Here is a 144179-nt window from a genome sequence, read left to right as displayed (position 1 = left end):
ATAGAAGTATATACTTTTTATTTTGTGATGTGTGATTCATCAGCTTTTAAATTTTGTTATACTCATTAAATTTTCATGTTTGGATATAGAAAAAAAATCACTCCCAGGATTGGAATAAGATGGCAACACTGCCACAGATGACATGATCCTGTATTTAAAGGACCCCATAGACTCTATTCCTAAGTTACTTGAGCTGGTCAAAAACTTTGGCAAAGCAGTAGGATATAAAATAAATCCTCAAAAATCAATGGTGTTTCTATATGCCAACAATACGAAGAGTGGGGATGAAATCAGGAAAGCAACTCCTTTTGCAATAGCCTCAAAAAAATAATACTTAGGAATAACCTTAACCAAAGAAATAAAAGACTTCTACGATGAAAACTTTAAAAACCTGAAAAAAGAAATTAAAGCAGAACTAAGAAAATGGAAAAACCTCCCATACTCCTGGATTGGGAAGATTAACATCATGGAAATGGCAATTCTGCCAAAAACTGTCTACAAATTCAATGCAATGTCCATCAATATCCCAACAACATTCTTTAATGAAATAGAGGAAGCAATCAAAAAATTCATATGGAACAATAAAAGACCCCAAATAACAAAAAACAATCCTAAGCAGGAAGAACAGTGCTGGAGGAATAGCAATACCAAACTTCAAACTCAATTACAAACTAAAGCTAGGTCCTTATATATCACCCTGCACCAGAATCGACTCCAGATGGATCAAAGACCTTGAGGTAAAGCAAATAACCTGAAAACACTGCAGGAAAGAATAGGAGAAACACTTGGGCTCCTTGGCATAGGTCGAACCTTTCTTAATAAAGGCCCAGAAACACAACAAATCAAAGAAAGGTTGGACAAATGGAATTGCATCAAACTGCAGAGCTTATGCATCGCAAAAGATAAATAGAAAGCCCTCAGATTCGGAGATCTTCACTGGCCATACAACAGACAAGGGCCTCATATCTAAAATATACATCTAAATCAAAAAATTAAGTTCCCCCAAAACAATTCCTCAAAGAAACAACTGCTCCCTTAATAAACGGGCTAGAGACTTAAAGAGAGACTTCTCTGAAGAGGAAATGATAATGGCCACGAGGCACATGAAGAAGTCCTCAACATCAGTGGGCATAAGAGAAATGCAAATCAAAACAACATTGATACTATGTAACTGCACCCTCACCCTCTTTGCACATCACCTTGTAAAAAAATTTATGTCCAATTAATAAAAAAAAAAAAAGGAGCATGGAGAAAAGCTTTTGCTTCTTGTCTAGAGGTGAGTATGAAAGGGGCAAGAGGATGAGGATGAGAAAAGGTTATGAAATATTATTTACTACTGTGTGCCATGTTGAATATCATACAGGTAAATAAAATACATAAATAGGAAAAAAAAAAAAACATTGACTCACTCCAGTAAGAATGGCCATTATCAAGAAAACTAATAACAACAGATGCTGGAGAGGATGTGGCCAAAGGGAACCCACACTGTTGGTGGGAGTGTAAACTTGTTCAATCACTCTGGAAAGCAGTGTGGAGGTTCCTCAAAATGCTAAACATAAAACTCCCCTATGACCCAGCAGTCCCACTTTTGGGCATCTACCCAAACGATTATAAGCAAGACCACACTAAAGCCACCAGCACAACTATGTTCAATGCAGCACAATTTGCCATCACTAAAATATGGAACCAACCCAGATGCCCCTCAGTAGATGAATGGATCAAGAAAATGTGGTACATCTACACAATGGAATTCTATGCTTCTATCAGAAAGAATGACGTTGCCCCATTTATAAGGAAATGGAAAGACTTGGAAAAAATCATACTGAGGTAAATTAGACCCAAAGAAACATAAACTCTATGGTTTCCCTCACTGGTAGTAATTAGTACATGTCGAGGACTATTCACTGGTAATATTATTACAAGTCTAGGACAGTCCTAGCAGAAGATCACAATAGCTCAATAGCTATGTACATATGAACACATAAGATGATGCTAAGTGAAATGAACTCCAAGGTATGAAAATATGTAGTTTATCGTTGTTGTTATTTTCAACATACCATGCAAAATTATGCCTTTTTCTTTTGTCTTTCTTCCCCATGGTTTTTCCCCTGATGTCACTGTAACTGATTTTGGTACCCTGTGTGTTGTATATATGTTTATTGGAACTAGGGAAGAGAAGGGGAATATCAAAATGGAGAAAAAAAGGGTAAAAGGCAAGCCAATGCAAAAAAAAGCAATATTTAGAAGACAATATGCTAGAAACCAACTATAGAACTCGGAGGGGGAGAGGGAATTGTGTACCAGGCTAGATTTACCTCCCCTGGTGCAGGGATGCTAAGCTTACTCCCTTATCAGTGCTCCCCTTTTCACCCTCTCCCCTGGGCACCCGACCCGCGGGCGGCCAAGGTGGAGCGAAGGGACACTGGCAAGCCTAAAGTGCACGCAGCCGAACGAGATCCCCTTTTCCTCCCTCCTTACCCACCAAGGAAGCCAGGCGCAGAAGGATCTCGGAGACCCTTCGGAGAACAATCTGATTTAATTGGGAGGGGCTTACAGTAATATAATGATGATGAGGAGGACTGAATATGAGCTGGCGATAGGCTGGCGAGCTTGTCCATCCAAGAGCAGCTCCCAAGGACCTCCCTCATGGGCTAACATCACTTCCCATAGTACCGCCCTCTGGGCAAAGCCCACGAAAAAGGGAGCACACGTACTCATTGGCGCAAGGTGGGGGATGGTCTCAAAGCTATCCCTTCTGGTTCCAGACCCAGAAGGAGATAGTTGTGGCTCACTTCCACACTGCCCCAGGGCTGGGGGAAGGGCAGCGTCTCGGGAGCACTCTCCTTGCCCTTCCCCCCTTAAGGCCAAGATGAATCCCCAACAACTGTGGAGGGGAGAAAGTGGGAGAAAATGAGGGAAGAGGTAACAAGTTTGACAAGAAATGTGTAAGTCAGTGAGTACTGCCTTACACATGAAACTGTAACCACTCTGTATATCACTGAAAATAAATTGATTGGTTTTTTAAAGTATTACAAGGTTAAAAAATCACTCCCATGTGAGCATGTCTCTAAATAATTGGTTTATAGAGAACACATACTCTTGAGAATGTAACTCATGCTATTTTGTTATCAAGAATGATGCTGGCAGTTTACAATTGCCTATTTTATTCTCCTGTTGTTGCCTAAAGAATGGATAGAGCAGGGGCTGGGAATATGGCCTAGTGGCAAGAGTGCTTGCCTCCTACACATGAAGCTCTCGGTTCAATTCCTAGCACCACGTATATAGAAAATGGCCAGAGGTGGCGCTGTGGCTCAAATGGCAGAGTGCTAGCCTTGAGCAAAAAGAAGCCAGGGACAGTGCTCAGGCCCTGAGTCTAAGCCCTGGCCAAAAAGAAAAAAAAAAGAAATAAAAGAATGGATAGAGCAGGGCACCGTGGCACTCCTTTGTGGCACCAGAACTCAGTAGTCTGAGACAAAGGATTGAGAATTCAAAGCTATTTGGGGCTACATAGCAAGAACCTGATGCAAAATAAATAAATAACCCTATAAGAATGGATGGGCTAGGGAAGGGAAAGGGAATACCAAAATCAAGAGACAAAGGATAAAAAGACAAACTTCCAAAAGCAATACTTACAAAACCATTTGGTGTAAACTAGCTGCACAACGCATGAAGGGGGGCGGGGGAAGAGGAGGCCAGGGAAAAATGAGGGAGGAGGTAGAAAGTTGAACCAGAAATGTACTCACTGCCTTACAATTGAAATTGTAACCCCTCTGTATTTCACTTTGACAACAAAGGAAAAGAAAAGAATGGGTGGGCTGGGCATTAGTAGCTCATGCCTATAATCCTAGCTATTTCAGGAGGTTGAGATCTGAGGATCAGGATTTGAAGTTAGCCTGGATTCTAGCCTCCAATTAACCAGCAAAAGTCAGGAGTGGAGGTGTGGCTCAAGTCGTAGAACACTATCTGTAAAAAAAGTTGAGAGAGCCCAAGGCCCTGAGTTCAAGCCTCAGTACCAGTACAAAAAAAAAAAAAATAGAACGGATGTGTGCCTGGGAAAATCATCCTCAAGTCTTCCAACACTGGACTTTCATCCTGATTTGACTACATTACTGTGAATCAAAAACAATTGACTTGGGCTGGGAATATGGCCTAGTGGCAAGAGTGCACGCCTCGTATACATGAAGCCCTGGGTTCGATTCGCCAGCACCACGTATATAGAAAACGGCCAGAAGTGGCGCTGTGACTCAAGTGGTAGAGTGCTAGCCTTGAGCAAAAAGAAGCCAGGGACAGTGCTCAGGCCCTGAGTCCAAGGCCCAGGACTGGCCAAAAACAAAAAACAATTGACTTGACCCCTTCTAGTCTTAGTTTTTCCATATATGTGAAGTAGGAAGAATGCCTGGCTCTACATCTGTCTCAAGTTTGGCACAGCTGTTGGAACTTGAAGCTATTACCATACTACTTCCAGAGGTGTCACTTTCTGGGCAGTGCACATATGCAGGCTCAACTGAGATTTTTCAACACCTACCCCCGCTTCATGGGAGGCTCCAAGAGCAAGGTGCTGACTCACAGTGTCCTGTGGCTGGCCAGGGCCTGGGGTGAATGAAGTGCTGTTACTTCCAGAACAGTGGCTCCTCACAGGACTGAGTCCAATCCCAGTCCTGTGTTACAAGTATTTGCCAAGCATGAATATTGCTGTCTTTTGTCTTTCTTCTAAAAGTGTATCCTTCCTGGTTTTGTTTTAGTTTTGGGTTTTGTTTTTTTTTTAATTGGTAAATTCAAAATTCTGCCTGGAAACACTGAAACAAAGGACAGCTGGATATTTCTAGATCTCCAGTGACTTGGTTTTGTCAGTCAATGATTAACTGACTTTGGCTTGCAGAGATAATGCTGTGTTGGAAATTTACCCATTGGATATGAAGGGCATCAAGGTTGGCTAAGGGGCATGGGCTGGGTGCCAGGAACTCCATGCGACTAGAAGCACTACACCGATTCTAAATAGGCAAAATCTGGAATAGGAAAAAAATAGGAAATCCATCAGAGATAAATCTCTTGATTAGATGGGAGAACAGTTTATAAGAAAGATTTGGATTTGAGCTCAGTTTGCCTGAGCACCAAGTCCACAGTCTTTTAACTTTGCTGGGCTGATTCCTCAGAGAAACTAGAAAACACATATTTCAACCTAGAATATACATGTTTTTACCAATGGAAGGTCATCTGGGGGCTGGTAGTTTAAGCCTGATACCAACAAAGCAAACACTAGATTTCAGAGGCTCAGGAACTCACTGGGGGGGGTGGGGGAGAATGGGGTGCTTTAAAGGGAGGGAGAGGGAGGGACAGACTGGTTAAACTAACCAGGGCCTCCTGCTCAATTTGTGGAATCCCAAGGGGGAGCTCCTGCCCAGGACCAATCAGAGGAGTTGAAGTCACGCTGTGGCTCCCAGTGCATTCCAGAGCAAACTGCAAAGCAATCTGAGTGATATATTTCTTAATAACCTTTGTCCACGGTTCTCCTGCTATCTATAGGGGTAATTAACAGTAATGAAACAACATAGAAACAAATGAGTCATTTGTCTTACAGATCTGTAACCAACAATCCACCTTGTATGCAGAGATTCATGGACCAGTATTAATTTCTCTATCTCATGTCTGATTTCTCTGTGACTAAATTCTACTGTGGAAGTGACCAATAAAGGTAATGTTGTGAATTTTCAAGTCTTCCCTGTTAAGAAATCAGTCTTTGAGCAGAATGGAAAAATCCCTAAGCCTTATGTTTGCAGAAGACTAAAGGGTCCAATATAGTGGTGGCAGTGAGCTGAAATCATTGAGTTAGCAAACAAGCCAGGGGTTGAGTGTAGGCAAAAGATCCAAGAACATATCCTGAGAAACAGTCCTAAGTCAGCAGCAATTCCCTCAAAAGGCATCTAATCATTCACTTGCTAAATGAAGTCTTTTCCTTTTGTTGTTTTTCTTTCTGGCCTGTAGCGATGGCCTTTTAATCCTACAGGCTGAGAGCGGACTGCACAGTCCTCCAGATATCCTTCTTCAGGGGAATGTTTTAACATAAAAACGGCCAAAGAAAAGAATTCTCCCCTGTTGAAGGTTCTGGAGGTTGAGGCAGGATAGGAGTAGTAACCAAGCAATCCTAATGATCCCTTGTGAATCTCCTTCACAAGGACAAGAAATGTGTTGGGCTCTGTCAGCATCCAGGCCATAAATCTATCTGACTGCAGATGTCATCCTTTAGAGTTTTCAGACAGTTTTGTTCTTATCAAGTACAGAAGTCAGTGTATCTTTCCAACTCTGAAAATGCTACCTCTGGCAAGCTGCCATGCCTCTGCAAGGTAACTCGTGCCTTGTCTGGCTGTGAGCAAGGAGGCATTCTAGTTGATAAACACTTGGGCCAGATCTATTGCTAAATGCAATGACCTGTTCTTGACTGTGCCAGAGCCTCCCAGACAAGTTTACCTTTGAGAGTTTTTGAACCAAGGAGGATTACAAAGAGTAGAGGATGTAAAGGTTGTCTGGAGAAAGGAACGCTGGAGCCTGAGGCAGGATGGCAGGAGAAAGAACAGAGAACAGAGCTAAAAAATACTTAGATGGGACCTCCAACTGTTTGGGGAGAAACAGTCAAGTTTGAAGAATAAGTAGTGGCTTCCTGAATCCCTGAGCCGTCACAGTGTCTGAGGTCACAAACCATCTTGCAGTGATCATGTTCAGAAACTGATTACTGATGTCTACTTGGGGCTCTGGAAAGATAGCATGTGACAGACTTGTCAGTCCTGACGTCGATGACATAGCTATACATTTTGAACACTTTGGTCTTTTATTGCTGATCTTTTCCTTTCAGAAAAACACATGTGCCTTTCCATTCCCCTCATGAATACACACAGCTATCTGCATGCTGGTCAGATAAAAGATTAACAGTAATTTAGGCAGAATTTCATCAAGTTATGTGGGCAAATGAGTAGTAAATGCTACTTATCATATGTCTTAAAAAAACTATAAACAGGGAAATCCTTACAAGTTGGCTTTTTCCCTCTTTACAACAGATGCCCAGCAAATCATGGTCTTCTGTGCCTCAGAACCAACTACCACTTCAGATCCTCTGATATAGACCAGGACTAGGGCAGGATCCATAATATCTGCCATTGGCTTTAACAGACTGGTAGATAAATATGAGTTGTGACTGTGTGGACACCAGCAATTCTCACCACCACCAACCTCTCTAGAAACATCTGCAACCCCAACCTTTCTGGTGTTCCCAGCTGTGTTCTGCTGAATTGATGGAAAGTAGGATGGACAAACCACTGGCCACACTCCCTTATTGCTCCCCTACCTTGGCTTTAGTTCCACGAAGATAGGGTTCAATCTCTCTTCTACAGGGCTCTCTTTCTTTGCCAAGGCTGGCTTTAAGAAAACTTGATTCCTTCTACCAACTCCTGCAGCAGTTGCTGCAGTCACTGCCGGCCAGCGGCTTGGGACAGAGTCCCAAGTAGGGACGGAGTCACAAAGACAAGGGGGCCGGGTGAGGCAGACTCCAGAGACCAAACTCGAGGTGCAAATCTAGTTTATTGCGCAGTTTCAAAGCCTATATAGGCGAATCACCCAGTACATGATATAATCAACAGCCAATAGGCAATAGACACCTGTACTTAGGGACTCTTTTGAATAGGGACTTTCCAGGAGGTGCAGGCCTGGGGCGGAGCCAACACATGCCTTAATGCCCATTGGGTTTGCCCAAGAGCATGTAGTGACTCTGCTGTTTGCAGCAGAGTTCCGGGCATACATGGCTCTATGCATTCCCCACAAACTCCTGTCTTCCACATCTTTGGCCATTCTGAGAGTGGGAGGCAGCATGGACATTTGATTCCAGTAACAAAAATTGGTTAGTATTTGTATGTAGCCTACACACATCAGCGCATATATATGATCATTCATTAATACAAAACATTTATTCTTGGTAGTGTTGGGCCTGAGCACAGGGCCTCATGCATGCAAAGCAAGCATTCTACTACTCTCAATCTTCTTGTATTCATTAAATAATTTCTAGTTCCTTTACTAAGACATTGTAAATGCTTTGTGAATGGTTTCTATGGAATCTTGTTTAACGTTATAAGCAATATTCAATAGAAAACATTATATAGAAAAGGTGTGCACATGTTCATCATTGATGCAATTTTTTAATATTTTTGATCTACAGTTGGTTGAATCTGTTGATGCAGAATCCGTGAATGCAGAAGGCCAAATATAGCATGGCACTTGTGGAAATTATATTCTACTCTCTCCCTATAGTTGGTTGTCATTGCTGATTGTTGTTATTTTTCTACTTTAGAGTCTTTCTAAAATATTCTGTAAAGTCTGTACTCATGGTCATTTTTGACTACTGAAATCTTTTCAGCTTAGTGTTGGTAATGTTTGATGTAAATTTCCTTAAACATTAGGAACAAATGTGTCCTAGTCTTTGCAAAGAGGCTTAGGCATATTAGGGTTTACCTTCTTTCTGCACTCAGCTAGGACTTAGCAATTCTGCTCCAACTTTCAGTGCCTGCTTGCATAAGGCTTCAAGGTTAAGTTGCACCAAAGTGAGAATTTCAGACTTTCTCAGGTTATTCCTGGTGATCCCAAAGCCCCATGCTCATGTATAGCTCTGTGCATAAATATGACCTCCTAATACATCACAGCTTTTCAGAGTACACAGAGCCACCTGGTTCTTCAGTTTTCCTTTTAAGCTTGTGCTCAGTCCATTGTTTTGCAACTGTTATCTCCTACCTCAGGCAGCCTTGAAATTAAACAATTGCCTCCAAATATCTTCAACAAATGCCTCCACAGAAGAGGATTTTCCTACTGGGAAGCCTCCAAATCAAGTCAAGCAAAGACTGTCTTGCAATTGGACTTTCAAAAAGACTACTAGAGGGGCTGGGGATATGGCCTAGTGGCAAGAGAGCTTGCCACCCAGCACCACATATACAGAAAACGGCCAGAAGTGGCGCTGTGGCTCAAGTGGCAGAGTGCTAGCCTTGAGCAAAAGGAAGCCAGGGACAGTGCTCAGGCCCTGAGTCCAAGGCCCAGGACTGGCCAAAAAAAAGACTACTAGACAGAGTAAGTCCTGACAGTTCTCTGGGCCTCAAACTACTATCCTCCTACCTATGCTTCTTGATTAGCTTAGATTGTAGACATGAATCACCACTCCCAGTCTCTTCTTGAGATAAGATTTTGCTAATTTTTTTGTTTAGGCTGGCCTAAAATTATGGTCCTCCTCATTTCCAACTCCTCAATAGCTGGGATTACAGGTATAAGCCATGGTGTCCAGCAACATTCCAATTTTAATTACTAAGATCTGTAACCCTCAAATCACATATTATATTTCAAATAATAATAGATACGTTAAAGAAAGGCTTGGAAGGGGTAAAGAGGCTACAAGACTTAAAGAGCTGATGTAAAGAATCAATAGTGGTAAAAATCACTGTATGTGGTCGGGCATTGGGGTAATGAACAGATCTGAGCTACTTGGGTTAGTGTCTGGATGGAAAGTAGGCAGCCTCAATGGCAGAAAGGGTTGCACTGAGCTGAGACCAGGACTCTGCTGGAAGTTGACAGAAGCCATGATGAGACAAATGGAGTTGCCCGTTGTGGTCTGGTGTGCCATGCTATAGTCTAATTGTCTCTTGCATGTTTTGATGAAGTATTCACATTAAAGTTTAACCAGGGTGTCTGTTGAGCTCACAGAGAATTTCCAGTTCATCTGTGCCTGCTTATAGTAAAACCAGTAGTATTTTTTTAAGTGTACAGACAAGATGTAATACCTTTACACTTGTACTGAAAATGAAGAAACTCAGGGAAAGGCACAGCCAGGGAGCTATTGCTATTAACACTAAGATCCAGCTGGTTGTTTTGGTCTTTTTAAAAATAAAAATCTTTTGGGTTGATTTACAGAGTTTTATAAAAAGCTAATCCTGTCACTAGCCACTATGTTGAAAATGAACCATACAACTTGTGAGTGGGTGGGAACTGGAGGGAATAATTGGGAGAGAGAGAGAGAGAGTGAAGAAAGAGGTGATATTATCTGAAAAGAATTGTACTCATTACCTGATATAGGTAACTTATATCAGTTTTATAATAACAATTAAAAATAAGAGAAAATGTAATGCTGAGCCCCTTGTTTTTGCCAGTCATGGGGTTTCAACTCAGGCCTAGGCACTGTTCCTGAGCCTCATTGTGCTCAAAGCTAGCTCTCTAACTCCTTAAGCAACAGCTCCACTTCTGATTTTTTTCTGAGTCATTTATTGGAGATAAGAGTCTCATGAACTTTTTCCCAGGCTGGCTTCAAACCATGATCCTCAGATCTCCTAAGTAGCTAGGATTACAGGTGAATGACCCACCAACACCTGGCTAATCCTGACTTTTTTTGTTCCAGTTTTTTTTCTTTTAAGAAGGAGAGAATTTTTAGAAAGTTTTATTATTTTGTGATAGAGAAACAGGAGGTGGTTTGTTAAAGAAACTCAGAGTGGGAGTTGTTTCAAGTGATGATAGAATCCAGGATTGGGCCACAGGAATGGACACCTGGAGTGGAAGGCAAGCAGAAATGATGACTGTGGTGGAGGGTCAGACAAGGGACCAGAAGGCCAGGTTGATGTGAAGGTATTTATATGGATGTTGAATTCTCCAGGATGATAATACTATAGGGTAGGAAGTGAGGAGAACCAGGTGCCTGAGCTGCTGATTATGAAGGAGTTTTCTGAGATGACAGGTGATGGCAAGAGTCTGTGTTAGCCAATATGGAAAACAATGACAGAGATACTTAGAAGACTGAAGATAACCCCCCAAAATTTTAAATTATAAGTAAATAGAAATTATAAACAGCTAAGGAGAGCTGTTATCAATGTAATTAATAAGGGTTTACTATTAGAAATGGTATTTAATACTAACAATTTTCACTCTTCCCTTCATGCATGCAGTAGAGGTAGAAAGCAATTGATCTTTCACAATTTATAACAGCTATGACCATCAAAGCATACACTAAAGCATCTTAAGAGAACCATTCACTACTATGTTAGAATACAAACCAAGATATCAAATACTGGAAACTGGAAAACACTCTCAATATAATTTCTTAATGCTGCCATCACACTGGTTCAGCTATCATGACTGTGAAAAACACTTCTGGTTCTGTTCTCAAGACTTTAAAAGTGAGATTCAGGGGCCTGAGGCAGATTCAGCTGCCATTTTAAAAAAAATTATCCAACAACATGTTCACAGAAGACTTAGAAGCAAACAGTCTGAGGAAATGAAACAGAGAAACCTAGACTGTCTTAAGCTGCAGACACTCCCTCTCCTGACCTGGGGCTGTGCCCTGCAAAGAGTGGTCTCTAATTGCCTACTGGCTCCATCCCTCCTCTTCCTTTGCAGCCTGCAGCAGGCAGCAGCCTGCCTACCTCCTCTATCACTTAAGAATAACAGTAAGTGATCTCCTCTGTTTGTCTCTGTTCCTGTTGGCTATTTTTGACAGTACTGAGTGGATCAACTGATCTTCACTCCCAAAACTTTCTCTTGTTCCTATTTTCCTCTGGATACCTTCTTCATATTTTTCCACCTACAAGTATGGACTGTGCCTCTTGCTTACCTGGCTTCTCTTCTTTCACCAGTTCCTCTTGCCATTTCCAAGAAGTCCTCCCTAGGTTTCCAGTTTGATTCTTCTTCCCCTTTTCTCTCCTTTCAACTTCTCCTTGCAGCATAATAGCCTAATCTGTATCTCAAATCCCCATTTGTGACTTCCATGGCAGTAGTTCTAACTTCCTACTAATACAACACAAATACTTAGCAAAAATCCCTAACTCTGCCCGCCTCAAACTATATAAACTGTTTCCCCATGTTATAAATACATCCCCAGAAACACTAGGGTCACAATAATAGACAAAAAAATAAATAAATAATTGTCTCAGCAAGGCAAAATTTGCTTCTGCAGAAGGGTATGCCATCAGCCAAAACTCTGACAAGCAAGCACACAGGGGAAGCAGGATGCTCCCCTATTAATCCCTAATGCAGCAGGCTTCTCCTCTTTGCTCAGATTGGTTGAGCTCAGGTTCCCAATCTGCTTGTGATTGGCTAGTGTGAGTATGGTAAATGTATTTATATAAGGTGACTTTGAAATAAGATTAACAGTACATAGTAATCTCAAAATATACCCTACACTCTTTGCTATTTCTTAAACGATCTGAGTTATGTCGTAATTCCATTGAAAACAAACCAGCTTAGGACAAAACCCTTAAATTTCAAAAACCCTTCCTTATTTCAAAGCAGTTACTCTTTTCCTTAACAAGAGCCAAGCCAACAGGCCAAAGCACAACTTTTAAGTAACACACTCTGACAGAAAAGACAGCTTTTCTCACACCTAAGACCTACTTCTTCTGATTCTTTCCTAGTCACCACACGGCCCAGTCTGGAAATGCCATGTCATCGTGAACTGCCTGTCTTCATGTCCAATTCATCTTTATGACAAGTCTGTAATATGGAGGTCAGATCTGGCCAGCGCCACCATTGGCTGTTGAGGGGTATCAGATTGACTCCATCTCAGATTAGTTAAAGAGAGCAGAAGCTGACTCCATCTTCACTAAGATCTCCCCCACCCTATCCAGGGAAGTTCCCCTTCGCTGGGATAAGATTGTGTAAACTGCTTGACCACCTGAGTAGTGGAACGTTCAAGGTTAAACCTGTGCCCTCCCATGAGTAGGCGTATCTGCCTGCATCATGTGAGCTCCGCCAAATCTGTGCACCAAGTCTAACTAAAATGATAGGTTGGTTCAAACAGTTGCTATGAGGCAGATTGTAACTCCATTGGCCACTTGCGTGTGACCTGGCATGCTCTGTAAGTGTTGTAACTTCACTGGCCACCTGCATGTGGCAGGCTTGACCATGTGGTGTTTGCCTTTGTAACCTGACCCTGAGCATGGCCTGGGGCATGAGTCTAGGCTGCAGCCCTGGCTGGCCAGCCTGCTTTTTACAGTTGCAGTCCCAGTTCTGGAGTCTGGGCCGTGACCCTGACCAGTCAGTATACTTTTTACTTCCCCAATAAATCCATCTTTTTTTTTTTTTAATAAATCCATCTTTTTACTTGAGACTGTCTCTGAGTGGTGGACTCTTGAAGGGATGGGGGATTACCCCCACCCTCAGACCCCATTACATTGTGGTCCCCTCCCCTGGGAGGACCCCATTACAAAGTCCATTTCCATCTCTGCTGCTCATAACTTTCTAGCTGTGTGCCTAACTGGAGGACCCCCTCCCTTTCTCATCCACACTGCTGAATTCCCTCTGTAATACACAGTTGTGACCAGAGTCAGGCCCCAGAGGTTTCCCAAAGCTAAGGCAATGGACAGTGCCTGCTGTCCTGGACTAGTGCTATTCTGTTATTCTCTTGGGTAAGTATGTCCATTCACTCTCCAAAGTGGCTTATTTGGATGTCCCCCTCCCCCCTCATCTCTCTGCTCCCATCCCCCCAGGGACTAAACAATTTAGGGCCTTGCATATAATAGGCAGTTGCTTTCCAACTAGAACCATAATCCCTTTATGCCTAGGTTATTCTTGAGGTTAAACTCTCACTTTATGCCCAGGCCTCCTGGGTTGTGGTCCATACTTGTGCTCCATACTTGTGCTCCCCTGTGTAGCTGAGGATGATAAGTATGTGCCACAGTGCCCAGCCATTGGTTGAGATAAAGTTTTATGAACTTATTTTGTGTTTTTGTTTTTGTTATAGTACTGGTTCTGGGCACTGTCCCTGAGATTTTTAGCTCAAGGATAGTGCACTACCACTTGAGTGACAGCTCTGGCTTTTGGGGTAGTTAATTGGAAATAATAGTCTCACAGACTTTCCTGCCAGGGCTGGAATTGAATTGCAATAATCTGATCTCAGCCTCTTGAGTAGCTAGGATTACAGCCACTTGCGTCTGGCTAGTTTTATGAACTTTTATGTCCTGCCTGGCCTCAAACCATGATCCCATATCTCTGCTTCCCAAGGAGCGAGGGTTGGGGCTTGAGCCATCATACTGGCCTATGCTGCTTTCTCTTTCTGAACACTGTCAACACCTTACCCTCCACTACTCAACCAAAACAGCACTTCTGTGAAACAGCATCACCTGCTGGTTCCCTCCATACATCTGTCAGGGGTGTCCTCTCCCCAGAGACTCTGTAGCAATTTTTCTACAACCCTGCCATGTCTTCTACTTTGAATATGGTATCACACCAAGGACCCTGCATATCTTCAAAGCATTTTTCAAATAAGGGATTTAAAGAAGCATGAAGCCAGGCATATCTTCACTTGGCTCTGATTAGAACTTAGAGCTTTATCTTCCATATGAAACTTGCTTGAGAAAATCCAATAAGCAGAGCCAAGTCTATTTCTTCTTCATCCGTGGAATAATAAGGAGACCAATTGCTGCTGCCAAAACCTGCCTAAGTGAACTCAACAGGATAATAAAAACAAGACCTGCTGTTGAAGTAAAGCATGTTGAAATACAGTGAGATGAATGTTCCATTCTGTCATCCATCTCCATAGCCTGTGGCCTGTGTGGGGTGCAGGCAGGAGAAAATTCTGGCACATGGCTTAACACAGCTGCTGCTTCTTTCTTTCCCTGTTCCCATCTAATGAGCTGCCAACTACACTGAAGTATTGTGGGGGTGATGGGCAAACAATTACCAAATAGCATGGCAAATACTGGGTACAGCCCTATCCAGGGAGCCAGGAAGCCCCAAAGAAGGATGGACACCCAGAGAGCTGGGAAGACATGCAATCTGCTCAAGGAGGCAGGTAGATTGGTAGGAAGATGCCACACTGGAATTTAAGATAGAGAACAAAGAAGAGCTCATAGATTTACAGACAGGAATGATGACTGGCTTGGTGAAGGGCAAGGTCCATGTTCAATACAAAAGTGAAGAGTAGCTAGGTATGTACACTAGCACTCCAGAAGTTTGATCTGGCAGGAAAACAAAGTTGAGAAGTATTGATCTCTCCACTAATGGTTTCCCACATTTTACAAGTCAGCACAATTTCAAAATGAGTTTAGGAATTAGTATCAGGATATCAAAATTTCTTTGTCCCAAGTAAGAAGTATTTAAGAAGTAAAAGAAGGAACAAAAAAGTCAACACACATCTGTTACCATCAATAGCAATCATAAGAGAAAGAATATAATAATCTTAGACTAATCGCATATGCTGAATGCATCTAACCTTTTATGTATCACAAAGCAAATACTGCACTGTCCTAATTTTTCTTATTTTACTCTGAGCATTTGATTACAGACTAGTGTTTGTATGTAAACTAATGCCTGGAATTACTACTCCAACATAGATAAACTTCTCTCTAAAGCTGCTCACCCATCAAATGAGAAAATTTGGATCCTTTATGTTTTGCTTGATATGGAAGATAATTAAGTCATATAAAAGCTCCATTAAGTAGTTTGGGAAATCATTCACAAACCATTAAGTAGATTATACTAAATACAAAAACAAGACATTTCTTGTTATTAGTTTATATAGCTATCACCATTTGGCCATGGATTATTATCATTTTTGCTGTGTGTGCATTGAATGTACAAAATGCTTGCTTTCTATTTTTCCTCTGCATAATAACAGAATTTACAAGAATACTAAAATAAATGGACTGGCTTTCCAAAACCCTTGTTGCCTGAAGACCAAATGTGTCTCACTAAATACATTTCTGTATGGTACCCAGGTTGGTCTTTTGAGTTCAAGCATTCTGATGCAAGATTGGCGCTCTGAGTAGCTGGACTACATCTGAATGTCACTTCATGCTACCACTTCTAGCTGATTTTATTTTTCAAATTGCACATCCTAAGTTTCTTTGTGAGTTCCTAAAGAAATTCTTCTGCTACTGAAACTCATGAGCTATAGTCAATAACCAAGACTATACTGACGTTTTCTTCCATATAGAATCATGCTTTGTTAAAATGGAACCCCAGTCATATCTGTCATTTCCTTAATCAATACTAGTCTTGACTGGTTTTTATACTTCTGTGCCCAATCATTGGTGTTGGGGAGGGGGTAAGTGATTAAAGAATAAATCTGTTGACTTATTATTAGTATACCATCTGTTACAAAATATGCTGGAGAAACCAGGTAGATGTACATTTGCACATTTTATAGAATGCTATCTTAAATGAAGAAATTCCAGATCTCTTCAAATACCTCCCTGGAATTACAGTGAATCACAATATCAATTTTTTATAAATTCTACAAAGTCAAAAGTCACCATTTCCAAGCCTTTAGATAGTCATTTATACAAGTTATTTCTGGAATCGTTTCTTAAAAAGTTATTTACCACCTCCTCCTCTTTTTCTTCTTCTTCTTCCTCCTCTTTTACCTCCTTCTCTTCCTCCTTCTTTATGTGGCACTGGGGTCTGAACTCGGGGCCTTGCTCAAGTGTTCTACCACTTGAGCCCCACTCCCAGCTTTTTTTTTTCTTTTTTTTTTTTTTTTTTTTTTTTTTTGCTAGTCCTGGAGCTTGAACTCTGGGGTTGGGTGCTGTCCCAGAGCTTTTATGCTCAAGGCTAGCCTCTACCACTTGAGCCACAGATCTACTTCTGGTTTTCTGTGATTAATCTGATAGAAGAGTCTCACAGACTCTCTTGCCAAGGATGGTTTCAAGCCATGTTCCTCAGATCTCAGCCTCCTGAGTAGCTAGGATTATAGGATTGAGCCACTAGTGCCCAGCTTAGCTTTTTCACTTTTAAGTTTGTTTCTCAGGGCCTTAGGCTTTTGTCCTAATCAGCCTTGGAGTGATCCTACTATCTCCACCTCCCCAATATCTGAGATTACAGGCCTGAGCTATATTTTTCTTTGTGGTTTGCTTCACATAAGCAACTGAATTTTGAAGACATTTGTACCTCTTTCAAATATTTCTGACAGGCAAAACTCAATCAGCTATGCTTCATGGAGTTTCTTTTTGCCCGTTCTCTGGTTAATCTATGTATTTTAGTTCATCATATTTTATTTCCTATCTGTATGATTTGCTTGGAGGTTTTTGTTGGTTGGTTGATTGGTTGTGGGGCTTGCCTGGGCACTGTCCCTGAGCCTTTTGTGTTCAAGGTTCGTGCTCTGTCACTTGAGCCACAGCACCACTTCTGGGTTTTGAGTTGTTAATTGGAGATAAGAGTCTCACAGGGGGGCTGGGAATATGGCCTAGTGGCAAGAGTGCTTGCCTCTAACACATGAAGCTCTCTGTTCGATTCCCCAGCACCACATATATGGGAAATGGCCAGAAGGGGTGCTGTGGCTCAGGTGGCAGAGTAGCTAGCCTTGAGCGGGAAGAAGCCAGGGACAGTGCTCAGGCCCTGAGTCCAAGGCCCAGGACTAGCCAAAAACAAGAGAGAGTCTCACAGGGCCTCTTCTGCCCAGACTGGCTTTAAACAGCAATTCTCAGATCTCAGCCTTCTGAGTAGCTAGGATTACAGACGTGAGCCACTGGAGCCCAACTTTTATTGAAGGTTTTGATATTCACATCATAAAAGAAAATATTCTAAAATGTTTGGAGAAAAACACAGCTCATTGTAAAAGCTGATTCTTTCATAATGTTTTCAAGTTATTTCATAATATTTAGGTTTGTTCAATGAGGAATATGTAGGAATGTTTTGAGATTGATATTTTAAAGAGTTTAAATTTTGTTCATCTGTTAAGACTGTGGTGGTGGCTCATGCCTGTAATCTTAGTTACTCGGGAAGCTGAGATCTGAAGGGTAGAGAGGCTGTCAAGTCAGCCCAGGCAGAAAAGTCCATAGGACTCCAGATTCAATTAACCAGAGAAAAGCTGGAATGGGGGTGTGTCTAAAGTGGTATTGTGTCAGTGGGGCAAGAGTACCAAACAAGAGTGCAAGGCCTTGAGTTCAAGTTCCAATATTGACAATAAAAAGTTCATTTGTAATTAGTCCACACATTTTTATGAGAATGATATGAAAACAGATTCACATTCCATGATTTCTTCAGTATTACTACTGTTAGTGTCACTATTCAACTCTTCACCAAATTTTTAAATTGTGATAAATTATGCTTAATGTAAAATCTGTCATTTTCACTATTTTTATGTGAACAGTTCAGAGGCATCAATTACATTGACACTGCCATAAAACCCCCATTATTTTTTTTAATCTGCACTACTGCAATAATCTTCAAAATCCATTTGGGGGGCATGAGGTGCAGCTCCATCAGGTTTGATCCTCAGAACCCAAAACAAAACAAAACAAGAGATCCAGTCTGGCCTGATTTTTGCCTCTATCAAGAAAGAAAACAGAAAGCCAGGCATCAGTGGCTCATGCCTATAATCCTAGCTACTCGGGAGGCTGAGATCTGAGGATTGCAGTTCAAAGCCTGCCCTGGTAGGACAGCCCATGATATTCTTATCTCTAACTAACCATCAAAAAAATATGAAAGTAGAGCTGTGATTCAAGTAGTAGAGTGCTGGCCTTGAGTGAAAAAGCTCAAGTAGTGCCCAGTCCCAGAGTTCAAGTCCCAGAACTGGCACATGGATTGCTAGATAGATGATAGATAGATAGATAGATAGATAGATAGATAGATAGATAGATAGATAGATAGATAGATAGACAGACAGATGGCAGGCAGGCAGACAGAGGCAGGCGCTGGTGGATCACTAGCTACTCAGGAGGCTGAGATCGGAGAATCATAGTTCAAAGCCAGCCCGGGAAGCATAGTCCATGGCACTCTTATCTCTAACCACCAAAAAGCCAGAATTGGAGCCACCTCTTTCACGCTTTCCATTCAGAGTTGCTGAATGTCAAATGTAGACCAATTTCACAGGCCAAAGAAGAGTGAACACCTGCTGTGGAGGTGTTCAGTTGCTCCAACTCCCTTGGTCCCTTGCTTCAACAACTGTTCTGAGAACATGGAGAAAATATAAATGCATCAGAAAGTTATTTGGCATTAAAGATTTTAATCCACTACAGGCGCTTTTAGAAGTGAAATCTTTAGCTTTAAAATATATGGAAATGATCATTTCAAAAAAATTAAGAGGCAAAACTTTCAAGCCACCAAGCTTTGCACAGGCACATGCAACCAACCAATCATAACTGCTTCGGCTTGGTCCCTAATGAGTCCTGAGTGACCCCTTCCCCACAGCAGTAAGTGCCAAGAATAGGAACCCACTGGCAAGGTTTCTGCAGCCTTTGGCAATGCAGCTTTGAATCACTAGATGTCAGTGTGGACTTCCAACTACCCCCTTTTCTCCTTTGCAGGAGCCTGTGGGACTCCACCTTAGCTCACTCTCAGGTCCCGGCAAACAGGGCTGCAATTTCAGAATGGCAATTTCACCAAACATTTTGCCTGCACGCATATTTTGAATTTTCAGAGATTTAAGAAATACAAACAGAAACTCTGAACCACTGTGTAGACTTTTTAACACTGTGTAGACCTTCTAATCTTAATGCTTGTTTGCATTTGAAAGACAACCTTATGAGGGTGTTTGCAAAACAAGCAATGGAAAGTTCCACTTAGGCTCTTAACAAGCCAGAGAGATACCTGTGAGCCCAGCTTGAGGAATTGCAGATCCCCAACTCCACCTTGGTTCAGCAGTGGTGTTAGGAAAGACACATAAGGGTTTAATAGCCCTGAATACTAGTTTTTGTGTTTGTGTTTTGTTTGGGGCACAGTTTAAAACAGGAGACTTCCAAATCCTTAAATAAAAGTTACTGCATTAGTTTTGTATTGACTGATTTAACCAGTGATAATGGACTTAGTAGCTTAAAACAACATAAATTAATCTTTGGTTTTAGATGTTACTGGGCTCCTTGGCTAAAACTAGCTGTTGGTTAGCAGGGCTGCGTTCCTCCTGGAGGCCCCAAAAGAAGACACAGTTGTTTACCTTTTCCTGGTTCTAGAAAACACTTGCATTCATCAGCTTGTGTGCCTCTTCATATCCAACAATGGTAGATCGAGTCTTTCATTACATCACTCTGACCTTGCCTCCCTTGTCTTCTTTTACTTATGAAGAAACTTGGTCCCACCAAGTTATCCAGTATAATATGTATGACTAAAGATACTTAGCTTCCTGCCACATAAAATAATATACCTACAGATTCTAGGGATGAGTACATAGTCGCTATTTTTTAAAAATCACCTTACATTAGTTATGGGGTGAAGTTCTTTGTGACATTTCCACATATTTACAATATGTCCCAATCAATTTCAATCCCCTCATCATTCTCCATGACCCCCTACATCCACAGTCATTATTTAAACAATGTTCTTTGCCAGATGATGAATTTTTTAGTAGTCTGGCTCAGTGGCATAGACAACTGCAATTTTCATAGGAGGTTGCACTGGAAAATAACAAGACAAGTTTTTTTTCACTCATGGAATGCTAACAATGAAGAAAAATAAAATTTCCACACCCACTATTAATACTTGGTCATCCTCCAGTCTGACTGTGCACTAACTTGTGGCCCCATGATCCTCAGTTTCAGTATGTCTATCCTGGAAATGGCACAGAGTTGGCATAGAGCAAGCACACACACAGCAGGACATGCATCAGGAGTACTAAAAAGCAGTGCTTGGAGAGACCAGACTAGAATAACATCTGTGCTCCCACACAAAGCCAACAGCAGAGCTCAGTAGTAGAGTGCTTTCCTAGCATGTAGAAGGCCTCCAGAACTGCAAAAATAAACAAGACAACAGAACTCAGTTCTCTCTCTCTCTCTCTCTCTCTCTCTCTCTCTCTCTCTCTTTCTCTCCCACCTCCCCAGTCCTGGGGCTTGAACTCAGGGCCTGAACACTGTCCCTGGCTTCTTTTTGCTCAAGGCTAACACTCTACCTCTTGAGTCACTCTGTTGCTTTTTCTGTTTATGTGGTGCTGAGGAACTGAACTCAGGGCTTCATGCATGCTAGGCAAGCATTCTACTGCTAGCCACATTCCCAGCCAGCCCCTCATTTCCCATTCTCAAAAGTGCTTTTATATTTCTACCTAGTGGAACACCACAGACCAGAAAGCTTATCTGTTACCCTTGACTCTTCCTTCTTGGCTTTGTAAACAAACCTATTGATAGCCAAGGCCTGAAGACATTACTCTCTTCCAGAGCCAGACTGTTGCCCAAATGATGAGGAGTTTCTCTTCACTTCTAGCCAGATGACTGATTCCACAGTGCTCTCTTTCCTCCTATCTACTCATTTTCCAAAATGCTTCCTGAGCTATCCTTCCAAACCATAGATATCATCCTGCTATTGATGTTTAGGAAAGCAGTTTTCTTTTGCTTGTTAGATCCCATGAAACCTCTCAATAACCCAGCATACTACGCCACTGAGACTGTCCCAACCTCTTTTTCAGGTTGCTCGCAAACTTCCTTCCATTCTCCTCTTTATTCCAGTCACAGTGATCTGCTTGCAGTTTTTTAAATGCCCATAGCTCTCTCTTGCTTCAGGCTACTGAAGACTCAGCCTAGAGGATGCCCCTTTGTCCTTTACCTCCAGATCCCTGTCCTCTCGTGCCAGCATGCACTTATCCCACTACACATAAATCATCTCTATCTCTGTATCTAGGCTTCTGACTATAAGCCATAGTCTATTTTGTTTTGTTTTGTGGTACTAGAGATTGAACCCAGGACCTGGAACTTGCTAGGCAAACATTCTACCACTTGAGTCATATCCCAGAACTTTTATTTTGTATTTTGTTTTTGAGATAGCGACTCACTAACTTTGCCTTGGCTGGCCTCAAACCAGTGATCTTACTGCCTTCTTCTTTGTAAAGCGTTTGCAGTCAGACATCTTGTTTGGTTTAATTCTGAATCCCCAGGGTCAAAGCACATTACCAATGCACAGCTAGTGTTTGTTTAAGACATTTCCAGTGTGGATGCAAATGTATCTGACGTTTGAATGCACAGGGATGACCCAGCTACCATCTATGTTCCAAAACTTACGTGGTTTAGACTTGCAGCTCCAGAGTTCAGCTGCAGACCAACTTGCTTCTGCAAGCAGTGGATGGGGTAAGTTCACCACCAGTTCTTACTGTGCTGTTTTCTTTCTTTCTTTTATTTTTTTTTCCTGGAGAAGGTAATCCTGCAGTTAGGACCTACTCTCTCCCAGCTGGCTCCACTGAAGAGCAAAGTCCACTCTAACTCCTCATATGGAACTGATCACCTCTCTTAGGATGACTGCTCAGGCTGCACAAGGTAGAAGTTAGTCTTGGTCACCACAGGGTGTGGAGTTAGAGGTTATTGAAAAAGTATATTAATCATCCTTCATTACCTGCATAGTGACTCACAGTTCCTCACCATTTTTGGCTTGCAGCTTGTCTTGGAGTGATCTAGAAGCAGACACTGTGGAGAGTTAAAAATAAAACAGTTCCTGTATTTGGGAGGCTTACGCAATCCAGGTCTAAACTTATGAGGCTTGCCTTTACTAGGGCTTTTGCTACCCTTGAGGAGGAGGTAGTAAGGGAAAATATCTTCTTCTGCATTTAATTATTCATGTACAACCACAGTGATTTAGGCAGTGGCAGGAGGTGGGACCACACAGGTGTTCCAGAGGAGGGACACAAACTTTTTTCCACTTCAGTAGGCTGGGGAAATCCCTTTGGTACTGACTTTGTGACCTCCCTTCACTAAATTGTTGTGTCTTTTTTTTTTTTTTTTTTTTTTTTTTTTACTGTATATCCCAATAAAGATCTGAGATTTTCTCCAAAACACTATGAAATGAAACTGAGAAGTTTCTATATAATGCAGAGAAACATCCCAGGTAATAGTTGTTTTGTAAAGGTTTTTTAAAGATATTTAAATATATATATACATATATATATATATTGCTTGCAAGCCTAAAGGAATTGAGAAGAAATACAATATGTATATTTAGTTTCTTACTAATACTTGATAATATTTTGATAAGGAAGAACTGAGTTATCTTTTTTTTTTTTTTTTTTTGCCAGTCCTGGGCCTTTGGACTCAGGGCCTGAGCACTGTCCCTGGCTTCTTCCCGCTCAAGGCTAGCACTCTGCCACTTGAGCCACAGCACCGCTTCTGGCCGTTTTCTGTATATGTGGTGCTGGGGAATCCAACCTAGGGCCTCGTGTATCCGAGGCAGGCACTCTTGCCGCTAGGCTATATCCCCAGCCCCTGAGTTATCTTTATTAGGAAGTGTTGGTAGTGTGTCTCAACTGTTTGCAGAAAGAAAACTTACTCCAGAAATCTATATTTAACACAACACCAGACTCTGATCATCAACTGATTAACATGAAACACTTAAGCCTATTTTTGTGACACATGTAAGCCTATTTAGGATACTAAAGACTCTTTAAAGTGTTAACCAGCCCATAAAACCAAGAAAAATGGAACAAAAAGCTTCAGTATTAGAGATTTCAAATAGCTAGTCTCTGGTCTCTTAATGACATTTCTTATCAAATTTTATATAGTATGAAACACATTCCAGAGTAGAAAGACATAGATTTGTCATCATGGTTACTCATGTTATCACTATTTTAATAGTAAAGATATACATACTTAGTAAATGGTTATGAAACAATTACTAACAATAAGGCCCTCAATTGATAATGTACTAAAATTATGCAAAATAGTAAAATAAATTCTAAAGAAAACTAACATTTATTAAACTGTACAGGATCACAACCTTCTGCAGGCAATATGCAAATTATCTTCTACTAGGATAACATGGAAATTAACATTTGTTTATGTACTAACAAATTACTCTTCTTTTTTTTTTTTGGCCAGTCCTGGGCCTGAGTACTGTCCCTGGCTTCTTCCCGCTCAAGGCTAGCACTCTGCCACTTGAGCCACAGTGCCGCTTCTGGCAGTTTTTTTTTTTTTTTTCTGTATATGTGGTGCTGGGGAATCGAACCTAGGGCCTCGTGTATCCGAGGCAGGCACTCTTGCCACTAGGCTATATCCCCAGCCCAAAAGTCACACAAATTACTCTTAAAGACTGAATCTTTTGAGACTCACAGCTATTCTGTGATACTGGTGTCATGATCATGTGCATTTTACCTGGGGCACAGGTTTAGCCAGGTTAAGTGGCTTGCTCCAAATCCCATAGCCAGTGTTAAACAGAGCCAGAGCCTAACCCCAGCTTGAACTCACCTACTTTATGTGTGTGCTTCTAATCCCCTGCTGATTGGCTTCTGTCTTTTGCCTCTCATTAAAGAACCAATGGAAATAACAAGGAAGAGAGAACATTAGACAAGCTATTGATAATGTCCAATATATTACCCAATAATGTGATTCCTAAAAACTCTAACTTTAGTTTTAGAATTTTCTAATTACCACTAAATACTAAACAGTGTTATTTCAGGATATCTGAAGATACATTTTAATATATAGATGTTCCACTTAATTCTTTAAATATATAATAGGGAAGAACCCTCTATTTTAAAAGTAATTATACATACAGTCCTTTTGTTCAAGAGGCCATACACCATCTAAACATTGGTAGTATCTGAATACTTTTTGTGTGTGCCAGTTTGATCTCAGGGTCTTATGCTCTTGCTTAGCTTCTCTCTCACCCCAGACTGACATTCTACCACTTAAGCTATACCTCTGCTTTCAGCCTTTCTTTTCTTTTCTGGTCAATTGGAGATAAAAGTCTTGCAGTTTTGTTTGCCTAGGATGGCTTTAAACTGTGACCCTCAGATCTCAGCCTCCTAAGCAGCTAGGATTACAGGAGTGAGCTACTGGCATCTGGTGTTTGGTTTGTTTGTTTGTTTTTAAGATAGTATGTAAAAAAGTGGATGACAATGACTTTAGCAGGAAGTATAGGGCTGGTACTAACTTGAGGAGAGTCTTTTGGGTGGCAAAGTTAATGGATGCCACAAGTCTTTTTGCCCTGTGCAGATCTGCTGCCCAACTTCTCGAGGATCTGACTTAGCACAGATTGGGAAAAGAAAAGAAAGAGGAGAATAAGGCTAAAACCAGGCAATAGCCAACTGATCACATAGATGTTTTAACATGTGACACATTGTGATGGGAACAAGAAAACATTTGCCATCAGGCCCCTTGGAGCCTTTCATCATCCAAGAATGACCTAAGTTTCAGTCTCCTGTAACTGACAACTCCCAGACATCCCAATAAGCAATGGTTTGAAAATACTAGAGACCAATGTAGGGCAAACAGATCAAGATTTAAGCATAGACAGACTTTTGTAATTGGACTCCAATATCTCATGAAATAAGAACAACGATTGACAAAGGGATTGCATGAAATAAAAAAACTTCTGTAAAAAAAAAGAGTAAAATAAACCATCAACAGATTGAAGACCCAGCCTATGGAATAGGAAAAAAAATCTCTGTCAGATATTCATCTGACATGGGATTAATATCCAGAAAATGTAAAGAACTAAGAAAGTCCAACAAATGAGCAAGTGGTCTAGTCAATAAGTGGACAAATGAACTGAGTGTTTTTTTCAAATAAAGAAGGAGAGTGAGCATATAAGAACATATCCGGGGCTGGGGATATGGCCTAGTGGCAAGAGTGCTTGCCTTGTATACATGAGGCCCTGGGTTCAATTCCCCAGCACCACATAAACAGAAAATGGCCAGAAGTGGCGCTGTGGCTCAAGTGGCAGAGTGCTAGCCTTGAGCAAAAAGAAGCCAGGGACAGTGCTCAGGCCCTGAGTCCAAGCCCCAGGACTGGCCAAAAAGAAAAAGAAAAAAAAAAAAAGAACATATCCAACATCTTTAGTCATTAGGTAAATGCAAATCAAAATTTACACTGAAATTCCATCTCACCCCAACAAAATGGCTATCATAAAGTTAAAAAAAATTGCTGGTGGGTAGGGAAGTGGTTATTCACTATTGGAAAATGCAACCATCTGTAGAAATCAGTATGAAGGGTCCTCAAAATTCTAAAACTAGAATTTCTATATAACCTAGCTATACTGCTCCTGAATATATACCACAAAGACTCAAATCTACCTTACTATAGAAGTACCTATACAGTTACATTTATTGTTGCATGGTTCACATATACAAAATTATGGAATCAGCCTAGGTACCCTTTAATGGATAACTGACAAAAGTGTGTGTGTGTGTGTGTGTGTGTGTGTGTGTGTGTGTGTGTGTGGATATAAATGGAGATCATCATGTTAAGTGAAGAAGCCTATCATACAAAACAGTTACTACATGTTTTATTCTCTCAGATGAGGAATGTAGAGGTTAGGACATGAAAATAAAAGGAAAGAGAGGGATTTAAAAAAAGATAATAGAGGGGTGAATATGAGCAAAGTACACTATATGCCTGTGTGGAGATATCATAATGAAACCCCTCACTTTATACAGTTGCTAAATGTTAATTAAAATACAATGAGTTAATAATGCTCAACATTATCACTTCTATTTCACATTACATGCAGGCCTTCTCTGTGCAACACTGTCAGGAAAAGAGAAAAAATAAATAAGTTATAAAAAAGGAAGAAATAAAAATAGGACACTGTTAAGATATTACATACATAAGTATAAACTAAGATTGACACAATGGCTAAATACATGGTTAATATATAAAATCTTCTTCCTACATCTTAGCCATGAGATCTTTAAAAAATATTATGTAAAGGTATTTACAAAACTTTTAAATATTAAATACCCAAAAATGAATTGAGTGAATGCTTTTTTTTGTTGTTTTTTTTGTTTGTTTGTTTGTTAGTTGTATGGCTTGAAGGCTTTAACTCGAGGCTTAGGTGCTGTCCCTGAGCTCTTTTGCTTAAAGCTAGTGCTCTACTACCTGAGCTATACAGTGCCACTTCTGGTTTCTGGTGGCTAGTTGGAATAAGAGTCTCATGGACTTTTCTGCCTTTGCTCACTTTGAACCATAGTCCTCAGATTTCAGCTTCCTAAGTAGCATGATTATAGGTATGAGCCACCAGAGCCTGGCAAATGAACATTTTTAAAGGTACAAAAGTAATTTCAGAGTTGGAAATGTAGCTCAGTGGTAGAGCACCTGCCTAGCATGCACAAACCCCTGGGTTAGACCACCTGCCCAGCACTGCAGGAGAAAAAGCTCAATATCAGACATTTTAAAGAGCTCAGGCTCTGGCCTTTTGAAGAATCACAGAGGCAACAATTCTGTTTAAGGACAGCATCATTCAGGTAAGTGCTTCCCCAAAGTGGGCCAGAAGTCTGGTAGAAGCACCAAACCACCAGGAAGCCAGTTAGGTTGCAAATTCTGAAGGTTCAACTCCGAGCTATGGAAGGAGAATAAAATTTCTAGAGGATTCTTTTGTATACTGAAATTACAAAGCACTGGTTATGGCCATCATTTGTCAAACTGCAGATTATAATCCATTACTAAGTTGTGAAACCAGTGCAGTGGGCAGTGACTCGCATTTTGACACAAAGTAGAATAAAGAAGGGAAGGCATCCATGCAGTAGAAGCATCAGTATCTAAGACCTGGTTCCTTTCTATATGTGTGTTTAGACGTGTGTTCATTTGGGCAAAGTGGCACTTTTAATTTTTGAAGAACTGATAGGATATAGTGTGAAAAACTATACATTTAAAGTGAAAAACTGTTTGACAATAAAAACAGTTTTCATGGGAGTCAGATGTGAAGATGAGAGGGCCAAGGAAAGAGCAGAGAAAGCCAACATTTCACACCTCTAGAATCTTTGTGAGAAAGGAACAAAAAGGTTCATTCAGAGAAGAGATGGAAGATGGAAGGGACACCCACCACAAGGCAGATGATAAGAACAAAAGTTCATGAGCCACCTACCTATGAGAATCACTTCAAAAGGACTGGTGAAATTTCATTCTCTCCTTTTTTTTTTTTTTTTTTTTGCCAGTCTTGGGGCTTGAACTCAGGGCCTGGACACTGTCCCTGAGCTTCTTTTTATGCTCAAGGCTAGCACTCTACCATTTGAGCACAGAGCCATTTCTGGCTTTTTCTGTGTATGTGGTACTGAAGAATCAAACCCAGGGCTTCATGCATGCTAGGCTAGCACTCTACCACTGAGCCACATTCCCAGCCCTCATTCTCTCATTCTTTCATTCATTGAACATTTATTGTATGTCATAGTTGCCAGGCACTGTGCTTGGCACTGAGAGTAGAGACATGAACTCTATCAAGGAGTGACAAGCAAGAAGTCTAATAATAATAACTACATGTTCAGTTATGCAGGGATTATCATAAAGCACAGCACTGGAATGTTGAAGTACATCATCAATACTGGGGGGGGGTGAAGATAGGGTGGGGACTCCACTGACAGGGAGTGTGTTTATGGAAGCACATCTAAACATGTTCTATATAAATGCTTTGTGTGTGTACATATATATTTGTATATTGTACAAATATAATACATATATCATACAAATATGTATTGTATATCTACAATTCCCTCTTTCTTACTCTTCTTCTCCCTCCCCCTTCTCCCTTCTGGTTAATTGCCCACATGATCCTCCCACCTCACTAGTAACTGGCTCACTACAAACACATCCCCTCGCCCCATTTTGAGTTCTATAGTTTGTACAAAAACATCATTTGCTGTTATTTTCCAGGCATTTTCAAGATAGCAGGGTCAGAGTGGGCGGTTCTCTACATTCTAGATTTTGCTTGTGCCAAGATACTTTACTTAGTAATTCACTGAGAATTTTGTTAGATTTCAGGTGCTGTAGGGATTAATACCTTTCAGGTAAGGAAACTAAGTCCAAAAAGGTAGAGTAATTTGCCATATACACAGAAGTTGATGTTAGGCCTAGAAATCAAGTCTTAGATCAAGTGAACCTTTCTTTGCCCCTCAAATTTTGAGTCAGGCTGGGTGATCCATTATTCTTTCAACTTTAATTTTCAATGTTAAATTCTTTCTTGCTTCCTGGACAATCTTTTTTTTGTGGTTGGTCTTTCTTTTGGTACTGGGGATGGAACCCAGGACGTTGCACTTGCTAGCCAAGTGCTTTGCCACTGAGCTACATCCCAGCCCCTGGACAATCTTTTACTGGATAAATCTAATTTAGATCAATGTGGCTTCAAGGCTTCAGCATCTCATCTGTGTGTGTGTGTGTGTGTGTGTGTGTGTGTGTGTGTGTGTGTCCATCCTGGGGCTTGAATTCAGAACCTGGGTGCTGTTCCTGAGCTTTTTTGATCAGCCTGGCACTTTATCACTTGAGCCACAGCTCCACTTTGGCTTTTTTTCTTTTTGCCAGTCCCGGGGCTTGAACTCAGGGCTTTGAGCCCTGTCCCTGGCTTCCTTTTGCTCAATGCTAGCACTCTTAACACTTGAGCCACATCTCAACTTGTGGCTTTTTCTTTTTTATGTGGTGCAGAGGGCTTCATGTACACTAGGCAAGCACTCTACCACTAAGCAGCATTCCCAGCCCCCACTTTTGCTTTTTTATTTTAATGGCTGGTTTTTGTTTTATTTTATTTATTTTTTGCCAGTCCTGGGGCTTGAACTCGGGGTCTGAGTACTGTCCCTGGCTTCCTTTTGCTCAAGGCTAGTACTCTACCACTTGAGCCATAATGCCACTTCTGGTTTTTTCTGTTTATGTGGTGCTGAGGAATCAAACCCAGGGCACTCTACTGCTAGGCCACATTCCCAGCCCATTGTTTTATTTTTTATTGTTATTATAAAGGTGATGTACAGAGGGGTTACAATTATAACGAGTATGTTTCTTTCTTTCTTTCTTTCTTTTTTTTGACAATGTCACTTCCAGCTTTTTTGGTGTTACATTCTCACAGATTTTCTTGCCTGGGCTGGTTTCGAACCACGATCACCAGCTCTCATCTTGACTGCTAGGATTATAAGCGTGAGTCACCGGTGCCTGGTCTGGTTCTGTGTCCTTTATCAAATTGCTGAATTTTTTTTAAAATCACTGTCACCATCAACCATAGTCGCTCCCATCCAAACTGAAAGGCTTCAGTGTAACCCCCAGCCAGGAAAAAGTGAAGTGACAAGCCTTTTGCGTCCCAGGCCACGTGTGAAAGGAGAGGCTGCCTTCTGATTGGTGCCGCTAGGAACGCTGTCATTCCAATTTACGCAGCAGCGGAGGAGGTGAGCTCTAGAGCACGCAGGGGCTACCGACCTGTCTATCAACGAGCCGGAGTGGTTGCACCTAACACACCACGGTACCTCGATGGGCGGGACTACGTTTGTTGGGGGCGGAGCCCTGGGGGCAAGAGTCAATCCACAGGGCAGCCCAGGGGAAGGAGGCGGCCCGACTCGTGGGAGGGGGCGGGGCCCTCAGGGCGAGAGCCAATCCAAAGGGAGGTCTGAAGGGAGAGGTGGGGCTGCACGAGGAGAGGGGGTGGGCCCCGCGCGCGACCCAAACACACCGGCCCCGGCGCACTCCGCCGCGGCGCCGCTCCTGGCCTTCCGGTTCGAGGTCCCCACCGCCCCTCCCCTGCGCGGCTGAGCGCGGCGACGGTTGCAGTGAAGCGCGCACTGCCCCTCCGAGTCCTCTTTCTCCGTTTCTAACAGTCGGTGGCTCGGGGAGGAGGGAAGGCGGCCCCGGTGGAGTCCGGGCGGGCGCCTCCCACTCACCCGCGAGCCGCCGAGGGAGCCTGAGGATGGCGGCGGTGGCGGCGGCCGCCCGGGAGGAGGCGGTGCCGAGGCCTGGGGCGCCCAGCGCGGCGGCGGCGGCGACGGCAGAAGAGAGCGGCAGCAGCCCGTCGCGGCGCCCCAGAAGCGGAACGAGTGGCCGCCGCGTCGCCACCTGAACCGGCCGCCACCAGAGCGGCCTCCGCGAACCGGCGAGCGGCGCCCGCAGGCCGGCACCCTTCTTGCACCTCGTCCCGTCCGGTCCCCCAGAGCCCGCGGCCTCCCGGAACCCGCCAGGCCGCCGCCCGCCACCGGCGCGAGCCGGCGGCCTGGACGTACGAGACCACCTCGTGCCGGCCGTGACGCCTCGGCCCTGCCCTCCGCTCCAGTCCTCGCCTCGCGGCGCCCGGGGCGCGGTGCGCGGGCCCGGCCCGGGGCAGGGCGGACATGGGCGCCAAGCAGAGCGGCCCGGCCGCCGCTAACAGTCGCACCCGCGCCTACTCTGGCTCGGATCTGCCTTCCAGCAGCGGAGGAGGAGCCGACGGGGCCGCGGGCGGCGCTGGCGGGGCTCGGGCCGGGGCTGCGGGCAGGTTTCCGGCCCCGGAGTCCGGCGCGCAGTCCTCAGGCGCTTCGGGCGGCGCGGCGGCGGCGGCCCCGCGCAGCCGCTCCCTCGGCGGGGCAGCGGGCAGCGGGGCGGCGGGAGCCCGCGCCGCGCACTCCTCGGTGAGCATCCCCGGCGGCGGCGGCCCCTACGGTTCGCAGGACTCGGTGCACAGCAGCCCGGAGGACCGGCCGCCGGGTGGGGGCCCTGGCGGGCAGCGCCTGGTGATCGGCTCCCTTCCCGCGCACCTCTCACCGCACATGTTTGGAGGTACGGCCCCTCCCCGCACGTGGCCCCGGGAGCCCGTTTATTTTTACCGGTCTTCTTCGGCCGGCCGCGTCCGGCCCGGGCGGGGCGCGTGTCACCCCGAGCTGCCGCCAGCGCCCCACGGCGGGCGCTCTGTCCTGTCCGGCATGGAAACCGCCTGGGTTGCTGTCGCCTGCCACTACCCAGGGAGCCAGGAGCTCCTTAAGGTGCTTTGTCGGGGACTGGGTGTCGAGCTGCTGTAAAGGACAGAAGTTAAAGGTTTCAGGTGGACCCTGGAACACTTGAACACTGCATTTTAAGTAGCTGCAGTTCAAAAGTCTCGGCCAACAGCCTCACCTTCCCGGTGTCCACTCCTTGGAGGGTGTGCTAAAATGTTTTAGCCACAGCAAACTGCTTTACATAATAGTTCATGCCCGCCCTGCTTATTTTGGACCAGAGCCCTTAATCGAACACTGGTCCTCAAGGAAAAATAAAAATGACCACCCCTCCGCCTACAGGTGAAGTGAGTGACTGGGTTCATTTGAAGAGCAGTTGACGGAAGTCAAGAAAAACGGAAATTTTTAGTAAGAAAAGATGCGTTTTTAGGTAGAAACAGGAGTAAGAAGGAAAATGACCTCGACCTCTGTGTTCTAGGGTGTATGAAGCCATCTCTCTGTGAGAGAAATAGACTTAGAGGGTGAACATTCCACTGTTGCATTGTGTATATATATATATATATATATATATATGATTAGCAGATACACTCACAAATTAGCACAGAAAAACATCCTTCCATTTTAACGGCCCTTTTATTAATGTGCTTAGAAATTTAAGAACTTTGAGTAAGGAGTTGGCAAAGTGGAGTATTCAGCAACGTGATTGTTCTGATGTTCTATCTTATCAGTGTTCATACTGGTGTAAGCTTGTTGCATTTAGTTTTTCTCATCTTTTTAATGCTGCTTTGCACATTTAGTAGGGAAAACAACTTTAGCTGCTTTGTTTTAATGGCTTGTTTTATAGGAATCTCTGCTATATAAGTAAAATTATGGATGGTTCCTAAAATTGGATACCTTAAAAAAATCAGTTTTTGAGGAAAAATCTAGGATGCCCTTATTGGGATTTGATCACAACACAGTGGATGATGCTGTGAAGCAGTTGTCAAAGAATTGTTCATTAGTGCAAGAATAAGTAGTTTTTAAAATACTAAAATGAAAGTTTGCCTTTATCAGTTATGATCATGAGAAGTATGACTATGTAAAAGTTGCTAGAGGGAATAGGAAGAAAAGCTTTGCTAAATTAATAGTTAATGTTTAATACATGGATTACATTTTCATATTTTTACTGTTACTACAAAAATGTAAGAGGGGTTGCAGTTATATGTCAGGTAAAGAGTACATTTCTTTTTGGACAATGTCACTCCTCTCCCATCCCCACCCACAAGTTGTATAGTTCATTTTCAACATGGTGGCTAGTGAGTACCACTGCTGCATTTACTATTACTATTTTTGTTATTTTAAAGGTGGTGTACAGAAAGGTGATAGTAATTTTTTTAGGCATTTAATTAAAGTACTATTTTTAAGGGCTGATAATTCTCTTTCACAAGAGTCACTATATTTGCCTGGCTTTATTTTGTTAAAAGAAAATATATCCTTTCTCGACTAGGGACACATTATAGTTGACACATTATTCTTATAGTAAGTTAGCAAGTGAGGAAGACAATTGCTGGAAGCAAATTGCTGGAAGGTAAAGCATATTTTAAAAAATGTAAGTTCTTAGATTTGTGCATACTGCTGTAGCCCTAGAACAAGACTGTCACCTGAGAAACTTGTCTCTGTAGAGAGCTGAGCATTACTATCCTAAGTTCATATGTGCCATGAATTTAGCTTTTTCTCTATTGTATTTAGAATAAATCTAGTTTTGTTTTAAGAAAACACTCACTGACTTATGTAAGAATCTTTAGTTGACAAAGTCTGGACAGAGTTGAATAAAATTACCAGTACTTACATGAAGCCATTAGATCAATGGCAAGACCTCAAATCCTTGTTGAGACAGAGAGATGGAATAGACCTAAGTAAAAACTTCTCTCTTAGTAGCATTGCCTTAATGAGATTTTCATCTTTTATTTCAGTGGATGGATTTTTCAGGAATACAGTGAAATTGTGTTAATCATTCTGAAGCTTAGGGCACTAGATGAAGGATCTTTAGATTTGATTACACTTCACATCAGCTGCATTTTTATTATGTAATGCAATACTAATGTGTTCATTACTAACTTGTACAAATGGACATATGTGATGGACTATATCTGAAAATTGAGAAAATTCCCAGGGCCTGGGAATGTGGCTTAGTGCTAAAGTGCTTGCCTAGCATGCATGAAGCCCTGGACTTGATTCCTCAGTACCTTTTCATAAAAGAAAAACCCTGCAGAGTGCTAGCCTTAAGCAAAAGAAGCTCTGGGACAGTGCCTAGGCCCTGAGGTCAAGCCTGGCAAAACAAAACAAAAAAACTGGGAGGACAGTCTTAAGGGGATTTTGTAAAACTGTTATTTTATTTGTTTGATTTTGTGGAACTGTTATTTTATTTGTTTCCTAATAAGATTGAAAAGTATCTTTTGTAGAAAATGAAGACCTAAGCAGTACTTTTTTGTTTGTATTTATCTTAGGAGTCTAGCAGATGTATTCATTAAGTGTTCTATCAATGAATTGCAAAAATGAGGTTTTCTGGAGTGGTTTTGTTTTTATTTATCTTAGACATATATTTTGGCTATATATATCCGGTTTTGTTTTTTCCCTTGGTCCGTTGTGGGGCTTGAACTCTCAGGACCTGGGTGCTGTCCCGGAGCTCTTTCACTCAAGGTTAGTTCTCTACCACTCTGAGCCACAGCTCCACTTCTAATTTCTAATAGCTAATTGGAGGTAAGAGTCTCATGGCCTTTCCTGCCCCAGCTGGCTTTGAACTATAATCCTCAGATCTCAACCTCTTGAGTAGTTAGGATTACACTGGCATCTGGCCTGTATATATTCTTACTTCTAGAGACTTGAAAGAGTGATGCTTAATTGAGATTTCAGTTTGAACAAATTTTCTGTGTTGTTTTTTTTTTGTTGTTGTTGTTGTTTTTTGCTAGTCCTGGGGCTTGAACTCAGTGCCTGAGCACACTGTCCCTGGCTTCTCTTTGCTCAAGGCTAGCACTCTACCACTTGAACTACAGCGCCACTTCCGGCTTTTTCTATATATGTGGTGCTGAGGAATTGAAACCCCCAGGGCTTCATATATATGAGGCAAGCACTTTACCACTAGGCCATATTCCCAGCCCCCACCCCCCAGTTTGAACAAATTTTCTAGAATTGAGTGCCTAGGCATCAGAATATGATTAGCATCTTAATAGGCATTTTAGATGAAGTAGGTTTTTCCTTGTGTTACAGACTAGAGGGTTTAATACTGTTAACTGAACAGAAGCCCTGTCATGATTACTGCTAATATTATCCATCACCTTTGTTTTAAAACTTATTTTTATTATCATACATTAGTCTTCCCAGATGGTTCATTGCAACATTTCCACACATGTATAGAATCCCAGACAACCTTATCTCCTCTGTCATTCTTCCTTATCTCTTGCTCTCTTCTTAAAAGTATTTCAGCAAGTAAAACTGATCTTTAAAGGTATAGTTTAGTATTTAATTCTTAATACAGTATCTTAGAATTTGCTTGGCTTTATTTTATGTTTTTTTTCCACTATGTAAATATTTATAAAAGTAATGGATGGGAGTAGCAAAATCCTTCATGATGCAGCAAGGATGAGGTAAATTAGACTATAAAAGTATGCCAGTTGTTAAGTGGAGGTTTTTTCTAGAAAAACTATGTGGACTTGTCTAATACATCTAGGAGTCAAAGTGTAAGTGAATTATTTTAACACAGCCTGTAGTGATGTGCTGCTTTTGGCTCCAAATTGTTTTGAGCTTGCTTAGATGATTTGCCCAAGAGACTTTAGTAGTTTAAATGTAATTCAGGTGCTCCCTGTAACTTATAAGCTATGTGTTTCTAGGAAGATTTATCCTATCTTAATTTTTAGCACAGATGTGAAGTTTTCTGGCTTAGATTTTCTCAAATCATTACTGAGTTGCACCCAGTCATTAATTTTTCTATCAAGTGCCAATGGGGTATTATAATTTGCTCTACTCCTGAATACTTGTTATTTGATTGGAGGGTTTTATGAGGAGTAGAGTAACAGAAGAGAAATGTCTGCTTCTTCCTGGCCATTCCTTTAGAGGAATGTTGGTAATTAATGTTTCTCGTGTGTAGTCTCTGTCTTTAAAAGACTACATGGGATACATATATGTGTGTGCTAAAGTATGGTATCTGTTATGGAAATTTCTGCTTTGGGAATTTTTTGGAAGTATCATTACTACAAGATGGCAGGTGGGCTGAGGAAGTAAAATGTTTTGAGTTGTGCAGTCTTCATCTGACCTGAGACCTGAGTAGCCAGATACTTCCTCTGAGGGTGGAAAAGCTCTTGTTTTCTTAACAGATGATTTATATGTCTACTAAACTCCCACTCTTCTAATTGGTTGTTTTACTTGGTGACAAGTAGGTTCTTGTCTTGGGCTTCCAAATCATTAATTAAATAATTCATCTTTTCTCATCTTACACTGGTAAGAAAAGTTGCTGTAGTAAGCTTGTTGGAAAATGACATAAACTGAAAACACTTACCTTCCCCCTGACATACATTGGATATATACAAAATTGGTACATGTAGGAACTGTTTTATGTAGCAAAATACTTTCTGAGATTTACCTCCTTGTTTAAATATTCCTAAGCATTATTTAATTGAACTGTAAGCCTTTTTGTTTTGTTTTTGTTTTCTGTTGGTCATGGGGCTTGAACTCTGGGCCTGGGCTCTCTCCCTGAGCTCTTCAACTCCTGGCTGCTCTACCATTTTGAGCCACACTGCCACTTCTGGTTTTCTGGTGGTTAATTGGAGATAAGAGTCTCATGGACTTCCCTGCTTCCCTGCGTGGGCTGGCTTTGAACTGTGATCCTCAGATCTCAGCCTCCTGAGTAGCTAAGATTACAGACATGAGCCACCTATGCCGCCCTGAACTGTAAGCCTTTTAATTTTGCATGTAATCTACTAGTTTTGCATTAAAATGTTTAGAAATTGAAGAAAACATAGCCCTTTCTGTAGACAAAGGGTTTAGAAGTATCTTCAGCTCTATATTGTTCATTAACAAATGGCTAGAAATTTAATTTGCTTAAAGCAGCACACATTTGCCCATATTTGGGGAGGTCAAGAGGCTGGGAAACAGCCTAGATAGGTTCTTTGTGATATTACAAGGTATTGGCTGGGGTTATTACATCATTCTCTAGAGACTCACTTAGCTGGGGAAGAATCTACCCCCAAATTATTAGTAAATAATACATTCAAATGCTTAATGAAAACCAGGCAATTGTGATCCTACCTATATTAGGTCTGAGAATCATAGTTCAGAGCCAGGTCAGGCAGAAAAGTGTGAGAAATTCTTTTCTCCTTTTAACCACCAAAAGGCCAAATGTGAAGGCATGGCTCAAATGGTAGAGCTATAAACTAAAACTTTGAGTAGAAAATCTCAGAGACAGGGCAGCACCTTGAGTTCAAGCCCTAGTACACACACATGCGCGCACATACACACACACAGTGCTTAGTGAAATCATTCCACTGTTAGCCTGCTGCATGGAGGAAATAACATTTGAACTATTTTGAAAGCTTGAAAATTTTTAGAAGGAAAAGCACAACTCCACAAAAGCCTAGGATTTTGGTAATATATGTTGCAAAGTTAAGTATGTCTAGGTTGTCGGGTACATGAAGAGGTGATGTGCACTTTTAAGGTTTATGTAGCCAATAAAGGAGAATACCGTGTGGTATTGAGGCAGGGAGAAAAGTTTATTTCTGAACTGCTGGCCTGCGGCCAAGATGATGCATGGCTGAAGAGAAGGGCTGAACCACAGTCAGACCCTGCCCTATCTAGGGCAGGGGTGGGAGGTATGGACAGATGGATTGGATGTGACCTCAGAAAAGGGGGAGGTAACTACCTCCAGGTGTGCTAGGTAATGCAGATACTAGGCACAGGCGGCATTGGGGAAGGGGGGGGTGCCGGGGAAGCATCTGCATGCTGCCCTCCCAAGGGTAGACCTTACACACTTAAGACTTTAGAAAATTGGGTCAGGTATTGAAGGGTTATATAGAGTTCAAGGTTTGTTTTATGTAGCCAGGCTTGAAAGCAGGGTGCTGATCGGGCCAGGAGACACCATAGAATTCATAGCTGGATGAGTATCCTTTTTTAGTGCCAGGCCTTCAGCTCTGTACAATTCTGACTAGGATTAAGGGATTTTTTTTTTGGGGGGGGGAGGTTAGAAGCTTAAAATCCATGGCTGGGCATTGTCCCTTAGCTTTTTAGCTCAAGGCTGTCACTTGATCCATACCTCTACTTCCAACTTTTTGGTCGTTAATTGAAGATGGGAGACTCGTGGACTTTCTTGTATGGCTTATCTTTGAACCTGAGTAGCTAAGATTACAGGTGTGAGTCACCAGTGCCCAGTTCAGGAAATTTGATTTATAGTGCCTGATCAAAGCTCCCCTACACCCCCACCCACCCCCCATGGCTGTTTCCTACAGATGCTTATAACAAGTCACCACAAGCAGAATAGCTTCAGACCACATGACCATAGTGCTAGAGGTGAGAAGCTTACAGTGGATTCCCTGAGCTAAAATGAAGGCATTGTTGAGCTGCTTCTGGGGATTTCAGGGAAGGGCTTGTTTGCTTACTCTGTCCTGCTTCTAGAGGCCACCTGAATTTCTTTGGCTAATGGCCCTGTCTACAGTCTTCATGATAACAACATTGGGCCAAGTGTTTTTTCACACTGCCATTGGCTTTAGCTACTCTGCTAGACTTTTCTACATTTTAAGGACCCTTGTGATTGCATTAGGTTTATGCAGATAATCTAGGATAATCTATTTTAAGAGCAACTGATTAAGCAAACTAATTCCATCTGCCGCCTTAATTACTCTTTCTTTTGTAACCTAAAATGGTTCCAAGAATTAGCACAGAAGGATTTTGGGGAGGCCATTCTGCCTGCTACAGTATAACTTTTGACTACCCCTATACCAGTCACTGTGTAGAAACACTGTACACTAATTTGTGAGCACTAAACTAAGAAGAATCCAACATGTTTAACTGTAGACTCAAGGATAATACATCTTAGACCAATTTAGGTAAAATTTCACATGCAATTTTGGCTTTATGTATCATTTAAAATTACCTGATTAGAAGAGCTTTTGGATGATATTGAATATTTTAGGTAGGATTTACTGCAGCAGCACAGTAGTTGATTTATTTGCAAATTGCAAATCCTCAGAGAAAGAACAAAGTTCGGGGAACTTTATTTTTAGGGCCAGTGTTTCGGTGCTTCTATATGGAAGAAAATTCCACTTGTCCAAAGAATGTAGAAGCGTGGTTGAACAAAGATACAGACCGATGAGTTTTTAACTTAAAATAATTTTCAGGCTGGGAATGTGGCTTAGTGGTAGAGTGTTTGCCTAGCATGAATGAAGCCCTAGGTTCAGTTCCTCAGCACCACATAAACAAAAAGCCAGAAGTGGTACTATGACTCAAGTGGCAGAGTGCTAGCCTTGAGCAAAAAGAAGCCAGGGACAGTGGTCAGGCCCTGAGTCCAAGCCCCAGGACTGGCAAAAAAAACCCATTTCTTTTTCAAAATTAGGTAATCATTGGATAGGTGTATAGTTTTCTTTCTGTAGTATGCCTTTTTGTTTTCCTATAGAAACTCAGGAAATACAAATGAGTTAAAGATACTGTGTTTTGTGTACAACTTATTGTGATCTGAAAAATAGCTGGGCTGACACTTAAGACCAGAAAAAAAGGGAGTCTTAATGACTGTGATGTGAGATGACAGACTATATACCAACTCTAAGCTCCAGAGATGGTTGGGCAGGAGAAGTTGCTGCTTTGGTCTTCTGGTCTTCATCAGGGGAAGGCCTGGATTTCCTAAGTATCTGTGGGGAAGAGAATGCTTATTTGAAAGCTGGAAAACAGTAGATTGACTGAAAGCCCTTAAAATAATCTGGGACCTGGGTTAGCTACACTTAACTTTTTATGTACTGTTTTTAGAAGAGACACTGATAGTAAGAGCAATTCTACTTTGATGTCTAGCTTTATGACTTTCATTTTACATGTGTTGTGTCTTCATTGTCCTTGATGGATTATAAAAAAGATGTTTTTTAAATCCATGTTTGGATTTAAATATACAATTGTAGGTGATAATAGACCCCCAAAAGGTGATTACTTGTAGGATACAGACTGAAGGTTGCTCAAGTGGTAGAATGCTTTTCTGCTTAATAAGTGCAAAGCCCTGAATTCAAAACCCACTTCCAGCTGAGCATGGTGGCTGATGCCTATAATCTCAGCTAAACAGGAGGTGGATATGAGAGAATCATGGGCCAAGGCCAGCCCATCTTTTTAAAAAAAATGCTGGCGCTGGTGGTTTATGTCTGTAATCCTAGCTATTGAGGAAGCTGAGATCTGAGGATTGCAGCTCAAAGTCAGCCCAGCCAGGAAAGTCTGTGAGCATTACCAAAAAGCCAGAAGTGGAACTGTGGCTCAAATAGTAGAGTACGGGCTTTTGGTGAAAAAAGCTAAAGGATGGTGTCCAGGCTCTGAGTTCAAGCCTGAACATTGGCACACACATGGACACAAAACCCCAATAGAACAAAAATATATGAAAAAAATAGTATAGAGAAGTGTGTCTTTTTGTAGGCTAGTACAAAAAGAATCAAAAGGAAGCTGGCAGAAGGCATGCTACTACTTATTCTTGGAAGGAAGTTGTTTTACTCCCCTCCCCCACGAGTAATAAACTAGTTTTGTCATCTTCATTCTTTTTTATGTTCAGAAAGCAATTTTTATCCTGAGTCAGGTGTGTGCTAGAGGAATTTGAGAGGTCTGACAAGTTTTCTCCATTAAAAAAAAAAAAAAGATCCATTCAGACCAAATGATCTACCACCTCACCAAATTTATTTGTTCTTTTACTATCTGTTCACTTTAAAAAATTGTGTGGTAAGGGCTGGAAAAAAATGTTCATAATTCTGCATATGAATGTGAGACAGGATTATGACAAGCAAACATAGTACAGACCTTCCTTAACTTTTTTTTTTTCTTCAGTTTTGGGGCTTGAACTCAGGGCTGATAACTGTCCTTGAGCTTCGTTTGCTGAAGGCTAGCACTCTTAACACTTTGAGCCACAGCACCACTTCTGGCTTATGTGGTACTGAGGAATTGAACCCAGGGCTTGATGCATGCTAGGCAAGCACTCTACCACCAAGCCACATTCCCAGCCCTTAGCTATTCTTTTATGGGGTTTAGCTCACTTAAAATTGAGCCTGGAGGAAACATGAGTATCTAAGTGTCACACAGTCTGCCTATCTGGCTTTTTGGTTGCTCTGTCAAATCAGTGCTGCAATTGTATGGTATTGGAATGTAAAGATGAAGAAAAACTGTTAATAACCCTTAAGCAGGTGTGCTATAATGTATAGAACATTGAAAAGAAATAATTACATCGCTGAGCAGTGTGACTCAAATAGAAAAAACCCTGCCTCTAGTGCTTGAGCTTTTGAGTTCAAACCCAATATTGACAAAACAAAGCAAAAAGAAATGATAAAAATGGTATGTTTCATTTTCATAATTTTGTTTCCACTTGTATATGTATGTACACACAAAGACAAGAAGGTCTAATACTTCTAATACTGCTAATACTTCCAAGCCTCAGATAATTTTTTGCTTTTTATTTTTTTATTGTTATAAAGGTGATACAGTTACATAAGTCAGGTAAAGAGTATATTTCTTTTTGGACAGTGTCATCCCTTCCTTGCTCTCCCGGTTCAGGCCTCACATTTATAGTCAGTTCTTGCCTGAGTCCAGTTTTGTCCACTAAAACTATCAAGCTCCAAGGAACAAAATCCATCTGGGATGATACCACTGCAAGTTCATGTTGTAGACCACTGGTCTATTATTAGAATCCCCCCAGAAAGAAGCTTTCTGTAGCCAAGCAAATTTATAACCTATTAAAATTCTGTAATTTGGCTAACTCACTTGAATCCAGTATTTCCCATATTAATTGTACAGTCACTTGATTCCTCTTTCCCTTCTCTTTTCCCTCTCTCACTCTCTCATTCTCATGTTTCTTTGGTATTCTAGTGCTCTCAAACTTAAAAAAAATAAAAATTTTAGTGATATAAAGTGGTTTCAATTCAAAATGTCAGTTTATGAATACACTGCATCTTGAACAATGTCATCCTTCTAACTTTAATGATCATGACTATCAGGTTGGGGCCTCTTCTAGTGTTTCTGTCAAATTTAGAATGAGATTTGAGAATTTGCATTTCCAAAAAGTTGCTGTTACTTCTCCAACTCTTGCTTTCTGCCTCACATGACTCAGGTTTTATTTGCCTTGAGGTGTAAGCTCTTAGAACTTTCCTGATAGACTCTGATCTTAATGTTTTCCCCCCAAAGAAGATGTATTAAAAGTGGAAAAGCCAGGTATGGTGGCACAGGCCTATAAGTAATCCCAGCACTTGGGAGTCTGAGTTCAAGATCAGCCAGAGCTACATAGCAAGATTCTGATTCAAGGACAAAAGTAGGAAATAATTAGATTGCTCATGAAAAGAGCCTAGATTGGGGAGGTTTATTTATTTTTATTTTTGCCACTCCTGGGGCTTGAACTCAGGGCCTGTGAACTGTCCCTGGCTTCTTTTTGCTCAAGGCTAGCACTCTGCCACTTGAGCCACAGCGCCACTTCTGGTCTTTTCTATATATGTGGTGCTAAGGAATTAAAACTAGGGCTTCACGTATACCAGGCAAGTACTCTTGCCACTAGGCTATATTCCCAGCCCCCAAGGGGAGATGTTTTATTAACCAAATTACCCTTGGCAGCTTTATTTCCTTCGTATGTATTTTTCTGCTACTCCTATGGGCTTCAACTGAGTAACTTGTTGGTGGAAATAGTAATACCTATTTCTCTTCTAAAAGGTTGTAATAAGGATGAAATGATAACCATATATACAGGGCCTGCACATTCCAAGTGCTCACTACTTTACTAATCAAGATCAAATGAATCAAATGGTGTTACCTTCATTTGAAGACAGTTTAGAAATACAGACTCTCAAAACGTAACTCATGCACAGAAACAAGCTGCATTTCAGAAATTTGTGTGCAGATCACTTGTGAGGAGCACAGATTTGTCACACACGTTACAGAAGTTACTCAGGAATGGTGCAACACACAGCTTGCTGTGATCTACTGTATAAACTGATTACCCAGGGCTGTATCTGCATTGATGTTACCTATTCTACAGCCCCCAAAAATACTTTGACAGTATCTTAATCTTGTTGTTTGCTAACCACAAAATTTATACTATTATAAAATCTTGAAGTAGCCTGTAAATGAAAATTGCCTGAAAATCTGTTCCCTAGGACAAATACTACTGAATTTGATGACCCTTCAGCATATTTCTTTACACACATTGCACATACACAATTGCATTTTGGTTTTCTTCTATCTACCTGCCAGATGAACTTGATCCTTTGTGTAGTCTGTCTGTGGATATAAGAGTATACAAATACATAGGGGTTTTTTAAATAGAAATATGATTTTATTATAGATAATGTGTCAGCATCATATTTTTCTCACCTAAAATATTGTCAAAAGTTCTCTAGTAGAAAAAAAAATATATATATATATATCCCTCCCGCCCCCTGTCCTGGGGCTTGAACTTTGTGTCTGGGTGCTAACCCTGAGCACTTATGCTCAAGGCTAGCACTACCACTTGAGTTCCACTTTGTTTTGGTACTTTTTTTTTTTTTTTTTGCCAGTACTAGGGCTTGAACTCAGGGCCTGAGCCCTGTCCTTGTACTCTGGGCCCCTGTTATTGTACTTTTTAGTGGAGATAAGACTTTGATGGAAGTCCTACCTGGGCTAGTTTTGAACCGTGACCCTCAGACCACAGTCTACTGAGTAGCTAGGTTAACATGGGTGAACCACTGATGTCTGGCTTTGTAATTCTATTTAATGGCTATATGATAAATTGTTTGTTTTTGTTTGTTTGTTTGTTTGTTTTTTGGCCAGTCCTGGGGCTTGGACTCAAGGCCTGAGCACTGTCCCTGGCTTCATTTTGCTCAAGGCTAGCACTCTGCCACTTGAGCCACAGCACCACTTTTGGCCTTTTCTACATATGTGGTGCTGAGGAATCAAACCCAGGGCTTCATGTATATGAGGCAAGCACTCTTGCCACTAGGCCATATTCCTAGCCCCGATAAATTGTTTTTTAATGACTACATGGTATTCCATAGTAGAGATGTTGGCCAAATTATCACTTATAATTATTTATCAGTATTTGCTACCGCAAACAAAATTCCTTGTTCATACATTGTTATCTATATAGGATAAATTGCCAATGGGGATTCTGGGTTGAAGGGTAATTGTTTGTTTTTTGTGTCTTTACTGGGGCCGGAACTCAAGGCCTTGGGCTCTTAGTTGGCTTTTTCACTCAAGGCTGATGCTCTTCCACTTGAGTCTGTATCTTTTTTTTTAAATGGTTCATGAGTCTTTGTGTATTTTGCATTTTTCTTATTATGTATGTTCCAGGTGTCTTCTGTGGGTTAAGTGCTTATTTTTTGCTTACAAGGTAGTGAAATTATATAGGAAACATTTATCTACATCTACACATTTATTATTAATCAAGTTGTTTGGCATACTTGTATTATTCCCCCTTTTTTCCGAGATATTTTAAAGCAAATCTCAAGTATATCATTTCCAGTGGACACTTATGGACATAGTCTGATATTCAACATACTTTTCACTTTTTCTGTTCTTTAAGTATTTTCCTTCAAGTACTCTTCAAATAATAATGACAGCATTTGTTGTTAAGAATTTAATCCTCCTGGAGTTGATTTTTGTGTATGGTGTATTTTTGTATATTGTTTTTGTAATAGGTATAGGATCCAGTCTTCATTTTTTCCATGTTAAAAGCCATTTGTCCCAGCACCATTTATGAACTTCTGATCTGCAGTGCTGGTCCTCATTGTAAAATGTTTTCCTAGAAGCCTCAGCTATTTGTATCAGTACGTTAGTGGTTCTGGTACAGTGTAGTCCCAGAGATGAGTAGCATCAGCATTAGCTGGCAGCTTGTTACAAAGATTATTGGACCCACCCTGGATTTACTGAAATCATAGTGGCAGAGAGGGGGCAGCAGCAGACTATGCTTTAATAGATCTCCACATGATTCTGGAGGATGACCAAGTACGGAAGCATTAGCTCAGTGGTTTTAAAACTAGTAAGAATTATGATTTCAGAATACAAAAGCCCGCAGGTACTCTTACTTACTGGTAGTTCCAAATTCTCCTGGTGATTTTCCCTGTCAACTGTCAGCTTTGAATAAATTTTCCCTGAATTTGCCTGGATAGCGGTGGTAGTTGTAGCATGGGGCCTTTTTTCTATATCCTGATGGTTGCAACACTTTGAAGGCATTCTACTTAAGGCAAAAAGCCTTTGACTAACAATTCACTTCACCCATAAAGGTTTCTCGTCTTCTCTTTTCTAGACTAAGAATTTGTAATTTCTTGCCACTTTAAGACTTTTTTTTGGGGGGGGGGCGTAGGGGAGAGTCAGTCTTGGGTTTTGAACACAGGACCTGAGTAATGTTCCTGAGCTCTACCACTTGAGCCACACACAGCACTACTTCTGGCTTTTTCCGAGTAGCTTATTGGAGATAAAGAGTCTCAGGGACTTTCTGCCATGGCTGGCTTCTAACAGTGATCCTCAAATCTCAAGCCTTCTGAGTAGCTAGAATTACATGCATGAGCCACTGGCACCCAGATACGATTTGTTTTTTAATCCAAAATTTTGAATTGTTTTTATTTAGTATGTATGGAAGTACCTATTTCAGTATAACCTTAGAACAGCTTTCTATATTATTAAATTCAATAGATTTTTCCAGATTTTCTTCCAGGAAAATTCAAACTAAAGTAGTAATATGATAACACTTTGTCAGCAGAAAAATAATAACATATCCCAAGTAGTATAATGGTACTGGTATAAAGGTAAATTGTACAAAACCTTAAAAAGATGCATGTCAGGCAAAAACTGTCATTTTGAGAGAATAGGCAAAAGGAATTTTATTTGCAGCAAATTCAACTGGTCATTGCTTTTATTTCCCTGGGCGGACTGATAAAAAATATGAACAGATGCTACCAAGTTTATTATTAAGTTGGGCCTTGTTTGAACAGAAGGAGTGGAAAGATTTATACTCTTAGAAGAAATTAAGACATCAAATTGAGGAAATAAGACTTACAAATGCAACAAAAATAGAAAAATGATAAGTGAAAAAGGATGAGGTTCAATTAAAAGAATTGCATACTGATAGTGTGCCAGAACAGCTCTGCTTGGAATTGATAGAATTTTTAGACTTTAGTAAGGCAGCTACTACAGCTATCACTGGTAGCTCACGCCTGTAATCCTAGCTTCTCAGGAGGCTGAGATCTGAGGATCACGGTTATCCAATTAACTACTCAAAAGAGCCAGAAATGGTGCTGTGGTTCAAGTGGTAGGGCACTAGCCTTGAGCACAGAAAGGCTCAGGAACAGCCCTGAGGCCTTGAGTTCAAGCTCCAGGCTGAAGAAAACACACACCCAGAGCACTGGCTCATACCTATAATCTTAGCAACTCAGGAGGCACAGATATGGAAGATTGAGATTTGAAGCCTGTTCAGGCGTTAAAGTCTAAGAAACTCCATCTTGAAGTAACTAAGAAAAAGCTAGGTTGGAATTGTGGGTCAAGTGCTGAGCAAGCACAAACTAGTGAGTTCAAATCCCTATATGTGGGGGGGGGGCAGATTATATTTAAAACAAAAACTAAAAGTTGTAAGTATTCAAAACTCATTATATCCTTTATAAGTTGAATGCCTTTAATTTGAAATGCTTGGGACCAGTGTGTTTTGGAAATTTGGAGATACTAGGATATCCATGTTTTATTTATCTTTTTTTTTTTTTTTTTTTTTTTTTTGGCCAGTCCTGGGCCTTGGACTCAGGGCCTGAGCACTGTCCCTGGCTTCTTCCCACTCAAGGCTAGCACTCTGCCACTTGAGCCACAGCGCCGCTTCTGGCCGTTTTTCTGTATATGTGGTGCTGGGGAATTGAACCTAGGGCCTCGTATATCCGAGGCAGGCACTCTTGCCACTAGGCCATATCCCCAGCCCTTATTTATCTATTTTTGAAGCAGGATCTCCCTGGCTTGGAATACTCAGTCATTTTGCCTTATTCTCTCTTCTATTGAGATTATAATCATATGTCACCATTACTGGCTCAAGGTTATTTTATTTGGTATTTTTTAATGTATCCACATTTTGTGATGTGTCACATGAAATGTGATTTTCCACCTGTGGCATCATGTCAGCACATAATATTAAAATGATAATACCAACCTCTCACAGTGTTTTTGAAAATTAGATGAAATGATATAACATTTGGCAAAGTGTTAGTTCATAGTAAAGCTTTGCAAATGTGAATGAACATCCTTATTATCAAAATAATATGTTCTCCTACCTACAGGTTGACTAAGCCTTTCTGCCTCCCCTCAGCTATCCAGCAAATAATAAAACCATTTATTTTTCTCACTTAAATGTTAAACAGCTATTTTTTTAGCTGTATTGATGAATATGTGTAGACATGATTTTCTGAAAATAGTGTAGCCCATATGCTATAGAATTTAGTTATAAAATGATTCTTAAGCCCTCTAATAGTAATTTAGCAGAACCTGCTATATTTACAATTACAGGCCTTCCCTTCTTTGCCTTCCCAAGTCTGCTTTTGGAATAGCTGTTAAATAGTTCTATATTCACATGAATACAGGAGAAATAAAGCAAAAAGAAGCATTCAGAGCCTACGTGTCTATACTGCTAAAAAGCTGGCTACCTAGCCTTACATTTTCTGTTTGCTATTTTATTCTGAGCTTCTAGATTTGTCACTTCTTATACTTAGTATTGATTGGGTTTTCTTTTTCTTTTTTTAAAATTTTCTACTCTGCTACCTCTTATTCTTCTGGAACCAGTAATTCAGTGGTAAGTATTTAAGTAAGATTTACAAAGTTTTTGATCTAGTGAGAATTTTTTTACTCTCACCTATTTTGATGAAAACTTTGTACAAACTCCAGGCAATGTCTGTGGTTCCTAGGTTCTCATTGTTGCCTTGTGTATGTAGACTGATAAAACTTTAGTTCTGGGGTCCTCCTGTCCTTGCATGTCACATGGCATCCATTGTTTGTGTGTTTCATAATGATACTTTTCATGGATCTTCCCTTTTGGGGGGAGTAGAGTGAGGGGTAGAGAAGTTGGAGTGGGAAGTAGAAAAGTTTTCTCACACCTTTGGTACTTTTTTCTGTACCATCTGGAATTTTTACAAATATTTCCAGCCAGATTCTGGACAATGTTCTGTATCCATTGAAAGTGTAATTGGTGGTAATAATCTTCGAGCAGAATTATAGATTGAGCCCAAATTCACTCAAACCGCTGACTATTATCTCTTAAATTTCCTATTTCTGTGTCCCATTATTTTGTTTCAAATTTCAAGATACTGGAGGCTTTTAAGGTTTTGTTTTGGGTGTTTTTTGTTGTGGTTTTAAGGATTTAAAATGAAAAAAAATTATTTTCAGGATTTATCATTGCACTGTTACCATCCAACTTTCTTTTCATTTAATGAGATCTGCATTTATAACCAAGCCTAATATATTCTTAATATTTCTTTTTTTTTTTTTGGCCAGTCCTGGGGCTTGGACTCAGGGCCTGAATACTGTCCCTGGCTTCTTTTTGCTCAAGGCTAGCACTCTGCCACTTGAGCCGCAGCGCCACTTCTGGCCATTTTCTGTATATGTGGTGCTGGGGAATGGAACCCAGGGCCTCATGTATACGAGGCAGGCACTCTTGCCACTAGGCCATATTCCCAGCCCCAAACCAAGCCTAATATATTCTTTAAACTTAGGTTATGAAATATAATTGAAAAGAAATTGATGAAGAGAATGGGACTAAATTTAGTGATAAAAACTTAATTAGTGGCCAGGTGCTCCAGTGTCTCAGGCCTGAATTCCTAGCAAGTCAGAAGGCTGAGATCTGAGGATTGGGGTTTAGAGCCAGCCAGGGCAGGAAAGTCTGTGAGACATAAGACTCTTACCTCCAATTAAACACACACACACACACACACACACACACAAATTGCTGGAAGTGGAGCTGTAGACAAAGCTCAGAGACAGTGCCTAGGCCTACATTTTAAGCTCTAGAAGTGGCAGGCACATACACACACACAAAAAAAAACCTTCAATAGTGAACATTGGGAAACCAATTCAGTAGAAATCTACCAATCAAATATGATGTCATTAAGGCTTTTTTAGTTACATGCCTATGTAAGACAAGAAAATAGTTTCAAAGTGAATAGCTGTGTAGCAATTTAATACAGGTGGAAATAGAACATTGTCTGCACCTCAGAAAACTTCCTCTATCTTTGTGACTATGAAGCTCTCTTCTGGGGCTGGGAATATGGCCTAGTGACAAGAGTGCTTGCCTCACATACGTGAAGCCCTGGGTTCCATTCCTTAGCACCACATAGATAGAAAATGGCCAGAACTGGCGCTGTGACTCAAGTGGCAGAGTGCTAGCCTTGAGCAAAAAGAAGCCAGAGGGGCTGGGAATATGGCCTAGTGGCAAGAGTGCTTGCCTCACATACATGAAGCCCTGGGTTCCATTCCCCAGCACCACATATATAGAAAACGGCCAGAAGTGGCGCTGTGGCCCAAGTGGCAGAGTGCTATCCTTGAGCCGAAAGAAGCCAGGGACAGTGCTCAGGCCCTGAGTCCAAGACCCAGGACTGGACAAAAAACCAAACCAAAACAAAACAAAAAAAGCCAGAGACAGTGCTCAGGCCCTGAGTTCAAGGCACAGGACTGGGAAAAAAAAAAAAAAGAAGGAAGGAAGGATCTCTCAGAGTAGCCTTAATCTTTACTTTTTCAAGTTTTCTGGGGGTTTTGTTTTTGTTTTTGTTTTTTGTTTTTTTGTCTTTGATCTTGGACTCAGAGCCTGGGCGTTATCACTATGCTTTATTTAATGTTCAAGGTTGTTGCACTTCCCACTTCCAGTTCTTGAGTGGTTAATTCACAGACTTTCCTGTCCTGATTGGCCTCAAACCTCAATCTTCAGATCTCAGCCTCCTGAGTGGCTAGGATTTACAGGCATCACCTACCATTGCCTGGTAGTCTTTACATTTATGATATTTATTTGCTTTTATTTATTATATTGTTTGTATATGCAATTTGAATAGCATGTTCAATTTTGCCCTCTTAATTTGAATGGGATTATAGTCTTCTTCTTTTCTTTGTGCCAGTACTGGGGATTGACTTTAAGGCCCTGTACACTGTGCATTTTTTTTTTGTTTTTTTGTTTTGTTTTGTTTTTTTAACTCCAGGCTATCCCTCTACCAATTATGCCACACCCCCATTTCTGTCTTTTTTCCTGGTTACTTGGGGATTAGTAACATGAACTTACCTGATTAGTCGCATGAACTTTCCTGCCTGGGCTGGCTTTTTGAACTATGATCATCAGATCTCAGCCTCCCGAGTAGCTACAATTACAGACTTGAACCACCCGCACCTAGCTGGAATTACACTGTATTATAGGTCTTGATTTGCTGCTCCTAATATTAAGTTTGCAAGATTTATTGAATGTATAGCAACTGCTATATACTCCAACTGTCCTCACCCCTGTCAGGCTGTGTAAGGCCCACAAAATTATTTGACATATGATGAGACAGACAACTGTGTATACTTCTTGTTGGCTGCCTATGGTCTATCTGCCTGAATTGCTAATTTTATATGGTCCTCAGATAATGTTGCTTTTAGCAGAAAAATGGTTCCCTGCTCTTGGCTTAAGAGCCTATATTACCCTCTTCTTTGAGCCCATCAGAATTTATATAATTTTGCTTCTAAATATACTGCTTCTGGGTAAATATTTTTTAATATATACTGGTACACTTGCTCACAAATTTCTTTAAGGTAGTATTACTGAAAGTGTGGCTTTCAATAACATTTGTATTGTTTTTCTGTGAGAATTTGTTAAGAATGCAAATTCATCTTGTCATAATTTAGGCATGAGGACCAGGAAACTGAAACAACCTTCTCAAGATGAAGCTTGCTTCATTTTGCTTTGAGATGTATACCCACAGTGGATTTGCAGCTTACTATTATTGTCAAATGGTGTTCTCATTGGGGTTGTATCAACTTTTACTTAACACTGATCGTACTTGAGAGTCTGCTGTTCCTCTTTATCCTCTATGCTTAGTATTGTCAAAGTTTATTTTAAACTTTTAAAATTAGAATTTGAATCTTTTCCTCGTTTCTTTTTTTTTTTTTTTTTTTTTTTGGCCAGTCCTGGGCCTAGGACTCAGGGCCTGAGCACTGTCCCTGGCTTCTTCCCGCTCAAGGCTAGCACTCTGCCACTTGAGCCACAGCACCACTTCTGGCCGTTTTCTGTATATGTGGTGCTGGGGAATCGAACCTAGGGCCTCGTGTATCTGAGGCAGGCACTCTAACCTAGGGCCTCGTGTATCTGAGGCAGGCACTCTTGCCACTAGGCTATATCCCCAGCCCCCCTCGTTTCTTTTTTTTTTTTTTTTGGCCAGTCCTGGGCCTTGGACTCAGGGCCTGAGCACTGTCCCTGGCTTCTTCCCGCTCAAGGCTAGCACTCTGCCACTTGAGCCACAGCGCCGCTTCTGGCCGTTTTCTGTATATGTGGTGCTGGGGAATCGAACCTAGAGCCTCGTGTATCCGAGGCAGGCACTCTTGCCACTAGGCTATATCCCCAGCCCCCTCGTTTCTTTTTTTAACAACAGCTTAATTTTGCTTTTTCAAATTTACTAAAGGAGTTGACTTAAATTGACTGAGAATTTTCTAAAAGTATTAGAAAATTTCAAACATACTCAGAAGTAATGCAATGAATTAATAAGCTTCACATCAACATTCAGTAGTTCCTTATGTTTTGTCATTATTTATTTGCTGAAGCCACATATGAGATATCATCTCACCACCATATGCATATTAAGATATGTGTCATTTCTGTACATGAGGACAGTGTCTTAATTGTTGAGGGCTTTTTTTTTTTCATTGAGTTAGAGAAGCATCAGGTTAAGACATGTAGAAAGTCTAAGATGATGATGAAGCAGAGTATATAACTATGTTCATCCTGAGTGGGAGGTTTTGAATTAGTCTTGCAACATTCTCTGCACTCTTCTAAATGAATTAGATAATCATACTATGTTTCACCATCAGATTCAGAAATTTGGGTTTCTTAAAATGGTTAACAGGTTTTGCTTTAGGAGTAAAAGTAGAGTTCTCAGAACTGTATCACTTCTGATAAAATCCAACATTTGTGGTGATAATTTCTGCTAATTACCCAAAAGACTGCTGAAAGGGCTCTATTCTTGGAAGCACTCTTTGAAAGCTCAGACAAAATCTTTCAGATCTGCTACTGGCTTTCTTTGAGTTGTGGTTAGTTCAGTATCTCAAATCAACACACCCTTCTAACGGCTGAATTAAGAACACAATGTTTTATAATGTCTCAAACAGCATTTTTTTGCAAGAATCCCCTGTGTTGTTTACTGGATAAAAAAAAGTATAAGTGTTAATAATGCCTGCGAATCAAGCTACTCCAGAGGCAGAGATTAGGAAGACTGAGGCTCAAGGCTAGCTCAAGCATAAACTCTAGATCTTATTTGAAAATTAAAAAGACAAAAAAGGAGTAAGGGCAAGAGGTAGAGTACCACAAAGTTAAATCTCCACTACCACCAAAAAAATTACAAAGTAGTCTGGGCACCGGTGGCTCACTGTAAGTATAGCTACTCAGAAGGCTGAGATCTGAGGATAACTTAAAAAATCCATCCCAGGCAAGAAAATTCATGAAACTCTAATCTACAAGTAACCAGCAAAAAAGACAGAAGTGGAGGTATCGTTCAAGTGATAGAGTGCTAACCTTGAAAACAAAAGCTCAAGGACACTGGCAGAATTCAAGGCCTAGGACTGGGGAAAAAACAGCAAGGCAAAAAGTTAACAATATGGTAGTACAGGCAGCTCAAGTAATTTTTTTTCTTACGTTATAGTGATTCAGTTGAATACTAAATCATGATTAGGAAATAAGACACATAGTGTGTAAGATAAAGTATAACTGGGTTAGGAATTGAAGGCAAATGAAAGTAAAGTTGGAAAAGAAAAGACAAAGCAAGTGTATACAATGAATATTTTTGTGAGTGTACATGTGTATATTTTAAGTAGAGCTGCTTAAAAAGATTTACGTAGAAGTGATTTGTTCTTGTGAGTGGCGGGGCTTCTTTGTTGGAACTGGGCGCTGGGTACTGTCCTTGAGCTCTTTTCCTCAAGGCTAGTGCTCTATTTGAGCCACAGCTCCACTTCTAGTTTGCTGATATTTAATTGGAGATAAGAGTCTTGAGGACTTTCCTTCCCAGACTTGCTTTGAACCAATATTCTCAGATCTCAGCCTCCTGAGTAGTTAGGATTACAGGCATGAGCCACCAGCAACCAGTGAGATTTGTGTTTTGAAGTAACCTGTAAGAATAGTGTGAGAAGACTACAGATGTACATAGTGGCTCTATGGTAGGGCAGAAGGTAATCTCAGCTAAACTGGGGTGGGTAGATGACATTCTCAGATAAATCCCAGATTGGTGTGACTCCAGAGAGCAGTAATGGCACTGGTCTGACTGGAATGTCTTCATTGTTCATCAGCCCTGCCCTGAACTCCACATCTTAGTCAAGATCATTGGTGTCTTAAAATTAGTTCATGACTTCTTTTTTTTTAAGATGTCCACAGGCCCACAGCTTAATGACTCCAGAATTGCCACAAGTGCATTTATTTACAAGGAACATTTAAGATAGTATGTGAGATGTTAATTCCTCTCATTCTTAGGGAGTCTTATCCCTAAAGGTTAAGAGTGCAGTATTTTATTCTATTTGTGAGTCTGGGGACCCCAAAGGCAGGAACACACACACACACCTGACACACACACACACACCTGACACACAGCTGCCAGTACATGTAGCATAGCTAGGAAAATACTTAATGCAGGATGAATTCCCAGAAGAAAGTACCTTCAAGTAATTATTACCACATGCCAATAAAAAGTAGCTTCCCCCAGAAGTCAGCCTGGGGGGGTGTTAATAACTTGTTAAACTAAATACATATGTGTTATGAAAGTGGATTTGGGTTGTAGAATAGTAATGAGCTTGATTTTCTTAGGATTGGCATGCCCTTTTCATATGAAAACTTTGTAGAACTGGTCCCTTCACTTCTAGATGAATTATGCATGCATTACATTAGACTACTGGTAGCACTGACTTAGATAACTGGATAGTTTTATCCATGTAAACAAAGGTGCCCATCACCTATAATTAAAATTTGAGGGTTGTTTTTTTTTGAGGGGTGTGTTTTGTTTTGTTTGTTTGTGCTAGGACTAGGTCTTAAATGCAGGGCTTGACTGCTGTTCCTTAGTTTTTTTTCTTTGCTCAAGACTGGTGCTTCAGACTTCAGCCACCATTCCACTTCTGGCTTTTTGCTAATTAGTTGGAGATGAGGTCTCACAGACTTTTCTGCCCCAGCTGGCTTTGAAGTAGGACCCTCAGATTTCAACCTCCTGATTAGCTAGGGTTACCATCATGAGCCACTGGTGCCTAGCAAACAATACCTTATTAACACAAGTTTCACCTACTTTGTTTCCTCTTTGGTCTCTTAAACATCTTAACCCTCATAGCAGCAGTTGTACCTATTAGAAAGTCATAATAAGTGGTACTCACTAGACACTATATTGAAAATGAACTATGCAGCTTGTGGGTAGGGATGAGATGGGAATGTTGGGAGAGAGCAAAAGAAGGAAATGTACTTTTTAAAGAAATTTTATTTATTAATTGAACACAATTTTTTTTGACAAGGTGTTGTGCAAAAAGGGTACAGTAACATAGTAGAGCAGTGTGTACATTTCTTGTGATATCTTACGCCCTGTTTTTCTTTCCCTTCTCTAGGTCAGGTAGACATATATACAATATACAATGTATCAAGAACATATACAGTAGCCACGTGGCCAAGCCCAAGAAAATTCGCCTAGGGCTTTAAATGTAATGTCGATATTAGACAATATGTCGACAGTAGACTTATATGAAAGTACATACATAGCTTTTGAGCTATTGTATTCCACTGAGAGGTCAATTTTTGACCTTTATATGTTGAATAGTTGTTTGGTTTTAGTTACATACTGTTGGGTCGCTGCCCCAATCCTGTGGGAAATACCATTTGACAAGCAGTTTTTGGTTTCATAGACCTGGTCTCTACTGTCTCTCCGTCTCCCTTTCTTAACAGTCACATATCAGGGAGATCATGCCCCTTTGTTTTCTGTTTTCTAGGCTTGTCTCGCTCAACATTATTTGTTCGAGTTCTGACCATTTCCCTCCGAATAACAATATTTCACCATTCCTAATCGCTATGTAGTATTCCCCTGTGTAAAGGTACCATATTTTTTGGATCCATTCATCTGTGGAGGGACATCTGGGTTGTTTCCATATTTTGGCTATTGTGAATTGTGCCGCGATAAACATGGAAGTACAAATGTCTTTTTGATATCTTGGGACTTGCTGTTTAGGATAGATGCCTAGGAGTGGTATGGCTGGGTCATAGGGCAGGTCTATATTGAGCTTTTTGAGAAACCTCCATACTGTTCTCCAAAGTGGTTGTACTAATTTGCACTCCCACCAACAATGGAGAAGGGTTCCTCTTTCCCCGCACCCCCTCCAGCATTTGTTGCTGCCTGAGTTCAGAGTATAGTCCATTCTAACTGGGGTGAGGTGGTATCTCAGGGTTGTTTTTATTTGCATTTCCTTTACTACCAGGGATGTTGAACATTTCCTCATATGTTTCTTTGCCATTTTTATCTCTTCTCCTGTGAAGTCTCTCTTTATCTCCTTTGCCCATTTCCTAATTGGTTTATTGGGCTTGGAGGGGCTTAGTTTTTTTGAGTTCTCTGTAGATGACAGATATTAGGCCTTTGTCTGTTGCTGTGCTGGTAAAGATCCTTTCCCATATGGTTGGCTGTCTTTCTGTTTTGGTGGCTATGTCCTTAGCTGTGCAGAAACTTTTTAATTTGTAGTAGTCCCATTTGTCAAGTCTTTCCCCTATTTGTTGTGCCCCTGGGACTCTATTCAGGAAGTTCCTTCCTGTGCCTATAAGTTCTAGCGTCTTTCCTACTCTGTCCTTCAGTAGTTTCAAGGATTCAGGTCTGATATTGAGGCCCTTGATCCATTTTGAGTTGATCTTGGTGCATGGTGATAGGCTTGGGTCTACTTTGAGTTTTCTGCATATGGCTGCCCAGTTCTCCCAGCACCAGTAGTTGAAGAGGCTATGTTTACTCCATTGTATGTCTTTAGCTCCTTTGTCGAATATCAGCTGACTGTAAGAGTGCGGTTTTATTTCTGGATCTTCATTCTAATCCATTGGTCTTCCGATCTGTTTTTATACCAATACCAGGCTGTTTTTGTTATGATGGCCCTGTAGTAGAGCTTGAAGTCTGGTATTGTGATACCTCCTGCACTGCTTTTTTTGCCTAGAATTGCTTTGGCTATTCTAGGTCTTTTGCTGTTCCATATGAATTTATGGATTGCTTTCTCTATTTCAGTGAAGAATGTGACTGGGATTTTGATAGGGATTGCATTGAATTTATATAACAATTTGGGCAATATGGCCATTTTCACTATATTGATTCTGTCTACCCATGAGCATGGGAGGTCTTTCCATCTCCGTGTGTCTTCTTTGATTTCCCTTATTAAATTTTTATAGTTCTCATTAAATAGGTCCGTCACGTCCTTGGTTAAGTTGATCCCTAGGTACTTTATTCTTTTTTTGGCTACTGTAAATGGAATTGTTTCCATAATTTCCTTTTCTGTTTGTATATTGCTGGTGTTCAGAAAAACTTCTGACTTTTGTGGATTGATTTTGTATCCTGCTACTTTGCCAAAATGCTTTATTAGGTGTAGGAGTTTGGGCACTGAGTTTTTTTGGGTCCTTCAGATATAAGATCATGTTGTCTGTGAATAGGGATAATTTGATTTCTTCCTTGCCGATTTGGATCCCTTTGATGTCCTCTTGCCTTATTGCTATGGCTAGGGATTCCAGCACTATGTTGAAAAGAAGTGGGGAGAGTGGGCATCCTTGTCTTGTTCCTGAGTTTAGGGGGAATGATTTAAGTTTCTCTCCATTTAATATGATGTTAGCAGTTGGTCTGTTGTATATGGATTTTATTGTTTTGAGGAATGTTCCATCTATTCCTGTTCTCTCCAAAGCTTTTAATAAGTATGGATGTTGTATTTTGTCTAAAGCTTTTTGGGCATCGACTGAGATAAAAATGTGATTCTTGATTTTAGTTCTGTTTATGTGGTGAATTACATTGATTTACGGATGTTGAACCATTCTTGTGACTGTGGGATGAAGCCTACTTGGTCATGATGTATAATTTTCTTGATCAGTTTCTGGATCCTGTTAGCTAATAATTTATTGAGGAGCTTTGCGTCTGTGTTCATTAGTGATATTGGTCTGTAGTTCTCTTTTTTTGTTGGGTCTTTGCCTGGTTTGGGAATGAGTATGATATTAGCTTCATAGAATGAGTTTGGGATTTCTCCCTCTGTTTCTATTTCGCGAAAGAGTTTGAGGAGTATTGGTATTAGCTCCTCACTAAAGGTTTTGTAGAATTCGTTGGTGAATCCATCTGGGCCTGGGCTTTTCTTTGTTGGAAGGTTCTTGATTACCTCCTGTATCTCACTGTAAGTTATTGGTTTATTTAGTTGATTTATTTATTCTTGGTTCAGTTTGGGCAGTTTATACTACTCTAAGAATTGATCCATTTCTGTAAAATTATTGTTTTTTACTGAGTAGAGGTTCTGGAAATAGCTCCTTATGATTGTTTGAATATCATGTGTACTTGTTGTAATTTTTCCAGTGGAGTCCCTGATTTTACGTATATGAGTCTCTTTTCTTTTTTTTGTAAGTCTTGCGAGGGGTCTGTCAATTTTATTTATTTTCTCAAAGAACCAGCTTTTAGTCTTATCTATTTATTGAATGGTCTTTCTATTTTCAATCAGATTTATCTCTTCTTTAATCTTTGTGATCTCTCTCCTCCTAGTCATTTTAGATTCTGTCATTTCTTGTTTCTCCAGTTGTTTTAGTTTCATCGTGAGGTTATTCACCTGCTCTGCTTCCATTCTTTTAATGTGAGTGCTGAGGGCAATGATCTTGCCCCTCAGTACTGCCTTAGCTGTGTCCCATAGGTTTCTTTGTGATGTATTTTCATTGTCATTGTGGCTTATGAATTCGTTGATTTCATCTTTAATTTGGTCTGTGGCCTAAGTGTTGGATAACAGTGTGGAGTTTAGCCTCCAAGAATGTTTATAGCCTCTGTGGTAACCGATGTTATTGAGGGGGTTACCTTTAATCCACTGTGATCAGATATAATACATGGGATGACGCCAATACTTTTATATTTGCTGAGGTTCTTTGTGTGGGCTATGACATGGTCTGTTTTGGAGTATGATCCATGGGCTGCTGAGAAGAAGGTGTATTGGGTCTCTGTAGGGTGGAAGATTCTGTATAGATCTGTCAGATCCATTTGGGATATGGTGTTACTTAGGTCCTCAGCTCCCTTGCTTATCCTCTGGGTGTTGGATCTGTCTCTTGGAGAGAGTGGGGTATTAAAGTCTCCCACTATGATTGTGTTTGCATCTGTCTTGTTCTGTAATTCTGTGAGAATTTGCTTGACATATGTAGGGCCTCTTTTGTTCGGTGAGTATACATTTATCACCGTGATGTCTTGATTCTGGATTTTTCCTCGTATTAAAATGTAGTGTCCTCCTTTGTTTTTTTGAGTTGATTTTAATGAAAAGTCCAGCTTGTCTGAGATCAGGATGGCTACACCTGCCATTTTAGTAGGTGCGTTTGCTTGGAAGATCTTGCTCCATCCTTTCATTCGGAGCCTGTTTTTGTCCCTTGCTGTAAGGTGGGTCTCTTGTAGACAAGAGATGCCAACTTTTTGTTTGCGGATCCATTCTGCCAGTCTGCTGCTCTTTATTGGAGAGTTTATACCATTTATATTCAAAGAGATCAAGGATAAGAGTGTTTTTTCTCCTTCCATTTTCTTGTTGGGCTGTTTTTTCCTCTTTTTTTTTTTTCTTGTCTTTAGTGAACTGCTCTTTCTGTTGGGCTCTGGCTATTGTAGTTTCTGTTTCTGTCTGTGTGTCCTGTATGATCTCTGTTGGGTGGGATTCCCCTCTTAGAATTCGCTGTAGGTGTGGTTTTTTATTCACATACTCCTTTAGATCCTCTTTGCTATGGAAAGATCTGGTTTTCCCTTCGAATGTGAACTCCAGTTTTGCTGGATATTTAATCCTAGGTTGCAAATTGTTGGCCTGTAGAACTTGGATGGTGTTCTTCCACTCACTTGGCGCTTGGTAGGTTTGTGTGGAGAGGTCTGCTTTTATTCGGATCATCTTCCCATTGTAGAAAATTTCTTTCTTCGCTTTGGCTGCATTCAGAGTTTGCTCTTTATTCTTGATATCTGAAGTCTTGAATATTATGTGCCTTGGGGTGGCTTTTCTGGGGTCTGGCCTGCCAGGTGTCCTATAGGCTTCAGTCACCTGGATGGGGTCCCTTGTGAGATTGGGGAAGTTTTCTGCAATAACTTTATTGAAAACATGATCAAGCCCTCTTCTCTGGTATTCGGCTCCTTCTTCTATTCCAATTATGCGCAGATTATATCTCTTGTCTTTGTCCATTAGTTCCTGGATTAGTCTTCCCTGAAGCTTCACCGTTTCTTGGAGTGTGGTAATTTTCTGATTGTTGTCTGCTTCATCATCCAAGAGAGAGATTCTGGATTCCATATGGTCAATTCTTTGTGCTGTGGATTCAATTGCGGAGTTTATGGATGTCAGAGAGCTATTTATGGTTGTCAGATCAGCTCTGATCGTGGAAATTTCTTCCTTTAAAGAGTTGTATTTTAAATCTATTTTTTCATGCATTTCACTTATCAGGATGTTAAGGTCTTCTTTAACAGAGGTTTGCATTGTATCCATTTTTGCTTCCATTTCTTTCTGGGCTTCCTGGATGCCCTTCAAGACTTCCACCCTAAACTCCTGGAATTGTTTTCTGATTTTGTTTCTGACGCTTTCCATCATTTCTGTTAAAATGGCCTCATTTGCTTTTTTATTCTCCATCTCCTCTTCAGTCATGCTGCTTTTTGGAGCTGGCGAGTTGGCTTGCCCTTTGATGAACTGTGTGATATTTCTTTGTGATTTTCGCATCTGGAGATCTGTGGGTGGCTTCCCTGGTTTGGTTTTGTGCTGGTTCCCGCTGGTCTGTCAGTGGGAACCTTGTGCCCTGGTGTCCTGGCTCTGGGTTTGGGTTTGGCTGTTGAACCTTGCTTCCCAATGGGTGAGCATGACCTTCTCGGTTGTTGCTGAGGTGCTCACTCTCCCTGCACTTGGGGGCCGGTAGATTCTGTGTCTTTCTCTGTGGGACAGTGTTCTGCCGCTGTGCTGTGCTGACCCTAGCATGCCTCTGTTGGGGGTTTGCTGGTCGCTGATTCAGCGTGGCGTGGAGGCTTATCTCTTCTTTGGTTCTTTTTTCCAGTCTGTATCTTGGTCAGAGGAGCTCACCTCTCAGGCAGTTCGCCTTCCTGTGTGGAGCGCTCAGGGGCTGGTGTTGTTGAGGTGCGGCCCACCCACTTGTGTGAAATGCACCAAACTGAGTGGGCACGGGCCGATGGAGAGCTCTGCCCTCCTGTGTAGGCGCGCCCACCAGAGTGGGCCCTGTTGCTGTGGCTCCGCCCACCTGAGGGGGGTACGCCTACCAGAGCGGGTGCTGTCGCCGGGGGCCCGCCCACCTGTGCTCTTTGCGACCACTACAACGGGCGCTGCAGCTGTGGCCTCGTCCACCTAAGTGGGGTACGCCTACCAGATCGAGCCCCGGGTTGTTGGGTTGTGCTTGTACCCTCCCACGAGTCCGCTGTGGGGGGCGGTATGTGTGGGGCCCAGTGGGATCAACTGTCCAGGCGCGGGTTAGTGCCCTCATACTGCGCCTCCACTGCGGGGGAGGGGGGGGGCGGGGGGGAGGGCGCATGATCAGGCCCAGGTGTCCCTACTGTGCTGGTATTGCCCACCAGCGCCTGTGATTTTAGTTGTAAAAGTCCTCGAGGTCCAGGCGCCTCAGGTGGGGCTTGCACTGCCGGCTGTCCCGGGGCCCCTGTTGGGAAGGGGGGCAGGGCTGGTTCAGGCTCCTGGGCGGCCTTGGGGCTGCTCCGCCCTTTCCCTGCTAAACTCCTGTGACTTCCCAGAGCCTGATGGGAGCTTCCCGCCTGATTTGGGGGTTCTTTTTTCCCTCAGGGTGGGGAGGAGGAGGGAGGGAGATCTAGCTTCTTTGTAGGGTTTGGATCTCTGATAGCTGGTCTCCTGTTGGGGGAGGGGGTAATGGGGGAGTCGCTGGTCCTGGATTGTGTGTGTGTCCCACGCTGCTGTTGGTCCTTCGTGGGTGGAGTGCTGTGGTATGGCGAAAGGTCGTGGTTCCCCGGCTCTCCCCTTCTGCACCACTGGGTTCTCCAGCCGCTTACACCCGTTCCCGCTGTGGACCCGAACTTCCCGTCGCCGCCGTCGCCGTGTGTCTTGGTCCGCACTCTCCCTGGTGTCCATGGAGTCCCGCTGTCTGGACTCTGCGCTCCGGGCAGTCGGTCTGCCCATCGCTAGGTCCCCTTTCCCAGCCTGGCCCTGTTCGGGCCAGGGTTGGCTGGTGGGGGGAGGGTGCCCCGTAGATTCTCTGGCTCCGTGTAGGTTTTCGGCTCTTCTTTTTTGCTCCTTTTTGTTTTCCTGCGTTTCTCCACTGCTTCTGGCTACTGGTTTTGCTGGGTTCTTGATGGGGTGTTGGGTGCTGGAGTTCCCAGCTCACTATTCAGTTGGAATGAGTCGGGTTGCCTCCCTACTGTGGCGGTGCCATCTTCCTCCCCTCTGGAAATGTACTCTTTACCTGACATGTAACCATGTAGTTTAGGGAAAATATAAATAATCTGCAGTTGATCCTGTTAATGGTTATTTAGGTTGTTTTGCATTTTCTGGAGAAAATTTTCTAAGCAGATAATCCTGTATTTGCCTAACTGAACAGCAAATGAAATGCCAGTTTTCAAAGTTTAATTTCAGACCTTTTGCTGTGCATTATGTATTATGTACTTAAAATTTCTTTACATGTGGAAATTGGTTTGCTTTTTTCTATTGGTTTAAAACAATTTTACCTATAAAATGAACTTGCAGACCCTTTACAATTCTGTAAGCACGCTTAGGGCTGTAGTAATTGGAATTGGAATTACTAGACATTGGAATTTTGTAATCTCACTTTAATTACCTCTAGAACTCAGGTCAAGGACATAATGCATTAATCTCTCCATTAAGATACTTAGTGTTGACTGTTGAACTAGCTATGTGGGCAGGGTAGATGGAATGAATAGAAGTGGTGTAAATGAATACAAAATTTTCTTCACTGGTCAGAACTATTGATGATTTGTAATGTGGGTTCTATCTGTAAAAGGAAAGTAGGTCAGAGAAGGATATTTCAAGAGCTCTCTTGAAAGACTTCATTAAGTTGATGAGGCTTGATCTGTGCTTGAAGTGATAGACTTCCAATTAAATAAGAAAAGTGTACATTGGCTTAATTGAGAGAAAAAGGCATATAGGTCTAATGAACATATACTCTTGGAATAAAAGAATTAAATGGCTCTATTGAACTTGTATTAGGATAATGTTGGAAGCAATCTGAGAGGCCTAGTTTGGGGAAAGAAGGTATAGATATGTGCAATGATGTAAAAATGAATCAAGAGGTCTGGGAATATGGCCTAGTGGCAAGAGTGCTTGCCTCATATTCATGAAGCCCTGGGTTCGATTCCCCAGCACCACATATATAGAAAATGGCCAGAAGTGGCGCTGTGGCTCAAGTGGCAGAGTGCTAGCCTTGAGCAAAAAGGAAGCCAGGGACAGTGCTCAGGCCCTGAGACCAAGGCCCAGGACTGGCCAAAAAAAAAAAAAAAAAAAAAAGAATCAAGAGCCAAGATGCTACAGAAAGCTTGGAAGCTGGGAATTAATACAAATCTTTACTCTTTAACAGCAATGTAAACCCATGTAGTCGTTTAGGCTTCTTTTGCTTACTATTTTTAATTTCCATTACTGAGATAGGAAATGGCATTTTTCATACCTCAGGAGTTCTGTATTGCCTAATATAAAAATGCTGTAAGAAAATCTCCTGGGTACATTTGTCATTAATTTGTTCATTGTCATATCAATTCATAAGTACCTAGGGAAGCTTTGGTTTGGTTTTTGCCAGTCCTGGGGCTTGAACTCAGGGCCTGAGCACTGTCCCTGGCTTCTTTTTGCTCAATGCTAGCACTCTAGCATTTGAGCCACAGTGCCACTTTCAGCTTTTTCTATATATGTGGTGCTGAGGAATTGAACCCAGGGCTTCATGTATACGAGGCGAGCACTTTGCCACTAGGCCATATTCCCAGCCCTACTTCGGGAAGCTTTAAACTCATTGATAAACTTGTTGATCATTTCTAGAATTATTAGTCAATTTCATTACCTAATTGAGATCAGGTGGAATAGAGTGAGCTTTGTTTTAGGGACAATGCAAGGAAGTAAGTTTGATTTGGGGAAAACATGTACTGCCAGATTTGGGTAAAGAATATTGATAATAATGGAGATAATAAGATGTTGATGACCTTGGGATGGTTTAGGATATTTGACTTTTTATAAAAGCTCAAAGTTATAAAAGAATCTGGAAAACTGGATTTATTTTCCATCTCCACAGGAGACAGCCTGTAATACAGTATCTGGTTATCCTTTCTCTCTGGACTCTAGTAATACTGAGAGGTTAGTTTCTGTGATGCGATTCTAGTATTTTCTTTTTAGCTCTTGGAACCTGTTGTAATTATGCAAGTTGCATGATATGTTGCATTTGTGAAGTAATGATTTGATATGTAAATCTTCTATGGATTTAAAGTTAGACTGATAAGTGGTAGAGGATTTTCCTAGCACATTCAAGGCCCTGACTGGGTTTGATTCTCAGCACCACAAACAACAGCAATAATAATAATAATGCTTTCTTGTCATCTTCAATAGATTCCGATTGATGGTAAAGGCAATTTTTCTACCGTTGGGGGAATAATACCATTATTTTCCCTGATGATAAATGTATTCACTAGACAAAGGTTTAGAATAACATTTACTTGTGATTGGTTGGTTTCTAGGAGAAAACAATGTACAAATATTGAGTAAAAGTATGGTTGAGCCACTGAGATACAGGAATCTGTTTTGCATTAGTCATCAACAGTGGAAAAGCACTAGGTATTCACATGTGCTGATGGTTTATTTTATTGTATCAAATAACTTGGATACAATAGTGGCATGAATTGTTAAGGGAGGTTTTCCTTAAGAATTTAGTAAATGATGACTATTACTGAACACTTATGTTTAAGGCACTTCATACGCATTAATCCTTAACATTTTGCCGGATTTCTGATGTGTAAGTAGCAACAGTTTTACCATGTAACTTGAAATAGAATGAGGATTTTTACCTAGGTCTTTTGGGTATCAGACCACATATTTTTACTAGACTATTAAAGCCAGTAAGTAAATATGTAAAGAAAGAATCCACTTGCTCTGTTCTAGTATTGAAAGTACTATCCAAACACGAAAGAAACTCAGATGTTGAGAATGATTCAGGCTGCTTTGGAGTGGAGCATTAAGAAAAAGATTTCTGGAGAAAGGCATCATCACCTTAAAGGATGGCAGTGTGAAGGTGACAATGTATGAGTTCTTGAGTATAGAAAAGAGGGAGCAATGTTATTTCTTGCTCTTATTCCCTGGGAAATTATGTCCTTAACCAGAAAATTATTAGGTATCTGTTATTTGTTAAAACTTGTTTTATGACCTAGAATATAATTTATATTTTGAGAAAATCTTTGGCCTAAATTAATTAGAATATGTTTATGCAGCTTTGTTAAGTACATTTGCAATGCCATTTAATTTTGTTTTGGGATCTGTCTGCATTTATGTCTAGTGGTTGTTTTTTGTTTTTTGTTCCAGTTCTGGAGCTTGAACTCAGGGCCTGGGTACTGTCTGTTAGCTTTTTCACTCTACCACTTGAGCGCAAGTGGCTTTTTAGTGATTAATTGGAGGTAAACATTTCGTTGACTTTCCTGCCTGGGCTGGCTTCGAGCCTCCATCCTCAGCTCTCAACCTCCTCAGTAGCTAGGATCACAGGCATGAGCCACCAGCACCCAATTGTTCTTATTGTAGTTCTTTAACTTTGTTGTTTAACATTCATTCTTATTGTAGTTCTCTAAGCTTGTGCTTTAACATTTCATTGTGAAGGAGAAGTGAAAAAGAGAACAACAAAAACAAACAAAACCAGTCTAGCAATCTAACACTCTGCCAAATAAGAATGGGGACTCATCAGGGAGGAGCACAAAGGCACATTATATGTGCCTCTGATCATATAAAATAATATTTATTGAAATTAACACCAGGAAATGGAAAAAGAAAGCAGGGGAATAGAGAAGAAAGGTTATATAATCACAGATAAAAAGAAAGTAGAATGGAGGAGTACATTTAGTCAGAGAAGAGGTGATTAAAACTGAATATTAAAAGGTGTGTTTAAAAAAAAGGTGTGTTGCGGCTCACAGTGGCTACAAGTAAAAGGAACAGGAAAAGAAATCAAGAAAGAAATTCCCATATCAAACCAAAAAAGACAAAGACAAAAACAATATTTACTTTGTCATAGGGAAGGAGGGTGGCTGCCTTTATTCCCTAGAACAATTTTTTTGTGTTGTGTTTTGTTTTGTTTTAAACTGAACTGGTTAGGCCAGTAGGGTTGTCTCATTGGCTGGCTGAGTTTGGGTCTAAACTGGCCCCTGTACAGAAAAATAAAACTTGAAGTTTTGTTTGCAAGTTAGGCTAGGGGATAGGTGCCTAAACGTACATCCTCCTGTTTCCATCTTCACATGACCTGATGTCTTGCACATCTCCTGGGTCCCCACAGCTGACCATCTATTCACTAGACATGAGCAGTTCTCAAGTCAGACTGCAGTTCTGGGCTCTGATTTGCTGAGTCTTTGTAATCATACCACTTAGGTACAGGCTGAGATTCCCAAGGTGCACCAGTGGCTAGTGGAAGGGTTGTACTAGTCATCAGGACTCTTCTCTTTTGACTTGAGGGTGGTTTCTGTGTTGCAGTGCAGTTGGTTGGCTGGTCCCCAAGGCAGAGCTGGTTAGTGCTGCTGCAGCTGCCTTAACTGGGTACTCCATTATGTGCTACTCTTTGCCCACTGATTAGTGTCCTCTTCTGTGCCCACTAGTGTATTGTGAGGTGCTGATGGAAACAGGCCTTTGTACTACCAGTCCTGACTTCTTGGTTCTAATGGAGAAAGTGTTCACTTTGGTGTGGCTGTGAGGAAAGATGCTGGGACTGTTGCTCAGTTGCCCTCATTTCCCTTTATCCATTTGTTCCTTTTAAATTCTTTCAGTTTTTATACTTGAACTACAGTTTGGAAAATAAGATTTTTCTCAGTTTTTTGGTTACTGTTGATTCTATGATAGACCATATGGGTGGGTCATGTGACTTTGTTGCTTTCCTTGACTTTTGGTTCTACTTTCTGGGACTCTGTGTAGAGAAATGGTTGAGGACTTGGATTTTAGAGGCAGAGGCCTGCTTGGATTCTGTTGTAGTCAATTTCTAGCTTTATAACCACACAAAACTATTACTTCATAGCTTTCTTTTTGGTTCTGCTGTTTTATAGTCTTCTGTTCTTGTTTCATGGGTGCAGTACCTGTGTGTGCATGCCAGTACTGGGGCTTGAAACCAGGATCTGGGTGCTGTCCCTTAGCTTTATTGCTCAAAGCTAGCACTCTACTATTTGAGCTTGAGCCATAGATCTACTTACAGATTTTTTTTTTTGTTTGGAAATAATTTTTATTTAAAAATGTGAAGGGAGGGGGTAGGTGTGTGGGTTTGTGGTACAGTGCTTGCCTAGCATATAGGAAGCCCTGGGTTCAATTCCTCAGTACCACATAAACAGAAAAATCCAGAAGTGGTACTGTGGTTCAAGTGGTTGAGTGTCAGCCATGAGCAAAAAGAAACTCAAGGGCAGTGTCTAGGCCCAGAGTTCTAGCCCCAAGACTGCCCCCACACACACACACAAAAAGTGAAGTGAGGAATATATGGGAGGGTGAAGACAATGGTAATAGAGGGTGAATATAATTGAAACAAGTATGTGGCGGTATGTATATATGCTATATATGTATATATACTTATGCCAGTATTGGCGCTTTTCTCAAATACATGAATATCCTCAAATATATTATTAATATTTTTTGGTGAGTTTTTGTTTGCTCAGTGCTAGTGCTCTGCAACTCTGTACTTCCAAACTTTGTGCTACTTACTTGTCTGCCTGAAGAGTTCTGAGCTGCAATTCTAGGACCTTAGCCTCTCCAATAGCTAGGGTTATTACAGGTGTGAGCCACTGATGCCCTGTTAGTACTGGAATTTGAACCCAGGGCTTTACTGCTTGTTCAATTTACCCACTACTACTAGAGCCATACCTCCAGCCCTGAATTTTGTTTTGTTTTCATTCCTAGTATTTGAAGTAAAAGCCTGGGCACTGTTCCTGGGCTTCATTTGCTCAAGGCTAACACTCTACTACTTGAGCCACAGTACCCGTTCAGGTTTTCTGATGGTTAACTAGAGATAAGTGTTTCACATTTTCCTGCTTTGGCTTGCTTCAAACCATGATCCTCATATCTCAGCCTCCTGAGTAGCTAGGATTACATGAGCCATCAGAACTTGGTTTGACTATTTGATTTTTAATTGCAGTGTCTCCTCACCCCCCAGCAATGATTTAAAATGTGTCTGTTGTTTGGGGTCCAATACCTGCCTCCAATACCTCCACCAGGACAGAATATAAACTTTCCAGGGGCACAAATGTTTATCTATTTTCCTTTGTTCCCAAATGCCATCTGATATGTGCCCTGAACAAACTCTTATATGAAGTAGGTACTCACTATGTATATGAATGCAGGCATCAGTGTAAGTAAAGAAGAAAGGAAATTGGGTGAGGAGTTGGAAACTGAAGAGGGGTAAATGTGATGGTACCAAGTTTCTCAATTGTATCTCATCCTAATAAGATCATTTAGAACCCACTTGACCACTACCCCATACCCTCTGTTCCTTAGGAAATCCCCACATAAAACAAATTTGTTTTTTGGTGCTGGTTCTGGGGCTTGAACTCAATGCCTGGGTGCCATCCCTGAGCTCAAGGCTAGCACTCTACTACTTGAGTCACAGATGTACTTCCAGATTTCTTAGTGCTTATTTGGAGACAGAGTCTCATGGACTTCTTGCCTGGGCTGGCTTCGAACTGCCAGCCTCAGATCTCAGTCTCCCGAGTAGGTAGGATTTCAGGTGTGAGGCATCGGCGCCTAGATTAGCTTCAGTTATTCTTCAGGCAAGGTCTGGTGTTCCATTTAGCCGAGACCAGCCTGCCTGAGAATGTGACCCTCTTACCTATGCACATTAGCGCACACGACTCATTAGTTGAGATGGGAGGTCTAGCTGTCTGCCCCCGTTGGCCTGGGACTGCCATCCTCCCAATCTCTACCTCTTCAGTAGCTGGCATTACATTCGTGGCCACTTACAGATTTTTTAATTAAATTTTGTGCAATTAAATGTTGTGCAAAGGGTGGGTACAGTTACATAATAAGGTAGTGAGCACATTTCTTGTGATATCTTACACCCTCATTTTTCTTTCCCTTCCCTAGTTCAGGTAGGCATATATACAATATCCAGTGGACCAAAATCATATACAGTAACCACATAGGGTACACCAAAAGAAATTTACCTATAACATTAAACGTAACAACAATAGAATCCTTCTGTGTCCTTCTCTTGAAGTTGTTTTTGCTTATCCTCATCTTATATAATCATGTGTACATAGCTGTTGAGCTATTGTGATCCTCTAATAGGTTAGATCTATCCTAGACCTTTTTATGTTTGTTTAGTAGTTGTTTGGTTTTAGGTACATAATGTAAAGTCATTGACCCAAACATGTAGAAATACCATTTGAAAAGAAGTTTGTTATTTTGCAGACCTGGTCTCTACTGTTTCTCTCCCCTCCACCCCCCCCCCAACAGTCATATATCAAGGAAACCATGCCCCTTTGTTCTGTGTGTTCTAGGCTTGTCTAGTTGAACATTATTTGTTCAAGCTCTGACCACTTCCCTGCGAATACCAATATTTTATCATTTCTAATCGCTATGTGGTATTACATTGTGTACAGGTTCCACATTTTTTTTTTATCCATTCATCTATAGTGGAGCATCTGGGTTGTGTCCATATTTTGGCTATTGTGAATTGTGCAACTATAAACATGGATGTGCAGATGTCTTTATGATATCCTGAGACCTATATTATTCAGGATAGATGCCTAGGAGTGGTATGGCTGGGTCATAGGGTATGTCTATGCTGAGCTTTTTGAGGAACCGCCATACTGTTCTCCGAAGTGGTTTTACTAGTTTGCACTCCCACCAACAGTGAAGAAGGGTTCCTCTTTCCCTGCATTCCCTCCAGCATTTGTTGTTGCCTGAGTTCAGAATAGGCCATTCTAACTGGAGTGAGGTGGTATCACAGGGTTGTTACTTGCATTTCCTTTGCTGACTTACAGATTTTTGATGGTAAATTGTAGATAGTCTCAGAGCCATTCTTGCCTGTGCAAGCTTTGAACTGTTATCCTCAAATCTCAGCCTCCTGGTGCCTGGCTTCAAAAGCATGTATTTCTTGTAGGAAATTGAATGAGAGGAGAAACGATGTTAAAACCTTATCCCAAGACTTTTTTTTTTTTTTTTTTTTTTTGCCAGTCCTGGGCCTAGGACTCGGCCTGAGCACTGTCCCTGGCTTTTTTGCTCAAGGCTAGCACTCTGCCACTTGAGCCATAGCGCCACTTCTGGCCATTTTCTGTATATGTGGTGTTGGGGAATCAAACCCAGGGCTTCATGTATGTGAGGCAAGCACTCTTGCCACTAGGCCATATTCCCAGCCCTATCCCAAGACTTTTTGAAGTGAAGTATGACATGTGATTCTAGACTAGCTCATTAGGTTGCCACTGACTTCTGCCTCAAGATGGAGGGAAAACAGCCCCTGTATTAAAGTCACCATGGAAGAGGATAGTCCCTGTATTCACCATGGAGGAGGGTGGTCTACATATTCATGTCACTATGGAAGAAGGCTGTTCCTTGTATTCATGTCACCATGGAAGGAAGACAGCCCCTGTATTTGTGTGACCATCAAGGAAGGACTAGCCCTGTATTTGTGTCACCATGGAAAGAGGATGCTCCCCCTGTACTCATGTTATCATGGAGAAGGATGATCCATGTATTCATGTTACCATGAAAGAGGAATGTCCTTGTAGTCATGAAACCATGGCGAATTACAGTTTCCTCATGCACTGCAGCTGCAGAGTTACAGAATGACTGTTTCACTGCTGGCATATTCGTTCTATATATCCATTTCAAGTGCACTGCTTTTCTTAGTTTGTCTACAATTTTTGTTCCAAGTTCAGTCATCATGAATACCCCTGTTTCTTACTGAACTTTCTGCTGCCCAGTATAGTCTCTGTTTCTTAGTTATTGTTCCAAAAAATCTGGTTATACTAGGTCATAGTTAGTTTTGGTCCACTTTTGATTTGTCCCCACCTAAACTGTGAATAGGCTGTCTGCAATACAATTTTTCTAGTTCTATTCAAGTATCTTAGGTGCTGGAGATGAAGGGAAGACTTGGTAGCAGTGAAGTAATAGATTTGAGGTGGGAAAAGCCTAAGCAGTAAGGAGCTAGTGTTGATGGTATTTCCCTTTTGTACTTGAGGGGCAGGCAGAGCTAACATATAATGTAGTCTCTCATTTAATATGCTGGTTTGCCCTTCAAAGAGTATTTCAAGCAAATAGCGCAGATTTGATATTGTAAAACAAAACTAGCTAGGCAATTCTTCTTTGTTTTGATGCTATTTAGTTACCATGACTTTAGTGGCATGATATGACAAAGACCACTGTATTCATTTTTTGTTACTATAATTCAATTCCTGAGGCTAAGTAACTTAATAAAGAAATGCTGTTTTAGTTAACAGCCCTAGAGGCTCTAGTGCATGCTGCTGGCATCCATTTGCAGTAAGACCACCTGTAGGCACTGCGAAGTCAGGTACACATGTTGAGGTAAGAGATCACATTGTCAGGAAGCCAGAAAACTACAAAGGGCTCAAGCTGAGACTTGATAACAAGCTTCTTTAGCAAGAAGCTAACATCCTATAAGATCGACTTTAATCTCTTTTTTTTCTTTTTTTTTCTTCTTTTTTTTTTTTTGGTGCTGCTCTTGGGTCTTGAAATCAGGGCCTGGGCACTGTCCCTGAGCTTTTGTGCTCAAGGCTAGTCCTCTGTACTTCCATTTCTGGCTCTTAGGTGGTTAATTGGTGATCAGAGTCTCAAGGACTTTCCTTCCCAGGCTGACTTCAAACCATGGTCCTCAGATGTCAGCCTCCTGAGTAGCTAGAATTACAGATGTGAGCTGTCAGCCCATCACTTGGGCCTCATTTTAATCCCTTTTGAGAGCATACCTTTAGTGACCTAATGGATCTCCATCTAGTAAGCCTCACTTTTTTTTTTTTTTGTCAGTCTTGGTACTTGAACTCTGGGCCTGGGTACTGTACCTGAGCAGCTTTTGCTCAAGCTACCACTTTACCACTTGAGCCACAGCTCTACTTCTGACTTTTTTGGTCATTTATTAGAAATAAAAGAGTCTCATGGACTTTCCTTCCCTGGCTGGCTTTGAATGGCAGTCCTCAGATCTCAGCCTCCTGAGTAGCTAGGATTATGGGCTTGAGCCACTGGCATCCAGCTAAGCCTCATTTCTTAAAGTTACCATCACTTCACCACTATTAAACTGGTGGTGAAGCTCTCAGCACAGGAACTCTAGGGTGTCAAACTCAAACTCTGTCCAAAACATAGGAACCGCTAATGTAGAAATCAGCAGTCTTAGGTTTTTACCTGCATACATGGAAGCAACTGTTCTGAAAGCCTTCACCTTCTTCATCAGATAAATTTTTAAAATATTGCATAAAATAGTTCCTCAGCTACTGTATGTCTGTAAAACCTTGTGATTTGTGTACTGAAAAATTAAGTAATTTTCCAACAGATGATCAAAACAAAAAGCTATTGTATACATTAACACAAAATTCCAGCTATAGATATAAAAAAGTCAGAAACAAGAATGGCTTAAGAACAGGGAAATTTTGTAGTGTTGTTGTATCTCCTTCAAACTTGTTTTATTTGATTGTGAATGGTTTTTCTGATTTATAGGCATAACCTTTTTTCCCAACTGCATATAAGTGAAGTATTACATTATTGAGGGGTTTTTTTTGTGTTACATCATTCTAACTGTGATATTGAAGTTTGCAATGTGTTTCATCTTGCATGCTTTTTAAAAGTCATACTTAATTATTCAAATAGTTAACTAACTTGGGCTTCTTTTATTTTTTAGGATTTAAGTGCCCTGTATGCTCAAAATTTGTACCCTCAGATGAAATGGATTTACATCTTGTGATGTGTTTAACAAAGCCAAGAATAACCTATAATGGTAAGGACAGTGCCATATATTCTGTCTGTCTGTCTATGTATCTATCTGTCTATTTTGGTACAGTATTAGGGCTTGAACTTAGGTACTTGTACTTGCTCAGTTTGCTTGCTCAGCTGGTATTCAGCTATCCCTCTAGCCTGGCTTTTTTTTTCCTGGTTATTTTGGAACTGGGCTGGCTTTGAACTGTGATCCTCCTGGTATCAGCCTCTTCAGTAGCTAGCTCAGCTGGTACTCAGATACCCCTCTAGCCAGGCTTTTTTTTTTCCTGGTTATTTTGGAACTGGGCTGGCTTTGAACTGTGATCCTCCTGATCTCAGACTCTTCAGTAGCTAGGATTATAAGCATGAGTCATCAGCACCTGCTTAGAGTAATAATTTAAATTACAGTTGCCTTATATTTTGTAAGTTTCAAGTAAAAAAAAAGAGAAGAGTAGTTGGGCTTGTTTTCAGGTTGATTTTATTTATAGACAGCCTCACCCAAACTAGGGTGAATTTCAGAAATTTGAATGTAAGTTATCAACTTGGAGTTTCTGATTTATTCTCACAGAAATATTTCAGATATTGGTTTGGTTTTCAAACTAGCTCACAATTTTTCATTCATTCATTCATGTTAGCACCAAAATTTGAACTCAAGGCCACACTCATACTGGACTGGCTTGCTCACTGGTGCCCTACCACTGTGCCACACCTAATTGGAAATGGAGTCTCACAGACTTTTGCCAGGGCTAGCTTCAAACCATGATCCTGCGGATTCAAGCTCCTGAGCTACCCACCCCTGGCTACAACTTTTTTTTTTTAATAATCCATAATATGTCTTAGTACTCAAGTCCAGGTATCCAGAGAAGAAAATTGGCTGGGTTTGTGGCAGTCCTAGGCAGCTGGATTAGCAAAGGATCAGGAGGGAGGTCTAGGACAGTTAAGGTGAGAAAGATTCCTGAACAGTATGAGCATTGTTGTCTGTTGCTGTTATTTTGACAAAATGAAAAAATTTTAGGCCACCACAATGAGTGTTGTCAACATCAGTGCTCTTAACTTGGGGCCTGCCTATGTCATGTACTTCTCCTCTTTCATATACTTTTTGTTTAGCTTATCGATCTGGTAAGTGCTTTTTCTGAACTGAATGCGAGTTTTGTAAGTATAGAATCTTGTTCAGCATCTTTCAAAATGTTTAGGACAAACCAAAGTATGAATGAATATTATTAGCAAATTAGTGTTGGTTGTATTGATCTTCAAACTACGTTGGATTATAGTGTATTTTATGTGATTTAAAGTTCAGCTTTTACATGATAATTCTGTAATTAAAGGCAGTAAAATTGACCATTTTTGTTTTGGGGATGCTGGAGATCAAAACCAAGACTTTATGCATGCTAAGTTTAGCAAGAACTCTTATTACTGAACTACATTCCTGCCCTGTAAGGCTTATAACTTCATTAAATCTTTGTCTTATTTTTTGCTGGTACTGTGTGTAGGCCATGTGCAACTTAAAGCTGTCATCTGAGTTAAATTTTAAACTCATTCAGTGAATCAAAACAGACTTGTTCAGTGTCATAAAAAGTGGCCAGAGCCACTTTGACTATTCACTTTGTCAAAGAGTCATATTTGATTAAAAGGCAACTTTTTCTGCAGTGACACTGAGGAAAAGGACAGTGCAGCTTTAGCTTTTTCTTCTCATGGATTGTATTAGGCAGTGATCACCTTAACACCATTTGTTTGTACAGGCTTCTAGTGAATCAGATTCCTGAACGCACGTTTTTACAAAAGACATATTTTCTCCTGTTGTAGATATAACCTGACCTTCCAGATAGTTAGGGTTCTTAGGTTTTAGGTTACAGACTTTCTGCCTTATATGTTACATTCTCTGGTCTTCACCTCTTGCCCAGAAATTTTAGTCTTTTCAATTTTAAGATACTTTTTAAAAACTGGAGTGTGTCTTAAAATTGAAGATTAAATAAAACAACAAGGTAAGCCAAGTTCAGGCTGGGAATATGGCCTAGTGGCAAGAGCGCTTGCCTTCTATACATGAAGCCCTAGGTTCGATTCCCCAGCACCACATACATAGAAAATAGCCGCAAGTGGTGCTGTGGCTCAAGTGGCAGAGTGCTGGCCTTGAGCAAAAAGAAGTCAGGGACAGTGCTCAGGCCCTGAGTCCAAGCCCCAGGACTGGCAAAAAAAAAGGTAAGCCAAGTTCAGAGAGACAACTAGCACATGTTTTTTCTCATATGTGGAAGCTAGATCTAAATTATACCAGGACATGATAAATTTTACAGGACTCTAGGCATTTACACACAGTGAGGCCAAAGGAGAAGATACTCTTAGAGGAAGAACACAAAGGTGCAATGTCTATGTGCCTCTGATCATATAAAATAACATTTATCAATAAACTTCAGGAAATGGGGGAAAAATGGGCTAAAGGTGTGTAGTTCAGTTGTAGTACACTTTCTTAGCATATGTGAGGCTCTGTCCAAACTTGAGTACTGCAAAACAAAAGCAAAAGGAAACAAGCCAACCAGTTATGTTTCATAGCACCAAGGGCAGTTGTAAAGAAATCAGTCACAGCTGGGCACCGGAGACACACCTGTAATCCTAGCTATTCAGGAGACTAAGATCTGGAGGATTGTGGTTCGAAGCTAGTCTGGGCAGGAAAGTCCATGAGACTCTTATCTCCAATAAACTACTTTAAAAAGCTGGAAGTGATGCTGTGGCTCAAGTGGTAGAGCACTCACCTTGAGCAAAAGAAGCTCAGGGACAGTGCCCAGGCCAGAGTTTAAGCCCCAGGACCAGAAAAAAAAAAATCAGTTCACCTTGCCTGGGAAATGTGAACTTTGCCTTCTATAGATTTTTTAGTACCTCTCTTTGTCCCCCTCTATCTTTTTCTATGTCTCTGTCTTTCATTTTGTTTTTGCACTGGTGGTTTCTGTACTAGAATATTAACTTAAACATGGGTCCCTAATTGCAGTTTTAAGTGACTTCATAAGCATGGCATTTATTATAAGGCAACACTGAAGTGAAGAGCTATTTTTTATACCACAAATTGACTACTGACAGTGGACTGAAGATAGCAGAAAGTGTTAAGTTCCTAATTCTATATTACAGAAACTTTTACCAAGTAAAATGAAACCCACAATTCCTCTGGAATAATACAGTTTTCATTAAAGATTAACTTGTGTTGAAAATACATATATATAAAAATGAGATCCATTTAGATTTACGATTCCTAAGAAATTGTGTACGTGTGTTCATACATGTGTGCTAGTTCTAGGGCTTAAACTCAGGACCTGGGTGCTTTTTCTGCCTTTTGCTTTTCTGCTCCAGGCTAGCACTGTACTGGATAGCTCTTCTGGCATTTTGGTGGGTAATTGGAGATAAGAGTCTCATGAACTTTCCTGCCCTGGCTGGCTTCAAACCATGATCCTCAGGTCTCTATTTCATGAGTAGCTAGGATAGTATAGACATGAGCCATTGGCTCTTGGCTTGTAAGAATTTAAAAATTACTACAAATATGTTTTTAAATCATTATTATAAAAGGATGAGTAGAAAGAAGAGAAAAAAGCAAAAGATTTAGAAAGGGCTTGAATTAAATTCTTTAGACTTTAGACATTGGATTAAAATTTTAGTTAATAGGTTAGGCAGCTAATTAGAGATGTAAAGAGAATTAGCAAGAGCAGTACATAGCATGGAGGCAGGAGTGACAGCATCTACCATACATGTAATAATCTTAAAAAAAGACGTAGCAGAGGCAGAAATAACAAATGGTAGGTTTGTTTTTTGTTTTTGTTTTTTTTTTTTGTCAGTTGGGCTTGAATTCAGGGCCTTGGCACTATCCCTGATCTATTTTTTTCTCAAGACTAGAGTTCAACTACCTTGCACCACAAGCTCCACTTTTGTTTTTTGGTGGTTAGTTGGAATAAGAGTCAGACTTTCCTGCCCAGGCTGGCTTTGAAACTCTATCCTCAGATCCCAGTTTCCTGGGTTTCTAGGGTTACAGGCGCAAGCCACCAGTGCCCAGCCCAGAACTGGGAAAAGTTAGAATTCTCAGGTTGAAAGAGCTCAGTGATCCTCCCACAAATAAATCCATATGAAGAAACACCACACATCAAATATCAAAGAAAAAGAGAAGAATGGTAAAATAGCACCCACAATAATAATTTATCCTGTTTCATTTGTGCTAACATTTCTAAAAGTCTTCTTGTTTTAAGGAGTAATTTGGAATTACTTTATAATAATTAGTTTATGTTTTAATGTAACAAATTTCTAATGGATTAGAAATTATTATGTAAGAAATTTTGCATTGTTATATAGCCTCACAAGTCATCATTTCATAAGCCCATTTTATATGGCATGCAATCTAGTTTTACTGCCCTTTTGCAAACATAGTTGCCCAAAATGGTACTGATGTGTTTAAAATGTTATATGAGTGTAGTAGTACTTTGTACAAAGTACAAGCTTTTGAGTTACAAGCTTTTGAGTTCAGCTTTCTGGATTCAGATTCCAAATCAATGGCTTGTGTGGTTTTGGACTTGGATTTCTCTTCTGCAAAAGTGGCAGGAGAAGTGGTCCCCTTCTTTCTTCATAGAAGTACTTAAGACAATCAAATGAAAATATCATGCATAGAACTTGGTTTGTCTTCAATTTTTGCACTCCTGGGGATCAAGCCCAGGAATAGGCTACATCCCCAGCCCATTTGTGCATTTTTGAAATTTTCTTTCCTTTTTTTTTTTTTTGCCCGTCCTGGGGTTTCAACTAAGGGCCTGGGCATGCTATCCGTGAGCTTCTTTTACTCAAGGCTAGCACTCTACCACTTGAGCCACAGCACTACTTCTGGCTTTTTCTGTTTATGTGGTACTGAGGAATCTAACTGAGGGCATGTATGCTAGGCAAGCACCCTACCACTGAGGCACATTCCCAGCCCCTTTCATGCATTTTAAAAGAATTCAAAGATACAGTTTCAAATTTCTAAGGAGCAAAGTTTCACATTTATGAAAAGTTCTTCCCTTTCACAAAATAGCTTATACAGTAACATATAAAATATATTTACTTATGCATTTAACTTAGTTCTTGAAGATGAATAAGGTTTAGAAAAGGAGGGCAAGTTTAGGATTAACTAGTTGGGGGAGAATTGAAGGCGACATTAGGCTGTATAATGAAGTTCTTTGAAAATCAGTTTGGGATTAGTCTACATTAGAATACATAAATATTTGTAAGTAAAGCAGAAAAGATGACCATGTAAATAGTATAGTACTTTACATTGGTGTACAGTAATTTATAAGGGCTAGATGATATACTGGAAAAAGGAAAGATACTGATGTAATAGGTATAGCAAAGAAGGGACTTAGCTGAGTTTAGACCCCTGAAAATGACTGGCAGTGGAGGGACTTGATTTGGGGCTAAAGAAACTATCAAGGAGTGCCTAGCTGCTGTAAATGTTGTGCCAGGAACATAATCTTACCAAATGTGAAAATTACGAATTGCCATTTAGGGGGAACAGTAAATATTTTGTGAAGAATATTAGGAATATTGCCTGTGAATATTTTTCTGTAACCACTTACTGTTTGTACAAAACTTAATAGCAGGCTGGGAATGTGGCTTAGCAGTAGAGTGCTTGCCTAGCATGCAGAAAGCCCTGGGTTCAATTCCTCAGCACCACAGAAACAGAAAAGGTTGGATGTGGTGCTGTGGCTCAAGAGGTAGAGCGCTAGCCTTAAACAAAAAGAAGCCAGGGACAGTGCTCAGGCCCTGACTCCAAGCCCCAGGACTGGCCAAAAAAAAAAAAAAAAACCCTGAGTAGCATGTACCCTTTAAATAGCATGTCCCAAGAGTCCTTTCTCTTGCCCTTGAAGAAGTCTTGGGAGTGCTTCTGAGTGGTTCAGTTTTAGAAAACAAAAATAATAACTTCTGAGGAGAATTGTATTTAACTTTTTTGTGTGTGTGTGCTAGTACTGGGCCTTGAATTCAGGGCCTGGGCACTGTCCTTGAGTTTTTGTGCTCAAGGCCAGTGCGCTTACCACATTGAGCCACAGTGCCATTCTAGCTTTTGGTAGTTAGTTGGAGATAAATCACATGGACTTTTCCTGCCTGGGCTATCTTTATACCATGGTCCTCAGATTTCAGCCTCCTGAGTAGCTAGAATTATAGGGGGTGAGCCACTGCCCAACTCTTGTATTTAACTCTTAATATTTTAAGTGTGTTAAAGTACTAGAAAATTCATAAAGAAAAATATTCTAGGCATTCCCATTCCTTTATAGTACATTTGTACTGATTCATAATATGTTATTATACTGATTTATTATACATTTATACAGATTTTGGAATTTCCAGGTTCTTGGCCTTAGTAGTAATTCTGTCTCCTTTTATCTTAATCCTTTAAACTCTCTTTATTAACATTCCTCTCCAAGTTTGTGCTTTCCCTTGTGTTGCTTTTCAGTATAGGAGACATTTATAAAAACTAAGTTTTTGACACCCAGCCCTCAGATCTTGGTTTCTAAATATCCTTTGTGGTAAAATGGCTGGTTCTGTGGGGGGAGCAGCTGATTGACTGTAGGACTAGGACCGGGAAAATCAAGATGAGCCAGGAGCATCCTGCTGTCTGAAAGGGCATCCAAAAACCGAAGGATGTAGGCATGTCAAAGGAACACTGGAACCAAGCCAGAGGAGCTCCCATTGGCCAAAGTTGGAGCCATTTGAGCAAAAACATAGTAGTGGATTACAACCCAAAGTATAAAATAAGTAGACCTAGTCCTTACTGATAAAATGAACCAGCCAATGAACCTATACAAAAAGAGCATAGCCTGTATCCTTATTCCTAAGAAGAAACCACATTCCTTTGAATTATTTCAAATTACAGCAATTTTCACTTGGTATAAAGGGATTTTCCTTCCTAAATTTTCTAAGATCTTGTATGAGCACCTCTCTGGTTTTATACATATACTCTTCAGTATGTCTATAATTTGAACCCCATGGTCCTAGTTTACTATCAATATCACAATACTGGATAAAAGGGACTTAGGGGCTAAGAGTTGTTTTTGTAAACCCCAGCAAAAAAGCTAGTATAATTTTGTCTTCCCACGGGTTCTAGAGTGTGAGTTAACTTTTTAAGTTTTACATTGGGGAATTCTTAGTGAGGACTCCTATTAACAGTCTTACTTTAATTTCAGATATTTTATGTTTATTACACTGTCAGCAGAGTATATACAAGTGAATATAGGTATATTTTATTTAACCTAAGGCTCCACCAGACTATATTTGTTTTTTTGTTTGTTTTTGCCAGTCCTGGGGCTTGGACTCAGGGCCTGAGCACTGTCCCTGGCTTCTTTTTGCTCAAGGCTAGCACTCTGCCTGCCATTTGAGCCACAGCGCCACTTCTGGCCGTTTTCTGTATATGTGGTGCTGGGGAATTGAACCCAGGGCCTCATGTATACGAGGCAAGCACTCTTGCCACTAGGCCATATCCCCAGCCCTATATTTGTTTTTTATAAAATCATTAAGAAAAGATATGCAAGGTGTTCTTTGCTCAGTATTATTTTTAAGTTGTTAAGTGTTTTGTTTTTTTAATTAAGGAACATGACTTGTTTCAATATGCGTTTGGATTTATAGAGAATATGCATCTTCAGTGTTTATTTCTACATTTGCTGTTGAGAAAGGGCAGTTTTTACCATTTGGAGTTCAAATTGGTTTTGCTCATTGTGTTAGCATTCTGTGGCTATAACAAATTACCTAGTAAAAGTCAACTTAAGCCAGTGATAGTGGCTCATGCCTGTAATCCTAGCCTCCGGCAGGAGGCTGAGATGTGAGAATCAATGTTCAAAGCCAGCCCGGCCAGGAAAGATCATGAGATTCTTGTCTCCAATTAACTACCACAAAACCAGAAGTGGCACTGTGGTTCAAAGTGGTAGAGTGCTAGCCTTGTGTAAAAGAACTCAGAGACAGCATCCCAGGCCATGAGTTCAAGCCCTCAGCTGACCCCCCGCCCCTCAAAAAATCACCTTAAATGTAGGAAATGAACTATGCAACTTGTGGGAAGGGACAGGAAGGAGAAATTGAAGACAAGTGAAAGAAAGGGCTAACATTGACCAAAAAAGAAATACATTACTTCAATTGTGAAATAGTAATGTCTCTGTACAACATGAACAATATGAATAAAATCATATTTAAAAGTAAAAAAGGGTTTATTGGCTCTATGATATTCAAAAATTCAACTTAAAGAAGAAAGATTGTTTTAATTCATGGTTTTAGAGGTTTTAGGCCATGGTCACGTGGCCTGAGGAAAGCTATTCATACCATTAGTTTGATACAAACAGTGTAGAGTAAAGTGGTGTTGTGAGTTACACCTGTCTTGTTTCTGTGTTGTAGAGTAACAATGTTGTTGTGAGCTATACCTCTTATTCCTGTGTTGCAGAATAACAGTGATGACATGAGCTATGCCAGTCTTGTTCCTGTACTATAGAATAACAGTGAGGATATGAGCTGTACCTGTTTTATTCCTGTGATATAGAGTAACAGTGATGATGTTGAGCTATATCTGTCTCATTCCTGTGTATTCTTCCCTTTCCCCTAAAGTGAAAAACACCTTAGTTTTATTAAGTGATTTAGGTTGTCATTGTGGGCTCTGAACAAAAGTCTTCCAACCTCAGGCAATGAAAGTGTATGTTTCTTGGTTTTTGTTTTTGTTTTTGTCTGGTCCTGGTTCTTAAACTCAGGGCTTGGGCACTGTCCCTGAGCGTTTGTGCTTAGAGCTAGTAGTGCTCTACCACTTGAGCCATAGCTCCACTTCCAGCCTTCTATGGTTAGCTGAAAGTAAGAGTCCCATGGATTTCCTGCCCAGGGTGCCATGATTCTCAGATCTCAGCCTTCTGAGTAGCTAGGAATATAGATATGAGCCACTGGCATCAAGTATTGTTTTGTTTTGTTGGCTTTTAAATTATTTCTCTTTTAATTTGTTGATAGTTTTTCTAATATTCTAGTTGAATTGTATTTGTTTGTATTGTTGTTGGACTTTTAACTCTTTGATCCTGATGTATTATCTTTTTAAAACATGCTATCATAAGTATGATACATAGGAAAATGTTATGCAGATAAATGAAGTAGAAATTCCATCTTTGCTCTGAAATAATTTGCATAACTTAGAACTCTGTTTTATTTTGTTTCATCAGATGTAACACAACTATAGAACTTCCTACCCTTTTGAAGATCAACCTTTGACAAGTTTCATTAGTAGATTCAGATTCAAAAGTTTCCTGAATAAATTTGGGGGAATTGCTTTTACTAGAAAATAATCCTTTTCCTCCAAATATCCTGATAAATTGCTAAAGCATTCATTCATTGCACATAACATTTTTGTATAATTTTTAAAAATCTAGGGCTGGGGATATAGCCTAGTGGCAAGAGTGCCTGCCTCGGATACACGAGGCCCTAGGTTCGATTCCCCAGCACCACATATACAGAAAACGGCCAGAAGCGGCGCTGTGGCTCAAGTGGCGGAGTGCTAGCCTTGAGCAGGAAGAAGCCAGGGACAGTGCTCAGGCCCTGAGCCCAAGGCCTAGGACTGGCCAAAAAAAAAAAAAAAAAAAAAAAAAAAATCTTACATGTTTTGGTAATAGTGCCTTTTTATTGTTTTTGTACTTTTGTACAAAAGGCTAGTTAAAATATTTAACATTTTTCAAGTAGATAAGTTGTACGTAAAGCATTAAAATCTATTAGTACTGAGTACTAAATAAAGCTCTTTAGTTTACTTCCTTTCGGTCCTTCAATTTTAATACTAAAAGTGTGTTATTACCATTTTAAGTTTCAGTTTTCTCTTTGATGTAGAGATTAAGATGTTTCATAATTTCAAAGATCATTTAGTGGGGAGAAACATCTGTAATGGGAAGTTATTTTGACATTGATCTTAGTGAAAGCTTCCCCTGTATATATGTTTTTGAAATTCATTGATGTCTATGGCCAAATATGTCAATACTTTCTCTAAAGCAAATGTGTTTTCTACAGAATGAAAAAAAATGTAATCCTATTGCAATTTTCCAACATATAAATTCAGTCATATTGTTGAATAGTTCTGTCCATGTTTATTTTTAATGTTTGGTTCCCGCAGTCAGACAATTTAGAAAGGAGATAGTAAAAATATCCTCACTATGACTGTGGTTTTGCCAGTTTTCCTCATATTTAAAGTTGTTTTGGTAATAGTTGACCCATAGAAGTTTTATTTTGGCTTTATATATTTCATAACTATGTTATTTGCAAGAAAGTTTATGGTATTTTCCTTTGGGGATGGAACCTTTTTTATGTTATGTTCTTTTCTGTCCTTTGTAAGGCTTTTAGCCTCTTTCTGCTATAGTTTTTATTCAGTGCTGGGGATCCAGCCCAGGGCCTTGTGCATGCTAAGTAAGCACTTCACCAACCCCGTAATATTTTGACTTACATAAAGAGTTCACTTACCCTAACAAGCTAACCTGTTAAGGTAAACTTAAGGTAACTTACCCTAATATAGCTGTAAGGATTCTGACAGAAAATATAAAAGACTCCTGAATCAGAATCAAAGAACTTTACTACTCATAAAATAACAATAACCAAGGCTGGGAATACTTGCTTTGCATGCATGAACCCCTGGGTTCGATTCCTCAGCACCACATAAACAGAAAAAGCCAGAAGTGGTGCTGTGGCTCAAGAAGTAGAGTGCTAGCCTTGAGCAAAAAGAAGCCAGGGACAGTGCTCAGGCCCTGAGTCCAAGCCCCAGGACTGGAAAACAAAACAAAAAAATAACAATAGCCAGGGTAGCCTTTTTTTTTTTTTTTCCATGTCCTGAAGCCTCAGTTCCTACATGATCTTGTGAGGAGGACCAGATTCCACCTGCATACTCACTCTCTGAACTAACTGCCACACACAGGAGGAGCACTCTACTCAGAGAACCTCCCTTGTTTTCTTGAGAAGTGGGCTTGTCTGACTTTGCTCCAGGGAACACCATCTCCTTAGCTGATCTCTCTAGTGATTATTAGGGATGTGAGGTTTGTTTTTTGTGTGTTTTGTGTGTTTTGTTGAGGCTGAGGCCTCATTCATGCACATTAGGCTAGTATTCTACCATTGCAGTATATCCTTAGCCCCCTTCCAGAAATTATTAATGAAGGTGCAGACACATAAACATGTATTCTTCCTACACATAGATTACCCAGTGATAGTATGCTGTACATAATTTGAAGCTTCCTGGCTTGGTGGCCATAATTAGCTTCATTCTTCTTCTTTACAGTTACCCTACATTTCATCAGTGACTTTACCACAGTTTCTTAACCAGTTTCTTATAGATAGACTTTTACATTGTTGTTGGTCTTTTGAGTGTATATAAGTATTCATATGGGATATATTCCTTGTAGCTGTGCTTAGATAAGGATTATTTATCATAGCTTACATTGTCACAAATATTTGTATCTGTTTCTAGACTTCATGGGGGTTAGGGGAGCTTGCACTTATATGCCCTCATGCATGCCAGTCTTCGAGCTTGAACTCAAGGCCTGGGCACTGTTCCTGAGCTTTTCTTGCTCAAAGCTAGTGCTTTACCACTTGAGCCACAGCTCTACCTTCAGCTTTTTGATAGTTAATTGGAGTTAAGAATCTCACAGACTTTTCTGCCTGGATTGGCTTCAACACTCAATCTTCATATCTCTGACTCCTGAATAGCTAAAATTACAGGTGTGAGCCACTGGCACTTGGCTGTTTCTGGACTTCTTTTCTCCTTCCATTGATGTTTCTGATTACTTTTTCCTGTTCCAGTGTCGTGTGTGTGTGTGTGTGTGTGTGTGTGTGTGTGTGTGTGTGTGTGTGTGTGTGTTGTTTTTTGTCGGTTGTGGGGCTTGAACTCAGGGCCTGGGCACTAAGTTCTTTTTGCTCTTTTTGCTCAAGGCTAGCACTCTACTACTTGAGCCACAGTGCCACTGCTGGCTTTTTCTGTGTATGTGGTACCGAAGAATCGAACCCAAGGTGTCATTTCTTTGTTCTTTCTTGTCTTAATGTTTCTGGTCATGTGTGCTGGTTTATTTTTCCAATAAGCTTCAGAATTACCTAATTTAAAAACACAAAAGCTCTTCCCCAGTACTATGTGCCATTTGTCCTTTAGTTGACTTCACTCGTTTCCAAAGTTACTTAATCAACACATTTTTTTCTTAACATCTTTGACAAGGTTCTAACCATATGTTTATAATACAATTAAAATTTATTTTTAATATGTACACTCATTTCTATGATTTCACCAACTTGTAAAAAAATGTTTTACTTTGCATGCTGTAAATTTCAGTGTGTTTCAAAGAAGCATTGTACCACGTATCCACAATGAGGGTATCTACAAAATAGAATCATCACCTTGAAATAATGTTTTGTATACTTTATCATCCCTCCCTCCAAAACCACCAAAAACCACTTATTTTTTAGTTTTTCTTTAGTTTTTGTCTTGTTCAGAATATGGTATAATTGAAATCATACAGTGAAGAGCTATCTCAGACCCTCTTCATATTATTGCCTGTATTTAAGCTGCCCCCCTGTTGCTTTGTGTTTGATATTTCATTAACTTTTATCTCCAGATATTGCTTCATCCCCCACATTTCACAGGCATACAACAGTCTGTTTAAATTTTGACTTATTAATAAGTGAAATGAAATCTGCTTCCTTTGAGTGTTTGTTGTTGTTTTTTTGCCAGTACCAGGGCCTCAGGGCCTGAGCACTGTCCCTGGCTTCCTTTTGCTCAAGGCTAGCACTCTGCCACTTGAGCCACTGCGCCACTTCTGGCCGTTTTCTATAAAGGTGGTGCTGAGGAATCGAACCCAGGGCCTCATGTATACGAGGCAAGCACTCTTGCCACTAGGCCATATTCCCAGCCCCTGCACTTGAATTTTAATAGCTTTATTTATAGCTGTCAAAAACACTAGAAGGGGGCTGGGAATATGGCCTAGTGGCAAGAGTGCTTGCCTCATATACGTGAAGCCCTGGGTTTGATTCCTCAGCACCACATATACAGAAAATGGCCAGAAGTGGCGCTGTGGCTCAAGTGGCAGAGTGCTAGCCTTGAGCAAAAAGAAGCCAGGGACAGTGCTCAGGCCCTGAGTTCACCGCCCAGGACTGGCAAAAAAAAAAAATTCAAGTGCAGCCAGGCACTGGTGGCTCATGCCTGTAATCCTAGCTACTCAGGAGGCTGAGTTCTGAGGATTGTGGCTCAAATCCAGCCTGGGCAAGAAAAGTCTTGGAGACTCTCCAGTCAACCACCAGAAAATCAGAAGTGGCACTGTAGCTCAAGTAGAGCACTAGCCTTGAGCTGAAGAGTTCAGGGACAGTGCCTGGGCCCAGAGTTCAAGTCCCACAACCAACAACAAAAAAATCAAGTGCAGATTTTTATGTAAGCTTACATTTTTAAATAGTATGCTATCAACTGATAGTTGATCAACACATAGCACAATGCTAGATCATACAGTATGACTTATTGGTGTTTTCTTTAATAAATTACATTCAATTTTCTAGATTATTCCTCATCTTCCTCCTCCTTTTCTTCCTCCTTATCTTCTTTTTGTGCTGTTACTGGGGCTTGAACTCAGTGCCTTGAGCTCTCACTTGGCTTTCTTGCTGGTAGCTAGCACTTTACCACTTGAGGCATTCCTCTAGTCCAGCATTTTGCTGGTAAATTGGAGATGGAGTCTTTCTGGACTTTTCTGTCCCAGGTGGTTTTGAGGATGACTTTGAGCTAAAATGCTCCAGGTCTTAGCCTCCTGAGTAGCTAGAAATTCTGGTGTGAACCATTTGGGCCTGGCATTATGTTTTTCACTTAGTTCATTCCCAGATATTTTAACAGATTATTGTGATGACTTTTTTTTTTTTTTTTTGTGGCCAGTCCTGGGGCTTGGACTCAGGGCCTGAGAACTGTCCCTGGCTTCTTTTTGCTCAAGGCTAGCACTCTGCCACTTGAGCCACAGCGCCACTTCTGGCCATTTTCTGTATATGTGGTGCTGGGGAATTGAACCCCGGGCCTCATGAATACGAGGCAGGCACTCTAGCCACTAGGCCATATCCCCAGCCCTATTGTGATGACTTTTGATTTCTCTTATCTATAATGTACCTAACCTCTCTGTTAACTTTTTTATTTTGGTAGTCTTTGTTTTACCCAGTTTATAATCCTATCATTTATAAATAATGATCCTGTAAGTTCCCATGGCCTATTTTATGCCTTTAGTTGACCATTTTAGTTTGTAGTTTCAGAACAGTGTTTTGGTAATACTCTTACCTTATATTTACTTCATTGGGATCACTTGGAGTATTTTACACATAGTTTAGTACTGGCATATATTTGCTGTTAGGGTTTCTGAAAAGTGAGGTTGGACAAGTTGGTGGTTATCTCTCTTTTGAGTCTTAAAATCAGGATTATGCTTGCTTCAGAAAATTAGGAGACTTCCTATTCCTGTGTTTTGGAATATACAAATAGCATTCAAATCATATACTTTTCAATTTTATTTTATTTATGGAACTTTAACTTAAGAGTGTGGGTGCCATCCCTGAGCTTCTTTTCTCAAGGCTGGCACTTTACCACTTAAGCCACAATGCCACTTCTGGTCTTTTCTGTTTATGTGGTATTGAGGAATCGAACCTAGGGCTTCATGCATGCTAGACAAGCATTCTACTATTAGACACATTCCCAGCTCCTGGCTAGTATTCTTTTGGTGTGTGTATATATGCCGATTGGCTTGATCTCAGGGCCTGAATACTGTTCCTGAGTGGGGTTTTTTTGCTCAAGGCTGGCACTCTGCCTTTTGAGCTACCCATCCACTTCTGGCTTTTTGGTGGTCAATTGGAGATCAAGGTCTTATGGACTTTCCTGCCCTGGATGGCTTTGACTGAAATTTTCAGAACTCAAATCTCCTGAGTAGCTAGGATTACAGGTGTGCGCCACCAGCACCCAGCTAAATAGTATTCTTTTTCAAAACACGTGAAGGTATATACTTTAGTTTTATACTTTTCTATGGAAATTAATCTCCTCAGAAGATTTCTATCTTTAATCCATCTTTTAATTCCTTCCAGAAAATTATTTGTTTCATTACTACATACAGTAGAGCAAAGTAATATTTTATGGATTATTTTCTACCATTCTGTGATTATTTTCCTAATTTGTCCTCAATTTTTTATTTGTGTTTTACCTCCTTACACTTATTATTACCTAACAACAATTTCTTCTACTTTTTTTAGGTATTCTTTTTTTTTAGTTTATTCTGATGGTTATATTAGTTGATTTATTCTTTTCCTCCCTTCTTCATCCTTCTCTCTTCTCTCCTTCCTTTCTCCCTCTCTCTTTTTCTCCTTCCGTTTCTTGTGTTATGCAAAGCTATGGAATTTTCTCTGAAAATGTTGTAGCTCTGTTCCAAGTGCTGTTTTTTTTTCATCATTACTTAAAAAGCTACTTTGTATTTGGGAGATATTTCTCTTTTTTTTTTTTACATAAAATTATCTTACTCCATTTTAAGTAAGATTTTTTTTATCTAGTTAGTAAGAGAAAGATATGTCTCTACACATTTGTATAGGTTCAGTTATAAAAATAGCACACTCAGAGAAAAAGGGTTGGGAAGAGATATTCTTTAAGTTAAAATTTATTTGAGTTAGATGTTTTTTAATATTTAATGTTAAGGTAATTTTTCCCCTGGTTTTGCCATTTGTCTAGTTTTGCTGAGTAATGAATGGTCAGAGGATGTTGTCTGTAGTCTTTTATTATTTATTTTATTATGATTATGTAAAGGGCCAGTTACGGCTAAAGAATGCCATGAGGGAATGAAGACCTAGTATGGCTAGATTTCAGAAACTTAGAGCTGGTAGTAATATGGCAGCTTTAAGCATCATTTTTAAACCCCATTATGGTATTTGAGTATAAATAATAGCTTATATGCTTGAAATCTAGAATATTAGTATTAACTCCTTTTATACCTTTAAGAAACAATATATAAAAGTATATATTAATAAACTTTGTAAATCCCAGCTTTCCATTCTTTGAATAATTGCTTCTTACTAATGTTGTACATTTTTTTAATTCTTGATTTTTCTAGGGATTATTTCACATTTCAGCTGCTTTTGTTTTCTACTGCTATCATTGAGGGTTCAAGAACAAAAAATAAGTCTTCAGGTAAAATGCCTGATCCATGATAGTGCTTGGCTATTTGCTGAAAAGATCCATGTCCCTGTGTGGGTGCCTGATCCAAAAATAAAGTTGTGCTGATCATGAAATGTTTGCATGGAGTTTTCCTGGCTGCCTCTAACAAATTCAGTCTTATCTGTTTGTTTTGTTTGTTTTTGTTGTGTTTTTAAAGAATTCTGGCTATCTGCTTTTTTTCCCCTGTTGTCTTGATCTGCAATAACTATATGGGTATGTGCTTGGATCTGCTAAATATTTTAATTTTGCACATCTGGCTGCTTGAATTTTAAGTAATTTCTTTGGACAATGCAAATTTAAAAGCTTGAGGCTAAAAATAAAATAATTTATAGAAGTTTATAATTAGTTTATAAAAGAGTATTTATTGTCTCCTGTGTATTTTAAGGTTTCATATTTTAGCAAAATTGAGTAAAACTGCAAATTCTGCTCCGTTGCACTGGCCATGCTGTAGACAGCACGAGTAGAAGATTGTTTCTTTTATCATTCAGCATTCCATTGTACAGGGCTGGTTTAAATTGCACGAAGAGCTAGGTAAGCTAGTTTCTGATAATAATACCTTTGGGGACAATGAATTTTAAAACTCAGGTCCTTGTACTTGCTAGGCAGGTATTCTACCACTGAGCCAGGCCTCAATGCTTTTTACTTCATTTTTCAGATATATTCTCCTGCTTTTTCCTCAGGTTCTCCTGAGGTCTCCAGGTGAGCCTCAGACTGTAGTCCTTATGCCTTTACATCTTATAAATTTTGGTAATACAAACATGAGTTACCACACTAGACTGTTCTTCAAGATAAGTCTTGCTATCTTTTTACCATCCTTGAACTGCCATCTTCCTATTTCCAATTTTCCAAGAAGTTAGTACTAAAACTGTGAGTCACTGTGCCCTGGCCATGATACCAATTTTTATAAATGTTTAAAAACTCCAGAAGATAAAACATGACCAGTATTGAGAATTCTTCTTCAAAATATGTCATCATCTCTGTGTGGGGCACTGAGTTTGATCCCTGCCCCCCCAAAAAAGCAGTGATATTCAGCTAGTCATTTAAAAGTATTCATTCACACCAGTACTTATGAAACTTAAAATGAAATTATTTCTTGTAGCAAAATTCATGAAGTAGACAAAAACCAAGGACATACTTAGCCTAAACTTGAATCCTGGTTCCAGAACTTAATAGCTTCCAATAAATTTATCAGTATTCCTTGAGCCTCAGTTTCCTTATATGTAAAGTGAAGGTAACACTTTTATGTAAAAGAGCACAACAGAGTAGATACTTGAAATGCTTTAAAGTACAAAGTGAAGCTACAACATTTACAAGTCATTTGCATGGAGTTGTTCCCAGACATGAAATTGTAATGAGTGTCTGGAAATGATAGGTCAGAGGTGCCTCATGGGAGGTCCTGGTCATGGTGACTTCTTTGGCACATAAATCTGAAACTAGAGTAACAAGAAAAAATCAAAGTGGAAGATAATGTTTTTTTTATTTTGAAGAGGCCCAAAAAGTACTTCCTAAAAATAAGACTAATTTTTTATTTAATATAATAGCTTATAAAGTATGTTTATATAGTTCTTTAAACCTCATTTCAGGGCTAGGAATATGGCCTAGTGGCAAAATGCTCGTTTCATATACATGAAGCCCTAGGTTCGATTCTTCAGCACCACATACACAGAAAAAGCTGGAAGTGGCACTGTGGCTCAAGTGGTTAGAGTGCTAACTTTGAGCAAAAAGAAGACAGGGACAGTGCTCAGGCCCTGAGTTCAAGCCCCATGACTGGCAAAACCAAAACCAAATAAAACCTCATATTAAATGACTTGAATAAAGTATGCATATATGAAGAGTAAAAGGGCATTTCAGAGATTAACAATTTTGAGATTATGTAGTTAATACTGAGAATGAAAATCTTAGGTTTTCAACTTTAAAACATATTTAGTTTTGTTTTTTAAGACAGTCTAGTTTGTAGCCCTGGCTGGCCTTGAACTTGTGAAATTTTTGCCAAGTACTGGGAATATAGGCTTGCTATTTCTTTCTCTGTTTCTTTTAAGAGCAATCTCATTTCTTTTAAGTAGTAGTACAAAGGGGTTTTTATTCAGAAAGTCAGATTATGCATACAATGAATGCATCTTGAGCAATGTCACTCCTTCCATCATTCTCCCCCATCTTTCCCAATCCCATCCGTGCCCTCAAGTGCATTTATGAGTCAGGCATATTGTAAAATCTCTAGGTACATAGTTTTCTTGTTTAGTTTTATTCTTTATGTTGAGACAAATATTCCTTCCAGGTGGTTCTAGTGCCATCTCTGGTTAAAGATCATTACTCTTTCAACTTTTCTTTTTCAGTTTAAATTAATATGTCATGAAATCAAGCCAGAATTAGACTGATATGACAGTAACAGTGTATTGATTTAACTTTACTGCCATAGATGTTCAGGTGGGTGTTGACCACCACTTTTGTCTCTAGTCTTAGGACTCTTTATTGATGCATGCTTGTGGAGGGACAAATCCATAGTAGCCAACTGTGGCAGTTCTGTTAGTATTATCCCCCTCTAATGTATATTTTGCCAGACTAGCCAAACTGTGGTTGTTAGATCTATTAGCTGAAAGTGGAGCTGTGGCTTACATGGTAGAACTATAGCCTTGAGCACAAAAACACCTCAGGACAGGCATCCCCTCCCCCTCAAAAAAGAAAATTAAGCATTTGCTATTTGAGGCAATAGTCATAAAGTATTATAATATAAAATAAAATGCCTTCTAAGACTTACCAAAATGCAGTTGAGCAATTGATAGTTACAGTATGTTTACCTTGGCTTTTTTTTTTTTTTTTTTTTTTTGTCGATTGTGGGGCTTGAACTTGAACTCTGGGCACTGTCCCTGAGCTCTTCAGCTCAAGGCTAGCACTCTACCACTTGAGCCACAGTGCTACTTCTGGGTTTTCTGGTGGTTAATTGGAGATAAGAGTCGAGTGAACTTTCCTGCCTGGGCTGGTTTTGAACTGCGATCCTCAACCTCAGCCCCCTGAGTAGCTAGGATCACAGGCGTGAGCCACCCGTACCCAGCTTAACTTTAACTTGCTTCTTTTTTTCCCTCAAGGCTACTGCTCTACCACTTGAGCCACACTTCCACTTTCAGATGCTTAGTGGTTACCTCCATCTTTAGATCTCACCCTCCTGAGTAGTTAGGATTACAAGCATGAGCCACTAGGGCCTGGCAACATTGGCTTTTAATTTCTGAGGGAGATAATTTTACTAGAAGCTGTTTGTTTACTGTGGATATTAGCTGTTTTTGCTTGGAATCAATGTATTGGGATATTTTTGCCTATAAATATACTTTCCTTCTTTTTTCTCCTCCTCTTCTTATCCTTCTCCACCACCTTCCTCTGTTTCCTTCCTTCCATCTCCAGGGGAACTTCTGAGTGAAATGACTGGTTTTAATATAGCATTCAGAATTCAGCTAAAAATTAAGATAAAAACATTAAGCTAAAATTTTAACTTATTACCGCCAAATTCTCTGAAGTATACCTCTTGCCCCTGTCAATTCTAAAACAGCATCATATATGTATATATATTATTTTTATTATTATTATAAAGATGATATATAGAAGTAGATTACAGTTACTTAAGTCAGGTAATGAATACATTTCTTTTTGGACAGTGTCACCCCTTCACTCCCAGTTTAGCATTATATTTTTTAACTGTTAATTAGATAGAGTGGATTTTATCTTTTCAGATACACTTAAAAGTTAAGAAATACTAAAATTAGCAAGGTATGTACATTTTGTTTTGGTTTGGTTTGGTTTTTTGCCAGTCCTGGGGCTTGACTCAGGGCTTGAACACTGTCCCTGGCTTGTTTTTGCTCAAGGCTAGCACTCTACCACTTGAGCCACAGCACCACTTTTGGCTTTTTCTGTGTATATGGTGCTGAGGAATCAAACCCAGGGCTTCATGTATATGAGGCAAGCACTTTACCACTAGGCCATATTCTCAGCCCTGTTAATTTTTAAATATTAAGCATTTAATACAATTTTTCTCTCAATTATATTTAGAGTGTGTTTAACAAATTTCTACCTATTTAGTATTGGGAGTGTTTTACTTAGGCTTATGTGGCAAAAAAAATGGCAATCCTGGTTTTTGTTTTTGTCTTTTTTTTTTTGGAAAGCTGATTTATCTCATTCCTAATATATAGTTAATGAGATTTGACTATTTAGACTTATGTCTGAATCTGGTTTTTTGGGGTTTTTTTTTGGCCAGTCCTGGGCCTTGGACTCAGGGCCTGAGCACCCTCCCTGGCTTCTTCCCGCTCAAGGCTAGCACTCTGCCACCTGAGCCACAGCGCCCCTTCTGGCCGTTTTCCATATATGTGGTGCTGGGGAATCGAACCGAGAGCTTCATGTGTAGGAGGCAAGCACTCTTGCCACTAGGCCATACTCCCAGCCCCTGAATCTGTTGTTAATGTATTCCCAAAGGTGGAGAATTTAGCCTAGTGGATGAGTATTATGACATTCTTGTGAAAATTCAGCAACTCTAAAAATGAGATGCATCTTAGCTAGACACCGGTGACTCACATCTATAATCCTAGCTACTCAGGAGGCTGAGATCTGAGGATGACAATTCAAAGCCAGCCCTGGCAAGAAAGTCTATTAGACTCTTATTTCCAGTTAACCACCAAAAAGCCAGAAGTGAAGCCGTGGCTTAAGTGGTAGAGCACTAGACTTGAGCAAACAAAAATCTTAGAGACAGCACCAGCCCCTAAGTTCAAGCCTAGGACCAACACCAAAAGAAAAAAAGTATCTTTAAGTTGATTTGTCATTGTTTCTTAGAGGGAGATTTTCTCTTTAAAATTTTTTTCTTTAATATCTTTATTGTAAAGGTGATAAATGGGGCTACAGTTACAAGTAAGGTAATGAGTACAGTGATTTGTAAACCAATGTAGCATAGTGGTTGATTTTTTTTGGGGGGGGCAGTCCTGGGGCTTGAACTCAGGGCCTGGGCACTGTACCTAAGCTTCTTTTTGCTTAAGGCTGACATAACACTCTGCCACTAGAGCCACAGCACCACATCTAGCTTTTTCTGTTTATGTGGTACTGAGGAATCCAGCCTAGGACTTCAGCATGCTAGGCAAGCACTCTACCACTAAAACACATTCCCAGCCCATGTTTGTTGTAGAACTTACATTCATATAATGTAGTGTTTCCAGTCTTTTTTTCTTCTTTATTTCTTTCTTTTTATATTTTGACAATACTGGGAATTGAAAGTGAACCTTGGGCTTACCAGGCAAGTGTTCTACCACTTTCTGCTCCCACAGAGTCCTTTTGCTTTTTAGTTTGTTTTTCAGATAGGGTCTTGCAATAACTAGGGACTGGCCTCCAACTGCCATCCTCCTCTCTCTGCCTCTTGCACAGCTGTTTTTAAAGGTGTGGACCACCATGCAAGGTTCCATTTTCTTTTTGTTCTCACTGGTTAGGTGGTTGGGATCCTGTGTCTGGTGGGAATAGTATGTAATACCTTCCAGGGTCAACAGAATTAAAAATGTGAAAGGGAACTTGAAGGAAGTCTAATAAACAGCATTGAACATTCAGCTTTGTTTATCCAGAATTTTTTTTCCTACATGTCTCTCTAATATATTAGCCTGTGAGCTTACCCGGTAGTAAGCTAAAAATCACTCCTAACATTCTCAAGGTTTGGTTGTATAAGCTCGTCTTGCAAGAGCCTTATCTTATTCTCAGAAGTTATCTGTTTTTTTTCCCCTCCTCCAGGTAGTGCCTTTGCTGTGGACAAGATAAAATCTCTGTCTCCCCTTAATGTTCCGTCATTAAGTGAACAATGGGTTGAGGAACTACACTGTTCTCTAACCACTCTCTTATTCATACTCTTTAGTAACAGCATGTTTTAGTTATTCTGAATTTTAAGTCACAAAAGATAGCTGGATAGCTATCTTGCCTCTATTATAGGCAAGATCTTTTAAAAAATTAATATTCTTGTAACTTTGGGATTTTGAATTGGTGAATTCATAACATTTGGAAAAGCATGACACATACCATGTGATCTCAGTTACCTGAAAGGGATTGGTCTGTGTACGTGGAGTATCTAGACAGCCATGTCCAACTGAACTGCTTGTGGCAGTAATGCTTTGCACTTTGCTTATATGTGTTTTCTATAATGCACATGTTAAATAAATGTTTTTTTAATTAATATAGAACATTCAAATAATCAGAATAAAACAAGAATTGAGAATGTTTTTAAAAGGAAATTTTGCTTTATAACAAAAGATTTCCCTTGGAATATTAACATCATAGTTTCCAAAATACCTTGGGGGGTTCTGGGAAGCCACTGTGCTATCTAGAGTGGGATTGGAATTGTCATGGGAAGGATTTTAAGAATCACTACAGCCAATGCCTTCAGTCCTTCCAAAAGTCTTTCAGAATTTATACAAAAGCTTTTTGTCTTCTGCTTCTTGAGTTGAGCAGTTTTTTAGAAGTTTCATATTTAGGATGCCTTTTTTTATGTTTTAGAATTTTAAAAAGGGATAATAGCATTTTCATTTTATACTCAACTTTTCTGAACTATCTTGAACACCAAATTGATAATGACTAGTCAGAAAAAGAAAATTGCAAATGATTTATCCAGTGGTTTTAGAAGAAAATCCTTGTTATATAGGAGGTTTTGTCTATTCTTGATGCCTATAATGCCTAAGTAAGATGGAAATGCATGACACAACGGAAGATAAACACTATTCACTCCTTTGTGAATAATATTTCAAATACAGATACTGAGTTTTGAGTTTTATGATAAAAATATGCAAAGTATGTTGGGATTGAGACTGTAAATTTGCATAAGTATTTTTTAAAATTTGATGGCTAATCTTATTGTTCTGAATTCATTATTTCTCTACAGAGGATGTGCTGAGTAAAGACACTGGGGAATGTGCAATATGCCTTGAAGAATTACAGCAGGGAGACACAATAGCACGACTGCCTTGCCTGTGCATATATCATAAAGGGTACGTGTGCCTTTATGTTAAACTGAGTAATACTGTAGTAAAAGATGACTCCCATGTTCTCAGACATTGCTATTTGTTGGTTATTAGAGTTTCTTCTTTAAAACCCTTTCTTTGAGCCTCAATAATGGACTTTTTTTTTCTTGTGAGGTTTACAACTTGCATCCATAATCTAGTGTATTCAAAATGCTACCATTTTTTAAGTCAGGCACCAGTGGATCATGTCTGTAATTCTAGCCGTTCAGTAGATTGAGATCTAAGCATCCTGGTTTGAAGCCACCCTAGGCAGGAAAATCCATGAGACTCTTAACTTCAATTAACCATCACAAAGCCGAAAGTGTCAAATGGTAGAGGGCTAGCCTTGAGTGAAAACTCTGAGGGACAGACAGTGCCTGGAGTCTCAATTCAAGCCCTTCCTCCAAAAGAAAAAAAAAATGTTTACCATTGCTTTAGCACTTTTCACATACTTTGTACCATGTAAGCCTTGTAACAACCCCATTTTATAGTTAAGAAAAGATAGCTTCTCCAATATTGTACTACTGATAAATGGCAGAGCTTTGATTCCAGCAGTTTCATAGTTTGCTTAACTGTAAAGCCTGTGTGGTTTCTTGTATATTCTTTTTGCTTGCAGAGCAGTGTAAGAAAAGGGTTAGATTTAAAATCTGTTTTCAGAGGGACAAAGGATGAACAAATGCAGCAGAGATTATCCCTAGGCACTGTTGAAAATGAACTATACAACTTGTAGTTGGGAACAGAAGGGAGAAACTCGGAGAGAGTGAGGAAAGGGGTGACATTTTCCAAAAAGAAATTTACTGATTACCTTATTTATGTAACTGTAACCCCTCTCTGTATATCATCTTTATAGCAACAACAAGAAAATATTTTTTTTTAAATACTAAAAAGGCTACTAGAGTTAATAAAAAGTTAATGAAAGAAGGTAGAATTTTACTTTAAGGATGAGGGTAGAAGAAAGCTTTGAGAAATTAAAGTAATACAAAATAAGGAGGCAAAAAGAAATCCAAATAAATAAGTGATTATAGTAAAACTGAAGAACAAACTTACCAGCAACAAGCAGATTAAAAAAAAGTTTGGCTGTGTTGTTTAAAGAAGTACTTTTAAGTACTCTTAAGCTGGGCACCTATGGCCTATAATTCTAGCTACTCAGGAGATAGATCTGAGGATTGCAACTTGAAGCCAGCCTGGGCAGGAAAGACTGAGACTCTTAATGTCCAGTTAACCACCAGAAAACCAGAAGTGCTACTGTGGCTGAAAGTGGTAGAGCACTAGCATTAAGTAGAAGAAGTTCATAGCAGGCAAATATGAAAGTAAAAGGATAGAAGGCAAATATTAAAACTGACAAAGTTCAAAATGAAATAGTAAATTTAATGGCAGAAAGCACTGCCAAGAATAGTCACTATAAAATAAGTAATATATAAAATTTTGTTCTTACGTAGTATCTAATCTGTCCAAATAAAATATGTAATTCAAAATGAGGGGGAAGGGGTAACACTGTTCAAGAGAAATGTACTCATTACCTGACTTATGTAACAATAACCCCTCTACATCACACTCTCTCTCTCTCTCTCTCTCTATATATATATATACACACATATATATATTTATACATATATATACATATTTTTTTTAGGGGGGTCGGTTGTAGGGCTTGAACTATGGGCCTGGGCACTGTCCCTGAGGTCTTAAGCTCAAGGCTAACACCCTACCACTTGAGCCATAGCACCACTTCAGGTTTTCTGCTAGCTAATTGGAGATAAGAATCTAGGGGACAACTTTTAGATAACAAATGTAACAGAAAAGGCTATATGGTTTGTAGGGTGTATTAGGAATAAATTCAACAAAAGATATGCAAGACTTTAGAGAATGTTTTACAACTTTATTGAAAGATACTTCTTTAGAGGGTAAAATAATTGTGAAAGAACACTACCTATGAAATCCATCCATTTCAGAAATACTATTTTACCCTAAATCTATATAGTTCAAGATTCCCCAAAGAAATTTTAGCTGTTCTTTGTTTTTAAATGTAACTGGACCACTTGATTCTAAAAATACAAAGGACCAAAAGAATGAAAAGAGTGAAAGAGCCAACAACAGTGAAGACACCCAAGAAGTAACCATGTTGGAGAGACTTGTCTTATAATACTTTATTATAAAATTATATTGATAGAGTGGAGAAATAATACAGTAGTCATAGTGATACAAGGGCAGAGTAGAATCATAAATACTCCTGCCTGTTTAAGAGATGCATAGGAAAGATAGGGCTAAAGACTTGGACTCTGGACTTAGGACTCAGTAGCTCCCTTGCTATGTGGTCCTAGTCCAGATTTTTAGGTTTTTCTCTTTGTGCAAGATGAGGACAGTAGAATTAAGTTCATATGATTATAAGAGTTCTAGTAAGTTAAATTTTAGTGCTATAATAGATGCCAAATAAAAGTTGGTTGAATAAAAAGGAAAAATTGATCTTCCAGAGATAGTATTAGAGTGTTGTCAGGGCAGAATGAAAAGTTTGATTAATGGAAATGATACTGAGATCAGTTGTTTTTTGATGATGCCAAAATCATTGAATTTATGTCTTATATTTGAAATAAAAATAAATTACAGGTTGTCTAAATTCTGCCTATGAAAATAAAAGTCTCAAGCAAGAACTTAGAAGCTCAGAAAAAGATTAATAAATTTGGATCTATTGAAATTTAAAACCTAACTTGCACTTAAGCAAGTGCAAAGCTAAACTTCATACTGGACATGGTTCTCAACACACATAGCAGCAAAGGTTTTATGTGTGAAATATTTTCCTTCAATTACTATCTATAATGCAATTGAACTCATGGTACTAGTTAAGTAGAAGAAGGATGAAGTGTAATGACATGATCTTACTAGTTCATGCTTTAATGTAATATTTCCAAGCACATTTAAAGCATTTGATCCATCTAATAATAGCAAATGGAAACACATACTAACATAGCATAAGAACACAGTGTTATAAAAAATACCTGTTTCCCATATTCTTACCTCTTAGTCCACTTAGGCTGTGGACTTTAGAAATGCTTTCATGGTTCTCAGGTTTTGTGGATTGGCTTTTTTTTGGGGGGGGGGAGGGGTGTCAGTCGTGGGGCTTGAACTCTAGGCCTAGGTTCTGTCCCTGAGCTCTTCAGCTCAAGGCTAGCACTTTCCCACTTTGAGTCACAACACCACTTCCAGTTTTCTGGTGGTTAAGTGGAGATAAGAGTCTTGCAGACTTTCATGCCCAGGCTGGCTTCAAACCGCAATCCTCAGATCCCGGCCTCCTGAGTAGCTAGGATTACAGGTGTGAGCCACTGGCACCTGACTGGATTGGCTCTATCTTCTTAACCCATAGGGTTTTGTTTTTTTAACATCATGTATTTGAAGTAATATCTTTAAGAAATTGAATATGGCTTTGTTCTGGTTATAAAATTGTGTGATTTAATTAGACTACCATTAAACTGATTCTCCCCCCTCCCCATAATTCCATTTAGTTTCAATCTTGTGGAAAGCACAGTTTATAAAAAATATAAATATTGTCTGACCTGATGGCACCATCTGTAATTCTAGCACTCATGAATTTGAAGCCAGCCTGGGCTAGTAGCAAGTCCCTATCTCAGAAAACCTTAAATAAATGAATCAGTCAGCCAATAAGTAAATAAATAAAATATTTGAAGTACCTGAATAATAGCATCGTAAAAATCTGTAAGAGGCTGGGAATGTGGCCTAGTGGTAGAGTGCTTGCCTCACATGCGTGAAGCCCTGTGTTTGATTCCTCAGTACCATATACACAGAAAAGGCCAGAAGTAGAGCTGTGGCTCAAGTGGTAGAGTACTAGCCTTGAGCAAAAGAAGCTCAAGGACAGTGCCTGGGCCCTGCCTGCGTTCAAGCTGAAGGACTGGCCCCCTCAAAAAAATCCATAAGAAAAAGACAACAGAGAACAATTTACAAAAATTAAGTCCATCAGTAAAAATAAACCCCAAATAGCCCATGGATGTACAAACATAAAGTGATATATTTGGTGGATAATTACAGCAGCTATGCACAGTATATATGCTATAAGTCAGGAATTGTGCACAATGTTTACCCACGAATAGCCCTTCAAAAGAATGTTCATAGATTATTGAATATATGTCCATTGGTAGAATAAGTTTACAGATGCTTATTAATATGCTTATATAACAGACTGCTCTACGCGATGGGAAAACAAAGATGAGGGCCTTATTAACAATTAGAATCTCAAAGTGGACAAAAAAAGTTAAAAAAAATAGTTTTGTCTGAGTGTGGTGGCTTACACCTGCACTCATAGAGGCAGAGATCAGAAGGATTGCCGTTAAGAGACAAGTCCAGGCAGCAAAGTTTAAAAGATAATACCTCAGTCAGGATAAGCTGGATATGGTGGTACACACCTGTTACCTCAGCTGTGTGGGAAGCATAAATAAGAGAAGCAGGGTCCAGATGAGCCTGAGCAGAAATTCTAAAGAGGAAAAAAAATAAATAACACGGGCTGGGAATATGGCCTAGTGGCAAGAGAGCTTGCCTCATATACATGAAGCCCTGGGTTCGATTCCCCAGCACCACATATACAGAAAACGGCCAGAAGTGGGACTGTGGCTCAAGTGGCAGAGTGCTAGCCTTGAGCAAAAGGAAGCCAGGGACAGTACTCAGGCCCTAAGTCCAAGGCCCAGGACTGGCAAATAAATAAATAATAATTTTAAAAATTTTTTAAAAATAAAAATAAATAAATAACACTAAAGTAAAAAGGACTGGTAAGCCAGCCACCAGTGACTCACACCTGTAGTCCTAGCTATTCAGAAGGCTGAAATCTAAAGTAAAAAGGACTGGTAAGCCAGCCACCAGTGACTCACACCTGTAGTCCTAGCTACTCAGAAGGCTGAAATCTGAGGATCACAATTGGAAGCCAGCATGAGCAGAACAGTCCCTGTGAGACACTTATTGCCAATAAACTACTAAAAAAAAAAAAAAAAGCTGGAACTGGTGCTGTGACTTAAGTGGTAGAGTGTTAACCTTGAGCACAAAGAGGCTCAGAGACAGTGCCCAGACCCTGAGTTCAAGCCCTGGGACTAGCAAAAGAAAAGAAGGGGGATGGAGGGGGGATCTGGGTGCATGGCTCAAGTGGTAGACCATTTTCCCTGAATCCAAATGCCAGTGTGAAGAAAGAAAAATAACCTGAGTTAAAAACTTTAATATTTATGGTAGCATTTATAACTTTCTTTTTTGGTGCCAGTCCTGGGGGCTGGTACTCAGAAGTCTGTCCCTCAGCTTTCTAGCTCTCCCTACCTTTTGAACCACAGGCCACTTGCTTTTTTGGTGCTTATTTAGAAAGACAAGAGTCTCATCAACTTTCCTACCCAGGCTTGCTTTGAGCCTCTATCCTCAGATCTCTACTTCCTGAGTACGTAGGATTACAGATGTGAGCCACCAGCACACAGCCCATAACATTCTAAATATGGAAACAGAACTATATGTTGTTTTAAAATATGTGTTTATGTGTATTGTGGAGTAAGAAAATGTATAAGAATGAAAAGCACCACATGCAGAATAGTGAGGCCAGGAGCTAGGCAAAGGGAATATCATCTTTTAAGTAACCAATGACCATCACTCAGAATGCTAAGTACATGGATTAGTACCACTTTATACTAAAGCACCTGGGGTTTTAAAATATTATGTGGTTGTAAAATAAGAAATAGCTATTTTAGATCACAAGTACTGTTCTGATGCACCATGAATTGTTCACATGTGGAGTATTTTGTCCAGTTCTCAGTATTCGTTTTAGTTGTTCTCATGGACCTAGCGACTTTTAGAGCCAAATGATACAGAGCAAGCTGAAAACTGTCCTAGTCAAATCAGAGATACATTTAGAGAACCATTCTTTTTGTTGTTGTTGTTGTTGTTGTTTTTTGGCCAGTCCTGGGCCTTGGACTCAGGGCCTGAGCACCCTCCCTGGCTTCTTCCCGCTCAAGGCTAGCACTCTGCCACCTGAGCCACAGCGCCCCTTCTGGCCGTTTTCCATATATGTGGTGCTGGGGAATCGAACCAAGAGCTTCATGTGTAGGAGGCAAGCACTCTTGCCACTAGACCATATTCCCAGCCCTAGAGAACCATTCTTAATGGTAACAAAAAAGTGTTTTAGATAGTTGAAAGAATGGGTGAGTGAGGTATCTTAGCTTTTTTCTCTGACATTTTCACTTACCAAACCAACCTGTCAGGATATGAAAGTGATAAATACTAGCTTTGCCCTTACGCACATTTATTTAACCTTTCTTGCTTTGTGCTGTGTACAAATTTGATACATGTTACCAGTGAAAATGCTCAACAATTTGACTCCTATTTTGGACACTAACTAGCTTGCTAGAAAAGTTACTTAACATTTTGAGGCATTGATTTTGTCTTCTGTTACAGTACTATCAATTAGAACTTTCCATGGAGATTGAAATGTTGGGTTTCTGCTGCCCAGTATAGCCACTATCAGGGTCACTTTTGAACACTTGAAATGTGGCTGGCTATGACTGAAAATTAATGTAGCAGTTTTATATAAACATATGTGGTTCTTCCCTGCTACGTTGGTCAGTGAAGATTTACATTAAGGATAAGTATGTGCGTCCTAATGTTTAATTTTTTTTTTTTTTTTGCCAGTCCTGGGCCTTGGACTCAGGGCCTGAGCACTGTCCCTGGCTTCTTCCCGCTCAAGGCTAGCACTCTGCCACTTGAGCCACAGCGCCGCTTCTGGCCGTTTTCTGTATATGTGGTGCTGGGGAATCGAACCTAGGGCCTCGTGTATCCGAGGCTGGCACTCTTGCCGCTAGGCTATATCCCCAGCCCTTAATTTTTTTTTAACATGATCTTACTGTGTGTCTCAGGCTGGTCCTGAAACTCATAATCTATCTGCCTCTGCCTCCCAAGTGCTGGGGATTACAGGCGTAACTAACTCCTGTTTAATTTCTAATAAAATTAGATCATAGTGACGTCTGTAAGTGCATGTGATGATGTTATTTTTATTTTTATATATGTATATGGATTGCAGAGCAAATGTACAGGATGCGAGTCAGTATTGTCAGCTACTAAAATGTTAGGCACTTTTTGTTACATTGATAGATGACATGAATTTGTTGATGTGTATATACTTTTAGAAAAACATTTTCTGAATTCTCTAATTTTGAATATTAGTTAAGTGTAGTAATCATTGATTGTCTTTAGGAAATAGTTGTTCTGCTTAAACATTAAAGTGCTTTATAACATAATTTTGTGAAGATTTTCTCCTTAAGTCCTTAGAATAATAAAAAAAATACAGCAGACAGTGCTTTACTTACATATGTGAAATGTGATCATTCAAAATATAGACTTGTGGGCTGGGAATACGGCCTAGTGGAGTGCTCACCTCATATATATGAAGCCCTGGGTTCGATTCCTCAGCACCACATATATAGAAAAGTCCAGAAGTGGCACTGTGTCTCAAATGGTAGAGTGCTAGCCTTGAGCAAAAAGAAGCCAGGGAGTGCTCAGGCCCTGAGTTCAAGCCCCAGGACTGGCAAAAAAACAAAACCAAACAAAAAAATATGGACTTGTTTCTTAGCTCCAAAGATGTAAAAGTCAAGTGTAAATATTTTTATTATGACTATAATTTTATAAACAGACATAAGTATTCACATTTTTTATTTTGTTCTTTTCTAGCTGCATAGATGAATGGTTTGAAGTAAATAGATCTTGCCCTGAGCACCCTTCAGATTAAGCATCAGATTTCTGTTTGAAAGGTAATTCTCCTTTTTGTTTTAATTGCTTTAAAAAATGTTATTTTGGAATATATACTTAGAGCCATTTATTCATTTTTTTCACTGAGGCACATTCATGTGTCTGTGTAAGTATTTGTATGTGTGTTTCAGATATTTTGTTAGGCTAGATAAACTCACATTTAAAAATTTTCAAATGCACTAAACAACTGAATGTAGTAGCTCTTGCCTACAATCCTAAATAATCTCATTACTTGCAAGCCAAGATCCGCAGGATTGCAGTTCAAGGCCAACCTAGACAAAAAGTTCAAGGCCATATTTCAATCAATAAAAAGCTGGGAACATAAATAGGAGGATTATGGTCCAGGCCAGCCCAGACAAAAAATAAGAAAGTAGTGTTCAGAAAGAAGTGACAGAAAAAGAGGTAGGGGCATGACTTACGTAGGAGAATACCTACCTATCAAGTAAAAGGGCCTGAGTTACATCCCCAGTACTGCCAAATAAATAAAATTATATTGAAGTGTCTAAGGGTGTTGCTCATGGTTAAACACATACTGAACATGCATGCAACTCTGGGTTCAATCCCCAGAACCAAAAAAATACTCAAAAAATAATACAAAACAGGATTTTTGATTTCTGAATACTCCGTCCATGGCACTTTAAAGCACATTTGCTTATTATAGTTTAAGACTGAAGAAACCGGGGCTGGGGATATGGCCTAGTGGCAAGAGTGCTTGCCCCGTATACATGAGGCCCTGGGTTCAATTCCCCAGCACCACATATATAGAATAATGGCCAGAAGTGGCGCTGTGACTCAAGTGGCAGAGTGCTAGCCTTGAGCAAAAAGAAGCCAGGGTCAGTGCTCAGGCCCTGAGTCCAAGCCCCAGAACTGGCAAAAAAAAAAAAGACTGAAGAAACCATGAAGTTTATATAAATATATAAATCATGACCCAATCTCACTGAACAGTGTGTGCTAGGCATTAAGAACATTGTATAACTTTTATTACTCTTTAATAGTCAAAATAGCCTTTGAGCTCAGTCCTATTATTATTTCCCTTTCAGCTGTAGAGAGGTGAAGAAAGTTGATTTGCTAAGATCAGAGCTAGTTTGTTGGTGAAGTTGGAATTTGAACTTCACCACAGACAGGCAATTCTTTCTCTAAACACAGTATTGTTTAGTAGTTTTTCTATAATTTGGAGAAGCATTTTCTTCCAAAAATTGCATCATTGGTGGTTATGTTAATCACTGTTATCATTCACTTTTGGGTTCTCACTATATTATTAAGTTTTATATAGTAGGCAAAACAATTTAATTTAAAAATGAAGTTAAGAATAGTTTTGTAGCCGGGCATAGGTGACTCACGCCTGTAATTCTAGCTACTCAAAAGGCAAAGATCTAAGGATGACAGTTCAAAACCAGACCAGGCAGGAAAGTCCGTGAGACTCTTACCTCCAATTAACCACCAGAAAACTGGAAGTGGAGCTATGGTTCAAAGTGGTCGAGTGCTAGCCTTGAGTGAAAAGCTCGAGGACAGCACCCCGGCCCTGAGTTCATGCCCCACAACAACAAAAAAAAGGTTTGCAGCCAAGCACTGGTAGTTCACACCTGTAATCCTACCTATTCAGAAGGCTAAGATCTGAGGATCACGGTTCCAAGTTGGCCCAGTAGTGATGTCCTGAGTCATAACACTTTGATTTCAGGAATTATTGCTCTTTAACTTAAAAGTGTAAGCCCTGAGGTTGAAAACATAACCAAGGAATTACTCTGTTGATGGGGTGGATAACTTAAAGATAGCAGCAGATTTAGAGTGCTGACATAGGGAACTGGACATCAAAGAATAACTGAACAGCAGCCATGTCAACTGAAATGAGAGCTGTAGCAGAAAATGTCTTATAGTAGTAGGATATGTATATAGAAGAAGAAAGCCTGATAAAGTGTAGCATATAAAAAGCCACCAGCTTCTTACTCTTTCATTTTGGCATGTTGACAATAGAAATTGTGATGTTTGAGTAAGAGTATTATAGTGTCACAGGGGTGTTTGGAGTGTGTGTGCATATATGCTCTGTTTGACAATGTTTTGGTTATTCATTTGTGCTGCTAAGAGGACCATGAACATGCTAGGAAAGCACTCCACTGCTGAGCTGTATCCCCAGTTCTTGAGAAAAGTTTGGAGGTGGATGCCATGAGATGTCAGTGTTGCCTTTTTTTGAGTCAGTAAAATTCTGGCTAAATTATAAAAACCATTTTAAGAGAAATACTAGAAGCCAATGCTAATAGTATGAAATTTGTGATAGACTTGATTGGTGAAATAACAGTAGGACAACTATCATCATGGTACTCAATACTCAGGAGGCTGAGTCAAGAGGATTGGGAATTTGAGGTCAGTCTGGGCTACATAGATAGCAATACTTAGAAAGAGAATGGAAAGAAGAACCAAAGGAGGAAATTTTTATCCTGGAATTTTATACTCCACAGTAGTAATATTGGCAAATCATTTTGTTTTGCAGTATTTAGCAAGAATATACTATCATATAACAAAGTATAGAGAGAAATGAAAAAATGAGAAACATTTCCTATTCCACATGTGTAAATCTTTCCCCTAGCTTTTAGAGACTGCTTTAGTATGTTCAAGCTGCTATAATGTAATACTTGGTTAAAGTATAACCAGTTTATAATAATGATTAGCAAATTTGTTGCTCACTGTGTGGAGACTGAAAGTTTAAGGTCAAGGCGCTGACAGATCAATGTCTTATAAGGCCTCATTTATCATCTCTAGCAGCTTCTGGTATCTTCTGATGGCAACAAGATCCCTTCAGACATTCATAAAGGCAACAATCCTATTCTATAGAGCAGATCCTTCCTGACCCATGACCTCCCCAAAGCCATGCTATTTAACATTGCTGCAATGGAGATTAGACTACAGCATAAAAATTGTGGGAGATGTGAAAATTCAGACCCTTGTGAACATTGTGAACTCGTAGGATACAGAAACACATTTCTTTTGTTGTTCTTGTAAAAGTGATGTTCAGAGGGGTTACAGTTACATATGTCAGGTAATGAGTGCATTTCATTGTCTTTTCTTTTCTTTTTTTTTTTTTTTTGGCCAGTCCTGGGGCTTGAACTCAGCCTGGTTACTGTCCTTGAGCTTCTTTTCCTCAAGGCTAACATTCTATCCCTTGAGCCACAGTGCCACCTCCAGCTTTTTCTGTTTATGTGGTACTGAGGAATAGAACCCAGGGTTTCATGCATGCTAGGCAAACACTGTACCACTCAGCTACATTCCCAGTCCGATGAGTACATTTCTTTTTTCTTTTTTCTTTTTTGTTGCCAGTCCTGGGGCTTGGACTCAGGGCCTGAGCACTGTCTCTGGCTTCTTTTTGCTCATGGCTAGCACTCTACCTCTTCAGCCACAGTGCCACTTCTGGCTTTTTCTGTTTATGTGGTGCTGAAGAATTGAACCCAGGGCTTCATGCATGCAAGGCAAACACTCTACCGCAAAGCCATTTTCCCAGCCCGTACATTTCTTTTTTGAGCAGTGTCACCTCTTTCCTTGTTTTCTCCCAGGTTTTCCCTCCTGATCCTCCTCCTCCACAAGTTGTATATTTCATTTTCAACATAGTGTCTAGTGAGTATCACTGGGCATTTATTTGTTCACCCTTTGTTCTTCCATTCTGTGCTCCCCTTTTCCTCCTCCAAACAGATGGACTTAATAGAAGACAAAGGGTTCAGAAATCAAAAACAGGACAAAAGGAAAAAAATAAGCAAAATAACAGAAAACCTCGTTTCCATTCCCTGGAATTCATTTCAATAAACATCATTTTATATGATCAGATGCCCTTGAGCTTTTTGGTTTGTTTTGTTTTGTTTTTTGTTTTTTTTTTGGCCAGTCCTGGGTCTTGGACTCAGGGCCTGAGCACTGTCCCTGGCTTCTTCCCGCTCAAGGCTAGCACTCTGCCACTTGAGCCACAGCGCCGCTTCTGGCCGTTTTCTGTATATGTGGTGCTGGGGAATCGAACCTAGGGCCTCGTGTATCCGAGGCAGGCACTCTTGCCACTAGGCTATATCCCCAGCCCCGCCCTTGAGCTTTTGTGATCTTCTCCTAAGAATATTCTCATTTGATCTCACTGTATGAATGTCTATAGAGTCCTGTATAATTTATGATGTCCAACTGTATTTTTTTTTATCTTTTACTTGTAGATTTATAGACATATCAAAGTTACAACAAATGAGGGAAACCATACAACCTGTTTCTTTGGGTCTGGCTTACTTTGCTTAATATGATTTTTTGCAAGTTTTTCCATTCCCTTATGAATACAATGTACAATATCATTCTTTCTGATGAAAGCATAGAATTCCATAGTGTATATATATATACACCACATTTTCTTTATCCATTCATCCACTGAGGGCATCTGGGTTGATTCCATACCTTAGCTATAGTAGGTAATGCTACTACAGTGAACATGGTTGTGCTGGTATCTTTAGTGTGGCTTGTTTGTGGTTTGCTGGAAAGATGCACAGTTATGGAATTTCTGGGTCATAGGGAAGCTCTATGTTTAGTTCTTTGAAGAACCTCCATACTGCTTTCCAGAGTGGTTGAACAACTTTACATTCCCACCAACAGTGTAGTAGTGTTTCCTTTTGGCCACATCCCTACCAGCATCTGTTATTGTTCATTTTCTTGATAATGGTCATTCTAACTGGGGTAAGGTAAAATCTGACTGTTGTTTTTATTTTAATTAGTTGGGTTTTTGTTTGTCTTTTGCCAGTCCTGGGACTTGAACTCAGGGTCTGAGCACTCTCCCTGGCTTCTTTTTGCTCAAGGCTAGCACTCTACCACTTGAGCCACAGTGCCACTTCTGGCTTTTTCTATATAGGTGGTGCTGAGGAATCAAACCCAGGTCTTCATGTATACAAGGCAGGCACTCTACCACTAGGCCATATTCCCAGCCCTGATTTGAATTTCTTTTATGGCCAGAAATGTCAAAAATTTCTTTATGTCACTATTGGCCATTCTTACTTCTTCTAAGAAGTCTCTCTTTTACATCTTAGCCCATTTATTAATTGGGTTGTTTTTTCTTTGAGGGAGGTTTAATTTTTTTGAGCTCTAAGTATATTTTAGATATGATGCATAGCTACTAAAAATCTTCTCCCATTCTGTGGGCTTTCTGTTTATCTTGCTAGCTATGTCCTTTGCCATGCAGAGTCTCTTCAGTTTGATACAATCCTATTTATCCAGTCTTTCTTTGATTTTTTTTTTTTGTTTTTGGTTTTGGTTTTTTTTTTTTGGCCAGTCCTGGGGCTTGGACTCAGGGCCTGAGCACTGTCCCTGGCTTCTTTTTGCTCAAGGCTAGCACTCTGCCACTTGAGCCACAGCGCCACTTCTGGCCGTTTTCTGTATATGTGGTGCTGGGGAATTGAACCCAGAGCCTCATGTATACGAGGCAAGCACTCTTGCCACTAGGCCATATCCCCAGCCCCAGATTTTTTTTTTTTGTGATTCTGGATCTTTACTTAGAAAAATTTGACCTGTATCTGAGAGCCTTAGTGTTTCGTCTGTGCCTTCCTTTAATATTTCCATGATATCTGACCTTACATTGAAGTATTTGATCCATTTAGAATTGATTCTAGTGCATGGTGATTACATTAGAATATAGCTTCCATTTTCTGCATGTGTACAGCCAATTTTGCCAGCACCGTTTGTTGAAGAGGTTGTCTTTCTTCCATCCTGTGTTTTTGGCTCTCTTAAAAATATTAGGTGGCAATAGGTTTGTGGGTTCATTAATTGGTATTCTATTCCACTGATCCTCAGGCCTATTCTTGTGGCCTATTCTTGTGCTGGTACCAAGCTGTTTTTATTACTGTGGCTTTGTAATAGAGTTTGAAGTTTGATACTGATATTCCTCCAATACTGTTCTTCCTACTAAGGATTGTTTTTGCTCTTCAGTCTTTTATTATTCCATATGAATTTTTAGATTGCTTTCTCTATGTCATTGAAGAAGGTTGTTGAGATTTTGATGAGTATTGCATTGAACATGTAGGACAGTATTGCCATTTTCACAATGCTAATCCTCTCAATATAGAAACATAGAAGGCTTTTCCATTTCTTTAAATCTGCTTTAATTTATTTTTTCATATTTTTAATGTTTCATAATCGAGGTTTTTCATATCTTTTGTTAATTCCCAGGGTTTTTCTTTTTTGTTTTTGTTCTTAGTTTTTGGGGTTTTTTTTGTTGGTTTGTTTTTGAGGCTGTTACAAATGGAATTGCTTTCCTCATTGCTGTCGTACAGGAAAGCTACTTATTTTTGTGGGTTAATTTTATTTCCTGCTACATTGCCAAAGTTTCAAGTCATCTCATGTAACCTGGAGGAGGAATGTGTAGGGTTTTTAAAATATAGGATCATGTCATTTGCAAAGAGGGATAGTTTTACTTCTTTCCTTATTTGGACCCCCTTTATGTTTGTCTCTTGCCCTCTTGCTCTTGGAATTCCATTATGTGTACTATATTAAACAGGAGTAGAGAGAGTGGACATCCTTGTCTCATTCCTGATTTTATAGGAAATGTTTTTAAATTTTCACCATTAAGTATATGGTAGCTGTATACAACCTTTATTGTATTGAGGAATGTTGCGTGAATTCTTAGCTTCTCTAGAGATTTTATCATAGAGGGGTGTTGAAACTTGTCAAATGCTTTTTCTGCATCTATTGAGATGATCATATAGTTCTTGTCCTTGTTTCTGTTGATGTGTTGAATTGACTTATGTGTGTCCCATTTGGTTATAGTGTATGATTTTTTGGGGGGTAGTTGTTAAATTTGGTTGGCCAGATGAAACACATTTCTGTTAGTCCTAACCAATATCTTTGTTTCCTCGAACTACAACGTATCCTACATATCAGTGTTATCTTAGTAGGACTTTTTATATAGAAAACCTGAGTTTTAAAAATTAACCTACATAGGACAGGTTGAAGAGTCCCACTAGCTGTTTATAAAAAGCTGAACCAATGGATTCTGTCTCTTTGAACTCATTTTAAAGGATGTAGACATGGAATAGCTTCACCTTCATTTTTTGCTTCTGTTCTGACTACTCTTACTTATTATTAGCAAGTGGTAAATCCTGTCCTTTTGTCCTAGATTCCAAGTATATGGGTTTTAAGAACATTCAGTGCTGTTGAAGACATTAAAAATAAAAAGCGAGTATGTAACAAGGCCCAACATTTTAAAAATATTTTTTAGCTATTTAAATTATCAACCCAAAATAACCCATGTCTTGGGTCTTTGTTTGTTTTTTTATCCTGGTTCTGGGGCTTAAATCCTGGGCCTACCTGCTGTCCTTGAACGTTTTTTTAAATCAAGGCTACCACTTGAGCTATAACTCCACTTTTGACTTTTTAGTGGTTAATTGAAGTCAAGAGTCTCACTGACTTTCCTTCTGAGGCTGTATTTGAACCATGATCTTCAGTTCTCAGCCTCCTGAGTAGCTATGATTCCAGGCATGAGCCATGAGCCACTAGGGACCAGCTTTTGTTTACTATTTTTATTTCGGGATTTTTAGTTTTATGAGGAGATTTTAAAAAATTAAACCAGACATGTTGGTACACACCTGTTGTCCCAGCTTTTCAGGAGGTTGAGGAAAGGAAGAACTGTGAGTTCAAGGTCAGCTGTGAAATACTGTCTCAAACTCAGAAGAGCTAGGGGCATGCCTCACCTGACACAGTACTTGCCTGGCATGTATAATGCCCCAGGCTTAATCCTCAGTGTTGGCAAAGAGAGACATTTACTTGTATAGTTTTTATTTTACAAAAGGAATGGCATATATATTGTGAATATATATATATATATATATATATATCCAGTCCTGGGCCTTGAACTCAGGGCCTGAGCACTGTCCCTGGCTTCTTTTTGCTCAAGGCTAGTACTCTGCCACCTGAGCCACAGCGCCACTTCTGGTCGTTTTCTATATATGTGGTGCTGAGGAATCGAACCCAGGGCTTCATGTATGGGAGGCAAGCACTCTTGCCACTAGGCCATATTCCCAGCCCGACATTCATTATATTAATGACACTGTTAAGCCCTCCTGTGTCTTGATGTACTTTTTTGCAGAACATTTATTTTGTGAACCTTTGGAACAATAGATAAAGATGTGAAAGTTTACTGTAACAGAAATAATGCTCATGGAGATTGGGGGTTAGGTTTTAATTCATATTACTGTTATGGACCATGGCTTAAGATAAGTGTATCTGTTTTTGCACAGGTTTTCTTGTCTTTTCAAGATGCTCGAAAATGTAGAGGACTTGAAGATCTGTCTCTGGATAAACAACACTGCAGGCTTACTCGGCCAGAACTCTGAGTTCTGTGAGACTGGGTATTACAAAGATGGACAGTGGCTCAGGAAAATATCCTGCTGAGTAGAGGCCTGTCATCACAGACCACCATGCACCAAACTCGCATAAAGGGACACACAGGGATTTTGAAAATGCTGCACATCCCTTAACAGACATCCACACCGATAATCCTGATAAACATTTTGTATTCAGACGCCAAAGTTAACTAATTTAAAAGTTGATTTACCTTTTAAGTTCACTAGGGCTCAAAACTAGCTGTGTTTTAATTTGTTTTGTTTGCTTAGTTTGGGGTCTCTTTATTTTCCCCAACATGATGTTTCTGCATTCATCTGTTCTTAAATTGAAAACCACATAATCTACTCCTTACAAAGTCTTCAGTGTGAAACCAAGAAGTGTAATCAAGCAGTAAAACATTGTCTGGATGGAGACCATGATCTCAAGTTATTCCATTTTTTCCAAGTATGGAAAATAGACTTCTGCATAATAAAGCTAAAATGTTAATATTTTTAAATTAAAGGTTTAATATTACCAGAATGCCATCCAAAGAATAAATCAAGTTCCATAATTACATTTTAATTAAATGTAGAATTGTCTACTGAATTGCAGCTTATGAAATATATTGTTTCCTCTTAAATAAACTGCTCAACAGCTAATTAGCATTGAATCATCGTGAGCTATGCAACTTTTTAAAAGATACAAATTACCAATCTTAAGTGCTGCCAGCTATAATAACTTTAACGGGTATTTTTTTGTTTGTTCTCTTCATGTAATTATTTTGTTATTCTGCTTTGCATCTCCAGGCAGTTTTCCCACATTTGGGTTTAGCATGTTGTAACTTTAACAACTTATAGTAAGGGTAAAATGAACTCTGCTGGAGTGGAACTTGGAATAATTTGAGGGATTTTTATATATTTAAAAAATTGGAATTTAATTGAGATGCCAGAATTACAGCAATTTGCATCTTTAATTTTCCAGATAACCTGGAAGTTAGTGTTTTTAAAACAATTTTTAAAGCAAATACAAAGATTTTTGTTAATTTATAAGTTATTAATGTGTTACTACTGTAATTGAAAACATTGCAAAGACTTTAAATTGAGTCTTGTATTGAAATGTATTGAAAAATTATGTGAATAAATATTCCCACAAAATACATCTGAATGGTTAAAAATACTGGAAAAGGATTATCAGGGCTATAATAGTGAATGTGATTTTTTTTAATATGAAAATACCAAGAAGTCAATTTCACATTTTCAACAGAGGGAAAATGTTATCCATGAGCATTTAGGCACGGCACTTGGTATGATTGACAATGACACCATGCTGTCTCCCTTGACATAATGAGGTATTTGCTGTTTCATTTAAAGCTGCTACACACACCACACACACATACACCACACACTACACAGCACACCACACCACACCCAGCTTATTCCCCCTGCTGTTGTTTCTGTTTTCTACAGGGCAAGTGCAGAAGCAGCAGGTATACTCAGACACATTTATGTAATGCTTCATGAATCATTCTTAATGGAATTTTTAGTTATTTGTGATTTTAGATAACATTTTCCCTGGTTATGCTGTGAAATGCTTTTTGATACACTGCAATTGCTGAAAGAATCCAAAACCTCCATTGTGACAGCTGAGAGCACAGTTTCATAGGTGCTTTTAAAAAAGAAAATAGTTGTGGAAATTTATTATTCATTCAAGTGAAATATATTTTCCTTAAGTTTTTTTAGTTATGAAATTATCATTTGACTTTGTTTTATTTCATATTCGTATTTTCATTTCTACAAGCTTTTTGCCCCTTCCCCTCATTCCTGAAGGAAAAACTCTTGGAATGTGAATAATTAATTTGTTTTCTACTACTGTATATTATGATTAAAAATTACTTGGTTGTCTTCCATTCTTAAGAGATTTATTACAGCTATGGTAATTAACTATATTCTCCGGGAAGTTGATTTTCTGAGGTAGGTGATATGTTAACTTTAGTTCACTCTCCCTGCTTTCCTCCACCTCTTACTCTGTCATGAGCCCTGTGCTGCAGCTGCTACAATAGAAGCTCCTGTGGTTTTAAAGAAAGTTAAGTGTTTGTTGATGTCAGATACTCCTAATTATATTTGCATAAAACCAAGTTCACTGAAATTTTGTTAAAACTTAAAAAGTTGACATTTTTACTTTAAATCTAGTCCCTAAGAATTGCTTTTTTTTAAAAAACTTAGAAGTTGAAAAAAAAAAAACATTTTTAAAGCTTAGCCAGGCACCAGTAACTCAGGCCTCTAATCTTAGCTACTCAGGAGGCTTAGATCTGAGCATCACAGTTCAAAGTCAGCAGGCAAGAAAGTCCATGAGATTCTTATCTCCAGTTAACTACCAAAAAAACCAGAAGTGAAGCTGTTGTTCAAGTGATAGAATACTAGCCTTGAACGAAGCCCCAGTATGGGCACACACACAAAAAAGTAAAGCTGAAATGGTCATTTTTGTTCAATTCAAATACTATGCTGAGCTCATATCTGCAGTCCTAGCTACTCAGGAGGCTGAGGTCTGAGGGTCACAGTTCAAAGTTGGCCCAGACAGGAATGTCTGTGAGACTCTTATCTCCAATAAACTACTCAAAAAGTTAGAAGTAGAACAGTGGCTCAAGTGATATAGACCACTTACTAGCCTTGAGCAAAAAGAAGCTCAGGGAGAGAGCTCCTACGCCCTGAGTTCAAGCCCCAGGACCAGCACACACCCACACAAAAAAATACTGTTCTGGAAAATACTGTAATATTTCATATAATAGTTATAAATCTGTAGCACACATTGATAGTATAAGACATGAACTCATGATAGGCATTTAAATACTCAGCTGGACCTATTGGTCACCAGGTCTTATGGAGTCATGATAAAGGTTGAAAACAGAAGTTGGTTATAGCTTCTGAGAATTTCTGCAAAACTCATCTTCAGACAAGGTCATTTGTGGGTATATAGAAAATAATATAGTATATAGAAAATAAAATAAACTTCACTTTGGTGCCACTCTATAATGGATTTATTGCCAATTTTCAGTCATTTATGTCTTTTAGATATAGTTACAATTCAGATTATACATTGTGTTTCTGTTCTAAGAGCAGTATTTATGTTGACACTGAATAGTGGCTTCTACATGAATTCTACAACTGGTTTGTATATTTGGTTGCAGAAACAACGTAGAAGAATTCATGTTTTGAGCTGTTGTTTCAGTTTCTTACTGGGAGTTTTATATTTCTTTTAAATGTTACATGATTACTTCAGTGTTCACACTCTATACATTTTACTGGAATGCAGCCCCAAATGACTAAAGACCACATTTAGCATATCTGCAGTATGCATTTCAAGAAGATTCTAGTGAATGAGTTAATGAAATGGCAAAATTCTTTTCAAAGCTTGACTCACAGCTGTGTTTCAAGTTCAGGTATAATGAAGTTCAAGAACAATCATTTTGCTACATATTGTAGCAAGGCCGAAATACTCCTTTAAATGGAACAGACTGTAAATTTAATGAAAATATCTACTTTTATGTACTGACTGAAAAAAGGCATTTTCCCAGCAATAGGTTACATTTGAACAAAGCATGATACCCTTTTTTTAATCCAAGAATGGTTTAATTAGTGAAATCTAATTGACACCCACACTAAACATTGGTAAATAATATTCACTTCTCTTTCAGAAGTTTTCATATAAATTGGATTGCTAGGAGCTGTGTAAAACTACTTAAAGTAAAACGGTGCTTATTAAATATATGTATAGTTTGTTCATTGCTTAGACATCTAGTTTATTTGGTCCATTTTATTGCACTTTTGATACCCTGAAGTAAACTCAGAAAATATTGACAATGGGAGATCAAATGTGATGTGTCCCTTGTTCCGTGCCTCTTGTTGTTGTGCAGATACTAGTTTTCACAATTTTTTCATGTCAGTACTTTGTTTTGTCGCGTTTTCTTTTTTCCCTGGAATATGTAATGTCTGGTATTTTCTTTGTTTTGAATAACAGTAGTTAATCTACTTTACTACCAGTGTCTTTTCTTCTCAACTCTTCATCCTAAAACTGAATTGATGCTGCATGGTTTTCTTTACAGGAAACAGCTACTTGGTATATCCTGGTAGTGATCCATATTCAGAAACAGTTGATAAAAATGCTTTGAGTGCTATATCCTGTGAATCTGTGCTTAAACTAGGAGATTTCTTTTTTAATTACAGGATTCCTATTTAAATGGAAATACCTGTTCACCTAAGCAAGTTGATTTTCATTGGAATAAGAATCTTGAAGAAATCAGACGTGTTGATATTTCATTTCATTTAGAATGCACCACTACTGTACTTAAGAGTAGTTGGTTTATTTTCACATATTTAAGCTACCATTCATTTTAGACTAATGGGTAATAAATACTAAGATTTATCATTGTTTATGGAGAGGCAAAGAACAGCATAACATGAATTAACATCCACAAATAAGTGAAAAACCTTAAGTGATACTATAGTATCTATTAACAGATTGTGTTTCTTCGTTGTGCCCTCAGCAGCACCTGTCAGGACATCAAAATTTGGCATTACAAATGACTATTCTTTCAGTAGGTATTGGTCACTTATTTTAGTATAAAACTTGGAGAGTTCTGCCTGTATTCTGTGTTAGTAACTCAGGTAGTAGAGTCTCAATATTTTATTAGCCAGACAGCTGGAACAGAGAGAGGGGGTGGTGAGTTTGAAGCTAGCCTAGGCTATATGTTGCAAAAAAAAAAAAAAAAAGAAGAAAACAGGTTTATTACCAGTTAACTTTCAAGTACTTGAAACCACATAATGCAGTTAATGGAGTCTACAGGGAGATGCAGAAGGCATATTAGTATATGACCAGCTCATTTCTTGGCAAGTTTCATTGCTTAAAAAGCATAGGGGTAATATTTACCTCTTTTGCTTTATTTATGGTTTCTACAACTCTTCTGTAATACCTCTTAATTTCCCTTAATAGAAAATGTCTGTTACATATGGTATTGCAAACAAATCACAAGAAATAAAGAAAACGTATTAGACACAGCTTGTATAAGTATGTTCTAAACTAAATGGAAAATTTGTTACTAATACTTTAATAAAACCTCCAAGTGATCTTGTTAAATTATCCTGTTACTTAGTCATAGAAAATAAAATAAGAATGCTTTCAAGGAAAGTTGTCCTATCCTAACGTAAGTCTGTAAGTTGACATAATAAAACAAATACCCAGCTGCTATATGCCCATTGTTACAAAATTAAATCCAAAAATTACTAGTTGAAAGTCTATTAGCTTAAGAAGTACTTTAGGAGCAATGGAGAAAGAGGTCTTTTTTGTTTGTTTTGTGGTGATTTTCTTGGGATTATTTTTGTTTGCTTATTTGTTTTGCTGGTCCTGGGACTTTGAACTCTGCACCTGGGCACTGCCCTACAGCTTTTGTGCTCAAGGTTAATGCTGTACTTCACAGCTCTATTTTTGCTCCTTTTTTTTAATTAAATTTTATTGATAAGATGATGTGCAGAGAGGGTATAGTTACATAATAAGGTAGTGAGTACATTTCTTGTCATATTTGTTACACCCTCCATTTTTCTTTCCCTTCCCCAGTTCAGATAAGCATATATACAATATCCAGTGTACCAGAATCATATACAGTGACCACAGGGGGTACGTCAAAGGAAATTCACCTAGGACATTAAACATTGACAACAGTAAAATCCTCCTGTTTCCATCTCTTGGAGTTCATTTTACTTAGCCTCATCTTAGATAATCCTATGTATGTAGCTGTTGAGACCTTTTTATGTTTATTTAGTAATTGTTTGGTTTTAGAGAAATGATCTAAAGTTGCTGACCAAAATATGTAGAAATACCATTTGAAAAGAAGTTTGTTGCTGGGGCTGGGGATGTAGCCTAGTGGCTAGAGTGCCTGCATCGTATTCATGAGGCCCTGGGTTCAATTCCCCAGCACCACATATACAGAAAATGGCCAGAAGTGGCACTGTGGCTCAAGTGGCAGTGCTAGCCTTGAGCAAAAAGAAGCCAGGGACAGTGCTCAGGCCCTGAGTCCAAGCCCCAAGACTGGCCAAAAACAAACAAACAAAAAAAGAAGTTTGTTGCTTTACATACATGATCTCTACTGTTTTCCCCTCCCCCTCCAACAACCACATATCAGGGAGACCATGTGCCTTTGTCCTCTGTGCTTTAGGCTTGTCTCACTCAATATTATTCATTCAAGATCTGACCATTTCCCTGTGAATGCCATTATTTTGTCATTTTTTGCCATTAAGATTACCTTTATTTTAAGTACACATTAAACAAGAGATTGGTTATCTAAAATCAAATGTAACACTTTTGAACGAGACATATTCTAAAATAACTGATTTCAATGACAAATTAAAAATTTACTGAGTAGTCTGATTTCTAAGTTTATCTTGCTACTAATTTCATTAAACATTGACTATTTTTTCAGTAGGCAATTATGTTTACTTTAGAGACAATATTTTTTGTTGATTATTCAGTAGAATTCATTATGTTACCTAATATGCACAGAATGGACTTTTCTATGAAATTATGTAGGATGTCATGTTATCTTCTCCATATTAATAACCTAATTGTATTTTCATATGTGCAAGTAAACTTTATGAGCAATATTCTTCGTTAGCTCTCTCTACTCTAGTTGCTGCTCACCACACAATCTGAGGCTGTTTTAAGAGTTCTTTTTTTAAAAAAAAAAGGGTTTACATTCACAAGGCTTTTATCTTGTTTGGGTTCTCCAATGCAAACTGAGTTTTCTTCCAGGTGAAAGACATTCCACATCTATTACATTCCTAACGTTTCTCACATGTGTGAATTAGGCCTGCTAAAGTGAGTTTTGGTTGAAAGTCTATGTTTACAAGGTTTCTCACCTGTGTGAATTCTATTATCCATGCCAAGGTCTGTCCACATTTGTTATATTCATAAGGTTTCTCTCCTGTGTGTTCTCTGATGAACTTGAAGGTCTGTCCCACTTCTAGGCGAAAGAATTTTCTCATTTGTTACATTAGAACTTGCCACTTGTGGTCCATTGTTCCTCCTCCAGGCTGGGAATCGGTTGAAATGATCCCAGGGTATTGCAGACACCAGAAATCTAGGCCATACGGGTAATGATAATATTATCCCATGAGCTCCACGTGCACCTTGGACACGCCATAGATGGTCCTGGGCCTCCAAACACAGAGGTCCGGGGTTGGGTTCCGGGGAGACCCCCCCCCCCAGACAACCAGCTGGACTCCCCAAATGACCTGAGGGTGCAGCTGCCCGGGACGCAGAGCTGGGGCACGGGAGCCAGGATGCGGGAGCCGGGACTGGGAGCCGGGACGCGGAGCCGGGCCATGAGGTTTGTTTTCATGAGTTCCAGTCATAGGTTTGAATTTGAGGTGTTTTTCTAATGGCTACAGCTCTATTACTTTTGGCTTGCTTGTGGTTAATTAGTGATAAGAGTCTCAGGGACCTTCCTGCCCAGGCTGGTTTGCACCAGGATGCTCAGATTTCAAGCTTTTTATGTAATACTCTCGGTTTCCCATGGGACACATATCCTGGCTTGAGTAGATAGGCCATTACAAGGCAGAGGATCTGAACTGGGAGAGAGAGAGAGAGGAGAGCTCCTTTTGGTGACTAATTGGAGGTAAGTCTCATGGGATTAACTGCCTGGGCTGGCTTGGAACCAAAATCTTTAGATCTCAGCTAGGATTGCAGCTGTGATACACTAGTGCCTGGCTTTTTGTTTTTTTACTATCTTAACCATAATGATTTAGTAAGAAATTTCCTATTTAAACAAAAAAGAAAACTGGGCTGGGAATGTTGCTTAGTGGTAGTGCTTGCCTAGCACATATGAAGCCCTAGGTTTTGATTCCTCAGTACCACCTACACAGAAAAAGGTAGAAGTGGCACTGTGGCTCAAGTGGTAGAGTGCTAATGTTGAGCAAAAGAAACTGAGTTCAAGACCTAGGACTGGCAAAAAAAAAAAAAAAACCCATGCTGTATCTTTTTATTAGAAAACTTTTTAAGTTTTCTGGCTGGGCACTGGTGGCTCACACCTGTAATCCTAACTATTCATGAGGCTCAGATCTGAGGACCGCAGTTCAAAGCCAGCCTGGGCAGGAAAGTCCATGAGATTCTTGTCTCCAATTAGCCATTAAAAAAAAACAGAAGTAGTGCCGTGGCTCAAGTGTTAGAGCACTAGCCTTGAGCTGAAGAGCTCAGGGACAGCACGTAGGCCCAGAGTTCAAGTCCCACAAACTACCAAAAAAAAAAAAAAACTGAAGTTTTCTGGATGAAGAGTCTATATTTCATTTGTATTCAGTAACAATCCGTTGTGTTTTTTAAAATGTTATCTTTAAAAGCAGTTTTCATGATGTAGTAAGTATTGAGTTTTGTAGCAGGTGGAGCAGAAGGACCTCGGCTAGCTGGTTTGTAGCAATATCAATGCTTTAAGAGTGGTGAAAGTCATCTAATGGCTGAGAATAGAATCTACCTTATTAGGGCTGGGAATATGGCCTAGTGGCAAGAGTGCTTGACTTGTATACATGAAGCCCTGGGTTCGATTCTCTAGCACCACATATATAGAAAACAGCCAGAAGTGGCGCTGTGGCTCAAGTGGCCGAGTGCTAACCTTGAGCAAAAAGAAGCCAGGGACAGTGCTCAGGCCCTGAGTGCAAGGCCCAGCACTGGCAAAAAAAAAAAAAAAAGAATCTGCCTTACTAATTGGTAGAGCCATTTTTTTCCTTACTAAGGAGGGATGAAAATATTATTATTTAATACATTTCATTGCTTAGAATTAAACCGTATGGGCATACCTACCTATACATAATGTTGGAAAATCGTCTTGGCTCTGCCCAAAAGGAAGAAGCCTGAATACGCTGTTTTGTATGTGTGTATATATGGACCACAGGCCAGTACTAGAGCATGAACTCGCAGCCTGAACACTATCCTTGAGCCTTTTTTAAATTTTAATTTTATTGTCAAGGTGATGTACAGAGGAGTTAGTTACATACCTGTAAGGTAATGAGTATATTTCTTGTCAAACATGGTTACTTTGTTACCCCCTCATTTTTCTTTCTCTTTCCCTCCCCATCTTGCACCCTGTTCCTGAGCCTTTTCACTCAAGGCTGGTGCTCTAGCACTTGAGCAGCACAGCTCCACTTCCAACTTTTTGCTAATTAATTGGTGATGAGAGTCTCGTGGAGCTGGGTGCCAGTGGCTCATGCCTGTAATCCTAGCTACTGAGGAGGCTGAGATCTGAGGATCGTGGGTCAAAGTGAGCCCTAGTAGGAAAGACCCTGGGAAACTCTTATCTTCACTAAACCACTCAAAAACCAGAAGTGGCACTGTGGCTTATGTGGTAGAGCCCTAGTCTTGAGCACAAAGAGGCTCAGGGACAGCACGCAGGCCCTGAATATAAGCCCCACAACTGGAAAAAGATAAAAGTCTTGTGGACTTCACTGCCGAAGCTGGCTTTGAAAAAACTTTATCCTCAGATCTCAACCTCTTGAGTAGCTAGGATCACAATTCCAAACACAGGCACCCAGCTTGCTTATGTTTAATTGTTCTCTATAGCTCTACTCCCAGCCCTTTAGACATATATCCTATGTTACATTTTTATATTCATCTAATGTGATTAAACCTTTATGAATATTTGAAAAATATATAGGATATCTTTGAGTATGTTTTTAAGAGATGTTACATATGTCATTCTGACAGTTTTCACTATAAATTGTATTTTTGAGATCTAATTATGTTGTTTCATCTCTTTACTGCTTAAAATTACTCAGTTTCTTCTCATTTAAATTGTTTAAATCATTTAGATGTGTGTACATGCATGTGTGCACACATACATACACATACAAATATATATATATATATATATATATATATATATATATATATATATATATGGTCTCTGTATGTAGCCCAGGCTGGCCCCAAGCCAGAGATCATTTTGACTCCTCCCCCCAAGGGCTGAGATTGCTGTGTGGGCTCCATACCCAGCTCATTGTACATTTGATTTGCTAATACTGTATTTAGTCTCTGGATTACTTCTGCTGCATAATGAAGCATTTGTCCCCAATTTGGTAGCTTAATGACAACTGTCTTTTAAATTCACAGATCTACAGCTTGAGCTGGGGATGTCGGTAGCAGCTCATCTTGCTTGGTACAGAATCTGCTAAAACCAGTGGTGACTGAGCAAGTTGAGACTGGAGCCCCCTGCAGGCTCACTCAGCTCTCCTCAGGACCTCAGCTGGGGGCCAGGATGCCTACACTTGGTGTGTCCTGTGGCAGTACCGCTTCCCCACTGCAATGTCTGGGTTCTTAGAATTGTCCAGAAAGGCAGGGCAGAGAGCACAACTCAAGGTGAAGGGAGTGCAGGAGGATACAGAGTTCTTCCCAGGCTTTCAGGAGGAAGGAAGGTCCCCACCCAAGGGATGCCAGTGTTAATGTGGTAAGGCAAGCATGTGGGAAAGGATAGATTGTGAAAGCCATCTTTGAATACCACAAAACAGTTTCACCAGGTGCAAGTGGCTCACGCCTATAATCCCAGCTACTCAGGAGACTGAAATCTGAGGACCAAAACCAGCCCTGGTACAAAAGTCTAAGTCTCCATCTAGACTGGAGGTTTGTATAGTTTTATTAGCAATGTGCCAGCTGAACAAACTGGTATAATCCTCAGCACTGCCAAAAACAAACGAGGTTATAAAATGTGCCTACAACCAGAGATACACCAAAGGACAGAGAACAGGAAAGGGATTTTCATCCCTAAAGACAGGAGACATTCTAGTTTTCAGCACTCTAGCCAACAATGCAAAACCTCAGACTGCATATTTGAGCAAGAGATACATTTTTATTGTGTTTAAAGCCTTTGTATATTTCTGTTTGTTCTATCAGCGCTCCTTGACTCTTACATGGTATTTCAGTTATCCTTGTTGGGGTAACTCAGTACTCCAAAACCACAGTCAAACCAAAGGCATGATGACATGGGTTGGAAGTGTGGCGCGTTCCCTGGGCTTCATGCAGCGGCATGGGCAGGTGCACACCAGAGGCTGGCTTCCTTAGCACTGCCTCCTCCTCGTGTCTGGCTGCAACTGGACCATGCGCACACATCTCCAGCAAAATTCCTGAGGTGGATTATTCACATGGAAGCAGCAGAAGAAAAAAGTGCATCCTGCTGATACGGTGTTTGCCACGATCTCTTTAGCCAGTTGAAGAGGATAGAAGGAATGGTGATTTATTGAGGATCATTAACTGCAACAATCTGTTATACATGTTACAATACAAACGCACAGAGTGATGAAGTCCAGCTATGAGCCTGAGTTCTGTTATGAACTAGAGGGAATGCTGGGATTGTCTCCCAAAGTAACCCGGCTGTGCTGTGAATTCTCCGGCCTTGGCCTCCAGCTGTGCTATGGTTCTCTTGTCCAGGCCTCCTGAGTAGCTGGGATTCATAGGTGCACAGGACTGTGCCTCACTTCTAAATCAAGGTCTAATGTAAGTGCTGATTGATTTTCTAAAAAGCTGATTTCAGCTGTATGTGAAAATAAGGTATTTGACAATTGTTTGTTCTCCCAGGATTCGTGTTTGGGAGAAGTTAGCACCCATGTAGCCATATTGGAAGGTGGTGTGGAACTTTAGGGAACCTTAGGTCATTGGCTGTTCCAGAGAAAGGAATCTCAGGCACTCCTCTTGTTCCCAGAAGAGTTTTTATAAATGGAGCTGGCCATCCCCCCAGCCTTCCTTACTTCCCTAACATGGGCTCATCCACCTGTGTGTTCCTATGGCCTGGTGCCATCTGCTATGAGGGCCTCATAGAGCAGCCTTGATGCTGGTGCCCCTTTTCTTTGAAGGTCATCTCTTGTACCCCTTTTCTTTCCAAGGTTATCCAAACTTAGATATTTCATTATAGTTGGGAAGAATGGGCAAACATGAGTTTGGCTCTGCCTGTCATATGTGGCTGTAAAAGATACTTGTGCATCCTACCTGCATATTGGCAAGTGCCATCTCAGGCATGAAGACAGTTTTTGAACCCTGTAAAGTGAGGGGGTAGGCCAGTGCCTAAAAGGAAGGAAAGCCCACAAGAAAGGGAAGAAGGCTGGTACATAATCTGTACCAGCACCATCTTTCTTCCTGCTCCAAAACACTTCTCCCAGCTCAAACCTCCCATTTTCTATCAGAAAATCATAGTGCTATGTTATAACAGCTCAGAATTCTGGGGAAATCTATTGTGAATAGATTCAGAAGGGTAACTGGCCCCCGGCCCACCATGAAAGACAAGAAGGCCTGCTCCCTCCCTATCTCCTGAGGTAGGAGCTTGCCTTTGCCCACCCCGAAATGTGAATGCAGGGAGAACCTGAGAAGTTCTCTGAATCTTGGTTGGTTTTTGAGTCAGGGGAGCGGCCTGGCCTGTCCTGCATCCTGTTTCCTGTTCCTGCTGTTTCCCACGCCATGCTCTAGCCTCTGGCAGGTTTGTCCTACAAATCCCTCTTTTGCTTAAGACACCTAGAAGATTCTGTTACTTGCCAACAGACAGTCCCCAGCTCCTAGAGGCCCTGATATTCTGGCATGGTTCAGAAGGCCCAGCCACAGCACCCTGTGTTCAGTGTCCCAGGACCCCAGTTCCATTTCTCATCCCGCCCCATGCCACCACCCACTCTCTCCACTTCCACAAGTCTTGCACTTGTGGCCCTATGGCCACCTCAGCTGTTTTCCACATGTCCTCCACCAGGCCTGTTGTGCAGCCCTTCTCCACGGAAAACTCCAGTGACTCTCAGGGACCCAAACCTTTACCAATATTTCTACTGAGGTGTCGACATCCTTTTTAACAAATAGATTGGTACATCGTGGTGTGGAAGGGAGAGGGTTGTCCTTGGAAGATCATCAGCCCAAAATCTCAGTTTCTCTCCCTACTGTGTCCCCAACTTCTGCCCACTACCCTGGCCTTTGTCCCACTTCCTCTTCTCACTTCCTGTATTTTCCTCTCCCCTCTGAGAGCAACAGGGATGTCCAAAATTTCCCTTCTGAAATGAAAGCCAGGGTCCTACTTGCCACAGGCTGCCCACTTCCCATTTCAGCCTCCCCGCCCACATTATTGTGAAACTCAGATAACTATGATGACCTTATACTCAATCAGGTGATTCAGAATAAAATAATAAAACTGGTGGCATCACTCCTGTGGGATTATTTATGTTTCAGAACAGGCTCTGGCTGATCAAAAAAGCTCTAAGGAGAGCCAGGCATGATGGAGCATGCTCATAATCCCTGCCACATGGATGCATAGGAGGAACCCAGTCTGAGTCTGGCCCTGGGCAAAGTCATGAGATACAGTCCAAAAACAAAAGCAAAAGTGGACTATAGATGTGGCTGAAGTGGTATAGCTATCCCTGAGCCCCCCTAGTACCAACATGTACATTTAAGCAGTAGGGAGGTATAGGTAAAGTCTGGAATTTGAGGCTTGCCTGGACAATCTATATAGCCAGATGCTGCCTGAAACCGAACAGCAGCAGTAATAAAATGAAAGGCAAGAATAGATTAGGGCAGATCTAGCTTTAGAGAAGCTTAGAGACATAAGCAAACACATGACTTATTCTTGGTTGATTCAGCCTCACCCTTGCCAGGTAGGTGCTCCACTGCTGGACTACACCTCCAGCCAGGATTCTGGTTTCAGAAACCAGATGTAAAAGACACATTAGGAACAACAATTGAAGACAGTTGGCTGGAGTATGAGAAGGGAGAAGGAGCTTGGCCTTGAGCTCCACCCTCAGGCCATGGGTAGCCTGAGTGGGAATATCTGGGAAAGTCTGTGGACCTGGACTGCTATGCTCCAGACTCCTATTGGGACACTTTCCCCTCCATAGTGGCAGTTTTTTAAAAACAAGCTGTGTCTATGCACATGTGGAATAATGTGATGAAACACCTTTGTATAACTCATATGCAACAAAAAAATTACACTAAAAAAAGGGGGGAGGGGTGACAGGAAAGTAAAAGAGGCTCTGTAGGGAAGGTGGAGGACCAAAGGAGATGGTATATGAGAATGAATACAGTTAAAGTATTTTATATGGATGGATGGATGGAAACAGAACAACAAAATCTGTTGAAATTGTTTCACGAAGAAGGGAGGGGGATAAGGGAGACAGTGAGGTTGGTGGGGGACATTGTATGTATATGACAATGAAAACTTGCTCAACTGATGTAGGCTAATAAAATTTAAACTGTCTTCAGACAGATGCAAGACTGAAAGGAAGCGAAGGGTTTAATTTCTATCAAGATTTATTGAATTACAAATTGAATAGTGTTGAACTACATAAATTGTGGGGACACTCAGCTCTGCGCGCTACTCCCACTGGCGGGAGGGCAGAGCGTATCCCAGTTGAGACGAAGCTGAGATGGAGTAGGGCCGTCGAAACCGCCCCCCCCCCATCCCAAGCCCCCCTTACGTTTAAGAGCAGACACTGGACACAGAGATTTCGGGGGAGCCGTCTGATGGACTACCGACTTCCCAAAGTTTTATTCAGGGGAGGGGTTTATATGACTAATGACGAGGGAGGAAGAGGAGGGACTAACTGGGTATTAATGATTGGCTAATGAACTGTCCATCACGGTGATGTCACGGAACTTCGCGCAGAGGTGGAGACCACAGTCCCCCAAGGACCGGTCCCCAGCGCCATTATGAGATGTGCTCACAGACGAGAGGCGGGGCTGGTTTGGGGGAGGTTCCAGACCCGGGGAGAAGGTGGGAGTGGCTAGCAGCCAAGCAATCCCAGGTCTTAAAGGTATAGCCATCCCCTATAGAATAGTGAATAGGTGCAAAAGGAAAACAGCTCTGAGGATGGAGGTGCTCCTGGAGTTGGACAGGATACAGGACCCACCGGGTTGTTTGTTTTCTTTGCAGTATGAGTGAGTGAACCTGGCCTCAGACTGGCTAGGGAGGTGCCTCTCCACTTGAGCTATGCCCATCACCAGTTTGGATACATCAGGCATTCCCAACAAGGGATGCTTTTACCCCAAAGGCAGCAAAAATTGGTTCTTGGGAAACAAAAAAGCAATTCAGATATTCCACAGTTTGTGGAACTTTGGAGGACAAATTCAGTTTATGTGATTAAAATTTACTCAGGGAAGCTGGCCACTGACATCTGACACCTGTTACCCTACTTAGGAGGCTGAAAAATGGAGGATGGAACTTTGAGGCCAATCTGGCCAGAGTCCACTAGATCCCATCTTCAAAAAGAAGTGATGGGGGCTGGGGATATAGCCTAGTGGCAAGAGTGCCTGCCTCGGATATACGAGGCCCTAGGTTCGATTCCCCAGCACCACATATACAGAAAAAACGGCCAGAAGCGGCGCTGTGGCTCACGTGGCAGAGTGCTAGCCTTGAGCAGGAAGAAGCCAGGGACAGTGCTCAGGCCCTGAGTCCAAGGCCCAGGACTGGCCAAAAAATAAATAAATAAATAAATAAAAGAAGTGATGGAAGTGTGGCTCAAGTGGTAGAGTGCCAGCTGAGCAGGCTTGAGACATCTTGAGTTCAAACCCCAGGACTATCACACACGCACAAATTACTCATGGGAGGAGATTTTTTTAATGTCTACAAAAATCTAAGGGACGGGGCTGGGGATATAGCCTAGTGGCAAGAGCGCTTGCCTCGTTTACATGAAGCCCTGGGTTCGATTCCCCAGCATCACATATACAGAAAACGGCCAGAAGTGGCGTTGTGACTCAAGTGGCAGAGTGCTAGCCTTGAGCAAAAAGAAGCCAGGGACAGTGCTCAGGCCCTGAGTCCAAGGCCCAGGACTAGCAAAAAAAAAAAAAAAAAATCTAAGGGACAATAAAGTGGAGAAACACTGACTCAGTGATTATAGTTGGGAGGGTTTTGTTGGCTGCCTGTAGGTCTTTCTGGAAAGTAACTTGGGAACAAGTGCATTCTCTCAACAGCAGGAGAAATATCTTCCACATCTGGAGACATCTGGAAGCCCCACAGCAGCAGGGGACAGCTGGGATGTCAGTGCTGCTCAGGAGGTGGTGAGCTTGCCAACAAGGGCAGCAGCCAAGGTGGACTTGACCCTCACCCTCCCTGCCACTTTTTGCTCAGGCAGGGAATCCATCTTGGTAACGATTGAATGAACACTAGAAGCAACTACACAGGGATATGAAATAACCTTCAGCCATTAACAACTGAAAAGCTAGATCATACATTCCACCATCAAATGCTACTGGGCCTTGGCTCTCCCACTCCGTGTGCTGGGTATGACATCTGGACATGGCTGGACTTCCCTCTCCATGTGGAGCAGTGATGTTGTCTTGGGGCATCAGGAGCCCAGCATCTCTTCTCTGAGGTATGTGGGTTGGGTTCATCTTTGGCAGGGCAGGAGGGAAAAGATCCATCTAAGTAACAAGAGTTGCTGCTTCTAGAGCCTTGGCTGCCCAGAGGCACTATATTAAGTATTTCACACTCTATAAACTCTTTTACTCAAAGGACCCTGCACGGGATCATTGCTTTATCAACTCATGGTAGAGATGGGAAACTCAAGTTCGGAAAAGCTGTCATCTCTCCAAGGTCACAGCCACAGTAGCATTGGATTTGCACCCAGATCCTCAGCCTTAGAGAACTTGCCAAATACTATTTTATTGTGTCCTTGGCCTCACTCATATCTAGTCCTCTACTAATATCTTTTAGCTCGTAGATGAATGGATTTAAGATAACATGGTTCTTAGCACATTAGGCTTTGGCTTGAATTTATTTCAACATTTCAGAGCCCATACCCAGCCAACTCCTTTGGGCTACTTTATGGAATGGATTAAGGACTGGACATACGCCCTGGTAATGAAAAATTTCTCCCGTGTGACCTCAGTTCCCTGGAGTTATCCATTCATGTCCTTTGCTCCAGTATTATGCTGGGAGTGGAGGATGGTCAGAAGGGAAGCCATTGCTTCTGTAGAGGTAACTGCTCTCCCACTCCCTCCAGGGTGCTCTCAGCCTGTGACTGCCTTGTTTATGTGGCTCACAGATCCTGGGACTCTTCGCACCATGTATACAGAACCTCATATTGAAGTGTAAAGTAACGAAGTGTTGGGCTCTGGCTGTACCTTTAAGGGGGCAGTCCCAAGAGGCCTGCCTCTTCTCCCACCCTGAGGCTGCTTGGCTGTTATCCACTCCTACCCCCTTCCGGGTCCAGAACCAGAAGAGACAGCAAACCAGCCCCACCTTCCACCAAGGCCACGTGTGATATCATAATGGTGCCAAGCAGAACCCAAGAGGGTGGTTCTGTGGGCTGTGATCTCCACCCATAGAGGAAGTTCTGTGACATCACTATGATGGGCAGCTTGTCAGCCTATCACTAGTATGCAGTTAGTCCCCCCAACCTTCCTGCCACCATTACTGTTATATAAACCCCACCCCTGAGTAAATCCGGTGGAAGTTCCAGAAGCTTACCCGAGACTGCCTGTGTGTCCTGCATCCTTATTCTTAGTGAGTGATGGGGAAGGGGGAGTGTCTTGCGGCCACACACGCCAAGGCTTGCACGTAGCCCTCACTCCAGCTTTGCCGTCTGTGGTACGGGCGGCTTACACTCGAGGGTGAAAGGGGACTACACAGGAGGTAACAAGGCCCGACAACGAAGGTTGCTGGACTGCACCAGAACAGAAGGAAAACAATCAGCTGGAGGCCAGTGTTTCCATCCTAGCTGTCCTAGGAATAGAGCATGCCTCCTGGGCTCTTGCCCTGACACCAGTTTGCACATTGGTAGAGTGAGGGTGGCTAAGATTCCTGCCTGCAGGTTTGCTTTGTGCTTCATTTTTATATGCATTTCAGTTAATTGGATGAGAAATATGTTTGTTTTTAGTCCTCAGGTTCCTGATTCATGAACTCATTTTTCTACAAGGTCATGGAAGGAAGTAGTATCTACTGGGCACCATGCTGAGAGGCCCAGTTATTTAGACCAAGCAAGGGCCCACACAGAGACATGACACTTTTAAATAGAGAGTGCTGGCATCACACCGGACCTCTGTACAACAGATGCTGCTTCTAAGTTCACTGCCATCTCCCTGCAGTCATCTATGCTGCCAAGGTGCATGAGTGTGGGCAGCAATGGCAAGGCACTGTCTAGCTAAGGGAAGGGCACAGAGTCTTGCTCTTCTTCAAAGGAGATGCTTCTGGCTTCAGTTACATTGTTCCTAGCCTTCTACACACTCTACAACCATTTATAATACCTCTAAGGTTGGTCAAAAAAAAAAAAATGAAACCTCCTATTAGGAGTCCTTGCCTTGATTATTTCCCCCTCAAAGAAATTGCTATCTTTTAAAAATTCCAGTAAGGCACTATTTATAATTGCCATCACCACAGCCAATGTGGAACACATGACTATCCAATAATTGGAACACAATTAAGCAAATTACTGAATTCATAGAATACAAATGATATCTGTAAAGACCAATGTTTTCCCATGTTATTATGTGAGGAAATGTTTGATTAAAAGAACTGCAGGCTGGGCACCAGTGGTTCACACCTGTAATCCTAGCTATTCAGGAGGCTAAAATCCAGAAGATCAAAGTTTAGACACCCTGGGCAGAAAAGTATTTGAGACTATATCCACAAAGGACCTGGATGAGCGTGTGGCCCAAGTGTAGAATGAGAGTGGAGCAAGTAAGCCAAGCTATTTCAAGACCCTGAGTAAAAACTCCAGTACCTCAAATAAATAAATACATAAATAAAACCAAACATATACTGTAGTTACAGAAAGGAAGATATCCAGGCAAAGAATATGTAAACCAAAAGTTTTAAATGACTGCATTATTTCTGTTAATGATAAGTTTTGCATCCGAAAGGTTTGGGAACTGAAGACTTGGTCCCCCACATGGTAGGCCCAATCAGAGAGGTGATTGGACCACAATGGGTGCCCATGGATGGATTGAAAGTCTAAATGGAGCATTGGGAGGGGGTGGAAACTAGAAGGTGAGGCCTGGCTGGAGTCACTGGGGACATACCTCTGCTTCCTGGCTGCTGTAAGGTGAAAAGCCATCTCTCATGTGCCCCTGCCTCCCCCCCATTCCCCCTCCCCTATGAAGTTCTGACCCTCCACAGCTCATAGTAATGAGGCAGCCACCTGGGCTGACATTTCTGAAGCCAGGAGCTATAGTGAGTCTTCAAGTTATTTCAAGTGTTCAGTAATATAAAACTGACACAATTATATGCACTATTCAAGTTTTCTCCATTAACATTGTGATAATGCTTTTAGAAAAAAAAAAACTAAATGCACTATGAGACAAAGTAATGAAGGAAGACAATTTAAGCTTACTTTGACCCCAAAAGCCTTTAACCACATAGTAGGAGGTGGGGAGAGCATTGTTTAGCATCCTGTGTTTATTTGTAATTTGCTATTTTAGAACTTTCTCTTAAAATTTCAAATCACCTTCTCAGTGCTCCATGCCTCCAGAAGTCTAAGCTGTTTAGGTGCTGTTAACAATTTCATTTTCAGATGGTAAGTATGCTAAAAGGATGGCCCTAGGCTGCAGCCTAGAAATTGCTGCAAAGCCTTTTGTTACTCACCTGTGAGGTAACTGAGGTTTGATCTCCTGGTAAGACGGCAGCATTGCATTAAAATCCCTGCACGAGTCTAGAATGAAAGTCAGTTTTGCTTTTTAGCTCCAGATGAAAGTTCTTTTCTGTGAACAATTAGTTACGGAAAACATGTGCACCATGCCTAGAAGTGGACCAGCATACCAACAAACCTCACACTCCTGTTTCAGCAGCTGTATTAGCTTTCCATAACTGTGACATGAAGCCCGAGAGGAATCATCAACTTAAAAGAAAATGGGTTGTTTTGGTTGATGGTTTTAGTCCATGGTCATTTGGTTGTTTCTGGGCCTGTGGTAAGGCAGAATATCCTGGCAGTTACTGCTCATCTCATGGTTGCCAGGAAGGTAAGAGAAGAGGAAGAAGAGGGAGGCAGGCAGAGAGACAGGGACAGACAAGAGACAGAGGGGCAGAAGAGAGGGACAGAGAATCCTCTCGGGATCATACTCCCCCAGTCATGCACCAATGACCTACTTCCTCCAATTAGGCTTTGCCTCCTAGAAGCTTATTTCCCAATGTCCCATTAAATTACAAGCTCATTAATGTATTCATGAAGTTGAAGTCCTCATAATCCAATCATTTTCCCAAGAGCCCCTGTTCAAGTTAGAGTGGGATTCACAGCTCATAGGCGAGTCCATTAGAAATAGGATTGGCCTGGCACTGGTGGCTCACACCTATAAGCTACTCAGGAGGCTAAGATCTGAGGACTGTGGTTCAAAGCCAGCCAAGGCAATAAGGTCCATGAGACTCTTATCTCCTATTAACCATAAAAACCAGAGGTAGAGTTGTGGTTCAAGTGGTAGAGTATTAACCTCAAATGAAAAACCTCAGGGGAAGCACTCAGACCCTGAGTTCAAGGACCAGCAAAAGACTAAAAAGTAAGCATTTGCAGTATTTTATTAACAAATGAATTGCAAAGAAACAAGCATTATGGTACTATCACCACCCTCACCATTGGGCACACCCCCCCAGCTGTTGTCAGCAGCCCAGTCCCGCTTTGTTCAGCTTCCCCATGTCTGGGGAAATAGAGACCTCTCTTCTCAGGCAGGGAGAGGACTTCCCTTTGATGCCAGGGCCCTCAAGGCAAGCTGGGCCTTGTTCCTGCAGGGCAGGGAGTAGACTGGCCTTTCTCTTAGATGAAGAGGGCATCCTCTGATCTTCCTGATGATCTTGCACTAACCTCAGTGGCCACAGCCAGCAGCATCAGCCAGCAGTGGGGAGGAACCAACATTGCTCCCCAGCACCTGGCCCCTAACAAAGTAGCTGGGCTCTGCACCCAGCACTCACATTGGTCTCCAGACAGGGTGGCTGGCCCCAGGCAGGTGCTGTGCGCCTGGGGTTGCCTTTGTTCTCCATAGTCTTCAGCCTCTGAGCTCTGAAGTCTTCCTTAGTCAACCTCTTTTCTCTGTAGTTGTCCTTCTTCAGCCTCTTTGTTCTCCATAGTCTTCCTTCAGCCTCTTCTCCTTGGTCTGTCTGTCTTCAGCCTCTGTTCTCTGTATTCTTCCTTCTTCAAGCCTCTTTGTTCTCTGTGGTCTTCTTTCTTCAGCATCTGGGGAAATAATCACAGACACCCGCTGCAAACCTTTCACAGTATGGGAAGACACGATACTGTTGGCTGTGCAGTGACTACAACCCGTGAAACACTGGCAGGCATCAGTCCGAACCACCAGAGCAGCTCCTGATGGCCTCTGCTCCATTCAGCCCCGCTGACTGCACAAGGCGCCTTCTGCTACTGAGGGCTGTCCCAGAGCTGTGACCCAGCCAGCAATATCCTTCAGAAGAAGAGCCGCTTCTCATCTTCAAACACTTTGGCCTCTTCTGGTTTTATCAAGTTTCCATTTAGACTAGAAGAAAAACACGCTGTTTACACAAAGCATTATGGGCCAGTGGATGTCCCTTCCCAATGGTGGCCTTGGCAGTCCCTCAGCTCATGCCTGCTCCCATGCTGCTTCAGCAGCTGCCACGGGTCCTCCGCCACCATCCCTTCCTTTCACCAACAGCCTCTGCCAGGCAAGCTTTAATGGCATTTTCCCAGGTCTTTTCTTTCCTCTTCCCAGGAATCTGGCTGTCTCTCCTCTTCCCTGAAGCACCTCTTTCCCTTAGCTTGGCATTGTGCACCAGGGCCTCCCTCAGCCTCCTGTGTGGCCTCAGGACTTGGACCTCAGGCCTCTCATCTCTGACACCTGCAGCTGGGGGGCGGGGGGGGGGCAAAGCGTGCTTCCTTCAGGACATTTCCTCTGGGATGTCTCCCACACTCTGGCCCTCCTCTTTATCCAGTCCCCATCTTTATCTGGCTATGTCAGGTGGTGCCCACGGTCCCCTCACCCAGATGGCTTCCTCCCATCCTCAGAGTCCTTCTACCACAAAGTTCTTTTCTATCTCCTGGCCAGACATGGAAAGCCCCAGAGTCCCTCTGGGCCCCCCACACGGGCTCTGTGGCTCTGTTTTGCTGCCATTTCCTCATGGAGGCCTTCCCTGAGTAATCTGTGTCAGAGTCCTTCCTCATCCTGTATGGCAGCTCACATGGTTACAACTAAATCACCTTGCAAATGTCAGCATCCCTTTACTATGCAGCTATCTCTCTAGTTGGTGAACCCTAGGGGCCATTGCACTTAGCACTTGTTCTCTGTGCCATACTAGGGCCTGACATTTGGGCACTGAGTTACTAAATGAAAGAATGAGGACACAACACCTAGAGGACTTACCTATGACAGCAACAGACACCACTTAGAAGACAGAGTGCACCAAGGACTTAGGGTTTAAGCTCTTGTTGAAATAAAATTCAAAATGAGGGCTGGGGATATGGCCTAGTGGCAAGAGTGCTTGCCTCGTATATATGAGGCCCTGGGTTCAATTCCCCAGCACCACATATACAGCACCAGAAGTGGCACTGTGGCTCAAGTGGCAGAGTGTTAGCCTTGAGCAAAAAGAAGCCAGGGACAGTGCTCAGGCCCTGAGTCCAAGCCCCAGGACTGGCCAAAAAAAAAAAAATTCAAAATGAAACGAACCTACAATACTTGGTCTGTTTGCAACGGCCTCAGCAAAGGCTTTCTGGACAGAGGTCACCAGAAAGAAAAAATAATAATTAAAGCAAACAAAAAACAAAAGAAAACCCACAAAACCTCCAAACAGAGGTGTGGTTCAAGTAGTAGAATGTAATGTCCTGAGTTTGAAACACCAGCACTATACATACACCACAGTCTGAGGGAGACTTCTGCACCCCAGGGTGTCCACAGCAGAGGGAGGCCCAGCCTCACTGGCCTGCATAGGCACCTCTTGCTCCTTTCCAGGTGATTCCCTCACAGCAGGACCACATCACAGGCAGGTTTTTCCCATGCCACCCACCAAGGTGCTGGGAGGCTAGGTGAATCCTACTCTGCTCTCATACATGACCTTGAGCAAGGTTTACTAATCTGGTCTGGGCCTTGGTTTCTCTATCTGTCATGGAGCAGCCCTGTGGGGTGCCTGGCATGGTGCCTGAGTCCACAGTCACTGTGGTTGTGGTGACAAGCAGGTGGCCTTACCAAAGCTCTGTGAGACTGCTGTTCTTCTGCAGGGCCTCTGCCAGCAGTGCAGTCCCCTTAGCTGTGATCTGATTCTGAATGAGCCTGAAAAAAGAGCAGACCTGTGTCCAAGATGGAATGCTGGATCCCCTCTGCCACCTCTATAGGAAAAGGTGGTGTCTGGTGGGGCCAAGAGAGGGTGGGAGTTTGGGACCGGTGCTCATGACCCTGCTAGGCTAAGGGTGTCTCTCAAGTACAAAAGAATAACAGCTCTTCAAATGTTTCAAACCTTTATAGCGAGCAGAATACACCAAGATTCCTATGCTGGCTGTAATCCAGGAGAGAGGGAGAGGGAAAGAGAGAGATGGGGGGGGAAGAGACACAGAGAGAGAGAAAGAGAGAGAGTGAGTGCTTTTTCTTTGCAGGGCTGCCCTTCAAGACAGAAGATTCCAGCTGAACCACAATTTTCAGAACATACCAGCAGGGCACAGGCTCTGCTGCCTCCTCCTGGAGCAAAGGTGGGGTAGAGTTTAAACTGCTTATATGTTCTTTGTGGCACCAAAAAGCTCCTAAGACGGTACCACATCCCCCAACTTCTACAACAAAGACTCAAAAACAGTTCTGCTGCAACTGTTAGAGTACAGTGGGAAAGCACAGCATGGGACTCTTAGAGTGGGGGTGCTACTGCATGACTCCAATCCAATGGAGCCAGGTTTCTGGTGCAACTGGGAAGTACTGCTGGGAGCTGGCCTGAGAACAAATGCCCCTAACCCAAGCAGAGAACAGGTGCAAGCCAACCCCACCAGGTGTCTGTAAAGTATCAAGTGCTCCTCACTCCCAGCTGTGTCCTGGACAGGCCACTGCGAAACCTGGCCCTCGGAAGTCTTACCAACCGAGGAGGAGCCCTGTCAAGAAGGTGTAGTGATGTCACTGACTGACAGGGTGAAGGACTCAGCCTCAAAGAGGCAGCATAAAGCCCCACAGCACTGGGGAGGCTGAAGCCAGACAGGCACCTGTGCTCATGCCTACAATCTTGGCTATTCAGGAGGCCAACATCAAGGATCACAGTTTTTGTTTTGTTTTTTTTTTTTTGCCAGTCCTGGGCCTTGGACTCAGGGCCTGAGCACTGTCCCTGGCTTCTTTTTGCTCAAGGCTAGCACTCTGCCACTTGAGTCACAGCACCGCTTCTGGCCGTTTTCTGTATATGTGGTGCTGGGGAATCGAACCTAGGGCCTCGTGTATCCGAGGCAGGCACTCTTGCCACTAGGCTATATCCCCAGCCCAAGGATCACAGTTTTAAGCCAGCCTGGGAGGACAAATCTGAGAGACTTTTATTCCATTTAGAGCAAACTAGCCAGAACTGGTGTGTGGCTTAAATGGTAGCACACCAGACACCAGACATGAGGGAAAAAGCCAAGCAAATGTAGGGTGCAATGTTGTTTTAATTAGTGTCCACTTGTAGTATGAGGGGCTTAGCTGTGGGTTATTGCCATACATGCACATACATGCTCACAGGGCACTATTGCAAATCCACCTCCCCACTGTCCTCAGGCAGGAGTCTTCCTATCATTGCTGCCCACACAGGACCACAGGTGGCTGGGCTGCTGTGGGACCCCATGTCCCACTTCACTCCCTGTCCTCAGTGGCAGGGATAACAGCCTTCCAATGAGCATGGCCACAAGTGGAAATTTTTTTGTGGAATGAATGAATATAGAGCCCACAAGTGGGAACAGAGTGCTGCATCCAGGTAGACTCTCCTGTTTTCTAGTCACCATCTTCACTGTGGATGCTACTGCCAGCCCCATGCCTCAGTGGTGGTAGGGCAGGCTGCCTGCAAAGCCAGGCAGTGCCAGGCATTTCTGGTCCCATGATTGCATCCACTGGGCATGCACCAAGTAGCCAGAACTTCTCCAGCCCACTTAGGCTCTGCTCCGAGAGTAGCTGGCCTAGCACCTGGGCAAGGGCAGAGAAGATATCCACAGACTGAATAAAAAAGGAAGAAACACAGAAAAGCAGCACAATCTGGCTTTTTCTGAAAAAACTGACAAGGTCATTTAAGACTCATGTGGAAATGAAAGGGATCCAAAATGGCCGAAACAATCATAAAGAACAAATCTGGACTCACACTTTCTGTTTTCAAAGCTGATGACAGGGCTGTGAATATGGCCTAGTGGTAGAGTGCTTGCCTTGCATACATGAAGCCCTGGGTTTGATTCCTCAGCACCACATATACAGAAAAATCCAGAAGTGGTACTGTGGCTCAAGTGGTACAGTGCTAGCCTTGAGCAAAAATAAGTCAGGGACAGTGCTCAGGCCCTGAGTTCAAGCCCCAGGACTGGCAAAAAAAAAAAAAAACTGATGACAAAGCTATAATAATAAGACAAATCAGCTGGTATAGAGGCATACACCTGCAATCCCAGCAGCCAGGAGGTAGAAGCAGGAGGATCATGAGCTCAAGGCCAGCCTGGGTTGCATAGAAATACCCTATTAGAAAAGCAAAAGTGTACCTTTGTCAGAAGATACATAGAACAGCTAGAATAGAGTCCAGACATACATTTTTGTGTCAACATTACCCAATAGTCTTTTCAACAGTTGCACATCCACATGCTAAGCAATGGGCTACAATCTCATTCTGCATGACATATAAAATCAGCTCCAAATGCTTGAAGACCTTAAAAACTTAACTGCAAACTCAGGTGTGAATCTTGGTAATCTTGGATTAAACATCATAGTCTTAGGCAAGGTCCTGAAGCACAAGCAAGTGAAGAAAGAGCAAATAGACTTCAAAAGCAAAAGTTAAAATAGGTAAATTGGACTTCACAGCTCAACGCTTCTGTGCTTCAGAGGTGACTATCAAGAAAGGGAAAATGCCACAAGAGAGAAAATATTTGCAAATCTAATAAAAGTCCAAAGAACACCAACAATGCAGCAATGGAAAGACAACACAATTTCAAGATGGGCAAAGGATGTGGAAACTTTTCTTCAAAGATTTGCAGCCAACAATAGATGTCTGCCTGGAAAGATGCCCTGTGGAAATGCAAATCAAAACCACAATGTGATATCACTCACTGTGAACCCACAAGTGTGGCTAAAATCAAACAATCACATCATATGTAGAAGGAGGCAGAGAAATGAAAGTCCTTATAAGATTCTGATAAGAAAACAAAATTGTGCAATCCTATCAGAAAGCAGTTTGGTGGTTCCTCAAAATGTTACACACAGAATTGCCATAGAGCCTAACAAGTCTATTTTAAGTATAGTCAAGTGAAATGAAAACATACTTGCACAAAATATGTGCATGAACTTTCACAGCAGCACTGTAAAAAGTAGAAAGTAAAAAGTAGGTAAAAAGTAGAAACAACCCCAATATCTTACTACATTTCACATATCCTTTCAATGGAAGTTCGTTTCTCCACAGAAATGCAGTGGACTACACATACCTTACAATGCAGATCAAGCATGGAAAGTAGCAGAACATAGAAACAAGCTCAGGCAAGGTAAATTCCGCTTACATGAAATGCCCAACACAGAGACAGAAGCAGGCCAATCATTGACCTGGTAAAGGGAAGGCAGGGGGAAACTGCCTAAGCCATGCAGAATTTTGGTGGGGAAGGGAGTCATGAAAATGTTCTAGAACTAGACAGTAATGGTTAAACAACTGCAGATATACCAAAAACCTCTACTCTGCACATATATTTTATAAAAGTAGATTTTGTGGCATATAAATTTTATCTCAAAAACTAGGATAAGTAATACGGCTTGAAATTCTCTGAGTTACCATAAATGCTTCAACTTCTGGTTCACCTTCAACATTTCTGCAAAGCTCTCCGCCACTTCATCATTGAGTTCATTTTGGGTCAGCCTAGAGAAGAGAGGAAGTGTTGAGTACAGAGTGCTGGGCAGGGACAGCTGTGCCTTTAAGAGGCCACAGCTGGCTTTGGCCCATCCCCTCTTCTTCCACCTTCCACAGGAAGAGAAGCCCCCACCTCCAGGGGCGAGCACGTGTCTGATGGCCGGGATCCCAGAAACCCAATCCTTGGGGGGGCTGGGCCTCCGCCCACAAGGGAAGTCCCCTGACATCACTTGATGAACAGCCCTTGGGGCCAATCAGGAGCCCCTCTCCTGTGCCCACCTTTGGAGTATATCTCTTGGCACCTCATTTGAATAAATCAGAAGCCCCAGAGGCTCTCTCCAGGGACCCATACATCGGTGTCTTCCTTGGTGGGTTTGGGGCACCCTGCGACCACACGCTACTGAGGCTACCTGTGACCATCGCTCCCACGTGAGAGCGATAAAGGACCACACAGGAAGGGGTGGACAAGCCCCTTCCCCACCCCCCAAGCGGAGGGGAAATAGAGCGAGCCCAACACAGGCAGGCTGAAAATTTGTTCACATGAGTTGGGGTCCAGGCCAGGCTTCTCCAGTCCTGCAGCCCTAGGCTCTGAGGGTCAGCCTTAGCCCAGCTTTGCCACCCTGCAGACAGACATGCGCTTCAGTACAAGTGCAAATCCTGCCTTTCTGTCTGCAGAGGACTGCAGCAGGGTATGGTAAGTCAACTAGTAAGTCAGTTAGTAAAACTATCCTCAATTTCCACACCAGGGCTAGGGCCTGCATATTAGTCTTCAACCCTGAGGTATATCAAATATTATTAACAGCATGTTATGCAATCAGACTGGAGATCTGGAAGGGCACAAAATATGTTCAGCACTGCACAGAAGCCAGCTGCCAAGGACACACTTGAGAGCTCAGTGTTGTAAAACCAGCAGTGCTCTGGAAAGGCAAAGAAGCCCTACATACACAAAGCATCAGGCTTTTTCTTCCATGGATAAAGAAATACAAATACCAGAATGGAGCTGGGAATGTGGCTTAGTGATAGCTTACCTCATATGCATGAAGCCCTGGATTAGATTCCTTAGTACCACATAAACAGAAAAAGCCAGAAGTGGCACTGTGGCTCAAGTGGTAGAGTTCTAGCCTTGAGCAAAAGGAAGCCAGGGACAGTGCTCAGGCCCTGAGTTCAAGCCCCAGACTGGCAAAAAAAAAAAAATACCAGAATAGGTTGGCCCCAGTGGCTTACACCCATAAGCCCAACTACTCAGGAGGCTGCGATCTGGAGATAAGCCAATTCAGGCAGGAAGTCCTTGAGAGGCGCGCGCGTGCGTGCGTGCGTGCGTGCGTGCGTGCGTGTGTGCATGTGCGTGTGTGTGTGTGTGTGTGTGTGTGTGTGTACATGAGTGCTAGTCCTAGAACTCAGAGCCTGGGCATTGTTCATGGACTTTTTTACTCAAGGCTAACACTACCATTTGAGCCACAGCTCTATTTCTGGGCTGGCTTCTAACAGTGATCCTCAGGTCTCAGCCTGAGGATCACTTAGCTAGGACTAACGGTGCCTGGCAAAAGACTCCATTTTAAAGTAACCAGCAAAAATCTAGGCTGGAGATGTAGGTCAAATGGTACAGTGCCAACCAACCAAGAATATTATAATAGAAAGAACATTATTTAAAAGCATACCTTGAAGGGTATTTTGATCTTGCCTTACACAAGTTTTAAGACAAAATCAGATTTAGAAATTTATGGACTCATGAGAGATGCATAACAAAACTGGGTGAGTAGCCACACCAGCATTCCCAAGTACTTAGGAGGGAGGGGCTATGGGATTGCAAGTTTGAGACCAGCCTGAGGAACTTGGCAAGGCCCTGTCACAATACACTTTTTTGGTGGCTAGGCATCTGTGGTTCATGCCTATAATCTTAGCCACTCAGGAAGCTGAGATCCACAGGACTGAGGTTCTAAGGGCTACCAGGCAGAAAAGTCCATTAGACTCCATACCCAAAATAACCATCAAAAAGAAGAGAGGTGGCTGGAGATGTGGCTCAAGTGGTAGAGACAGCTAAACAGGCATTGGTCTTAAGTACAAGTACCAATACTGCCAAAATAAGGGGGTCCTGGGACATATAGCTCACAGGAGGAGTGCTTATGTAGCATCTGTAAGACCCTGGGTTCAAAAGTACTGGGGAAAAGGTCCAACAAAGATTTCTACCTTGCAGTACACACTGTGTATTGTGTCATAGTGTAAAATCTGAATAATTTTTAAATACCTGTCCGTAAAAAGATCTGATCCTGAATGTCCACTCGTGGGCTCTGTGCAGCCCTGGGGTGGTGAGGTAGAGTGAGGAGGTTGCAGAGGGCAGTGTCTGGGAGGCTGAGCCAGACTTGCTGGGTTTGCAGCACTGCTTAGCAGGGTAGGCTCAGGAGAAGTTTAAATTCTCTGGGCTTGTGGTCAGATGTAAACAGTGGCAGCACAGCCCTCATGGGTGGTTGTGGGACTGAATGAGCATAAACAGAAGATATAGAATGATAACCACATGCAATCCTCACCCATCCAGGTACTGGCTTTATCACTGCTCATGTAGAACAATGGTTCTAAACCTGGGCATTTTACACCCACCCATGGCAGGGTCTGGAGATGGTTTTGATGGTCACAGTTGGGGAATGGAGGTTCCTGGTATCTAACAGTAAAGGCCAAAGATGCCAAGAACACCCACCAATACACCATACATTCCCAATCAAAAAAGAAATATTCAAGCCAAATGCCAAGTATGAGAGACTCTGCCATGAGAGCACATGTCAAATACAGGCAGTCTTTGTTCTGGGCACATGCTGGTCCTGGGGCTTGAACTCAGGGCCTGAGCACTGTCCCAGAACTTTTTTTCATTCAAGGCTAGCACTCTATCACTTGAGCCAGACCTCTCAGAGCATCTGTTTTACTATGATGCTCAATTGTGAACAGCCTAGTGTATTATGAGCCAGACCCAACCCCAGAAAATAACTGTGATCATTACCAAAATATCTCCAGAGAAGTGTTCTGCTTCAAGGCCTGAGCCAGGCTCTTCCCTCCTTCTGTGGAGATGCCGTTGAATGCAAGACTAGGAAGGAAAACGCCTGGGCTGGATTATTAGAAACACCACATCTGGCTTTGGTGTCACCCCCAATCAGCTAGGGAGTCTCCATCTGGATGAGGTATCAGCCTGGACAACCTCTGCAGGAAGCAGAAGCGCTCCACAGTCACAGGCTTTGGTGATCTAACATCCCTGATCAGAGCAAGGGAACAGGTACAGAACCGCTCCAGGAGATGCCAGGCAGAAATGGCTGGGCTGGGGAGGACATCTGGGAGCTCTGCCTCAGTTTCATCAGAGACCCAGTGACAAGACATGTAAGTTTCCCCATCAAAGGACATAGAGAAGTATCCCCACCAAAAGACACAGAGAAGTTTCTTCTGCCAGTGTCTTCCCCTATCTCAGACAGCTTTTCACCTTGGGAGAATCAAGGTTCTGAGACCAGGTGGAGCCTAAAGAGGCTTGGGAAGCAGCAGCTGTGTTCAGAGAAGAAGGGTCCTTTGTCCCCACCATCTGAAGAGGAAGGGTCAGCAATCTGCTGACCAGCATCCTTTCAGTTTTATCCTTCCTCCTCAACTCCCAAGAAGCCTGAAAGGACTCAGGAGCTGAAAGTATCCCTTCTTGATCTGGGTGTGGTCACACCGCAGGGTGGGGGGGTATCTGGGTGTGGTTACACTGTATATGGGGGGGGGCATGTAAAACTCACTGAGCTAAACATGAAAGAATTGCACCTTCCTGACTGACTCTTAGACATCAAGAAAAACCTCTTGGGCTGGGAATATGGCCTAGTGGCAAGAGTGCTTGCCTCCTACACATGAAGCTCTCGGTTCGATTCCCCAGCACCACATATATGGAAAATGGCCAGAAGGGGTGCTGTGGCTCAGGTGGCAGAGTGCTAGCCTTGAGCGGGAAGAAGCCAGGGACGGTGCTCAGGCCTTGAGTCCAAGGCCCAGGACTGGCCAAAAAAGAAAAAAAAAAAAAAGAAAGAAAGAAAAGAGAAACCTCTTAGGCAGAGAAAGAAATCACCCAATCAAATCCTCCCACTAGGGATGCTGTGTCACTCCTAGAGCCATTCCTCTCCAAGACAGGTGGACCTTTGGTTCCCACAAGGTGAGGAAGCAGTGTTACCTCAGGTTGTTCAGACTGGGGTGGTCCCTCAGAGCCTCTGCAAAGGCTGCAGCTCCTTCATCCCCAATTTGATTGCCCCACATCCTGAGGACAGAAGCAAGCCAGTGACAATCAGGCCCTTTAGAACAGCCAAAGGCCCCCAACTGATGCATATGCCAAAAAGTGTCCATAGGAAACACTTATGGGGCTGCTGTGGGGAAAAAAAGCAGCAGAGCTGGGCGCAGGTGGCTCACACCTGTAATCCTAGCTACTCAGGAGGCTGAGATCTGAGGATTGCGGTTCAAAGACAGCCCAGGCAGGAAAATTCGTGAGACTCTTATCTCCAATTAACCACTAGGAAACTGGAAGTGGCACTGTGGCTCAAGTGGTAAAGTGCTATCTGAAGAGCTCAGGGACAGCGCCCAGGCCCAGAGTTCAAGCCCTACAACTTAAAAAAAAAAAAAAAAAAAAAAGAGAGAGAGCAGGAGAAACCCTACTCATAGACATGGATCAGCAAGTTGGACACACGTGTACCACACGCATACACACACACACACACAGACTCTACTCACACACACACAGACACAGACTCTACTTTGGGAGTAAAAAGCCTCAGCTCACAACTGTCCTGGAAGAAACTACCCACCCACATGTCCCCTGCAAGGGATGGAGGTCATGCTGACCTAAAAGGAAGGCTAAGTGCAGAACTGTACTCCACCCTGTTCTGCTCTTCATAGGGCTGGGGGCCACTCCTGCAGGCATGGAGCAGACCTGAGGCAGCAGCCTTGCTCCTGGTGCATGGAAACGCTGTTGCCAAGCCATGCCCTGCCCACTGCTGCAGCCTCAGGGAGCATTGGCCATGGAGTAGATTGGCTGAGGATTGTGCACCACCTCCCACCTGCATAGCCTTAGGCATAGGACACACACTGCTTGGACTTCAGTGTTCTCTGTGAAATGAAAATAAAAGACCATTCCCTCACAGAGCACCCATGATGATTGAGTTCATGTGTGAAACGCACATAGAACAGCCATGGTGATTGAGTTCATACATTGAGTCCACGTAGAGCAACTATGACGATTCTGAGTTTATACATGAGACCACATAGAACAGCCATGATGATTCTGAGTTCACACATTAGACATGCATAGAGCAGCCATGATGGTTGAGTTCACACATAAGACCACACAGAACTACCATGACAATTCTGAGTTCATATGTGAGATGCACAGAGCAGCCACGATGATTCTCAGTTCACATGTGAGACACACATAGAGCAACCATGACGAATGAGTTCATATGTGAGACATGCCTAGAGCAGCCATGAAGATTCTGAGTTCATACATGAGGCCACATAGAGCAGTCATTATGATTCTGAGTTCATATGAGACATACATAGGGCAGCCATGATGATTCTGAATTAATACATGAGACACACATAGGGAAGCCATGACCATTTTGAGTCCATATGTGAGATGCACCCTGATGATTCTGAGTTCATATGTGAAGCATGCAAAGAGCAACCATGATGAGTGAGCTCACATGTGAGACATGCCTAGAGCAGTCATGACTATTCTGAGTTTCTATGTAAAATTACCTGCACTTTTATAATCCAATAAACATTATCATATAAAACTTTTATGATATAAAG

The 144179-nt window shown here is 41.0% G+C and overlaps 2 protein-coding genes across 9 annotated transcripts in view; one reads left to right on the top strand and one right to left on the bottom strand.

The window, feature by feature from the left end:
- The first annotated feature begins 30919 nt into the window (after positions 1–30919).
- Positions 30920–113339, top strand: Znrf2 (zinc and ring finger 2). 2 transcript variants are annotated; one of them, XM_048339541.1, is made up of 5 exons: positions 30920–31343; positions 72099–72194; positions 95227–95332; positions 103040–103119; positions 111349–113339. In XM_048339541.1, exons 1-4 carry the CDS (start codon positions 30920–30922, stop codon positions 103095–103097), a joined length of 684 nt encoding a protein of 227 aa, XP_048195498.1. In that variant the 3' UTR covers positions 103098–103119; positions 111349–113339. The 2 variants fall into 2 exon arrangements, with proteins under 2 accessions (XP_048195498.1, XP_048195499.1); XM_048339542.1 differs by lacking the exon at positions 111349–113339 and adding an exon at positions 111198–111339.
- Positions 113340–131745: 18406 nt separating this feature from the next.
- Nod1 (nucleotide binding oligomerization domain containing 1) overlaps positions 131746–144179 on the bottom strand; it is a 50836-nt gene continuing 38402 nt past the window's right edge. For all 7 annotated transcript variants that reach the window (XM_048339530.1, XM_048339529.1, XM_048339535.1 and 4 more), the window contains exons 8-12: positions 142552–142635; positions 141370–141453; positions 138306–138389; positions 134549–134632; positions 131746–132868 (exon numbers count right to left, since the gene is read on the bottom strand). In XM_048339530.1, the coding sequence (XP_048195487.1) occupies positions 132799–132868; positions 134549–134632; positions 138306–138389; positions 141370–141453; positions 142552–142635 (406 nt within the window). In that variant the 3' untranslated portion in view covers positions 131746–132798. The remainder of the gene's footprint in view (positions 132869–134548; positions 134633–138305; positions 138390–141369; positions 141454–142551; positions 142636–144179) is intronic.

Source organism: Perognathus longimembris, chromosome 2 (genome assembly GCF_023159225.1).
Source record: "Perognathus longimembris pacificus isolate PPM17 chromosome 2, ASM2315922v1, whole genome shotgun sequence".
Lineage (NCBI taxonomy): Eukaryota > Metazoa > Chordata > Mammalia > Rodentia > Heteromyidae > Perognathus > Perognathus longimembris.
This window is presented reverse-complemented; position numbering and strand designations above follow the sequence as displayed.

Bases quoted from the DNA above. Each gene is read 5' to 3' on its own strand.
- Znrf2 (XM_048339541.1), top strand. From the start codon at position 30,920: ATGGGCGCCAAGCAGAGCGGCCCGGCCGCCGCTAACAGTCGCACCCGC. The intron at 72,195-95,226 runs GTAAGGACAGTG...ATTTCTCTACAG, and splicing joins GCCAAGAATAACCTATAATG to AGGATGTGCTGAGTAAAGAC. The intron at 95,333-103,039 runs GTACGTGTGCCT...GTTCTTTTCTAG, and splicing joins CTGTGCATATATCATAAAGG to CTGCATAGATGAATGGTTTG.